This window comes from Euprymna scolopes, chromosome 46 (assembly GCF_053919585.1).
Source record: "Euprymna scolopes isolate OS-2025 chromosome 46, ASM5391958v1, whole genome shotgun sequence".
NCBI lineage: Eukaryota > Metazoa > Mollusca > Cephalopoda > Sepiida > Sepiolidae > Euprymna > Euprymna scolopes.
In genome coordinates, this window is record NC_136527.1 from 63,660,646 (window position 1) to 63,804,824 (window position 144,179).

General features: G+C 28.9%; 3 long non-coding RNA genes and 1 other non-coding gene across 6 annotated transcripts in view; 2 read left to right on the forward strand and 2 right to left on the reverse strand.

Moving 5' to 3' along the window:
- Positions 1–2,963: 2,963 nt before the first annotated feature.
- On the forward strand, positions 2,964–73,921 carry LOC145271014 (uncharacterized). The gene is made up of 2 exons (XR_013865652.1): positions 2,964–5,427; positions 70,426–73,921. It is a non-coding gene; the product is annotated as an uncharacterized LOC145271014 (long non-coding RNA).
- Positions 73,922–122,664: 48,743 nt separating this feature from the next.
- Positions 122,665–131,343, reverse strand: LOC145270806 (uncharacterized). Its single transcript, XR_013865573.1, has 2 exons — positions 131,254–131,343; positions 122,665–123,847 (listed from the first exon to the last, which is right to left on the reverse strand). It is a non-coding gene; the product is annotated as an uncharacterized LOC145270806 (long non-coding RNA).
- Positions 131,344–131,576: 233 nt separating this feature from the next.
- LOC145272003 (U6atac minor spliceosomal RNA) lies at positions 131,577–131,694 on the forward strand. Its single transcript, XR_013866133.1, has one exon. It is a non-coding gene; the product is annotated as a U6atac minor spliceosomal RNA (small nuclear RNA).
- Positions 131,695–139,074: 7,380 nt separating this feature from the next.
- LOC145270667 (uncharacterized) overlaps positions 139,075–144,179 on the reverse strand; it is a 62,778-nt gene continuing 57,673 nt past the window's right edge. For 2 of the 3 annotated variants that reach the window (XR_013865497.1, XR_013865498.1), the window contains exons 2-3: positions 140,608–140,810; positions 139,075–140,214 (exon numbers count right to left, since the gene is read on the reverse strand). This is a non-coding gene — a long non-coding RNA (uncharacterized LOC145270667). Of the gene's footprint in view, positions 140,215–140,607; positions 140,811–140,852; positions 141,700–144,179 lie in introns of those variants that run through there. The other variant, XR_013865499.1, reaches the window with a different exon arrangement.

Below are 144,179 nucleotides of genomic sequence, written 5' to 3' on the forward strand. Positions count from 1 at the left end.
AGAAAATACATTATGGGCACCAAGGGATAGAGAAATGTAAACTCCGAGCCAAAAGTTGCGTTTTTTTGGCACAACATTAACAAAGACATCGACAACATAGTACAACAATGTACCATTTGCTAACAGCACCAAAAAATGCAGAGTGCTGAACCCCTGATGCCCCATGAGATTCCGGTGAGGCCATGGCAGATAGTGGCTACCGACTTATTTCACACTGGAGGTCTCAACTTTATGCTCATTGCGGACTATTATTCCAAGTTCCCATTTGTGCGAGTTTTGAAGGAGTTCTCCAGTCAGGAAGTTATTAAACTGACAAAGCAAATATTTGGAGAACAAGGAATTCCAAAGAGAGTGATAAGTGACAATGGCCCACACTTCAGCTCGATACATTTCAAGCAATTCGCAAAAGAATGAGGTTTTGAACACCACACATCCTCACCTAAGTTTCCGCAGTCAAATCGCTTTGCTGAACTCTGTATCCAGGGAGTGAAATCTGCATTCAAAAAAGCTGCCTCCAGCGGTCATGACTTGGATATGGTACTATTATACTTGCGTTCGACTCCTTTAGATCATACCCTTCCCTCACCAGGTGAGCTTATATACCAAAGGAAGCTAGCAGGGAACATCCCAGTCAAATGCACCAACCAAAACGCTAACAAAGAGAAAATAAGGGAATGACTGTATCAGAAGCAAGAAAAACAGAAGATGTACCATGATCAACATACAAAAGAGCTGCCCAGACTGCCCATCGGACAACCTGTACGTGTGTTAAATAAAGAAGCAGGTGAGTGGTCTCCTGCAGTTGTCACACAATTGGACCGAGAACCAAGGTCGTACATAGTACAGACCCCCTCTGGAAAAACTCTTTGTCGAAATCGACAGCATCTTAGAGTAATCCCACCCAGAAGCATATCACATCCAGAGATGCACTCCACTGAAATTCCTCAGGAACCTACCAGGGACGGTTCATCGAGTATAGAGACGAACAGTACACAATGTCAACAGACACCTTTCAAACGTACACCCCATGGAGTGCCAGACACGGGCACCTATAGCAACCATACGACAGTTCAAACCACCAGATCTGGACGTGTCGTCACATACCCCAAAAGATTCAGAGATGAGACAGTTACTAACTGACTTTTTATTTTCTTCTTTTATCTTATCATTGTAAATAAATTCCTTTTTTTTCTCTTTCCATTTCAATTATTGAAAGAAGAGGGATGTCATAGTATGAACCATTATCTCCCCTTAAAGAACTCTTCAGTAAAGAAGTCTCGGATATACCTTTACTTCCGTTTGACATGGAACTGGAGTTCAATAAAAAAAATGGAGACCGTATTCCGCTTCTCATAAATGAATCTCATGTTTTGGCATTCTTTTAAATAATGTTTCATACGGGTTTCTGCCTGCCTACTGCCATGTTTTTTTTTTTGCTCAACACACACCTCCATACACCAGGGCAATGCCGGGGAGCCAGGCTAGTACTTAATATGCAGATCAATGACGTCCTGTTATTTCTTCTTATTGTAACTTATTTGTATTAAGAAATATTTCGAAAACATATAACAATGATTTATGTAATCCAGCAATAGGATTTTAATTTACTAATTTTAAAAAAGTTATTACAATAATTAGAAAAAAAAAAATGAGTGATATTTTCACATCGTTTTGGTCCATGTAACTGCAGATTTATTTTGTTGAATTTGATAATCTATCTGTCAAATTCAGAATCTGCAAGGAATTTAGAACGGAATCTTTTATTTAAGCCACAGTGGGGGGGGGGGACATATTCTTGTTTCGTCAGTCATGACTGGGTAGAATTTCTAATTAATTTGCAATTGTATTTTGAGTGTAGCTTGCACTGATGATTGAACCTTCAACCTCCAGAAGAGTGTAATTTGAAAACTGAACTTCTAATATGCCAAAGAAGTGCGCAAGGACTTGTGGTGTAGTGGATAAAGTACTTGGTTAAATTAATTTAACTTTTTCTATTTTTAAGATAAATTTCTTTAATTGGTAGTGACTGCTACATATGGTCAGAAGCAATCTTCAGCAGAAATATTATCGAAGCGATCACAGTTTTCAACACCCATGTGTACCAGAATGTGTAAGCACACAACATTGGAATTTGACAATCTGCAACCATGGAACAAAGGAATTATGCTGCGTCCCCGCACATAGTGACACAGCAAACAGGCTGGAATGTTCAAGAATATTGTTATATTAGAAATTTCCATGAAAATCAGTTCATTCTAATTTTTATTTCAGTGTCTTTCTTGTCTTCCCCAAGACTGGATGTCAATGAAACTCTGCGACTGAGAAGCGTTTAATTCTCCCGTCTGTATTTTGCGCACCATGCACACAAACCTTAATCCTCATCATGGAAAATTACTACATCGATTGAGAATTAATTCTTCTTTTAACAATGTAATTTCGAACTGTTTTCTCATGATCACACACATGCATATTTTGCTTACATGTTTTTTTTTTCTATCAAAAAAAAACATTAATTTCAAGCCACGTGTGACACTGTTCCTAAAAATCAGTCATCTTAAACTTCATGATATTCTCACGAGAGCCTCAATTACCTAATATTGCATAAGAAAACACTAGTTACAAAAAACTCTTACGTTGGAATGATTTGAATTAATATTCTTATCACATAAATAAATTTTGTCGCTTTATGTTAATACAGTGATTTCGAGTTCTTTGTCAAGTGTCGTTATTTTCCAGACTTATGTATGTGAGCATGTGCTTTGGTGGAAACCTTCTATTAATTGGCGATCTCATTAAATTTACCTTTAATGGTTCTGCAGATACTCTATTACTTTCGACTTCAAGAGATTCCTGCACCTGCAAACTTGGTCTTAAAAATTGATGGATCCTGATTGTGAATGGGTGAACACAAAGTCACACACGTAGAAGTTAGTGACACCACAGTCAGGACTTATAATGCGTAACCCCCTACTGTGTAAGTTCTTACAAATTGACACCACCGCTTCTGTGAGTTCCTATATTTGGCAAATCTGATAAAAAAAGTAACCTCTACACATCCCCTTTCAGAATACCTATAATTGGTGACTCTGCATTGGAATCCAGAAACTAATGATCACTCCGACACAACAAAGGTCACTCATTTTGAATAGCATCACTGAATAAATAATGACAGTGAAATTCAGTAAATCATAACTTCTGCAGTATAGGGACCGTGATCAAGGAATTACTGGACGAGTGGTGGACCAGAACACTCATGTACCAAAAATGGAAAACACTTTAGGGTTTAGAATGCTTTTAGGGCATAACCTAATAAAAAAAAAATAATTCAATACAAGCTTCTGAAATGACGAACACAACAACTTCATAAAATGTAACACAGCAAAGGTTTATTAAGGAGAATGTGATATGTTCCTGGTTAAAAGCTGGACTCCGGCCACCTGGTGCTATCGTGGTAGTTATTTCCAGTGGAATCGTTGATACCAGTAGAGATAACACCGAGGTGGAGAGACAGAAGAAAAGGGAGGTGCGTTCTGTTTGGTGTCACTCTCAGTAAGGACGAGTTCTTATTCCTCAAACCGGATGCTGGTCGAATTCCTTAGGAGATAGGAAGGATCAATGCGCCGTACCCCTGATTGGTCAGTATGTGGCCAAATAGCACAGGGAAGAGTCATTGATTCGTGAAAGAAAAAAGTTCCATTTGTTTCTGCTACATAACCCCCTGCTTAGGCTGAAAGCCGACAGAGAAAAAAGTAGCATAACAAATAGTGAAAAATAAAAATGTCATTTATTGTATTTATTTTTACGAAAAAGAAAAAAATGTTCTTTTGTGTGAAAAGTTGGGAAATATTTGCAACTTTTTTTTTTTCTGGAAAGAAGGGAAAAAACGGAAAAAATATTTTTTAAACAGAAATACAAAATTTAACACAGTCTCTTCGGCCAGTGTACCCATCGACGTGTAGTGGTGACATGATTGCCTTCATTTGGAGCATTTACTTCAGATGTATGCATAGTTTTGATGCTGTGTGAAAGTAGGGGGAATGTGTGACTCATGTGTTTTTGTGTCAAGAAAGGCTTTTTTTACTCTATCAATAGAGACAGTTTCTCTTTTACCACTGATATCTAAAGTAAAAAGTTTATCGCTACGTGAAAGCACGCGATAAGGGCCAGTATAAGGTGAAGTTAGGGGGGCTTTCACGGCGTCCTTTCTAAGAAAAACATGAGTCCAAGTCAACTTCATACTCGATGTATAATTTGGATTTTAAAAAAAAAATAATAAACGCGGGTTTTCATATATATTTTTATGCTTATTTGCCTAAAATGTCTGAACATTCTTGTAAAAATAAACTTTATTCAATTCTATTCTTAAAAAAAAAATAATTCATGAGTACGCCAAACAGAGATTTATCAAAAAAATAGTTTTGTTTTAAAATCGGAATTATTGACTTCAACTCCGTTGTTGGATATTAAAAATAATAAACACGGTTTTCAATATATAATTTCATGTTTATTCGCGAGATAAAAGTGTAAAAACAAGTTGTTTTTTTTTTTTTTTTCTGTGTGAAGTTGTGTTTATGACGGAATGAAATTTGGCCCGTAGCGTACTTTTTGGCGTCCTGCCTGGCGTCCCAAAAAAGAATCACCCACATTGGCGGATGATGGATAAAAAAAAAAAAATAACTAAACCATTTACTGATAATTTCTCACTTTTACAAATATTTTTAACAAATAAATGTTATTAAAGTTAAGATACTGAGAAATTTTCAGTAAATGGTTTAGTTATTTTTTTTCGTTTTTTATCCATCCGCAAAAAGTCGATAAAAAGTCGCTATTTAAAAAGAAATTAAAAAAAAACTCAGCATATACATCCACAAATGCTATTACAAAAAAATCGATAAAAGTCGTCATTTAAAAAGAAATTTAAAAACAAATGTCTGTAAAAGTGTTTAGTAACTTGTTTCTGTAAATATTCATAAAGGGTAAAACTTTTTTTTCAAAATAAATAAATAATGTGACAAATAATCGTTTAGTTACTACAACAACGTCAGTAAATAAAAATAAAAAAAATGTTACGTGTGCTTGCGTCAGGAAGGAAGCGACAGCGACACTTGTTTTTTTTTTTTTTTTATGCTATTCGCCATGGAACTCGACGCCCAAGGAGTATCAAATTTATTCTATTTTTTGTTTATGAACCGGACTAAGAAAAAAAGAGAAATTGTGTTAGTTTTTTTAAAATTCCAATAAGCCGAAATGTTAAGTCATAGTTACTTCCAAATTTGCAGGAAACGTTGACGACGAGATTTAAACGAGATTGGCAGCCATGTTGTTATCAACTTGTAAACACGTGTGTCGTTTAATAGACACAATTAATGTCGATTTAAGATTAAGAAATATCAACAGACCAACCAAATTTTCTCTATTAATTGAAAGGTAAGATTTTTCACACGTTTTGCTTCGAAAATTTGTACTTTTATAATTCATTGTTTTTTTGTTATTTTATTTTAATTAAAAATCTCACTTTCGCCATCACCTTTTCATTTAATAGGTACGGGCAAAAATGGGCGGACAAAAATGGGGAACCTAGTTTTGAAAGCCGATTTATCATAATTTTCTTTTGTCGGTTTCCGACTACTTTTTGATTGTATTTGAAAGATTAAAGACCAAACTTAATTTCCAAGAGGAAAAAAATATCTGTACACGTGAAAAAAAAAAAAAAAAAAAAGTTATGAAAATGTTTTCACGGCGAGCTACCCAATTCAGCAAAACTTTGAAGTTAAATAAATTCATTGTAAAAAAAATCCTTTAAAAGATAAATATTAGTTTTCTGGGTCTATTTCAAAGATAATTAGTTAAGTAAAGTCCTAAAATATTGAATTGAATAATAATAATACCCCCCACATATTTTGTACAAAACATAAATTAATTATCCCAAAACCGAGTGATTCTGCCATTCGCAAAACGCAACAAACTACAATTTTGTAAACCCGAAAATTACGAGGGCCCAAAATTTCATGCAATCAAAAGACTGAAAATGACGTCAAGTAATTAAAAGGAAGGAAGTTCTTTTTTTCCCCAGCCGCTCATCCGTAGGTGTGTCAGAAATTTCGTGAAAAATATTTAATAATTCCACCCCGTCTTTCCAAGCTTATAACTCCTCGAAAAATATAATTCAATCCCTATTTTTTTTTTTTCAATTAAGGGAGCAAGGACCAAGGTTTCATAAAAAAAAATAAATAAAAAAAAACAACGTGTTTAAAAAAAAAAAAAAGTTTTAAACTTCGGTCTTTACAGGTAAATTTCTAAAAAAACACTACATTTTTTTTGTTTTAAATTTGAATATATTATTTATTGATCTTTTATCTTCAATTTGTGATATATAACACTTTAATGAGTAAATTAATTATTTACTTTTTAATAGACATTTCAAAATGGGAGGCGTGAATTAATTCGACCCCCTGTCTTTCCAAGCTTATAACTACTCGAAAAATGTAATTCAAGCCCTAATTTTTTTTTCAATTAAAGGATCAAGGTTTCATTAAAAAAAAAACAAACAAAAGAAAAAAACAAACAACGTGGTTAAAAAAAAAAGGTTTTAAACTTCAGACTTTACAGGTAAATTTCTAAAAAACACTACTTTTTTTGTTTTAAATTTGAATATATTATTTATTGATCTTTTATCTTCAATTTGTGATATATAAAACTTTGGTGAGTAAATTAATTATTTACTTTTTAACAGACACTTAAAAATGGGGTGGGGCGTGAATTAAAAAAAAACATTTGTCTAAAATATTATATTCAGTTTATTGGAAAGAGCATTAAATTTCACATTGACTCTGAAAATATTGTAACAATTGAATCAATAGAAACATTTTGATAGATTTTTAAAGTTTAAAAATTGAAAAATACTTGTAAAATTCAATTAATTTCATTACTGTTTTTTAAAAAATAAAAAAATATTTCTATTACTTTTAGAACAACTTTAATAGTTTATTTTGGAAGTATAATCCATAAAGAAAATAAACAACCCACTTTTAAAAGAGAAATTGCGAGTTTTTATATTTTATCCTACAAAAATTCTGATTCTGATATTCGTACATTCCTTTTTTGAACGTTTGTATTTTTGCATTTGTTAATTTAATTATTTTTCTATGTTCCATTTTTAAATTAATTTTTTTCTTAATTATTGTTCAATATTATATCAAAAATATGTTACGCTGAAAGTTTCACATTCTTGCGAGCAAGGAAATTATTAAAATCTTGCTTATAAAAATTATGCGAAACCCGTAATTTAAAAAAAAAAAAAGTAGAAATATTTTTGCAATTATAATTTTTTTGTGTGAAAATAAGCAATGCTTAATTCAATGATAATATCGGTAGTTCGAGAAATTCATTTTTCTTCGAGTTATATATATATTAATATGGATTTGGGGGCTTTTTTCGTAATGTTCCTATAAAATTATTTTATTTTTATTTACAAATTACGATGCTTTATATATAAAAAAAGCAAAAATAAAGTCTTGCGTTTTTTATTTACTACTGAAAACCATAACTTTAGTAAAGGTATTTTTTGTTTAAACAAAATAATACATTTTAACTTAGATTTAAATAAAAATAATTAGTTCATTATATTCCGCGATCATTGTTTGATAAATACTGAAAAATTCATTAAAATTAGTTAATTTCCTGATTTTTGGTGAATTTTTAAGTAAAGGAAGGGGTCAAAATGTTTATACATTTTGAGCATCGGCATTCATTTTGCACGTACCTATCATTTAAAATATATATATTTATTTTGAATGGAAAATATTCACTAAGTTACAGTAAATTTGAGATAATTAAATCCCAGAATGTGTAAACTATTAGGTCTCTTGGATATTTTTTTAGAATAGCCTACAAACTGAAACAAAAAAAGGACATAAAAGATAAAAATACAGCTAATAAGTTTTTTGTTTTTTAACTTATTGTGAAGTGTTTTTGTATGTACATTATATATCTATATATCTATATATATATATATATATATATATAATTTTTTTTTACTTAAAAAAATTGTAGTTCAAAGTTTTTTGAGTAGAACGCAAAAAATGGTAGTGTCCATTACAGCTGATTTAGATTCTCTATAATCGTTCAAAAATCGAAAATTAACCAAATAATGGTAAAAACACATCTAATGAATGTCATCAATCGTGCCGAAGCTAATATTCTTCCAGTTTTTTATTTCCGATTTTCCAGCGATTATGTTAGTTCTTGTGAAGAAAATTCACATAGAAGATAGCCTCTAAAAGACACACAATTCGCAAAGCCAGAAACTCTTTCCTGTAATGAATTTCTTGATTCTATCAGTTCTTGCATGAGCGATGGGTTTTGTGTGCCCATTTTTGTAGTCCATCCTTCTTGACTGAGGCAAATAAAGAATTTAGAATAGTGATTACACTTCACCATACAGTAGAAAGTTCAACATAGTTCATGACAGAAATTGAACTGATTTAGTAATTTCGTGGTCAATTTTTACGATGTGCCCCAGTGTATTATAAACACCCCAACCTCCCCATGTTAAGAACGACTTTCGGAATAAACACCCCCGACCTTGAAAGCTGTTCTTAACATGGGGAGGCTGAGGGGCTGTTTATTATGAACGCCATTCTTAACATTGGGAGGTTGAGGTGTTTATAATACACTAGGGCATGTCATAAAAATGAACCAATTTCTTATACAATTAATTGAACTCCTCACTATGAAGATTAAGATACAAAAAAAAAACTTGACTTTCTGATAATGCTCTCTGTTGCGTAAAGTAGGAAAGTTTCTTGAATAAAGCTGAATATTTTGCATCCTTTCAAATCGACGTCAAAACTAGAAATTGGCAATCAATCCAAACTCACTAGAATGGGAATTACCCCACAGTAAGCATGAATTCTGATAATGCTTTCTGCAGAATAAAGCAGGAAAGGATCCATTGAATTGGAGATCCATAAAACACATCCATTAAACATGACTTCAAAGACAGAAACTGAGAATTAAAACTCCCCACAATAGAGATTCATCCACAGAAAGCATACATTTCTCTGATTACATAGTTGTATTACCTTTTATAGAAAGCAATAATAACCCTAACCCTAACCTTCATGGAAAGCAATACATAATCGTATACCATTTAATAGGAAGCAATACATAATGGTATTACCTTCATAGAAAGCAATACATAATCGTATTACCTTCATAGAAAGCAATACATGATTGTATTACCTTCATAGAAAGCAATACATAATCGTATTACCTTCATAGAAAGCAATACATGATTGTATTACCTTCATAGACAGCAATACATAATCGTATTACCTTCATAGAAAGCAATACATGATTGTATTACCTTCATAGAAAGCAATACATGATTGTATTACCTTCATAGAAAGCAATACATGATTGTATTACCTTCATAGAAAGCAATACATGATTGTATTACCTTCATAGAAAGCAATACATAATCATATTACCTTCATAGAAAGCAATACATGATTGTATTACCTTCATAGAAAGCAATACATAATCGTATTACCTTCATAGAAAGCAATACATGATTGTATTACCTTCATAGAAAGCAATACATAATCGTATTACCTTCATAGAAAGCAATACATGATTGTATTACCTTCATAGAAAGCAATACATAATCGTATTACCTTCATAGAAAGCAATACATAATCGTATTACCTTCATAGAAAGCAATACATGATTGTATTACCTTCATAGAAAGCAATACATAATCGTATTACCTTTATAGAAAGCAATACATGATTGTATTACCTTCATAGAAAGCAATACATAATCGTATCACCTTCATAGAAAGCAATACATGATTGTATTACCTTCATAGAAAGCAATACATGATTGTATTACCTTCATAGAAAGCAATACATAATCATATTACCTTCATAGAAAGCAATACATGATTGTATTACCTTCATAGAAAGCAATACATGATTGTATTACCTTCATAGAAAGCAATACATAATCATATTACCTTCATAGAAAGCAATACATGATTGTATTACATTCATAGAAAGCAATACATAATCGTATTACCTTCATAGAAAGCAATACATAATCGTATTACCTTCATAGAAAGCAATACATGATTGTATTACCTTCATAGAAAGCAATACATAATCGTATTACCTTCATAGAAAGCAATACATGATTGTATTACCTTCATAGAAAGCAATACATGATTGTATTACCTTCATAGAAAGCAATACATGATTGTATTACCTTCATAGAAAGCAATACATGATTGTATTACCTTCATAGAAAGCAATACATGATTGTATTACCTTTATAGAAAGCAATACATGATTGTATTACCTTCATAGAAAGCAATACATGATTGTATTACCTTCATAGAAAGCAATACATAATCGTATTACCTTCATAGAAAGCAATACATGATTGTATTACCTTCATAGACAGCAATACATAATCGTATTACCTTCATAGAAAGCAATACATGATTGTATTACCTTCATAGAAAGCAATACATGATTGTATTACCTTCATAGAAAGCAATACATGATTGTATTACCTTCATAGAAAGCAATACATGATTGTATTACCTTCATAGAAAGCAATACATAATCGTATTACCTTCATAGAAAGCAATACATGATTGTATTACCTTCATAGAAAGCAATACATGATTGTATTACCTTCATAGAAAGCAATACATAATCATATTACCTTCATAGAAAGCAATACATGATTGTATTACCTTCATAGAAAGCAATACATAATCGTATTACCTTCATAGAAAGCAATACATGATTGTATTACCTTCATAGAAAGCAATACATGATTGTATTACCTTCATAGAAAGGAATACATAATCATATTACCTTCATAGAAAGCAATACATGATTGTATTACCTTCATAGACAGCAATACATAATCGTATTACCTTCATAGAAAGCAATACATGATTGTATTACCTTCATAGAAAGCAATACATGATTGTATTACCTTCATAGAAAGCAATACATGATTGTATTACCTTCATAGAAAGCAATACATGATTGTATTACCTTCATAGAAAGCAATACATAATCGTATTACCTTCATAGAAAGCAATACATGATTGTATTACCTTCATAGAAAGCAATACATGATTGTATTACCTTCATAGAAAGCAATACATAATCGTATTACCTTCATAGAAAGCAATACATAATCGTATTACCTTCATAGAAAGCAATACATGATTGTATTACCTTCATAGAAAGCAATACATGATTGTATTACCTTCATAGAAAGCAATACATAATCATATTACCTTCATAGACAGCAATACATGATTGCATTACCTTCATAGAAAGCAATACATAATCGTATTACCTTCATAGAAAGCAATACATGATTGTATTACCTTCATAGAAAGCAATACATAATCGTATTACCTTCATAGAAAGCAATACATGATTGTATTACCTTCATAGAAAGCAATACATAATCGTATTACCTTCATAGAAAGCAATACATAATCGTATTACCTTCATAGAAAGCAATACATGATTGTATTACCTTCATAGAAAGCAATACATGATTGTATTACCTTCATAGAAAGCAATACATGATTGTATTACCTTCATAGAAAGCAATACATAATCATATTACCTTCATAGAAAGCAATACATGATTGTATTACCTTCATAGAAAGCAATACATGATTGTATTACCTTCATAGAAAGCAATACATAATCGTATTACCTTTATAGAAAGCAATACATAATCGTATTACCTTTATAGAAAGCAATACATGATTGTATTACATTCATAGAAAGCAATACATAATCGTATTACCTTTATAGAAAGCAATACATGATTGTATTACCTTCATAGAAAGCAATACATGATTGTATTACCTTCATAGAAAGCAATACATGATTGTATTACCTTCATAGAAAGCAATACATAATCGTATTACCTTCATAGAAAGCAATACATAATCGTATTACCTTTATAGAAAGCAATACATGATTGTATTACATTCATAGAAAGCAATACATAATCGTATTACCTTTATAGAAAGCAATACATGATTGTATTACATTCATAGAAAGCAATACATAATCTTATCACCTTCATAGAAAGCAATACATGATTGTATTACCTTCATAGAAAGCAATACATAATCGTATTACCTTCATAGAAAGCAATACATAATCGTATTACCTTCATAGAAAGCAATACATAATCGTATTACCTTTATAGACAGCAATACATGATTGTATTACCTTCATAGAAAGCAATACATGATTGTATTACATTCATAGAAAGCAATACATAATCGTATTACCTTTATAGAAAGCAATACATGATTGTATTACCTTTATAGAAAGCAATACATAATCGTATTACATTCATAGAAAGAAATACATAATCGAATTACCTTCATAGAAAGCAATACATTATTGTATTACCTTCATAGAAAGCAATACATAATCGTATTACCTTTATAGACAGCAATACATGATTGTATTACATTCATAGAAAGCAATACATAATCGTATTACCTTTATAGAAAGCAATACATGATTGTATTACATTCATAGAATGCAATACATAATCGTATTACCTTTATAGAAAGCAATACATGATTGTATTACATTCATAGAAAGCAATACATAATCGTATTACATTCATAGAAAGAAATACATAATCGAATTACCTTCATAGAAAGCAATACATTATTGTATTACCTTCATAGAAAGCAATACATAATCGTATTACCTTTATAGACAGCAATACATGATTGTATTACCTTCATAGAAAGCAATACATGATTGTATTACCTTCATAGAAAGCAATACATGATTGTATTACCTTCATAGAAAGCAATACATGATCGTATTACCTTCATAGAAAGCAATACATGATTGTATTACCTTCATAGAAAGCAATACATGATTGTATTACCTTCATAGAAAGCAATACATAATCGTATTACATTCATAGAAAGCAATACATAATCGTATTACATTCATAGAAAGCAATACATGATTGTATTACCTTCATAGAAAGCAATACATAATCGTATTACATTCATAGAAAGCAATACATGATTGTATTACCTTCATAGAAAGCAATACATGATTGTATTACATTCATAGAAAGCAATACATAATCGTATTACATTCATAGAAAGCAATACATAATCGTATTACATTCATAGAAAGCAATACATAATCGTATTACATTCATAGAAAGCAATACATGATTGTATTACCTTCATAGAAAGCAATACATAATCGAATTACCTTCATAGAAAGCAATACATGATTGTATTACCTTCATAGAAAGCAATACATGATTGTATTACCTTCATAGAAAGCAATACATAATCGTATTACATTCATAGAAAGCAATACATGATTGTATTACCTTCATAGAAAGCAATACATGATTGTATTACATTCATAGAAAGCAATACATAATCGTATTACATTCATAGAAAGCAATACATAATCGTATTACATTCATAGAAAGCAATACATAATCGTATTACATTCATAGAAAGCAATACATGATTGTATTACATTCATAGAAAGCAATACATAATCGTATTACCTTCATAGAAAGCAATACATGATTGTATTACCTTCATAGAAAGCAATACATGATTGTATTACCTTCATAGAAAGCAATACATGATTGTATTACCTTCATAGAAAGCAATACATGATTGTATTACCTTCATAGAAAGCAATACATGATTGTATTACCTTCATAGAAAGCAATACATGATTGTATTACCTTCATAGAAAGCAATACATAATCGTATTACATTCATAGAAAGCAATACATGATTGTATTACATTCATAGAAAGCAATACATGATTGTATTACCTTCATAGAAAGCAATACATAATCGTATTACATTCATAGAAAGCAATACATGATTGTATTACATTCATAGAAAGCAATACATAATCGTATTACATTCATAGAAAGCAATACATAATCGTATTACATTCATAGAAAGCAATACATAATCGTATTACCTTCATAGAAAGCAATACATGATTGTATTACCTTCATAGAAAGCAATACATGATTGTATTACCTTCATAGAAAGCAATACATTATTGTATTACCTTCATAGAAAGCAATACATGATTGTATTACATTCATAGAAAGCAATACATAATCGTATTACATTCATAGAAAGCAATACATAATCGTATTACATTCATAGAAAGCAATACATAATCGTATTACCTTCATAGAAAGCAATACATGATTGTATTACCTTCATAGAAAGCAATACATGATTGTATTACCTTCATAGAAAGCAATACATAATCGTATTACATTCATAGAAAGCAATACATAATCGTATTACATTCATAGAAAGCAATACATGATTGTATTACCTTCATAGAAAGCAATACATGATTGTATTACCTTCATAGAAAGCAATACATAATCGTATTACATTCATAGAAAGCAATACATGATTGTATTACCTTCATAGAAAGCAATACATAATCGTATTACATTCATAGAAAGCAATACATAATCGTATTACATTCATAGAAAGCAATACATAATCGTATTACCTTCATAGAAAGCAATACATGATTGTATTACCTTCATAGAAAGCAATACATAATCGAATTACCTTCATAGAAAGCAATACATAATCGTATTACCTTCATAGAAAGCAATACATGATTGTATTACCTTCATAGAAAGCAATACATAATCGTATTACATTCATAGAAAGCAATACATAATCGTATTACCTTCATAGAAAGCAATACATGATTGTATTACCTTCATAGAAAGCAATACATAATTGTATTACCTTCATAGAAAGCAATACATAATTGTATCACCTTCATAGAAAGCAATACATAATTGTATCACCTTCATAGAAAGCAATACATGATTGTATTACCTTCATAGAAAGCAATACATAATCGAATTACCTTCATAGAAAGCAATACATTATTGTATTACCTTCATAGAAAGCAATACATGATTGTATTACCTTCATAGAAAGCAATACATAATCGTATTACATTCATAGAAAGCAATACATAATCGTATTACCTTCATAGAAAGCAATACATGATTGTATTACCTTCATAGAAAGCAATACATAATTGTATTACCTTCATAGAAAGCAATACATAATCGTATTACATTCATAGAAAGCAATACATAATCGTATTACATTCATAGAAAGCAATACATGATTGTATTACCTTCATAGAAAGCAATACATGATTGTATTACATTCATAGAAAGCAATACATGATCGTATTACATTCATAGAAAGCAATACATAATCGTATTACATTCATAGAAAGCAATACATGATTGTATTACCTTCATAGAAAGCAATACATAATCGTATTACATTCATAGAAAGCAATACATAATCGTATTACCTTCATAGAAAGCAATACATGATTGTATTACCTTCATAGAAAGCAATACATAATCGAATTACCTTCATAGAAAGCAATACATTATTGTATTACCTTCATAGAAAGCAATACATGATTGTATTACCTTCATAGAAAGCAATACATAATTGTATTACCTTCATAGAAAGCAATACATAATTGTATCACCTTCATAGAAAGCAATACATAATTGTATCACCTTCATAGAAAGCAATACATGATTGTATTACCTTCATTAAAAGCAATACATGATTGTATTACCTTCATAGAAAGCAATACATGATTGTATTACCTTCATAGAAAGCAATACATAATCGTATTACCTTCATAGAAAGCAATACATGATTGTATTACCTTCATAGAAAGCAATACATGATTGTATTACCTTCATAGAAAGCAATACATGATTGTATTACTTTCATAGAAAGCAATACATAATCGTATCACCTTCATAGAAAGCAATACATAATCGTATTACCTTCATAGAAAGCAATACATGATTTTATTACCTTCATAGAAAGCAATACATGATTGTATTACTTTCATAGAAAGCAATACATAATCGTATTATCTTCATAGAACGCAATACATAATCGTATTACCTTCATAGAAAGCAATACATAATCGTATTACCTTCATGGAAAGCAATACGTAATCGTATTACCTTCATAGAAAGCAATACGTAATCGTATCACATTCATAGAAAGCAATACATAATCGTATTACCTTCATAGAAAGCAATACATGATTGTATTACCTTCATAGAAAGCAATACATAATTGTATTACCTTCATAGAAAGCAATACATAATTGTATTACCTTCATCGAAAGCAATGCATGATTGTATTACCTTCATAGAAAGCAATACATAATTGTATTACCTTCATAGAAAGCAATACATGATTGTATTACCTTCATAGAAAGCAATACATGATTGTATTACCTTCATAGAAAGCAATACATAATCGTATTACCTTCATAGAAAGCAATACATAATCGTATTACCTTCATAGAAAGCAATACATAATTGTATTCCTTTCATAGAAAGCAATACATGATTGTATTACCTTCATAGAAAGCAATACATAATTGTATTACCTTCATAGAAAGCAATACATGATTGTATTACTTTCATAGAAAGCAATACATAATCGTATCACCTTCATAGAAAGCAATACATAATCGTATTACCTTCATAGAAAGCAATACATGATTGTATTACTTTCATAGAAAGCAATACATAATCGTATTACCTTCATAGAAAGCAATACATAATTGTATTCCTTTCATAGAAAGCAATACATGATTGTATTACCTTCATAGAAAGCAATACATGATTGTATTACCTTCATAGAAAGCAATACATAATCGTATCACCTTCATAGAAAGCAATACATGATTGTATTACCTTCATAGAAAGCAATACATAATTGTATTACCTTCATAGAAAGCAATACGTAATCGTATTACCTTCATAGAAAGCAATACATAATCGTATTACCTTCATAGAAAGCAATACATGATTGTATTACCTTCATAGAAAGCAATACATAATTGTATTACCTTCATAGAAAGCAATACATAATTGTATTACCTTCATCGAAAGCAATACATGATTGTATTACCTTCATAGAAAGCAATACATGATTGTATTACCTTCATAGAAAGCAATACATAATTGTATTACCTTCATAGAAAGCAATACATGATTGTATTACCTTCATAGAAAGCAATACATGATTGTATTACCTTCATAGAAAGCAATACATAATCGTATTACCTTCATAGAAAGCAATACATAATCGTATTACCTTCATAGAAAGCAATAGATAATTGTATTCCTTTCATAGAAAGCAATACATGATTGTATTACCTTCATAGAAAGCAATACATAATTGTATTACCTTCATAGAAAGCAATACATGATTGTATTACTTTCATAGAAAGCAATACATAATCGTATCACCTTCATAGAAAGCAATACATAATCGTATTACCTTCATAGAAAGCAATACATGATTGTATTACTTTCATAGAAAGCAATACATAATCGTATTACCTTCATAGAAAGCAATACATAATTGTATTCCTTTCATAGAAAGCAATACATGATTGTATTACCTTCATAGAAAGCAATACATGATTGTATTACCTTCATAGAAAGCAATACATGATTGTATTACCTTCATAGAAAGCAATACATGATTGTTTTACCTTCATAGAAAGCAATACATAATCGTATTACCTTCATAGAAAGCAATACATGATTGTATTACCTTCATAGAAAGCAATACATAATCGTATTACCTTCATAGAAAGCAATACATGATTGTATTACCTTCATAGAAAGCAATACATAATCATATTACCTTCATAGAAAGCAATACATGATTGTATTACCTTCATAGAAAGCAATACATGATTGTATTACCTTCATAGAAAGCAATACATGATTGTATTACTTTCATAGAAAGCAATACATAATCGTATCACCTTCATAGAAAGCAATACATAATCGTATTACCTTCATAGAAAGCAATACATGATTTTATTACCTTCATAGAAAGCAATACATGATTGTATTACTTTCATAGAAAGCAATACATAATCGTATTACCTTCATAGAAAGCAATATATAATTGTATTCCTTTCATAGAAAGCAATACATGATTGTATTACCTTCATAGAAAGCAATACATGATTGTATTACCTTCATAGAAAGCAATACATAATTGTATCACCTTCATAGAAAGCAATACATGATTTTATTACCTTCATAGAAAGCAATACATAATCGTATTACCTTCATAGAAAGCAATACATGATTGTATTACCTTCATAGAAAGCAATACATGATTGTATTACCTTCATAGAAAGCAATACATAATCGTATTACCTTCATAGAAAGCAATACATGATTGTATTACCTTCATAGAAAGCAATACATAATTGTATTACCTTCATAGAAAGCAATACATAATTGTATTACCTTCATAGAAAGCAATACATAATCGTATTACCTTTATAGACAGCAATACATGATTGTATTACCTTCATAGAAAGCAATACATAATCGTATTACCTTTATAGAAAGCAATACATGATTGTATTACCTTCATAGAAAGCAATACATAATCGTATTACCTTTATAGAAAGCAATACATGATTGTATTACATTCATAGAAAGCAATACATAATCTTATCACCTTCATAGAAAGCAATACATGATTGTATTACCTTCATAGAAAGCAATACATAATCGTATTACCTTCATAGAAAGCAATACATAATCGTATTACCTTCATAGAAAGCAATACATAATCGTATTACCTTTATAGACAGCAATACATGATTGTATTACCTTCATAGAAAGCAATACATGATTGTATTACATTCATAGAAAGCAATACATAATCGTATTACCTTTATAGAAAGCAATACACGATTGTATTACCTTCATAGAAAGCAATACATGATTGTATTACATTCATAGAAAGCAATACATAATCGTATTACATTCATAGAAAGAAATACATAATCGAATTACCTTCATAGAAAGCAATACATTATTGTATTACCTTCATAGAAAGCAATACATAATCGTATTACCTTTATAGACAGCAATACATGATTGTATTACCTTCATTAAAAACAATACATGATCGTATTACCTTCATAGAAAGCAATACATAATCGTATTACATTCATAGAAAGCAATACATAATCGTATTACCTTCATAGAAAGCAATACATGATTGTATTACCTTCATAGAAAGCAATACATAATCGAATTACCTTCATAGAAAGAAATACATAATCGAATTACCTTCATAGAAAGCAATACATTATTGTATTACCTTCATAGAATGCAATACATGATTGTATTACCTTCATAGAAAGCAATACATAATTGTATTACCTTCATAGAAAGCAATACATAATTGTATCACCTTCATAGAAAGCAATACATAATTGTATCACCTTCATAGAAAGCAATACATGATTGTATTACCTTCATAGAAAGCAATACATAATTGTATTACCTTCATTAAAAGCAATACATGATTGTATTACCTTCATAGAAAGCAATACATAATCGTATTACCTTCATAGAAAGCAATACATGATTGTATTACCTTCATAGAAAGCAATACATGATTGTATTACCTTCATAGAAAGCAATACATGATTGTATTACTTTCATAGAAAGCAATACATAATCGTATCACCTTCATAGAAAGAAATACATAATCGTATTACCTTCATAGAAAGCAATACATGATTTTATTACCTTCATAGAAAGCAATACATGATTGTATTACTTTCATAGAAAGCAATACATAATCGTATTACCTTCATAGAACGCAATACATAATCGTATTACCTTCATAGAAAGCAATACATAATCGTATTACCTTCATGGAAAGCAATACGTAATCGTATTACCTTCATAGAAAGCAATACGTAATCGTATCACATTCATAGAAAGCAATACATAATCGTATTACCTTCATAGAAAGCAATACATGATTGTATTACCTTCATAGAAAGCAATACATAATTGTATTACCTTCATAGAAAGCAATACATAATTGTATTACCTTCATCGAAAGCAATACATGATTGTATTACCTTCATAGAAAGCAATACATGATTGTATTACCTTCATAGAAAGCAATACATAATTGTATTACCTTCATAGAAAGCAATACATAATCGTATTACCTTCATAGAAAGCAATACATGATTGTATTACATTCATAGATAGCAATACATAATCGTATCACATTCATAGAAAGCAATACATAATCGTATCACCTTCATAGAAAGCAATACATGATTGTATTACTTTCATAGAAAGCAATACATAATCGTATCACCTTCATAGAAAGCAATACATAATCGTATTACCTTCATAGAAAGCAATACATGATTGTATTACTTTCATAGAAAGCAATACATGATTGTATTACCTTCATAGAAAGCAATACATGATTGTATTACTTTCATAGAAAGCAATACATAATCGTATTACCTTCATAGAAAGCAATACATAATTGTATTTTTTTCATAGAAAGCAATACATGATTGTATTACCTTCATAGAAAGCAATAGATGATTGTATTACCTTCATAGAAAGCAATACATGATTGTATTACCTTCATAGAAAGCAATACATAATTGTATTACCTTCATAGAAAGCAATACATAATCGTATTACCTTCATAGAAAGCAATACATGATTGTATTACCTTCATAGAAAGCAATACATGATTGTATTACTTTCATAGAAAGCAATACATAATCGTATCACCTTCATAGAAAGCAATACATAATCGTATTACCTTCATAGAAAGCAATACATGATTGTATTACTTTCATAGAAAGCAATACATAATCGTATTACCTTCATAGAAAGCAATACATAATCGTATTACCTTCATAGAAAGCAATACATAATTGTATTACCTTCATAGAAAGCAATACATAATTGTATTACCTTCATAGAAAGCAATACATAATCATATTACCTTCATAGAAAGCAATACATGATTGTATTACCTTCATAGAAAGCAATACATTATTGTATTACCTTCATAGAAAGCAATACATAATCGTATTACCTTCATAGAAAGCAATACATGATTGTTTTACCTTCATAGAAAGCAATACATAATCGTATTACCTTCATAGAAAGCAATACATGATTGTATTACCTTCATAGAAAGCAATACATAATCGTATTACCTTCATAGAAAGCAATACATGATTGTATTACTTTCATAGAAAGCAATACATGATTGTATTACCTTCATAGAAAGCAATACATGATTGTATTACCTTCATAGAAAGCAATACATGATTGTATTACTTTCATAGAAAGCAATACATAATCGTATCACCTTCATAGAAAGCAATACATAATCGTATTACCTTCATAGAAAGCAATACATGATTTTATTACCTTCATAGAAAGCAATACATGATTGTATTACTTTCATAGAAAGCAATACATAATCGTATTACCTTCATAGAAAGCAATATATAATTGTATTCCTTTCATAGAAAGCAATACATGATTGTATTACCTTCATAGAAAGCAATACATGATTGTATTACCTTCATAGAAAGCAATACATAATTGTATCACCTTCATAGAAAGCAATACATGATTTTATTACCTTCATAGAAAGCAATACATAATCGTATTACCTTCATAGAAAGCAATACATGATTGTATTACCTTCATAGAAAGCAATACATGATTGTATTACCTTCATAGAAAGCAATACATAATCGTATTACCTTCATAGAAAGCAATACATGATTGTATTACCTTCATAGAAAGCAATACATAATTGTATTACCTTCATAGAAAGCAATACATAATTGTATTACCTTCATAGAAAGCAATACATAATCGTATTACCTTCATAGAAAGCAATACATGATTGTATTACCTTCATAGAAAGCAATACATAATCGTATTACCTTCATAGAAAGCAATACATGATTGTATTACCTTCATAGAAAGCAATACATAATTGTATTACCTTCATAGAAAGCAATACATAATCGTATTACCTTCATAGAAAGCAATACATAATCGTATTACATTCATAGAAAGCAATACATGATTGTATTACCTTCATAGAAAGCAATACATGATTGTATTACCTTCATAGAAAGCAATACATAATCGTATTACCTTCATAGAAAGCAATACATAATTGTATTCCCTTCATAGAAAGCAATACATGATTGTATTACCTTCATAGAAAGCAATACATAATTGTATTACCTTCATAGAAAGCAATACATAATCGTATTACCTTCATAGAAAGCAATACATAATTGTATTACCTTCATAGAAAGCAATACATAATCGTATTACCTTCATAGAAAGCAATACATGATTGTATTACCTTCATAGAAAGCAATACATGATTGTATTACCTTCATAGAAAGCAATACATAATTGTATCACCTTCATAGAAAGCAATACATAATCGTATTACCTTCATAGAAAGCAATACATGATTGTATTACCTTCATAGAAAGCAATACATAATCGTATTACCTTCATAGAAAGCAATACATAATCTTATCACCTTCATAGAAAGCAATACATGATTTTAGTACCTTCATAGAAAGCAATACATGATTGTATTACCTTCATAGAAAGCAATACATAATTGTATTACCTTCATAGAAAGCAATACATAATCGTATTACCTTCATAGAAAGCAATACATGATTTTATTTCCTTCATAGAAAGCAATACATGATTGTATTACCTTCATAGAAAGCAATACATGATTGTATTACATTCATAGAAAGCAATACATGATTGTATTACCTGCATAGAAAGCAATACATAATTGTATTACCTTCATAGAAAGCAATAAATAATCGTATTACCTTCATAGAAAGCAATACATGATTGTATTACCTTCATAGAAAGCAATACATGATTGTATTACATTCATAGAAAGCAATACATAATCGTATTACCTTCATAGAAAGCAATACATGATTGTATTACCTTCATAGAAAGCAATACATAATCGTATTACCTTCATAGAAAGCAATACATAATCGTATTACCTTCATAGAAAGCAATACATGATTGTATTACCTTCATAGAAAGCAATACATGATTGTATTACCTTCATAGAAAGCAATATATGATTGTATTACATTCATAGAAAGCAATATATGATTGTATTACCTTCAAAGAAAGCAATACATGATTGTATTACATTCATAGAAAGCAATACATAATCGTATTACCTTCATAGAAAGCAATACATAATTGTATTCCTTTCATAGAAAGCAATACATGATTGTATTACCTTCATAGAAAGCAATACATGATTGTATTACATTCATAGAAAGCAATACATAATCGTATTACCTTCATAGAAAGCAATACATAATCGTATTACCTTCATAGAAAGAAATACATGATTGTATTACCTTCATAGAAAGCAATACATGATTGTATTACATTCATAGAAAGCAATACATAATCGTATTACCTTCATAGAAAGCAATACATGATTGTATTACCTTCATAGAAAGCAATACATAATCGTATTACCTTCATAGAAAGCAATACATAATCGTATTACCTTCATAGAAAGCAATACATAATCGTATTACCTTCATAGAAAGCAATACATGATTGTATTACCTTCATAGAAAGCAATACATGATTGTATTACCTTCATAGAAAGCAATATATGATTGTATTACCTTCAAAGAAAGCAATACATGATTGTATTACCTTCAAAGAAAGCAATACATGATTGTATTACATTCATAGAAAGCAATACATAATCGTATTACCTTCATAGAAAGCAATACATAATTGTATTCCTTTCATAGAAAGCAATACATAATCGTATTCCTTTCATAGAAAGCAATACATAATCGTATTACCTTCATAGAAAGCAATACATAATTGTATTCCTTTCATAGAAAGCAATACATGATTGTATTACATTCATAGAAAGCAATACATGATTGTATTACCTTCATAGAAAGCAATACATGATCGTATTACCTTCATAGAAAGCAATACATGATTGTATTACCTTCATAGAAAGCAATACATAATCGTATTACCTTCATAGAAAGCAATACATAATCGTATTACCTTCATAGAAAGCAATACATAATCGTATTACCTTCATAGAAAGCAATACATGATTGTATTACCTTCATAGAAAGCAATATATGATTGTATTACATTCATAGAAAGCAATACATGATTGTATTACCTTCAAAGAAAGCAATACATGATTGTATTACATTCATAGAAAGCAATACATAATCGTATTACCTTCATAGAAAGCAATACATGATTGTATTACCTTCATAGAAAGCAATACATGATTGTATTACCTTCATAGAAAGCAATATATGATTGTATTACATTCATAGAAAGCAATATATGATTGTATTACCTTCAAAGAAAGCAATACATGATTGTATTACATTCATAGAAAGCAATACATAATCGTATTACCTTCATAGAAAGCAATACATAATTGTATTCCTTTCATAGAAAGCAATACATGATTGTATTACCTTCATAGAAAGCAATACATGATTGTATTACCTTCATAGAAAGCAATACATGATTGTATTCCTTTCATAGAAAGCAATACATTATTGTATTCCTTTCATAGAAAGCAATACATAATCGTATTACCGTCATAGAAAGCAATACATAATTGTATTACATTCATAGAAAGCAATACATAATTGTATTACATTCATAGAAAGCAATACATGATTGTATTACATTCATAGAAAGCAATACATGATTGTATTACCTTCATAGAAAGCAATATATGATTGTATTACATTCATAGAAAGCAATATATGATTGTATTACCGTCATAGAAAGCAATACATGATTGTATTACCTTCATAGAAAGCAATACATAATCGTATTACCTTCATAGAAAGCAATACATAATCGTATCACCTTCATAGAAAGCAATACATAATCGTATCACCTTCATAGAAAGCAATACATAATCGTATTACCTTCATAGAAAGCAATACATAATCGTATCACCTTCATAGAAAGCAATACATGATTGTATTACCTTCATAGAAAGCAATACATGATTGTATTACCTTCATAGAAAGCAATACATAATCTTATCACCTTCATAGAAAGCAATACATAATCGTATCACCTTCATAGAAAGCAATACATGATTGTATTACCTTCATAGAAAGCAATACATAATCGTATTACCTTCATAGAAAGCAATACATGATTGTATTACCTTCATAGAAAGCAATACATAATCGTATTACCTTCATAGAAAGCAATACATAATCGTATTACCTTCATAGAAAGCAATACATGATTGTATTACCTTCATAGAAAGCAATACATGATTGTATTACCTTCATAGAAAGCAATATATGATTGTATTACATTCATAGAAAGCAATATATGATTGTATTACCTTCAAAGAAAGCAATACATGATTGTATTACATTCATAGAAAGCAATACATAATCGTATTACCTTCATAGAAAGCAATACATAATTGTATTCCTTTCATAGAAAGCAATACATGATTGTATTACCTTCATAGAAAGCAATACATGATAGTATTACATTCATAGAAAGCAATACATAATCGTATTACCTTCATAGAAAGCAATACATAATCGTATTACCTTCATAGAAAGAAATACATGATTGTATTACCTTCATAGAAAGCAATACATGATTGTATTACATTCATAGAAAGCAATACATAATCGTATTACCTTCATAGAAAGCAATACATGATTGTATTACCTTCATAGAAAGCAATACATAATCGTATTACCTTCATAGAAAGCAATACATAATCGTATTACCTTCATAGAAAGCAATACATAATCGTATTACCTTCATAGAAAGCAATACATGATTGTATTACCTTCATAGAAAGCAATACATGATTGTATTACCTTCATAGAAAGCAATATATGATTGTATTACCTTCAAAGAAAGCAATACATGATTGTATTACCTTCAAAAAAAGCAATACATGATTGTATTACATTCATAGAAAGCAATACATAATCGTATTACCTTCATAGAAAGCAATACATAATTGTATTCCTTTCATAGAAAGCAATACATAATTGTATTCCTTTCATAGAAAGCAATACATAATCGTATTACCTTCATAGAAAGCAATACATAATTGTATTCCTTTCATAGAAAGCAATACATGATTGTATTACATTCATAGAAAGCAATACATGATTGTATTACCTTCATAGAAAGCAATACATAATCGTATTACCTTCATAGAAAGCAATACATAATCGTATTACCTTCATAGAAAGCAATACATGATTGTATTACCTTCATAGAAAGCAATACATAATCGTATTACCTTCATAGAAAGCAATACATAATCGTATTACCTTCATAGAAAGCAATACATAATCGTATTACCTTCATAGAAAGCAATACATGATTGTATTACCTTCATAGAAAGCAATATATGATTGTATTACATTCATAGAAAGCAATACATGATTGTATTACCTTCAAAGAAAGCAATACATGATTGTATTACATTCATAGAAAGCAATACATAATCGTATTACCTTCATAGAAAGCAATACATGATTGTATTACCTTCATAGAAAGCAATACATGATTGTATTACCTTCATAGAAAGCAATATATGATTGTATTACATTCATAGAAAGCAATATATGATTGTATTACCTTCAAAGAAAGCAATACATGATTGTATTACATTCATAGAAAGCAATACATAATCGTATTACCTTCATAGAAAGCAATACATAATTGTATTCCTTTCATAGAAAGCAATACATGATTGTATTACCTTCATAGAAAGCAATACATGATTGTATTACCTTCATAGAAAGCAATACATGATTGTATTCCTTTCATAGAAAGCAATACATTATTGTATTCCTTTCATAGAAAGCAATACATAATCGTATTACCGTCATAGAAAGCAATACATAATCGAATTACCTTCATAGAAAGCAATACATGATTGTATTACCTTCATAGAAAGCAATACATGATTGTATTACCTTCAAAGAAAGCAATACATAATTGTATTACATTCATAGAAAGCAATACATAATTGTATTACATTCATAGAAAGCAATACATGATTGTATTACATTCATAGAAAGCAATACATGATTGTATTACCTTCATAGAAAGCAATATATGATTGTATTACATTCATAGAAAGCAATATATGATTGTATTACCGTCATAGAAAGCAATACATGATTGTATTACCTTCATAGAAAGCAATACATAATCGTATTACCTTCATAGAAAGCAATACATAATCGTATCACCTTCATAGAAAGCAATACATAATCGTATCACCTTCATAGAAAGCAATACATAATCGTATTACCTTCATAGAAAGCAATACATAATCGTATCACCTTCATAGAAAGCAATACATGATTGTATTACCTTCATAGAAAGCAATACATGATTGTATTACCTTCATAGAAAGCAATACATAATCTTATCACCTTCATAGAAAGCAATACATAATCGTATCACCTTCATAGAAAGCAATACATGATTGTATTACCTTCATAGAAAGCAATACATGATTGTATTACCTTCATAGAAAGCAATACATGATTGTATTACCTTCATAGAAAGCAATACATGATTGTATTACCTTCATAGAAAGCAATACATAATCTTATCACCTTCATAGAAAGCAATACATGATTGTATTACATTCATAGAAAGCAATACATGATTGTATTACCTTCATAGAAAGCAATACATGATTGTATTACCTTCATAGAAAGCAATACATAATCTTATCACCTTCATAGAAAGCAATACATGATTGTATTACATTCATAGAAAGCAATACATGATTGTATTACCTTCATAGAAAGCAATACATGATTGTATTACCTTCATAGAAAGCAATACATAATCTTATCACCTTCATAGAAAGCAATACATAATCGTATTACATTCATAGAAAGCAATACATGATTGTATTACCTTCATAGAAAGAAATACATGATTGTATTACCTTCATAGAAAGCAATACATGATTGTATTACCTTCATAGAAAGCAATACATAATTGTATTACCTTCATAGAAAGCAATACATAATCGTATCACCTTCATAGAAAGCAATACATAATCGTATTACATTCATAGAAAGCAATACATAATCGTATCACCTTCATAGAAAGCAATACATGATTGTATTACCTTCATAGAAAGCAATACATGATTGTATTACCTTCATAGAAAGCAATACATAATCTTATCACCTTCATAGAAAGCAATACATGATTGTATTACATTCATAGAAAGCAATACATGATTGTATTACCTTCATAGAAAGCAATACATGATTGTATTACCTTCATAGAAAGCAATACATAATCTTATCACCTTCATAGAAAGCAATACATAATCGTATTACATTCATAGAAAGCAATACATGATTGTATTACCTTCATAGAAAGAAATACATGATTGTATTACCTTCATAGAAAGCAATACATGATTGTATTACCTTCATAGAAAGCAATACATAATTGTATTACCTTCATAGAAAGCAATACATAATCGTATCACCTTCATAGAAAGCAATACATAATCGTATTACATTCATAGAAAGCAATACATAATCGTATCACCTTCATAGAAAGCAATACATGATTGTATTACCTTCATAGAAAGCAATACATGATTGTATTACCTTCATAGAAAGCAATACATAATCTTATCACCTTCATAGAAAGCAATACATAATCGTATCACCTTCATAGAAAGCAATACATGATTGTATTACCTTCATAGAAAGCAATACATGATTGTATTACCTTCATAGAAAGCAATACATGATTGTATTACCTTCATAGAAAGCAATACATGATTGTATTACCTTCATAGAAAGCAATACATAATCTTATCACCTTCATAGAAAGCAATACATGATTGTATTACATTCATAGAAAGCAATACATGATTGTATTACCTTCATAGAAAGCAATACATGATTGTATTACATTCATAGAAAGCAATACATAATCGTATTACCTTCATAGAAAGCAATACATGATTGTATTACCTTCATAGAAAGCAATACATAATCGTATTACCTTCATAGAAAGCAATACATGATTGTATTACCTTCATAGAAAGCAATACATAATCGTATTACCTTCATAGAAAGCAATACATAATCGTATTACCTTCATAGAAAGCAATACATGATTGTATTACCTTCATAGAAAGCAATACATAATCGTATTACATTCATAGAAAGCAATACATAATTGTATTACCTTCATAGAAAGCAATACATGATTGTATTACCTTCATAGAAAGCAATACATAATCGTATTACCTTCATAGAAAGCAATACATGATTGTATTACCTTCATAGAAAGCAATACATAATCGAATTACCTTCATAGAAAGCAATACATAATCGTATTACCTTCATAGAAAGCAATACATGATTGTATTACCTTCATAGAAAGCAATACATAATCGTATTACCTTCATAGAAAGCAATACATGATTGTATTACCTTCATAGAAAGCAATACATAATCGAATTACCTTCATAGAAAGCAATACATAATCGTATTACCTTCATAGAAAGCAATACATGATTGTATTACCTTCATAGAAAGCAATACATAATCGTATTACCTTCATAGAAAGCAATACATGATTGTATTACCTTCATAGAAAGCAATACATAATCGTATTACATTCATAGAAAGCAATACATAATCTTATCACCTTCATAGAAAGCAATACATGATTGTATCACCTTCATAGAAAGCAATACATGATTGTATTACCTTCATAGAAAGCAATACATAATCTTATTACCTTCATAGAAAGCAATACATGATTGTATTACCTTCATAGAAAGCAATACATGATTGTATTACCTTCATAGAAAGCAATACATGATTGTATTACCTTCATAGAAAGCAATACATAATCTTATCACCTTCATAGAAAGCAATACATAATCGTATACCATTTAATAGGAAGCAATACATAATGGTATTACCTTCATAGAAAGCAATACATAATCGTATCACCTTCATAGAAAGCAATACATGATTGTATTACCTTCATAGAAAGCAATACATAATCGTATTACCTTCATAGAAAGCAATACATAATCGTATCACCTTCATAGAAAGCAATACATGATTGTATTACCTTCATAGAAAGCAATACATGATTGTATTACCTTCATAGAAAGCAATACATAATCTTATCACCTTCATAGAAAGCAATACATAATCGTATCACCTTCATAGAAAGCAATACATGATTGTATTACCTTCATAGAAAGCAATACATAATCGTATTACCTTCATAGAAAGCAATACATAATCGTATTACCTTCATAGAAAGCAATACATAATCGTATCACCTTCATAGAAAGCAATACATGATTGTATTACCTTCATAGAAAGCAATACATAATCGTATTACCTTCATAGAAAGCAATACATAATTGTATTCCTTTCATAGAAAGCAATACATGATTGTATTACCTTTATAGAAAGCAATACATGATCGTATCACCTTCATAGAAAGCAATACATAATCGTATTACCTTCATAGAAAGCAATACATAATCGTATTACCTTTATAGAAAGCAATACATGATCGTATCACCTTCATAGAAAGCAATACATGATTGTATTACCTTCATAGAAAGCAATACATAATCGTATTACCTTTATAGAAAGCAATACATAATCGTATCACCTTCATAGAAAGCAATACATAATCTTATCACCTTCATAGAAAGCAATACATGATTGTATTACCTTCATAGAAAGCAAAACATAATCGTATTACCTTTATAGAAAGCAATACATAATCGTATCACCTTCATAGAAAGCAATACATAATCTTATCACCTTCATAGAAAGCAATACATAATCGTATTACCTTCATAGAAAGCAATACATGATTGTATTACATTCATAGAAAGCAATACATAATCTTATCACCTTCATAGAAAGCAATACATAATCGTATTACCTTCATAGAAAGCAATACATGATTGTATTACCTTCATAGAAAGCAATACATAATCGTATTACCTTCATAGAAAGCAATACATAATCATATTACCTTCATAGAAAGCAATACATAATCGTATCACCTTCATAGAAAGCAATACATAATCGTATTACCTTCATAGAAAGCAATACATGATTGTATTACCTTCATAGAAAGCAATACATAATCGTATCACCTTCATAGAAAGCAATACATAATCGAATTACCTTCATAGAAAGCAATACATAATCGTATTACCTTTATAGAAAGCAATACATAATCGTATCACCTTCATAGAAAGCAATACATAATCTTATCACCTTCATAGAAAGCAATACATAATCGTATTACCTTCATAGAAAGCAATACATGATTGTATTACATTCATAGAAAGCAATACATAATCTTATCACCTTCATAGAAAGCAATACATAATCGTATTACCTTCATAGAAAGCAATACATGATTGTATTACCTTCATAGAAAGCAATACATAATCGTATTACCTTCATAGAAAGCAATACATAATCATATTACCTTCATAGAAAGCAATACATAATCGTATCACCTTCATAGAAAGCAATACATAATCGTATTACCTTCATAGAAAGCAATACATGATTGTATTACCTTCATAGAAAGCAATACATAATCGTATCACCTTCATAGAAAGCAATACATGATTGTATTACCTTCATAGAAAGCAAAACATAATCGTATTACCTTTATAGAAAGCAATACATAATCGTATCACCTTCATAGAAAGCAATACATAATCTTATCACCTTCATAGAAAGCAATACATAATCGTATTACCTTCATAGAAAGCAATACATGATTGTATTACATTCATAGAAAGCAATACATAATCTTATCACCTTCATAGAAAGCAATACATAATCGTATTACCTTCATAGAAAGCAATACATGATTGTATTACCTTCATAGAAAGCAATACATAATCGTATTACCTTCATAGAAAGCAATACATAATCATATTACCTTCATAGAAAGCAATACATAATCGTATCACCTTCATAGAAAGCAATACATAATCGTATTACCTTCATAGAAAGCAATACATGATTGTATTACCTTCATAGAAAGCAATACATAATCGTATCACCTTCATAGAAAGCAATACATAATCGAATTACCTTCATAGAAAGCAATACATAATCGTATTACCTTTATAGAAAGCAATACATAATCGTATCACCTTCATAGAAAGCAATACATAATCTTATCACCTTCATAGAAAGCAATACATAATCGTATTACCTTCATAGAAAGCAATACATGATTGTATTACATTCATAGAAAGCAATACATAATCTTATCACCTTCATAGAAAGCAATACATAATCGTATTACCTTCATAGAAAGCAATACATGATTGTATTACCTTCATAGAAAGCAATACATAATCGTATTACCTTCATAGAAAGCAATACATAATCATATTACCTTCATAGAAAGCAATACATAATCGTATCACCTTCATAGAAAGCAATACATAATCGTATCACCTTCATAGAAAGCAATACATAATCGTATTACCTTCATAGAAAGCAATACATAATCGTATTACCTTCATAGAATGCAATACATGATTGTATTACCTTCATAGAAAGCAATACATAATCGTATCACCTTCATAGAAAGCAATACATAATCGTATTACATTCATAGAAAGCAATACATAATCATATTACCTTCATAGAAAGCAATACATAATCGTATCACCTTCATAGAAAGCAATACATAATCGAATTACCTTCATAGAAAGCAATACATAATCGTATCACCTTCATAGAAAGCAATACATAATCGTATCACCTTCATAGAAAGCAATACATAATCGTATCACCTTCATAGAAAGCAATACATAATCGTATTACCTTCATAGAATGCAATACATGATTGTATTACCTTCATAGAAAGCAATACATAATTGTATTACCTTCATAGAAAGCAATACATAATCGTATTACCTTCATAGAAAGCAATACATGATTGTATTACCTTCATAGAAAGCAATACATAATTGTATTACCTTCATAGAAAGCAATACATAATCGTATTACCTTCATAGAAAGCAATACATGATTGTATTACATTCATAGAAAGCAATACATGATTGTATTACCTTCATAGAAAGCAATACATGATTGTATTACCTTCATAGAAAGCAATACATGATTGTATTACCTTCATAGAAAGCAATACATAATCGTATCACCTTCATAGAAAGCAATGCAACATAAATACCACAAAAATGTTGTACAGGTAACAACAGTTGTAATGTTTGCTTGCACATATAACGATGAAGAATGTTGAGAACAATCATGATACAGAGAACTCGTTACAAAAATTACCTCTTCAAAACGATTTAAATGAGTCATCTGATTTAAGCTGGTGTGTAGAAACAACAAAGGTCATGATCAGTGCAAACTTGTTTAAAGACTTGGTTACAAGCCCCAATATCTAACAGTAGATTTCATTGAATGTTTATAGTTTACAACCCTCTTTTTAGCAAATTATTTGTTTATAATGGTGAAGGGTTTGTTAAAAACCCTGCACAATTTTTGCATACAGTAGACCTGTCAGGTTTTGTGTCAGTTTTCCTTCTCCAAGATGCAGGTTTTAACAAAAACTTAGGATGGATCTCTACCGGTTGTGTTAAACTTTCTCGATGTATTAACCTGCAAAAATTCTGTCTTGCATGCCTACTATTTTCAAATAGTCACTTGTCTTAACTTCACAGGTCTAGTGAGAACCAGTTGTCAATGTGATTATGCTCTCTCTCTCTCTCTCTCTCTCTCTCTCTCTCTATATATATATATATATATAAACATTTAAATTATAGCAAATAAAAAACAGACTTGATCTCAACGATTCGTCATCCTTCTTTAGATAGAAAAGTTTGATAAAATAAATAAATAACAATAAAATCAAAAGAACTAAATAAATTATGTAAACAACAGAAAAATATTGTTTGCAACAAAAATACATGGGACCAAAGCGTTTGAGAAAAAATATATACAACACTTTTTATTTAAATTATGGGAATTATTTGACTGTATATTTATTTGATAATTTGAAAAGAAACTAATTTTAGTCAATTTATTTTAATAACTATGAGTTCAATGATCGATAATAGCACAATAACATTAAATGTAATTGAATATATGAACTCCCACCAAAATCTCTAATTTAAAACATCACTGGTGAACCATTATAAGAAATTGGAAGCAAGTGCACACTCCCCACTAATTCAGTTGAAAATAATATGATTGACCAGTAAATGTAGATATGAGGATGACTTTTGTAGATTTTATTAGCACAGAAAGTTAAAACTTTTTATGGTAAAGATCCCAAAACTTAATGAACAGAAGAAACGAAATAGAAATACACTGTAAAGATAGAATAAACTTAATTGCAAACTAAATAATAAAAATTTAATACAAATAACTAAATCCAAATCTATAGTTGCAATTAAAATCAAAATAAATAAAAAATAAATTATTAAAATCACACACATTTTAGAATATTGACTCAACACATTCATAAAAGAGATGGGAAAACTTAAAAATGGTAATCCAAACCTACATTAAAATTAAATTTATGTGAAATAACTGCTTAACTACATGGCAAACAAAAAATAAGCGATATAAAAAAAAACTTCACATTAGGTCGGTTAATCAAAGTTCAGTAAGCCACAAAATTTACTTATGAAAACCTTAAATAATAAAACCTTCTCATATTTTAAAATAACATAATAACCACAAACACACACACAAGAAAAATATTTAATCATTTGCAATCCATTCATGAATTGGGAAAGAAGAAAAATAATTTAATATTCGGATCGATTATTATGCTTGAATTAGAAGCTAAGAATTTAAAAAATAAAAAGATCTTTAAAACATATGAAATTGTAGAAGAAAATCACAATTGTAGACACAAAATAAACTTTTCTATAGGATAACAGTATAAAAAATTAGAATTCCAGCCTGACTTGATGTGCATGTGTTAATATGCATGTGATGATGTGCATGTATCAATATGCACATGTTGATGTGCATGTATCAATATGCACGTGTCAATATGCATGTGTTGATGTGCATGTATCAATATGTATGTGTTGATGTGCATGTGTCAATATGCATTTGTTGATGTGCACATGTTGATGTGCATGTATCAATATGTATGTGTTGATGTGCATGTGTCAATATGCACGTGTTGATGTACATGTGTTGATATGCATGTGTCAATATGCATGCATTGATGTGCATGTGTTGATGTGCATGTATGAATATGCACATGTTGATGTGCATGTGTTGATATGCACATGTTTCAATATGCATGTGTTGATATGCACATGTTTCAATATGCATGTGTTGACATGCATGTCTCAATATGTATGTGTTGATGTGCATGTCTCAATATGCATGTGTTGATGTGCATGTATAAATATGCATGTGTTGATGTGCATATGTTGATATGCATGTGTTGATGTGCATATGTTGATATACATGTGTTTAGCATGTGTTGATGTGCATGTATCAATATGCATGTGTTGATGTGCATGTGTGGATATGCACGTGTTGATGTGCATGTATCAATATGCATGTGTTGATGTGCATATGTTGATATACATGTGTTGAGCATGTGTTGATGTGCATGTGTTGATGTGCATGTATCAATATGCATGTGTTGATGTGCATGTATCAATATGCATGTGTTGATGTGCATGTATCAATATGCATGTGTTGATGTGCATGTGTGGATATGCATGTGTTGATGTGCATGTATCAATATGCATGTGTTGATGTGCATGTATCAATATGCATGTGTCAATATGCATATGTTGATATGCACGTGTGGATATGCACATGTTGATATGCACAGTAAAATTTACACTTTACACTCTTAGCTTATTGCTTGCAGCATAAAAATCCATGTTCAAATATTTGTTCAAACTTTGTCATTGATGTAACAAATTTGTTCGCTTCCTGCTGATTAGAAACTTGGAAGTAGTTTACATTTTGTACTGAGATAAGTTTTATTGATTTCCGTACATGACAAAATGTGAAAACATAGAAATAATGGTAAACTACTAAATGAGTGTAGCAAAGTCAAAATAGAAACAAAATGATACAACAACAATAATACAATCACCCATATCGAAATAAGATAGAAAATATATAACTGTAGAACTTTTGCACTTATTCCACTATAAATGCTTAAGTCCACTGCTTAATTATAATCATCCTTTACCATGCTCAAATATTTTTCCATTAAAACACAAACAACGTCCTTATATTTAATATATATGTATTACTAAGTGAGAATATTTGCCCATGAAAATCCCCAAAACAAAATTTTTTTATATTTATTGTATATTTATTACTGATAGACTCCACTAAGAAAACCTCATACATTTTAATGTTATATTTTGCATGTGAAATTGATCTGCTACCTTTTCCATTTTACATTTGATTCGAGAACTCTCATACATTTTTTAAACATGGTCAGATGGTCAAATTTTCTGTTCTCCACACATCTTCCTACAATGTCCAGATTTAATCTTTATTTGAATTCAACATGACTTAGCATGTACTTTAAATTGGCATAACACATCCATTAAATTATTTTCATATTAATTGCTCTGCATGTACTCAACCATTAGTGTATTGTGTTAATATCTTTAAAACATATATGTATGTTGAACATATTTGTAACACATATATATATAATAGCATTACAAGTGGATTTTTTGTTTTATAGATAATTATTTTATCAACTTGCATGAAAAGAGCTATGTAAAAGATGCTTAAAACCGTTTGAATTATGCAAATACTATCAGTATACCATGCTTTTCCGTGGGCATTTTTCTTTAGAAAAAGTGGGCTAAATTACGGACCTCAACATTTCAAGAAATTCGGTAATTTCACCACCATTTATTTATTTTTCAAGCTATTCTCATGAAACTTGGCACTCTTATGTAAAATTGTGTGTTATTTTCCGATTATGCAGTCAAATTTGATGTATCTCTTTACCATAAACCATGAATTATAAATTCAGATGTACAAATTTCAATTTTTTTTAAACTGGTGCATGGTATTATACAGTGGGTGTCTATTTATGAAAAAATTTTTACAGTGGTATTTAAACATAGCTTTATTGAGAATAGGCATTTTCCTGCCACCTCATGAAAGGAGAGCTTAATCTGGGTGTAGCCATTGAATACCTTAAGAGCATTCATGGCCGGTATTTGCAACTCTCCTCACAGAAAAAAAATATTGAGTAGATATGAATTAATCTCAGAAATAAATCGAAGAAAAATTTTCATATAGATTTTGGATTTCTGTAAAAGCTGGAAATTCCCATAGTCGATCTGAACTTATGCATTTTGGGACTAGTCCAATTTTCAATTTTGTAAATCTTCTCTACCTGGCCCAAAATACACCCCTATTTTCTGAGATGCAACCATAAATCGTACTCTACATGAATCCTTAATGTAGCTTTCACAGTACCAGGATACCAGGAATCCTGATAAGCAACAACTATATATTCAGCAGTTGATGGTAATTTTTTTCATTTCTATTTTGTTGTTTTGCTGAAAATTCAACCATGTAAACAAAGAAATAAAATGGTAATTTTTTACCTTTTTTTCCACCTTAACATTTTAAATGATTACTTTTATATGTTTTAGGGTATGCTGAAAACGAATATCGCATTTACAATTTCTGCAAATAAGTAGTTTTCTGGATATTAAGCAATGTCATTTCTTATGTTATCACTGGTATGCGTGAGCGCGCTAACATAGCCGATAAAATATGCGCAAATACATGTACCAAAATGGCCACCAGCAATAACATAAGAAATGACATTGCTTAATATCTGGAAAGCTACTTATTTGCAGAAAATTTACATGCAATATTCGTTTTCAGCATACCCGAAAACCTTTAAAGATAGTCATTTTAAAGAAAAATGTTAAAATAGAAACAAGGTAAAAATTTACAAAATGCATCACAATGAAATTCTTTATCGAACCGCCTTATTATTATTATTATTACTATTTAGTTATCTTCAGTTAAAAAAATTAAAAAACGGCTTTGTTTTACAGATTCGAAAAAATGGTCTTGACAATGAGTTAAAAATAAATCAAGTTTCACAATATAGTTTATTTAAATTAATTGTTAGGTGAAAATACAGAATAGTTAAGAAGACACCCTTTCTTCCCCATGTTAAGAATGTGTTTCTAAATAATAACGTTATTACTTCAGCATGGTAGCATAAGTGCACAAGTTCCTTGAATTTGTTATATATTTATTTTTTTCGGTCTTTTTACCATCAAAAACAAACACATGTACTTAGTACATTTTGTTGCTTTTTAACACTTTTAGTACATTTTGTTGTACATGTGTACTAAAAGCGTTAAACACAACAAAATAGTATTGTTTGGAAATCAAATTTGAAAACTTGATAATAATTTTTAATTGACAAACTTAGAATAAAAAATGAAACTTTTTTCTGCTTTCGTTTTGAAAGCAGAAAAACAGTTTTCTATTTTTAAGAGAATACAAACTCGTCAATATGCTGACTGATGGTTAACACATAGTGAGCCGTTTCCCTTTAGCAGCTTTGAATTTCTATAAAAGATAACATTTTAAAGAAATTTCCGCACAATTAATAATTGTCACAGTTTCAGAATTATTTTCATGTATAATATGTAAATATTATACATGAAAATAATTCTGAAACTATTATCTATATGAAAATGGATGATTATCAGTTTTGAAATATTCTTCATTAACTTTGCTCGGTCGTAACTTTGCTTTCAGTGGTCATAAAAATAAAAATCAAAGTCCAATAGAGATGGACTTCTATGTTTATATAGCCTGTAAAATTTCAGCCATATCCAATCAAATTTAACCCGTGCATGTGTGTCCAAACGTAACGTATTAAATATAAACATTGAAAAAACTGTTTCCCTTTTTGTTGTCGTCATTTTTTTACCATTTTTTCATTTTTAACTTCGAGCATAAAAACATTGAACGCATAAAAGAAAAGTAAATTAACATCAGTGGAATGTTTCTTTTATTCTCTTTCCATCAATGTAATTCTTGTAAAAATTGACCAAGAAATAAAAAAGATATGACTTGTTGAAGCACATTAGGTATGTAATATTACCGATTTCCACGAAAATACAACATACACTTGTAATGTTATATATATATATATATGTTACCTGTACCACATAGATATGTATGTTAAACGTATCTGTAACAACTGTGGTTGTATGCTGAACATATCTGTCACACATATATGTATGTTAGACGTATCTGTAACATGTACATATGTCTTATGATCATATCTTTAACATATATATATATATATATATATATATATATATATATATATATATATGTTGAACATATATATTTGCCTGGGTGTGGGTAAGCAAAAAAAAATAAATAAGGAATAATAGGCAGGCTCGAACCCACAATGCACAGGAGGAAAAAGAGGTGAAAAAAAAGCAAATGGCCTTATCGATGCGCCCACTGTGATTGTGACGTCATGGTCGTTTGAAATAACCTATTTTATGCGACGTCATTGACCAAGGTTTGAATGACTTGCAAAAATGTTGACAAAAAAGTGACCCCTACTTGTAGAAAACGGCTCAGTTAAGGGTAAAAGAATGAATGTTTTTGGCCAATTTTTCAATATTTGTCGTCTGAGAGGATGAGCTTTAAAACGATACCAATTTTGTCATGTTTCCACATGTCTGTTGAAAGTTTTTGCAGGACATACAAACACACACACACATTTTGCTTTTTATATATTAGAAAATGTTGAAAACCTATATATGTATGTTAAACATATCTGTAACATGCATATATGTTGAACTTAGCTGTAACATGTATATATGTTGAACTTAGCTGTAACATGTATATACGTATGATGCTCATTAGGATTGTACCAATTAATCGGCAGGTAATCAGCCTAATCAGCCAATTTGCTGGCAATGATAACGGAGCATTCTGCTTATAAATGATCTGGCAATGATAACGGAGCATTCTGCTTATAAATAATCTAGCAATGATAACGAAGCATTCTGCTTATAAATGATCTGGCAATGATAACGGAGCATTCTGCTTATAAATAATCTAGCAATGATAACAAAGAATTCTGCTTATAAATGATCTGGCAATGATAACGGAGCATTCTGCTTATAAATAATCTGGCAATGATAACGGAGCATTCTGCTTATAAATTATCTGGCAATGATATCGGAGCAGTCTGCTTATAAATAATCTGGCAATGATAACGGAGCATTCTGCTTATAAATAATCTAGCAATGATAACGGAGCATTCTGCTTATAAATAATCTAGCAATGATAACGAAGCATTCTGCTTATAAATGATCTGGCAATGATAACGGAGCATTCTGCTTATAAATAATGTGGCAATGATAACGGAGAATTCTGCTTATAAATGATCTGGCAATGATAACGAAGCATTCTGCTTATAAATAATCTGGCAATGATAACAAAGCATTCTGCTTATAAATAATCTGGCAATGATAACGGAGCATTCTGCTTATACATAATCTGGCAATGATAACGGAGCATTCTGCTTATAAATAATCTGGCAATGATAACGGGGCATTCTGCTTATAAATAATCTGGCAATGATATCGGAGCAGTCTGCTTATAAATAATCTGGCAATGATAACGGAGCATTCTGCTTATAAATAATCTGGCAATGATAACGGAGCATTCTGCTTATAAATAATCTAGCAATGATAACGGAGCATTCTGCTTATAAATAATCTAGCAATGATAACGAAGCATTCTGCTTATAAATGATATGGCAATGATAACGGAGCATTCTGCTTATAAATAATGTGGCAATGATAACGGAGAATTCTGCTTATAAATGATCTGGCAATGATAACGGAGAATTCTGCTTATAAATAATCTAGCAATGATAACGAAGAAATCTGCTTATAAATGATCTGGCAATGATAACGGAGCATTCTGCTTATAAATAATCTGGCAATGATAACGGAGAATTCTGCTTATAAATGATCTGGCAATGATAACGGAGAATTCTGCTTATAAATAATCTAGCAATGATAACGAAGAATTCTGCTTATAAATGATCTGGCAATGATAACGGAGCATTCTCCTTATAAATAATCTGGCAATGATAACGGAGAATTCTGCTTATAAATGATCTGGCAATGATAACGAAGCATTCTGCTTATAAATAATCTGGCAATGATTAAGAAGCATTCTGCTTATAAATAATCTGGCAATGATAACGGAGCATTCTGCTTATAAATAATCTAGCAATGATAACAGAGCATTCTGCTTATAAATGATCTGGCAATGATAACGGAGCATTCTGCTTATAAATGATCTGGCAATGATAACGGAGCATTCTGCTTATAAATGATCTGGCAATGATAACGGAGCATTCTGCTTATAAATAATCTGGCAATGATAACGGAGCATTCTGCTTATAAATAATCTGGCAATGATAACGGAGCATTCTGCTTATAAATAATCTGGCAATGATAACGGAGCATTCTGCTTATAAATAATCTGGCAATGATATCGGAGCAGTCTGCTTATAAATAATCTGGCAATGATAACGGAGCAGTCTGCTTATAAATGATCTGGCAATGATAACGGAGCATTCTGCTTATAAATGATCTGGCAATGATAACGGAGCATTCTGCTTATAAATAATCTGGCAATGATAACGGAGCATTCTGCTTATAAATAATCTGGCAATGATAACGTAGCATTCTGCTTATAAATAATCTGGCAATGATAACGGAGCATTCTGCTTATAAATGATCTGGCAATGATAACGGAGCATTCTGCTTATAAATGATCTGGCAATGATAACGGAGCATTCTGCTTATAAATGATCTGGCAATGATAACGGAGCATTCTGCTTATAAATAATCTAGCAATGATAACAGAGCATTCTGCTTATAAATAATCTGGCAATGATAACGGAGCATTCTGCTTATAAATGATCTGGCAATGATAACGGAGCATTCTGCTTATAAATAATCTGGCAATGATAACGGAGCATTCTGCTTATAAATGATCTGGCAATGATAACGGAGCATTCTGCTTATAAATAATCTGGCAATGATAACGGAGAATTCTGCTTATAAAAAATCTGGCAATGATAACGGAGAATTCTGCTTATAAATGATCTGCAATGATAACGGAGCATTCTGCTTATAAATAATCTGGCAATGATAACGGAGCATTCTGCTTATAAATAATCTGGCAATGATAACGGAGAATTCTGCTTATAAATGATCTGGCAATGATAACGGAGAATTCTGCTTATAAATAATCTGGCAATGATAACGAAGCATTCTGCTTATAAATAATCTAGCAATTATAACGGAGAATTCTGCTTATAAATAATCTGGCAATGATAACAGAGCATTCTGCTTATAAATGATCTGGCAATGATAATGGAGCATTCTGCTTATAAATAATCTGGCAATGATAACGGAGCATTCTGCTTATAAATAATCTAGCAATGATAACGGAGCATTCTGCTTATAAATAATCTGGCAATGATGACGGAGCATTCTGCTTATAAATAATCTGGCAATGATAACGGAGCATTCTGCTTATAAATAATCTGGCAATGATAACGGAGCATTCTGCTTATAAATAATCTGGCAATGATAACGGAGCGTTCTGCTTATAAATAATCTGGCAATGATAACGAAGCATTTTGCTTATAAATAATCTAGCAATGATAACGGAGCATTCTGCTTATAAATAATCTGGCAATGATAACGGAGCATTCTGCTTATAAATGATCTGGCAATGATACCGGAGCATTCTGCTTATAAATAATCTGGCAATGATAACGGAGCATTCTTCTTATAAATGATCTGGCAATGATAACGGAGAATTCTGCTTATAAATGATCTGGCAATGATAACGGAGCATTCTGCTTATAAATAATCTAGCAATGATAATGGAGCATTCTGCTTATAAATAATGTGGCAATGATAACGGAGAATTCTGCTTATAAATGATCTGGCAATGATAACTAAGAATTCTGCTTATAAATTATCTGGCAATGATAATGAAGCATTCTGCTTATAAATAATCTAGCAATGATAACGGAGAATTCTGCTTATAAATGATCTGGCAATGATAACGGAGCATTCTGCTTATAAATAATCTGGCAATGATTACGGAGAATTCTGCTTATTAATAATCTGGCAATGATAACGGAGAATTTTGCTTATAAATGATCTGGCAATGATAACGAAGCATTCTGCTTATAAATAATCTAGCAATGCTAACGGAGTATTCTGCTTATAAATAATCTGGCAATGATAACGGAGCATTCTGCTTATAAATGATCTGGCAATGATAACGGAGCATTCTGCTTATAAATAATCTGGCAATGATAACGGAGCATTCTTCTTATAAATGATCTGGCAATGATAACGGAGAATTCTGCTTATAAATGATCTGGCAATGATAACGGAGCATTCTGCTTATAAATAATCTAGCAATGATAACGGAGCATTCTGCTTATAAATAATGTGGCAATGATAACGGAGAATTCTGCTTATAAATGATCTGGCAATGATAACGGAGAATTCTGCTTATAAATTATCTGGCAATGATAACGAAGCATTCTGCTTATAAATAATCTAGCAATGATAACGGAGAATTCTGCTTATAAATGATCTGGCAATGATAACGGAGCATTCTGCTTATAAATAATCTGGCAATGATTACGGAGAATTCTGCTTATTAATAATCTGGCAATGATAACGGAGAATTTTGCTTATAAATAATCTGGCAATGATAACGAAGCATTCTGCTTATAAATAATCTAGCAATGCTAACAGAGTATTCTGCTTATAAATAATCTGGCAATGATAACGGAGCATTCTGCTTATAAATGATCTGGCAATGATAACAGAGTATTCTGCTTATAAATTATCTGGCAATGATATCGGAGCATTCTGCTTATAAATTATCTGGCAATGATATCGGAGCATTCTGCTTATAAATTATCTGGCAATGATAATGGAGCATTCTGCTTATAAATAATCTGGCAATGATAACGGAGCATTCTGCTTATAAATAATCTGGCAATGATAACGGAGCATTCTGCTTATAAATGATCTGGCAATGATAACGGAGCATTCTGCTTATAAATGATCTACTAATGATAACGAAGCAGTCTGCTTATAAATAATCTGCTTATAAATAATTTACTAATTATAATGAAGCAGTCTGCTTATAAATAATGTACTAATGATAATGAAGCAGTCTGTTTATAAATAATGTACTAATGATAATGAAGCAGTCTGCTTATAAATAATGTACTAATGATAATGAAGCAGTCTGCTTATAAATAATGTACTAATGATAATGAAGCAGTCTGCTTATAAATAATCTACTAATGATAATGAAGCAGTCTGTTTATAAATAATGTACTAATGATAACAAAGCAGTCTGCTTATAAATAATCTACTAATGATAATGAAGCAGTCTGTTTATAAATAATGTACTAATGATAACAAAGCAGTCTGCTTATAAATAATCTGCTTATTAATAATGAAGCAGTCTGCTTATAAATAATTTACTAATGATAATGAGTATCGATGGGAAGAAAAGAACTTGACTTTAACCAACTTGTGTGTTGTTCCTCCACACTACAAGAACACATAAAACAATCATATCTACAGTGCAGATTGTGGTTAGAAGCCCTAAATCCTGTAATAATTAATCTAGATCTGCTCAAGTTTGAATATAAAAAAAAAACAGAACTCTGCATAACTCTTGTACCATGCAGACCAGATGACTTACCGCCTCCATGCAAATGCTCAACGTCATTTAGTAGTACAAAGAGATGCACTTGCAGAGCAAATAACTTAAAATATGTGGTGTTTTGTGGTTTTGTCAAAATCCACAAAATTAAACTGCAAAATATTGATAATGTACATGAGTAATATAACAAAGATGAGGGTGCAATATGATATGTGATGTATCAATTAGTTTATTGTAAATATCTTGAAAACCATTGGTTTTAGGACATCATAATGTGTTACTGATCCCACCCCCATAAGTGGCAATTCCGAACATTTTGAGTGGTAATATGACCACCTAGACCAATTTCGGCGTCAATGGCAGATATGTCACTAAGCAAACATTAATCAGTAACCTTCAATTAGTAGATTTCTGATAAGTTTAGCTGTACACATAAAAGTGCATACATAACCAGTACGAGAGACTCCAGTAGTCATTCTTTTTAAATTTCAAGTTGAACCTTGGATCTAGGCAAGAAGATACACAATTTTTTATCATTTCCATAGGATAGAAATCATGATTCTATTGATTCATTGAATTGTTCAACAGTGGTAAATCTTCCACATAAGTCAGAAATATCAGAATTAAATTGGGCAGCTTACAAAAATAACCTCAAATTGTAGATTCATCATCAAAATGGTTGAAGTTCTGTGACTTGATTCTTTTGATTTATTTTACTGGACAATTTTTTTGGTAAATTGTTAAGGTAGGAATTCTCTCTTTTATTAAAATTAAATTGATATTGAACATGTATTTTTACTTTGTTTATCATGGCGATGTAACTAAGTGAAAAACACTACTTAAAATGTAGTACTTACCAACAAAACAAACGCCCACGTGTTTGTGCCTTGTGTAGGCATGTGCGACAACAAAACTTGGGTTTTTATAAGACGAAGTCTCGAGGTTGTCAGGAATCTCCGGGCGCATGCGCAAGAGGAGGGATTGAGAGAGTGGTATAAAAGACAGGTCGAGTGAGAAGGTTGTTGTTGTTGTCATTGGACGTTACAGTGACACGTGCGTTAGCGGTTGATTAACAAGTTTTTTTTTGTGTCAAGTTGCGCACCTCGGTGAAGGTGAAGGTCATATAAGTCATGCACCTCGGTGAAGGTGAAGGTCATAAGCTATTTCGGTGATTTCGTTTTGTCTCTTTTCCTGGACAACTATGGCTGAGGCAAAGTTTGATTTAAAACTGATACCCGAATTTGACGGATCCACTTCTGTTGTTGACTGGGTCGAAAGGGTTGAGCTGACCTGCAACCTCTGTGAAGTAAAGGGGGTGCATACCGTAATTTCCCTGAGATTGGCTGGAGGCACCCTGAGTGTATATCAGCAACTTAGTGCCATGGAGAAGGCTGATGTTACCTCTATGAAAAATGCTTTATACAAGGCATTTGCCATGAATCCCTGCACGGCCTATGAAACATTTGCCTCTAGGAAGCTCATGCCAGGAGAAACCGTGGACATCTTCTTCGCGGAGCTGAAGAAACTTGCAGTTCTATTTGGCAATGGAGTGTCAGAGCAGACACTGGTGTTTGTGGCTGGCCTTCCCACCCATGTTAAGCAACTGTTGAGGGCTTCCACCAGCATATCTGTAATGCCCATGGAACATTTGTTGGAACGCGCTCGAGCCATTATCAGAGATGAGGAGGACCTGAGGGAACCGGTTGTAATGATGGCGCAGGCAGCCAAGACTAATGCTGAAAAGAGTCCCAGTTTAAGACCCACGACCAATGGGAGATGTTTCTGCTGCGGCCAGCGAGGCCATTTCGCAAGTAGTTGTACTAACAAGGAGCGGGGGCGCCCGCACTGTTTCCAATGTAGTAGTTATGGATATTTATCCCAAAATTGTGCGAGAAATTCATCAGGGGGCAGGACGTCAGCGCCGCCCTGTTCCCCGGACAAGATTTAATTGAGGCGCAACTGATAATAAATGTGTATGTGGACCAAGTGCCTTGTTCAGCTCTTCTCAACTCTGGGTGCTCACACACCATCATGAGTGCTAAGTTATGTTGAAACTGGACAAAGCAGAACATCAAAGTAACCACAATAGGTGGCAATACGCAAGCTTGCTGTGGAGCCGGAACTGTCAAAGTCCACACAGACTCTGGTGTGGCCGCAGTCATTAATGTGCTGGTGATGCGAGGGGATTTGCTGGGATTCGATGTACTGTTGGGATATGATGCTATTAAGGCATGGGGGGAGTTGTTATTGGAAGAGATGGGACTGTGCGGTTTTTAGAAACCCCAGTGTGTGCTGCAGTTCACATTGATCGGCCTGATTTTAAGGTGGACTATGACCGTCACCAAAAAGCATGGACTGCATCGTGGAAGTGGACAGAAGGAAGGGTGCCAACCGAACTCAAGAATAGCATTCCAGAGTACTCGATACCCGACAAGGCCTGTAATGAATATGAGAAGGAGCTTGAGGCATGGATCCAGGATGGATGGCTGATCCCCTACCCCAACAAGCTGGGACCACCCAAGGGTCTGATTCCCTTAATGGTGGTAGTCCAGCATAACAAATCAAAAGTTTGTCTAGTGCTGGACTATCGTGAACTCAATAGATACATTGAGACGTACACTGCCGATGCTGACGTGTGTGCCAGCAAGCTGAGAGAATGGCACCAGAAGGGCTCCAATGTGTCTATAGTAGACTTGCGGAAGGCTTATTTGCAGGTGCGAGTGGATGAGACATTGTGGCAGTTCCAGACAGTGTGGTTCCGGGGTCAGAGAAACTGCCTTACTCGACTTGGCTTTGGGCTGAATGTGGCACCGCAAATCATGAAGACCATCGTAAATGCAGTGTTGTCCCAGGAAAAGACCACTGAGGACGCAACATCGGCCTATATTGACGATGTGTACATCAATGAAGATATACAATCTGCGTCGCACGTCAGAGAAAAGTTAGCTCAATTCGGGTTGGAGTGCAAGGATCCCGAACGTCTGAGGGATGGAGCACGGGTATTAGGATTGGACATCTGCGGGAAAGACGATACCTTACGATAGAGGCGTGGCAGTGAGATTCCAAACATCCCTGATGTTATTATGCGGCAGACTATTTTTTCCTTGCGTGGGAAACTTATTGGTCACTTACCAGCGTGTGGCTGGCTCTGAGCAGCTGTGGGCGTCATCAAACGCAGGGCAAGTTTAGTAACTACAGGTTGGGATGATGTATCTGATGATGCTTTTCTAACTCTGATGACGACGGAAACCCTAGAGAGAGTTGACAAGGAGGACCCTGCCCGTGGAGAATGGTGTGTCGATGGGGACACTGTGAATGTGTGGGTTGACGCTAGTTCTTTGGCATTGGGAGTGTTATTGGAGCAACGTGGAAACTTAATTGAAGACACGTGCTGGCTGCGACCCGTGAATGATGCTCAACACATCAACCTGGCAGAACTGGATGCTGTTGTGAAGGGTTTAAATCTGGCACTGCAATGGCAGTCAAAAAGTTGCACTTGTACATGGATTCTCTCTGTGTCTACCACTGGGTGTCCGACACTCTTTCAGGACGAACGAGAGTCCACACTAAAGCAACCAGTGAGATGTTAATCCAGTGGAGGCTAAACACCCTGAAGAGTCTGGTATCAGAGTATGACCTGTTGGTGAGTGTAATGCTCGTGGCATCACACTGTAATCGTGCAGACCAACTAACCCATGTGCCTCACAAATGGTATGAAGCTGTGAAGGCAGGTGTGGAGTTTGCTGCTCGATCTTGCGCAGTTGGCGTGATTAGCTCATGCCAAATACAAAGAATTCATGCACCACCAGGTTCAAGCGAGGACGAATATCTGGAGTGGTCAGCCAGCAGTCGGTCCTTGTTGATGGAACCCCACGCCATGTGCGCGATCTTCGCCCAGCTAGTGAAGTACATCCCACAACTACAGAGAGCGATGAATCATCAGATGATGAGCTGCTGATAAGTGAGGTCACCGAGCAAGAGAGTGGTAGTTGTAGTTCGTCTGATCAGGCAGGATCAGAACCAGAACCAGAACCACAACCAGAACCACAACCAGAACCTGAATCCGCAGAAGCCAGCGAACTAAGAGGCCACCCCCGGAGTGCACTCTATGTGATCACCAGATCAGGCGGAGTGTAGTACTTACCAACAAAACAAACGCCCACGTGTTTGTGCCTTGTGTAGGCATGCACAACAACAAAACTTGAATTTTTATAAGCGGAAGTCTCGAGGTTGTCAGAAATGTCCAGGCGCATGCGCAAGAGGAGAGATTAAGAGAGTGGTATAAAAGGCAGGTCGAGTGAGAAGGTTGTTGTTTTCATTGGACGTTACAGTGACGCGTGCATTAGCAGTTGATTAAGTTGTTTTTTTTTGTGTCAAGTTGCACACCTCAGTGAAGGTGAAGGTCATATAAAATTTTTACATTTTCTTGGGGATACTATTTGGTTTAACGACATTTGGATATAGCATTCTACATTGATTAGCAATGAAATATTCCAGATCTGTATATTTTGATAGTTTTGGAATTAGTATATGTTTATGACATTTGATACTTTATTTATGCCACCAAAATTGAACATATCAGTATTTTTAATGACTAAGTAGCAGCCGGAATTGTTTAAAAAAAATAGGCATAATAACCATTATGTATGAAATTATATTGAATGTCTTAATTCAGTTTTATTTGATGATACTTTAAAAATGGTCCACCAGTGCAATTTTGCTATTATAAATGTGTTGTGTAGCAGGTTGGGGGACATATTTAACAGACTCGTATTGGGGGTACATTAACAGGGACTCAGATGACGATGATAAATATGGAGGGAGACATTTATCTCTGACTGGGATGATTCTTGAGGACAAGTTGGCTTAAACATGTTGAGACAACAGCAATCAGTAGTCTGCAAATCAATAAACAAATCCACAAATCATCTCAAATGATTACAATAAAATCATAATTGAAATTAATTAAAAAAAATATATAAATTTATTGATAGTAATATAGACCCTTTGTTGATACTCAATGTAATATGTTTTTATTTTTAATACTTATTTTTATATTCTTGTTAACACATATAGAGGAGAGATATTTCACTTATAATGGAGGATGGGGGCACATAATTCTTGGAAGAGTTGTATAAGAGTTCATTACAAGATGATGATAAAACACATTTACCTTTATGGTTGTGAGGAATGACGACACGAGACAAACAGTTACAAACATGGTTCCTTTATTATTCAATCGACCACTCGGTGGTGTCAGGAATTTAAATTTTGATTTACATGGTCTATTTTCATCCCTTCGCTTCTAAGGTGCACTCCTCTCCAACTGACTCTCTCATCAAATCTCTTTCAACTCTTCTAACTTCGAACCTCCAGATTCCTATATTGAGAAATCTCCTTTGTTTATGAAGTGTGGTTTTCAAACGTGACTAATTTTCACGTGGCTTTACATATGTTTATCCAAATACACTTTTTGCAAACAAAAGAATCCTAAATTCTAATTTCAACCTATTTTTAAACAATATATTTTAACTCGCATTGTGCATTCATTTAACTGACATATTTAATATCCAGATTTCTAAAATAATGAAAATCGACTCTTTTTCCGACATAAACAATATTTAACTATTTCTAATAGAATTAACAATGGACTGAATTTCTAACATTCCATTTTCCATTATTATTTTAACATTTGTCTACAGGGTTCAATTCTAGCCTTATCCTAATATCGTTTTACCTTATCTAGTATGCCTTTTTACTTACATGAGAAAGGGACATCCCTTTCATGTAACAAATGATGCAATGTTCACTTTTCACACCTCAAAAATGAAATTAGAAATAATTGTACTTTTACTTCCTCTTCCTCTTATAAAAAGATAAAAGCATCTTTTTTGACATTTTTATGAGTTTCTTTTTTATTATTGAAATTCGTTTGGAATTTTTTTGGAGATGAAAAATTTGTATAATTTTTTTTTTTTGAACTATTATCCTCATCTTCTAGTTGTTGTTTTTCACAATGTTGCGGCCAATTTTTCCTCTGGCCTTCGTCAGATTAACCGCAACGAGATAGGAATGCGAAATCCTCCAACTTCATCCACCACGGTTTGGTCAACTAATTCTCTAACCAGCTTTGGGTTGGATTGAAACCGCTACCTCTAGACAGTGCTCACCTGCTGTGGATGAAGTTGGAGGATTTGACATTCCAAACGTCGTGGTTAACATGACAAAGGCAAGAGGAATAATTGGCCGAAACAACAGAAGTCTCCATTGTTAAGGTAGGAATCTTATCAACAGCTCACATTACAAGAGCTTTTCATGTTCTTAATTTATTTTCAGTAAATAATATGTTGGATTCCGCCATGTGGTCACACCTTGAATGAGTTTTTCCGCATTAAGCTGAACCTGTATTTCAGTTAATTTACTAATAGCTAATGGAAAGCGATTAAAGTGAGAAACTGTATTTCTGTTAGATGTAATGGTTGTCTTCACAGCCTGAGTTACAATGTATGATAGTTATTCTAAATCACATTCCCTGGCACCAGTAACCATATTTGTTCCTGAATCCCGCATGACGAAAACTTTATTGAAGATTTGATACTCATTCTTCACTTATTCCTTCACCTGTTTTCGTACGAATGAAACACCTCTAAGCACAGCTCTACACCGTTTCAAGTCATTTGAAAGCCAATGACTTGTCAAACTCAGAAAAGGAGCATTATCTGTTGTAGCTATTTACTATGCCTCCCCACTAGGAAGGATCATTATCTGTTGTAGCTGTCCAGATAAAATGCTACTAATTTCAGCAAGAGACAGTTGAATTTTTGTTTAACTTTCATGAATCAAAGATTATTTTACAGTGAAGTACTTTTTGGATGGAATTCTATAATTTGAACAAAGTTTTGCAATAAGTCTATTAAATCCAATGTCAGATGTTACAGAATATGGTTGAATATCAACCGCTATTCTTTCTCTTCTAAGATAATGGGTTTCTTGTGACCTGTGATCATTAGTATTCCAAACTTTCTTTTTGGCCAATATTGATTCTATAGTAGTTTGGTGTTTTGCGGGAGGCTCATAGTTTCATTGTGCTTTTATTTTTTATCTGCAACTTTTGCTTCTTTTGAATGAACATTTCTAAGATGGTTTAACATATTAGTTGTCGTAAAAGTGTTTACTGATCCACCATCCTTTGATGTAATAGATTGACATAATTTGCAAGCAGTTGTATTCTTATTCTTCCAACAGAAACTGTTTACCATAATGATTGTAGGTGGTTATCAATATTTAGTTCATTTTTTACATATTGAAATTATATATGTCTGATATCTAATTATCTGAATAAAATATGCATGATCTAAACCAGAAAAATAAAAATATGTAATGGTAGCAAGAGTTTGAAAATGAGGAACAAGAGTATGACTGATGAAGAATTATTTTCAGTTCACACATCGTTGCAATTTAATGTACAATTCCTCAACATGAAACTGGAAAATAAGTAATAATTTTCTTTGCCAAAATAATGATAATAATTGGAAGAGAAAGAAGGGAAATTTCTATATGTTTACATCTATTTGCTTCAAATTCAGTAAAATTGTAAAAGTCTACATGTTAACAGCACATCATGTCTGTTATTTGATAATATGGTGTGGACGATGCATGCCTCTTCGATAAATTTTCATTGGCAAGCAAAACTTTTCTTCGTTTACAAATATAATTAATATTAGTATCATTTATGACAACAAAATTTGCTGATAAATTGACATTAGAAAGCCTATTAATTAGCCAATTATCAAAGGCCGATTGATTGGTAATCAGCCAATTTGATACAATACATCCTTAGTGAACATGTCTGTAACACATATATATGTATGCGTAACAGATGTATAACATATATATATATGTATGGTTAAGTGGCAATTTTAGTCATTTAGAATTGCTTTAAAGCTTTACTGCTCACTCATTTTTCGACCAAATTTCAAACAATTATTACAGTTTAAAGTTCACCTTCTCAGCTATATTGTGAAAAAAAATTCAATTTTCGTTCAGTAAAACAAAAGTTATGATGAATTTTCTGGTGTTCAAAATTGTAAAAATTTGTAAGGAGGTGAGCAACGTTTTTTATTACTGGTTTCCATAGCAACCATGTCATTTCAGCAACTAGTGTTGCTACTAATTCACTGCTCTCGCAAAAAGAAGTAACAAGTTAAGCAGAGAGAATGAAAGCAGATGAGTGCGGTACATTGGCATTACATATAAAATATAAGACTGAAATTTAACAAAGAACAAGTGAATTTATTGGAGCCTAGAAAAATCATAGATTACAATAGAAAAATGCGAGGATGAAAAGTGATATGGTTAAGCTTAAACATGGATAAAAAAGGACAAGATATTCTGGTAAAAAATATCATAAATTTATAACTTAAAATATTGCAGCATTAAGAATTTTAAAAAAATTCAATTTAACATTATCAATTCTTAATGCTGCAATATTTTAAGTTATAAATTTATATTTTTTACTAGAATTTCTTGTCCTTTTCTTTTCCATATTTAAGCTTAACCATATTACTTTTCATGCTCGCATTTTTCTATTGTAATATATATATATATATTAAATATATCTGTGACACGTATATATTTATAGTGAACATGTATTTTAAATGTGTGTGATACGTTTATATGTATAGTGAACATATCTGTTACTCATGTATGCTGAACATATCTGTGCTATGTATGTATCTATATTGAACATGTTTATAGCATGTGTATATGTGAAACATATCTATATTGAACATGTTTATAGCATGTCATATATGTGAAACATATCTATATTGAACATGTTTATAGCATGTCATATATGTGAAACATATCTATATTGAACATGTTTATAGCATGTATATATGTGAAACATATCTATATTGAACATGTTTATAGCATGTATATATGTGAAACATATCTATATTGAACATGTTTATAGCATGTATATATGTGAAACATATCTATATTGAACATGTTTATAGCATGTCATATATGTGAAACATATCTATATTGAACATGTTTATAGCATGTCATATATGTGAAACATATCTATATTGAACATGTTTATAGCATGTATATATGTGAAACATATCTATATTGAACATGTTTATAGCATGTATATATGTGAAACATATCTATATTGAACATGTTTATAGCATGTATATATGTGAAACATATCTATATTGAACATGTTTATAGCATGTATATATGTGAAACATATCTATATTGAACATGTTTATAGCATGTATATATGTGAAACATATCTATATTGAACATGTTTATAGCATGTCATATATGTGAAACATATCTATATTGAACATGTTTATAGCATGTATATATGTGAACATATCTATAACAGGTATATATGTATGTTTAGCTTTCTATACAACATATTTATGTTGAACATAACTGTAAAACGTATATTTGTATATTAAAAATATGTGTAACATATATGTATGTTAAACATATCTGTAACACCTACCATGTAACAAATATGTACGTTAAACATGTCTGTAGCATATATACATATATGTTGAATACATCTGTAACACATACGTTGAACTATCTGTAATATGTATATATACATATATGTTACAGATTATGTTGAACATATGTATCACATATATCTATGTTGAACATGTATGTAGCTCGTATATATGGATGTTTAACATATCTGTGTTATGTATATATAAACGTGTAGCATATCTCTTAAACTTGTCTTCCTTTACAATATTAGTATCATTTATGACAACAAAATTTGCTGATAAAACCTGATATATAGACATATGATATGCACAGACAAAAGAAGTTTTGACTTGGAATGTTTATTTCCTATTCTTTTGTTAGATTTCATTTATATTTTCTTCACCTGCTACATATAAAAGCATAACACATACCTGAAGTTCTTAGGATAAAGCCAGAGTAACCAGGGTTAAATTTCATAAACAACAGAAACCTGCAAAGTTCTGGGAATTGTGAGTCAAATGTATGAGTTCATTGCTTTTATATGGGAAACTGAACAAAAGAACGTATGTATATCAGTTTTTTATATACTCATTTATTATATATATATCAGTTTTTTATATACTCATTTATTATATATATATCTTCGTTGTTTTTATATACACATTTATTATATATATATCTTTGTTGTTTTTATATACACATTTATTATATATATCTGTTGTTTTCATATACACATTATATATATATTTATATACACATTTATTATATATATATTATACACATTTATTATATATAATACACATTTATTATATATATATATATTATGCACATTTATTATATATAATACACATTTATTATATATATATTATATACACATATGTGCACATTTATAAATATATATATTTATATACGCATTTATTATATATATATTTGTTTTTTATATACATATTTATTATATATATATAGTTATATATATATATCTTTGTTGTTTTTATATACGCATTTATTATATATATATATCTTTGTACTTTTTATGTACGCATTATATATATATATCTTTGTTGTTTTATATACACATGTATACGTTGTCGTTTTTATATACACATTTATTATATATATATATATATATCTTTATTGTTTTTATATAAGCATTTATTATATATGTACGAATATATATATTTGTTTTTATATACACATTATATATATAGTTATATATATATTTTTTTGTTGATTTTATATACACATTATATATATATACATATATTTGTACTTTTTATATACGCATTTATTATATACATATATATCTTTGTTGTTTTTATATACACATGTACTATATATATATATCTTGTTTTTATATACACATTTATTACATATATGTGTGTATATATATCTTTGTTGTTTTTTATACCCATTTATTATATATACATATCTTTGTTTTTATATATACATTTACTATATATATATATATATATATATATATATATATATATATATCTTTGTTCTTTTTATGTACAGATTTTGTATATATGTATATTTGTTGTTTTTATATACACATTTATTATATATGTATATCTTTGTTGTTATAAACATATTCAAAGATATATATATCTTTGGTGTTTTTAAATACACACATACACATATATATAGATGTTTTCACATACACATCTATTATATATATATACATATATGTGTTGTTTTTATATACACATTTATTATATATATATATATCTATATATGTATACAAATTTATTATATATCTGTGTTTTTATATTCACATTTATTGTATATATATATATATATATCTTGTTTTTATGTAGGCATTTTTCGTGTATATATATCTTTGTTTTATGTACAAATCTTTGTTATATATATCTTTGTTGTTTTTATATACACATTATATATATATGTATATATATGTATATATTTGTTGGTTTTATATACACATTTATATATAGATATGTATATCTTTGTTGTGCTTATATACACGTTTATTATATATATTTGTTTTTATATACACATTTATTATATATATATCTTTATTGTTTTGTATATATACATATATATATCTTTGTTGTTTTTATATACCCATTCATTATATATATATATATATATATATATATATATATATAATGAATGGGTATATATATATATACATATATATATATATATCTTGTTTTATATACACATATATATTGTTATATTGGTAGAGAGGCTGGTTGATATCGGTTGACAAATTGGGAAATAATCATAACAGAATAAGAAATATTTTAGGGAACGCCTACAGCGAATGGTGAATTTAAATTCAAATAAATATGAAAGCATGCATCCTCTTTGTGTGAGCGTTAATTAAAATTCAATAAAAATAAATAAATAATAATAACAAACATATAACGCACTAGCTTTCGAGGCATACACACACACCCCTCCCTCCCTCTGAAAATGCAATGCTTGAGAGATCCCACTATCAGTGAAGCTGATGAAAGGGAGAAAAAGAAAATGTGAAAGTCAACGTGGACAAGTAGAGAAAGCAATTTTTTAAGTGAACGTTCTTTTTAACTGCAAAACGTTTGTATAAAAATATTGAGAGGCAAGAAATCAAAAATAGAAAAGAAAAAGAGACTGGGGAGAGCAGTGAACGTTGTCAAATGGACCGGTTGTTTTGTTTACGTTTGAGCGAATAATGAATAAAAAAAAAAAAAAAATAACAAAAATTTGCTGTGAGCCAACGATGCTTAGGAATGCCCAAAGTGCAACGTAAACAGATTTCCCTAAAACAAACAAGGGTTGAATTCTTTCGGCCGAGAAGGGATATCATGAAAAGTTCACAGCGAAGATATTAAGGATGAATAAGAAGAGAGTTGCAACGAACAAAAATATCATTATGTCGACGGATGTCCTCATCCAAGAAGTAACCAAACAGGAAAAATCTCGCGAATGATGAATTTTGTGGAGGCATTATGAAACATGAAAGTCCAATTGGATAAAGTTAAGTGACTATTATGATTTCCCGATCCTGATATCCCCGCTCCTTGTCCTTGGCCGAACTGTCATACCATAATGGAAATGGTATATACATTTTCTCTTATATTTTTTTTTTTGTTTGTCACCTTGTTTTCTTTTCTTTCTTTTATGATGTTTCCTTTTTTTTATCATCCGACCTCACCCCAACCTATTGCGGTGTGATATTAAATTTAAGGATGTTGAATAAAATTTGTGTTTTAAGATTTTAGCTTTGTGTCATTCTTGCTTTGAGTTTGAATCGTTTGGAACAAAATGTGCTAATGAGAATTTCAGACGTGTCAAATAGGTCACAAATCGTGGCCGACACTTTACTTGTCATTATTTTATTTTTATTTTTATATTGTGTTACGGACAACGTAGGGTGAAGCGTTATCCTAGAGTCATAAGATTCTTACCAGGGGACATCCACCCCGACTCAGCTTCATACCGATCCGTAACAATATGTATATATATATCTTTCTTGTTTTTATATACACACATATATATATATATATATATATATATATCTTTCTTGTTTTTGTATACACATTTATTATATATATATATTTTTATATACACATTTATTATATATATATCTTTGTTCTTTTTATGTACACATTTATTATATATATGTTTGTTGTTTTTATGTACACATTTATTATATATTTGTTGTTTTTATATACACATTTATGATATATATCTTTGTCGTTTTTATATACACATTTATTATATATATTTGTTTTTATATACACATTTATTATGTATATATATCTTGTTTTTGTATACACATTTATTATATATATATTTTTTATATACACATTATATATATGTTTTTGTTTTTATGTACACATGATATATATCTTTGTCGTTGTTATATACACATTTATTTTATATATATCATTCTTGTTTTTGTAGGCACATTTATTATATATATATGTATATCTTTGTTGTTTTTATGTAAACAATTTATATATATGTTTGTTGTTTTTATATAAACATTTCATTTATATACATATATATCTTTGTTATTTTATATACACATTTATTATATATATATTTGTTGTTTTTATATACACATTTATTATATATATATGTGTGTATCTTTGTTGCTTGTATGTACACATTTTATATATGTGTATCTTTGTTGTTTTTATATACACATTTATTATATATGTATATCTTTATTGTTATAAACACATTTAATATATATATATATATCTTTGGTGTTTTTATATACACATTTATTATATATATATATATATATATATATATATATATCTGTTTTTTATATACACATTTATTATATATGTCAATGTTGTTTTAATATACACATTATATCTTTGTTTTTTCTATACACATTTATTATATACACAAAATATCTTTGTTGTTTTTATATACACATTTATATATCTTGTTTTTATGTACACATTTTTCATATATATATATATCTTTGGTGGTTTTACTTACACATTTTATATATATCTTTGTTGTTTTTATATACACATTTATTTTATATATATATATATATGCATATATATTTGTTGGTTTTATATACACATATATTATATATATATATTTGTTTTTTGTATATACGCAGATATATTTGTGGTTTTTATATACACATTTATTATATATATATATATCTTTGTTTTATGTACACATTTATATATATATATATATTTGTTGTTTTTATATACACATTTATTATATACATATGTATATGTTTGTTGTTTTTACATACCCATTTATATATATATATATATATATATATATATATATATATATATATATATATATATATATATATATCTTTGTTTTTATATATGCATGTATTATATATATGTCTTTGTCGTTTTTATATACACATTTATTATATATATTTGTTTTTATATACCCATTTATTTTTTATATATATCTTTCTTGGTTTTGAATACACCTTTATTATAGATGTATATCTTTATGTTTTATATACACATTTATTATACATATATATATAATCTTTGTTGTTTTTATATACACATTTTTATATATATATTTTGTTGTTTTTATATACACATTTCTTATATATGTATATACATATACATTTTGCTGTTTTGATATACAGATTTATTGTATATATATGTTGTTTTTATACAAGTGATACATATATCTTTGTTGTTTTTATATACACATTAATTATATATATATATCTTTGTTATAATTATATACACATTTATTGTGTATACATATATATACATCTTTGTTTTTATATACGCATTTATTATATATGTACATGTGGTTTTTATATACATATATATATATATATCTTTGTTTTTATATACACATTTATTATATATATATATCTTTCTATATACACATTTATTATATATATATATCTTTCTATATACACATTTATTATATATATATATATTTTAGTTTTTATATACGCATTTATCAAAAATTTAAAGCCACTTAAAAATCGTTAAAGAGAAATCTTTTTAAGGATGGATTTTAAACTATTCCGACTTAAGGTTATTAATTCTATAATCTAAAAGATTATGGAAACAAAGTGGTACATTCCAAAAATTTTATTTAAAAATTTACATTTTTATTAAAGTAGGCTTTTTACACATGATCAAAATTATAAGACCAAGGGTATAAATTGTTAGATTTATGTAAATTCTAATGTTTTTAGTTCAGTTAAAGAGTAGCAATTACTGTGTAAAGTTATTATGATGCCTAAAGCACAAAAAACCCATGTTGAGCGCTGTCGAATTATAGTATTCCATAAGCAAGGTTTGTCACAATAAGCGATAGCAGCTAAGGTAAATCGCAGTAAAACTGTTATTTACAACTTTCTAAAGAACAGAGAATTATGGAAAAGCAAAATCCTTTGGTAGAAATTTCTCTTGCATTGAGTAGGAGAATCAGACGTGGTGTTATGAATGACAAAGGATTTTCTGCTAGTCAAATTAAGGCAGTTTCAGATGCTAATTGCAGTCCAATAACCATCAGACAACACTTACAGCAAAAAGGGATGGTAGATAAATAGTGTAAGCAAATTCCTCGATTGCTTCCACATCACAAAGTTGCTTAAGATTTAGTCATGAATACCAAACCTGGGACATTGAGAAGTGGAAGAAAGTGGAAGATGAGAAAAAATTCAATTTAAATGATCTTAATGACAAAAACACGCCCCTTGAAATTTTTCCCACACTTCATTCTGGTGGAGGGTCCGTAATTGTATGGGGTGCCTTTCCAGATGGAGTTCCAGGTGGTGCAGAGTCGGCAGACAGTAGCTGATTATGTTAGCATGCTACAAAAAGCAGCTTTGATGATGGAGGGTCATTATGTGTGAGGATAGATGGTTATTCCAACTAGATAATGCTGCAATCCACACTGCAAGATGGACCTTGAACTTTCTACAAGAAAATGGAGTCCATCTCTTGGGACATCGTGCATGCTCACCAGACTTGAACCTAATTGAAAATGTTTGAGGATGGATGACTAGAGGTTTATTAAAATGGCAAACAATATTCAACAAAAAATGAACTTTGTGAAGCTGTCTTCAGAAACTGGAGCAGGATCCCCGCACCTTAATGGAAACCCTTATTTCTAGTATGCCCCAAAGAATTTTTGAAGTCATCAAAAGCAGTGGAGGTAGAACTCATTATTTAGTTTGTTGAATGTTTTCATACACTTTTAATACAATTTTTGTGTCTTGTCTTATAATTTTAATCATGTGTAAAAAGCCTAATTTAATAAAAATGTAAATTTTAGAAACAAATCTTTGGAATGTAGCTTTTTGTTTCCATAACATTTTAGATTGTAGTATTGGTAACCTTAAGTCGGAAGAGTTTAAAATCTATCCTTAAAAAATATTTTTTAAAAGATTTTAAAGTGGTCTTAAATATTTGATCAGCAGTATATAAGGTTTTATTCATGATTAAATTATGTAACTATAATATTTCATTCCTAAAATTTCAGTATATTTTAAAGACATAGAATGAAATAATGTCTTAAATTTATACTTTTATTTGGCAATTTATATAATTTTGTTGACATTTAAAAAGGTGTATCATAATGTATTTTTGTATTTTTGTTTTACAGATACTTCAAACAGAAAATATCTCCTTTGAATATATTAATACCAAAGAGAAATAATATTGTTGAACTAAAACATATCTCCTAGTTTGATGAGAATTTATTAATTTTTTGTTTTGATAGAAAATGTCGAAGTTAAATTTGGGAGAGAAAGCATTTTCTTGTGATATATGTGGAAAAAGATTTTCACTGAAAGGGAATTTAAAACAACATATTCGAATACACACTGAAGAGAAGCAATATACTTGTGAAATATGCAGTAAATCATTTTTGAAAAAAGGAAGTTTAACACGACATAAAGGAATACACACTCTGGAAAAAACATATTCTTGTGAAATATGTGGTAAATCTTATTCTGACAATGGAAAATTAATGCGACATATCCGAAGTCATACTGCAGATAAGCCATATAAATGTGAAGTGTGTGTGACGTCTTTTATCTCGGAATCAGACTTAACAAATCATATAAGAATTCACACTGGTGAAAAGCCATATTCTTGTGAAGTGTGTGGCAAGTCATTTACATATAAATCACATGTGAATAGTCACATGAAAACACACACTGGAGAGAAACCATATGAATGTAATGTATGTGGTAAATGGTTTTCGGAAAGAAAGAATTTAACTCGACATAATCAAATTCATACTGGAGTTAAACCATATAAATGTAATGTGTGTGCGACATCTTTTGCATATAAATCTGTCTTAACAAATCACAGGAGAGTACACACTGGAGAGAAACCATATTCTTGTGAAGTGTGTGCGACGTCATTTGCAAATAAATCTCACTTAAATACACACATGCGAATACATAGTGGAGAGAAACCATATTCTTGTGAAATATGTGATAAGTCATTTAGAACTAAAGGGAATCTAACTGAACATACACGAAGCCATTCTGGAGAGAAGCCATATTCTTGTAATGTGTGTGAGATGTCATTCGCACAGATAACTACCATGAAAAGACATATTAGAATACATACTGGATATAAGCCATATTTTTGTAAGATATGTGGCATTTGCTTTACACAGAAGGGAGGCTTGAAACAACACATTAGATTACACACTTAATATTAGCCATATTCTTGTGAAATATGCAGTCATTTTCTGAAAGTGTGAAATTAACCAAACATGAAAAGTTATACTGGAGATAAACCGTATGATTGCACGTCAATCCTATGTGAAAAGTCACTTGAAAATATACACTCGGAGAAAAGCCATATCATTTTTTAATCATTTTTGAAGAATGTAAATTTAAATAAATGAGAATATACAGCAGCTACACACTACAAATGAGTTTTATTCAGTCGCTCTGGGGTAGTTTTGTTTGAAAATCTTGATATAAATATACTTCTCTATAGAAGCGTACCCTGGACAAATATTAAGTAGCATACTATTCACAGCCAAAATATCACACTGGCCCATACTAAAAAGTAATGTTCTCTATTTGTGAAACGTTATCCTCATCTTCATAGTTGTTTACCAAGTTTCAGCCGACGGTCTACAAATAAATATACAAATGACTCATATCTAAGGATTCCAATAAAAATAATATATAATGTTGCTCTATCTTGTAAACAGTCTAATACAAGTAGAAATCTAGATCAATATTCATCTTAATAAATAAGCAAGAGTTTTAAATGTAAATATGTAACTCATAAAATGTTTGTGTAGCAAGACTATATATTTATAGAGACTTGTAGATAGTTTTAATGACACTGGTGGAGAAGCACTGACCAGCCAATCTATTGGATTCTTTAAAAATATTTATGGTTTATATATCACATACCAGAATTAAAGCTTTGTAAAAATTGTAATCAAATCATTATTGGCTGAAAACGGCCAATTTAATAAAGGAATTGTGCAAGGAATTTCAGCAGTGCAACCAACCAAAATAACAAAAGGCAATGTTTAACAACGAATGATTCAAGTCACTCGACATTTACTGTGTTAATCATACATTTCACCTTAGCTTTATCTGTTTATATGCAGATATCAAGATTGGTGTGCCCCTCTATGTTGTTACTGATAAAAATAGGCAATTCAACCAAAATTTGTTCTCAAAGATGTGGAAAGTTCTAGGTTTCTAAGCACTACTTTGTACCATCTTCAAGCAAATGAACTAATTAAGCATGAACACAGATCGTTAAAGATTGCGATCATCACCAGAAAAGAATTATGATTATCTTTTCTTCCCAATATTTTTATCAGGATAACAACTAATGATTCAAGTTGCTTGTAATTTATTGTAGTAATGAATGCTAATGCACAATACTTTGATTATTAATTGAATAGGAAGAAATACTTTGATTATTATGCACAATACTTTGATTATTAATTGCATAGGAAGAGAAAGATATCACAACTGAAGAGATGTAGAAATTCAAAACAGACTATCCATTATTTGCTTTCCTAATGATCTTTGAAATTTTGAAAGCGGACAAAATTAGAACATCTATTGAAGCTCTGTATACAGGCCATTTCCAAGCACATCGACATTGGAAATGATTTAGTCTAAAAATGTCTAATAATGTACACATTAATGTTATAATTGATAGACTGAAAACTGCATATTCTTCAGAAACTTAAAAACTGGCATCAATTGAAATGAATGGCTCTCATCTTGGGGAGGCCTCATGATCTGAAATGGGACGCATACAAGGCTGCTGGAAAAATGGTGGGATACTTCTATCGATCCAGTAGATATCTCACTGCTGATGCATTCTCTATCTATATAAGAGCCAAGTACGTAGAAGGATGGAGTACTGTTGCCACATCTGGGCAAAAGCTGCTAAAAAGGACTTATCCTGCCTTGATAGAGTTCAAAATAGACTTCATATTCTCGTAGGAGATGTCCTTTTCTCTTCCCTGCAACCTTTTTCTCACAGAAGAGATGTTGCGAGTTTGTCTCTGCTTTATCGTTATTTTCATGGCAAGTGCTCGGCTGAGCTCCAATCTATGGTCTCTCCTCACCAAACTTTCACAAGAAAACACTTGTCTAGCAGAAAACACTATCAATAATTCCCCCCACAGATAAAGAGCTGTGCCTAAACCTAAACGTAGATTCCATGAGCAAAGCTTCTTTCTTAGAATTGCACACCTATGGAATTGTCTTCCATTTTCTGGCTTTCCAGCTGACTTCAATATGGTGGTCTTTAAGTCTAACGCAAACAAGTTTTTGATGAACTGTTTCACTTAAGTTAACAAATTTACCGAATTTCCATTATTATCGATTACTATGATATTTTGTCCAATTGACGTCTGGTGATGCCTATGTAAAAAAACATCAGAAGATTCTGTTTGATCCATTCTACTGAGAGATGAGTTGTAGAGAGAAAAACAAGTAATTAAAAAAATTTTTAAATCATAAAATTGAAAAAAGAACACATTGTAAAGATAATTTATAAAAATCCATAAAAAATAATATCTTTATAAAAAACAATTTATTTTGCACTCACTCAGATGTCCTCCCTACAAAAAATGTTTTAACACAAAACAATATATATAGGATGTCTCAAAAAATGTACTCGCACTTCAACTATGCCAATACTTTTATTTGTGAACATAGAGAAAAATAGAATAGGGACGAATACAGAAAAAATCATGTTCACAAATATTCAAAGCTGATAACGCATAGCAAAGGACCTGCAAACATCAAATCATTCATTTTGGAGACTATATAATTTTTCTTCATGAATGAATACAAAAACTGTTTTTATTATGCAATGTGACCACTGCAATGCATCTTTAAATGCACTTTTCAAATGCGGTTAAATTGCTTCATTGTCATCTGCTGATTTACATTGATTTGTGAACAAATCTATAAACATAATCATTTTAATGCTTATAACATTTCTCAGCAATAAATCATGCACATGAACAAGTGAACATTATTTTTATTAATAATTTTTAATCAAATGTAATTTTCTGTGATTGAGTGGTGAAGTTTTGATTACAATTTTTTAGACCTGTGGATTATTCATGGCCCTTAAAAAAATCGACTCATATTTTCTAATTCTCTAATTGTACAAAACCTCTTTACATGCAAGGACTCTCCAAATATGAACGAATATTCAATGTTTTCATATATATTTGTAAACTTTTACATTTATATAAAATATCTTCTTTTTTTTTTAATTTATGCTTTTGAAACTCATTATTTTGTTTCTATTTACACGCTTTCTCAGCGTTTAAGTATTACAAAAACAATTTTCTTAAAAAATGTCTCTCTGGAACTGGCTACCCACAAAATCGTTTCCCAAATTGGAACTTTCAAAAGAAGTAATCATCAAAAATAGAAACAAAATAAATTCTTTTATTTTTATTACATTTTAATGACTTGAAAAAAAATAAATTCTTTTGATTATTTTTAGCATTACATTTTAATGACTTGAAAAAAAATAAATTCTTTTGATTATTTTTAGCATTACATTTTAATGACTTGAAAAAACTCTTTGATGTGCATTTAAATTTCATATTTGACAAAAATAATAAGTGTTGGTCATCAATTGAAATGTGGATAGGAAAGACAAAAAAGTCATGTTTACAACATTAACAGTTAAAAACATAACTTATCAAATAATTGTTGTTTTCACACACTAACTTGAATATGTGATAAGAATAAACAATGAATTTATTCATAAAATATTAAAACATAAACTGTTGTAAAAAGTAAAACCATAAATTTGAATTGTTTTTTTATCTTTTGATGTCATGACTTTATGCATTTCTTTGATTTAATTGGAATATATAATCCTCATTTTAAAAATTATTTTTATCGATCATTCTTAATTTTTCTTTATAATTTTAATTTGTTGGAATATATAATTGTCATTTAAAAAATTGTTTTTATTGGCTATCCTTAATTTTTCTTCATAATTTTAATTTGAAATTCTTCTCAATATTTGTTACTTTATTAAGATTGTATAGTATTATACTTAAGTATATAGTATTATACTTAAGTATATAGTATTAATTATTAATACTTATTAATACTTATTAATAGTTATTGTAATACTTATTAATACTTTATTGGCACTTCTGCGTCTCTACGATGATTTGAATATTCTTGTTTTTATTTCAAAAAAGTTTCACAAATGAAAAGGAAATTTATTGAATTATTCCTAAAATTTGTGAAAGTTTTTGTTAATTCTAACAATGAAAAAACCCGAATCTTTTTAAATTACACAAAAGTAAACTAATAAATAGAACATTTATTGAACTAATAAAAATAGTTTGAAATAAATTACAACGGTAATTATTTGAAAATATGTGATTCTTTTAAATGGTCAGTTTTTATAATAAATTATTTTTTTTAATAAATGAAATAGCAAGGATGCAACATTGCAGCAATAGGAGTTTGATTAACAATGTGAGAATATAATTAATTGTGAGAATATAATTAATAATATAAGGTTGACCCTGTCTGACAGTGAGGCAATAGTGGTAGATGTACCAGTTCAAATGTTGCAACAATATTCTGTACTTAAGTGAATCGTGGCTTTGTTGAGATACACATGTGTAGTTTGCTAGCATGGTTTGCAGCGACCTTTGCAATACATCTAATGCATTTGTTCCAATTCATATTGTCTGAATGTTAAGCTAAGGAGTTTGAACAAAAAGCTTTCAGGTAACGTATTATTGGTCATTCTGGTGTCACAAAGACGCAACAAACAAATGTAGTTTTTTTAAAGGAACTCTATATTTTAAATATAAAATTTTCTTATCTTCATGCGATTGCTACTGCTCGCAGAATTCACATCATCATGCAGTCCGTCAGCCTCGACGACGATGACTAGTCTTCTGTACAGTTTAGGTGTTTTTTATTTGTTGCACATCAGATGAACACCCTCTCCCAGGATTGAACAAATTTCTTGTTAAAGGAAAGATTAGTTTTGGCAGCATTGAATCTTACAATCCCTTTATGTCCCATTCGAGTCATTTTGGGGTCATTTTCTCGGATTTAAGCCATTGTTTTAGATATGTGTTCATTTGTTTTCTCCTCGTGTCTGTTATGAATATGATGAGTAATGAAGGTTCGAGGATCGACCTCTATGGTACACTCGCATTTATATTGTGCTGTTTTGACATACGACCATCGAAAACACTGTGGATGTTTGTCTGAGACAGATTTAATTATATTAAATCTTCATCCAGTAATCTGTATGATTTACTTTACATAACACCTTAATTTTAAACCCTGCAAAAGGCCTTAGATATTTTAATGGCTAATGACCTTGCCTTCTCTGCCTTTTCCAATGCATGGAATATGAAGATAATAAAGTTAGATATTTCCAGTAAAATGAACTTATTTAAATCCATATTGTCAGTTGGAAAGAAGTTTAGCATCAGTGAGTTGATGGACTAGTGCCTGATTGATTAAGAATTTAAAGATTAAAATGAAGAGAGTAAGGATTCTAATAGGGCAATAATTGAGTGGGACAGTTTTTTGGCCAGGATTCTAGAATATTGATAATGGAGAATCAATTTTCTAGCATTCAGAAAAGCAAGATTCGGTAAGTCATTTGTTGTAGAGTTTGTAGAGAATTGAAGAAACTGCAACAGAGGACATTTTACTAGTATAGCAAGGATATTGATATGTTTAGGTTTGTGATGAACATGAGAATGCATGAGTTTCAAATCACTGAGGATAGCTTCTGTACACACGGGAAATGTCAAAGGGAGTGGTTTGTTCGGTCTAATGAGGAGTTGCAGGTGAACTAACGGCCAGCAGATTAGCATTCTTAGTTGCTGTGCAAACAACTTCATTGTTGTCGGACATTGTTGATTGACAATTATTTACCACACTACTGTAAATTTTCCAGAAATCAAGAACTCGTGATTTCTACCACACAGTGTGATTTCAGTATGTCTAATCTTACTTGCGGTTATTTCACTCTTGCAATCATCCTTATCTCCTGTTAACTTTTATCTATTTGAACTTAACTTATGCTGGATAAATCTGCGGAATGCTGCCTTTGAGTGAAGCAGCTGCACAGGTAGATATGAACTATTGATTAATGAAAATAAACATTGATTAATGAAAATAAACATTGATTAATGAAAAATAAACATTGATTAATAAAAAAATAAACATTGATTAATAAAAAATAAACATTGATTAATAAAAAATAAACATTGATTAATAAAAAATAAACATTGATTAATAAAAAAATAAACATTGATTAATAAAAAAATAAACATTGATTAATAAAAAAATAAACATTGATTAATAAAAAATAAACATTGATTAATAAAAAATAAACATTGATTAATAAAAAAATAAACATTGATTAATGAAAAATAAACATTGATTAATAAAAAAAATAAACATTGATTAATAAAAAAATAAACATTGATTAATAAAAAAATAAACATTGATTAATAAAAAAATAAACATTGATTAATAAAAAAATAAACTTTGATTAATAAAAAAATAAACATTGATTAATGAAAAATAAACATTGATTAATAAAAAAATAAACATTGATTAATAAAAAAATAAACATTGATTAATAAAAAATAAACATTGATTAATAAAAAATAAACATTGATTAATAAAAAAATAAACATTGATTAATAAAAAAATAAACTTTGATTAATAAAAAAATAAACATTGATTAATATAAAAATAAACATTGATTAATAAAAAAATAAACATTGATTAATAAAAAAATAAACATTGATTAATAAAAAATAAACATTGATTAATAAAAAAAATAAACATTGATTAATAAAAAATAAACATTGATTAATAAAAAAATAAACATTGATTAATGAAAAATAAACATTGATTAATAAAAAATAAACATTGATTAATAAAAAAATAAACATTGATTAATAAAAAAATAAACATTGATTAATAAAAAAATAAACATTGATTAATGAAAAATAAACATTGATTAATAAAAAAATAAACATTGATTAATAAAAAATAAACATTGATTAATAAAAAATAAACATTGATTAATAAAAAAATAAACTTTGATTAATAACAAAATAAACATTGATTAATAAAAAAATAAACATTGATTAATGAAAAATAAACATTGATTAATGAAAATAAACTTTGATTAATAGAAATAAACATTGATTAATGAAAATAACCATTGATCAATAAAAATAACATTTGATTAATAAAAATAACCATTAATAATAAAAATAAACATTTATTAATAAAAATAACATTTGATTAATAAAAATAATCATTGATTAATGAAAATATTTGATTAATAAAAATAAACATTGATTAATAAAAATAAACATGGTAATCATAAGAAAACAATTTAATTCCTTATGATAAAAACATAAATGAATATTTTATGTGATTATTTGTACAAAAACGAAAAAACAGTTATTTAACAACCCATATACAATATAATGGGGGCAGTTTTCTGATTATGCTAGAAAGAATAATGAACTGTTCAATCATTTGTCTATGGTGGATAATAAAGTGGCTGGCGAGGATACATCTACTTCTTTTCTACTAAAACACTGACCGGAAACTAGACATATTTTTATGCGACTGCTATGTTCCCAGAATCAGCGGCTCTATTACATACTTTCATATGCCAAAAAATACTTGTAAAGAATTTTTTTTTAAGTTTGAAAGGAAAGAAAATTAAAAAGTTCACACAAAAACATGGCTAAATAAATCCAAATAAAATGTTTGAGGGGTATAGTTTGTACAACCATTTCATTTGAGCTATTTTCCCTCGTAAGTTCTTCATTTATTTATGCTTTTGTTGTCTTTTTTATTTCATTTGCAAAACAAAAAAGAAATTCGAACGTATCTCTCTAAAAAATCCTTTAATCTTTGTTTTAATATGTTGAAAGAGGAAACAAATCTGTTTCAAAAGCGAGAATCTAATTTTTGTTTTGTTTTGAATTTCAGAAATTGTCACTGAAATTGAAAGTGTGAAAGGTCTCAGCTTTGCTGACCAAACTTCAAATGTTACAAAGTAAATCAAGACAAGACCAAGTCCAAGGTCTTTGCTGTTTATGGGTACTGCATTCACAAATTCCTCAAACTGAAACAGGTTTCTTAAAAAAATGTAGCAATAATCTGTGGAACCTTAAGTTGTCTCTGCACACTGCAACTAGTGAAATCTCACTTCAGAGATAATTCAGGAAGCTGCAGATGCATTATTACAGAAAGTTCGACATTTCCATCATACAAGCTGGACAAAAAGCATACACTGATCACTGGACAAAAAGTGTTGTTGTCCCATTCAAGCCCCAGAACAGTTCTCGATTCCACTATAGAACCTGATGAAAACCTTGGCATGTGTATTGGCCAAACATGGATAAGCAATTAGAGGAACTTGTAAAAAGTTCTGCCAAATGTCAACTGGTTGCGAAGTCTCCTCAGAAAACGACATTGCATGCGTGGCCTAATCCAGAAATGCCTTGGTCATGACTATACATGGATTTTGCAGGAGCAATTAATGGATAGCATTACTTAATATTACAATAAGTGGCCAGAAGTCTTCCAGATTAACCATAACTACCTCAAATGAAACTAAACAAACCACAAAAAATTTTCAGCTGGTTAGTCGTTCCTGAAATCTTAGTTTCTGATAATAGTACTGCATTTACCTCAGCAAAATTTTCTGAAATAAAACTATTCAGGATCTCAGATCTCCACCTTTCTATCCTCAATCAAATGGCCAAGCCGAACACTTTGTGACACATTTAAGAGAGCACTTCAGAAGTTTAAAGAGGGAGGAACTACGCGAGAGATCATAGAATTATTTTAAATAGCTATAGAGCTACCCCAAATCCAAATTGGCCAAATGGAAAGTCTCCCGCTGAAGCACTGATAAACAGAAAAATACATTTACCAATGGATGCTATTCGTCCATCATCAAATAATCTTCCCAAGAGAAACATCTCATCTAATCTTTGTCTTTCAGAATGCTTCACCACGGAATCTACACAATTTCTCCTGTTCTCTTGCGTGAAAGTTTGCAGGTCCCAAACACTCTCCAATCCTGTGTTCTGTAGCAGGTTGTCAATGTAGGTCATCCTTCTTCTACCATGGTTTGAGTGTACATCTGGTGATATCCAGAGAACCAGCTTGCTGGCTTCCTCTTCACTGTGTCCCATGCTATTCTCATCCTTCTCTGCAGTATTTTCAGTGACACTGGTGGTAGGTCACTATAAAGCTGTTGGTTTGCTTCGTGGGTCATCTTGAGCATCCATGTGTATCAATCATCCAGTCGCTTACTCAGCGATTTGTAAGAGTCCATGCCTTAGCACCATGGAGAAGGACTGTTTCGATTGTGGCAACAAAGAGTCTTAGTTTCAACTTTTCTGAGAGAGTGGATGACCATATCTTCCTCAACTTGTGACATGCACTCCATGCCAGTGCTTTTCTCACTTCAAAATCGTTTTCAGTGCTCTCTGACCATGCTCCAAGGTACTTGAAGTTTTCAACAACCTTGAGCAGAGTCCCAGCAAGTGCCTTCACTGCAATTGGGTTGATGTGATTGAAGGCATACATCTCTATTTTCTTGGCATTGCAGTACAAACCCACCAATCGCACTTCCTCTCCCAATTGGCTTAGGACTTTTTAGGCTTGAGCAATTTCCTCAGTTAGTAATGGGAGGTCATCAGCAAAATCGAGATCAGTTGGAGACACTTGCTCTTTCATCTGTGCTGACGAAAACCAAGATACTCTTCTCTTCCATTGAGTGTCTTTCTTAGAACATAGTAAAATACTATGGCAAAGAGGTAAGGTGCTAATGTGTCTCCTTGTAAGACGCCAGCAATGATATTGAAAAATTCTGTTTCTCAATCTGGTGTCATTACTCTTGTCCTTGTGTTCTCATAGATCTTAGTTATTGCTTGGAGTAGATTTGGTGGATCAATATCATAAGCTTTCAATATTTTCATCATCATTGAAAATAACAAAGGAAATCTATGAAAATAATGATTGCTTTTGTGTTATGGCTTCCCACTCATTCTATCCCGCTGAGTAGCGCAAGGATATAAGCAATTGTTGAACGTCCAGATCTGAAACCATTTTGGTTTGGACGAAGATGTTTTTGGTTGTATTCTGTTTAGGATTATTTTGTTGACAAGTTTTGAAACCACTGACTCGATATGCCTCGATAATTTTGAGTTGCGCTCAGATCTCCTTTCTTCGGAAGAGGTATCATGTCAATCTGGGACTATTGATCGAGTTTCATATTCTCTCTCAGAAGCTTATTTGCAAAAGAAAGAATAATGTCATTCAGATCACATCTTTTCAGCACTTCCGGAGTAATGAAGTCTGGTCCTGCTTGTTTTCCCTCTTTTTCTTTTCCCCTCTTTCTGTTCAGCAATGAACCTTAAACTATATCCAGTGGTGAGGCCCCAGCTTGCGGGCTTTGTGGAGCCACCTTTTAATTACCATTGCTCCCATGTCCACTCTGACCCGGAGTGGTAGCACCTGTTAGGGTCCCAACTATGGGTTAAATAGAAACCGACTTGAAAACAACAAATATTAAAAAAATTCTTTGGATGCGGCATTAAATAACCTGAAAAGGGTTGATATGCCATAAAACAACCAAACCAAATCAATCTTTTCAGCAAATTGATACTCTTGACGTGGTGCACTTATATCGTGGCTTGTATTTTACTACGCCAGCCAGTTTTTCATTTGTAAACAATCTTATATACACCGCCTGGTGGCAAATAACCCTTTCTCGTGTCGAGCTGAGGTGAAAGAAATCAAAATTCAACTCTTTCTTCATTAAAATGAATAGCATTCTGAGCTGAATGGAACAAAAACGCAATTTACATGTGGAATTCTTTTGCTCGTATTCGATTTGACGGAGAATTCTGTTCATTTAGTTTTTCTCAGACCTGTGCTTGTTGTAACAATACCTTTTGATAAATACAGCGTGTTAATGGCAGAGCAGGCGACAGAGCAGGAAGTCTCCGGAGATGCGACTTTGACGTTCCCAGTCAGGTTGAGCCCAGCAGCAAAGAGTCTCCAGCTCCAGCAGCAACAGTTCAAACAACCATTTTCAGATGGAACTACTTTTTTCCACATTAATATGTGACTCTCAAACCATTCTTATGGGATCCACAAACTATTACTATGCGATTACTACTGCCTGTCAGCTTCCTGAGACCTACCTTCTTCAACCAGCTCATTCCTACAGCCTTCCAGCCCTTGGTGCCTCCAGCTCACTCCTACAGCCTTCCAGCACCTGCCACGCCTGCACTCTTCCAGCACCTGCCGCATCCTCCTGCATGCTTCCAGTGCCTGCCGCAGCTTCCTACAGCCTTCCAGTTTCAACTGCATCTTACTACAGCCTTCCACTTGTAGCCCTCAGCAGTTACCATTCTTACTTACTTTCTTTTTGTAAATAAAAGGTGATTCGTCGTCTTTAAACTGACTTCAGCCTTTTTGTCATTCTTCCGTTTGCTTTGCTGTTTTTCTTTTTGCCTTTGTGTCTTAATATTTTAGCTGTATGGTAAACTGGTTTTATAACTGGTTGTTAAACCCCCTGCAACACTCTTTCAATGTGAAAACACCATCATCAATATTGAGATCGTGAAGTGTTCACTTCTATTTACCTTGGTTGGGCAAGCTGACGCCTCCAATCCTAACTCAACACCTGGGAACAGAAGACTTCAAATAAACATTGCTTCTCTCTTCTTTCTTCACCTCCCAATACCAAAAGAACTTCCTTTACCCTCTCATACCATGACCCAGGAGCATCAGTTAATCCATAGATGCACCTCTTCAGTTTCCAAACCTCATTATGATGACAGATATCCTTTGGAGGCCTCAAGAATATATCCCTTTCCATGTAAAAATGCAGCAACAAGAAACACTACCCTAAGAATTTCCCTAGTACATGTAGGCGAGTCTTTTTTCTGTAGAGGAGAATCCTCAAATCTAGCAACTAAACGAGCTTTAATATTCCTTTCACTATTCTTAAACTTCTCAGTCAATATCCAACGAGATGATACAGTATTCTGTCCAACAGATGGAACTACTTCAAATACATAATTTTTCTTTAGATTATCCGACTCAATTTGCTTAGCATCAACCACATCTTGTGATAATTCCTGAGTTTGGGTCAAAAGAAGAGCCTGCTCTGGAAATGGCAATTCACACCATCCTTCTACATGATTCCAATTTCCACAGATGGGCTCTTCATGTCCATCAATATGCACATTGATTCAGTCTCGATACTAACCCGTTTGTTTAGGCTGTCTACTCAGAACTTTAACCTGACTCCATTCAGTTTTATCACACAGCTGACATAAGAGTTCCTACTAGGTCTTTAAGATCAGTATCAGCAATATCATCTATCTCGTCATCAACAGAACAATCATTCAGAGATTCATCACAGTCATCAACATCCTCAGTCTGCCTATCTATCCTGCTATCTTGAACAATAGTTTTCTTCTGGCTGACCTTAGCAGAGGCAAGAGTGACAGGGATGAACTCTTTAAGGAGTACCTCCATGACGAATAAGGACAAACTACTCATCCCGACCAAGAACCATTAGGCAGGACCTTTCCAATCTTTCTCATTCTTTGGTCAATAGAAGACCCTGTCACCATTCACATAAGTTCTTTCTACGGATTCTCTCACTGCAATAAAGTTCTTCCTCGCACTATGTAAAGCGTTCATATCGTTTCGAATCACATCTGAAGTGCTTGGTTCAAGTGCTGGGGACTATCCAACAGAACTGAAGGGGTTTTTGGATTTCGTCCAAACACGAGCTGATCTGGACTAACCCGCCATGATTCTGTAACGTGCTCTTGGAACTAACAGCGAAAGCCAAAGCAACATCTGGGTCACAATTAACATTCTCAATTGTCTTCAACATGGATTCGGCCACAATTACATTATGACGTTCAATAATAAATGGAAATTCTGCAGCTGTTGTTGTGGTCTCAACGGTCAACTTCTTATTCATCTCCCTAAACCTGTCATTGGAGAACTCACCGCCATTATCAGTCAGAATCTTCCGAGATTATCCAAAATAACATATCCAAATTTTGTACACACATTGCAACTCTTGCTTTTTGCTATCAACTAGACACGCAGCTGAATACCTTGTAGCAGAATCAATCAAATGAAGTATCCAAATCTTGTGAATATACTCCTTTAAATCCATGTACACTACATCATTTAAAACAGTAAACCAACAACTGGCCCCAATGGGGGGTTGTAATCACGGGTTAGTATCAGAGTGAAGACGACAAAGAAGTTAAAATATAATAGCAGCTTTATTGAGCGGCCATGTTACAAGAAGTAGTCCTCCTCCTTTTTAGGAGAGTTCTATAGAAAGAGGTGAGGGCAGTGCTGGGGTTTAGCTATACGCAACATCTCCCGTCAGAGAGGGTGTTTGTTCATTTTGTTTTCTTCTAAGGGGGAAGGGGGAAGGATATGGTTTTGAACGGCAACATGGAGGAGGGTGAATGCAGGTTTTCAAATAATGCGCCCTGAGCTGTTGGCTGTCATTCCTTTCACAAATGTTTTCTTCAGTTCATTTTCCTGTGTAATCCTTTCTTTTTGTGATATGGGATTGTCAGGCTGTATTTGGGACTGAGGGTGATCATCAGCTATGTGTGTTGCTTGATGTGTCCTGGGAAGGAATGTTTTGACTCAGGCGTTTTGTGTAGGAATTGCCTGTTTCGGTGGTATCGTTGTCCGTCTCTTGCTTCCACTTCATTTGTTTTCGGATCATTGCTTCCCTCCACTCTCTTGTGTAAGGACTGTGTGGCTGGACTCGAACATTATCACCCACGTTTAGGCTTTTTAGTTCTTTCCCCGTCTTATGGTGACTAATCCTCTTCTCTTGTTTCCTCCATGCTTCATCAGTTGAATGTGGGTAACGAGGCTTGAGCTTTAATTTGACAGCTGGTACCATTGATCTTGTCCTTCTACCAAAGAGTCTTTTCGCTAGGCTGGTGCTTAGTCTTTCAGTTGGTGCGTTGCATAGGTTCAACAGTCCCAGGAATGGATCTTCTCCTGGCGCTTTGTATTTCCGGAAGAGGCGTTTAACGATTTTTACTGCTGCTTAGGCAGCACCATTTGCTGCGTCTCGTGTATGAATAGCCATTTTCTTGCAAATTTCCTTGCAAATTTCCTTGCAAATTTTCTTGCAAATTTTCTGAATGCGTACGATGAAATTTGAGGGCAATTGTCAGAATTCCATGGCATGCGAAATGCGCTTTCATGCATTCAATCATGAGCGTATCCAGTTTGTCAATTTCAAAGAAATTGCGATGTCTGTCTACTGTGATCAGATAGTTGTTCCCTTCCCATGATAGAAGGTCTCCTGCTACTTGTTGCCAAGGTCTTTCCGGCACTGGTACTATGGTCTGTGCTTCTGCTGGCTGGTGGTCTGCATAGGTTGCACAGGTGCCACACGCTTTGATGGACATTCCTGGCCAAAATATAAGGTCCCTCGCTCTTTGCAGACATTCCTGGCCAAAATATGAGGTCCCTCGCTCTTTGCAGACATGTATTTATGCCGAGATAGCTGGCATGTGCCTTTTGTTTCATCTTGTTTCATGTGTAAGGATGCCCACGGATAAATATAACATAAAACCATTCGTTGTGTTTACTCGGCAACCATCTTTATTTAATACGCCTCTTACACCGGTCACCTCCAAGGGGCGTTACTCCAAACAGTGTAACACCTGTTGCTGTTCATGCAACATCTTCACTTTTCTCAAAGAAAGGAGAAGAAAAAAAACAAAAAAAAAAACGTCTGAACGGAATTAAAAAAAATATATATATAAAAAAATGACCTAGGCATTCATTGGGCAGACTACCCTCCTGCCTAACAGGGATTATTCTGCCCTTCCCTACTTTATTTCGCGTAGTCCCTGAATCTCACAGGATCTCTCACTACTCTTCCCGACCGTGTTGTCCGTAGGCTTGCTTTTGTTTGTTCGGGGCTTGATATCATTGGGGGTGGTGTCGGGTTAACTCCCTCTCCCAATTCACCTTCATACCCAGGTTGGCCTGTGTTATCTCTCTCTTCTATGCCGTTACCTTTATTCCTGACTATTTCGCTCTGCACTCCGCATGGCTGGTGAATCAACGATGTAAGTGGGGGTGCTTCTGCAGTTTTTTTCAAGTCGACCCTATTCCGTCGATATAGCTCCCCATTCACTTTTACATTGTATGACCGCTCATCCAGTCTCTCCCATACAATTGCCTTCTTCCACTCTCTCTGGCCCTTTATGTGGGGTTTCATCCGTACTACATCTCCAGGGTGTAACGGTTGAAGTGGTTTCACTTTGTGGTTAAAAAACTGTTTTTGTCTCCTGCTGTCTCGTTTGGCACACTTTTTGAGGTTTTTGGCCAATTCTGGTCTGAGTAACTCCTCTCAAGTTGGGAGAAGCGTTTTTGTTCTCCTTGACATCAGCTTCTGAGCTGGTGATAAGAGACCTTTAGATGATGTATTCCTATGATCCAACATTGCTAGATATGGATCAGCCTTATCCTCCATTGCTTTCCGGAAAAGGTTCTTTGCCATTTTTACTGCAGATTCCACTTTCCCATTCGCCTTGCTATTGTATGGACTGACAGGTGTATGTATAAAACACCACTTTTTAGCAAAGGTGGAAAATTCCTGGCTGCTAAACTGAGGCCCATTATCAGTTACCACCTGATCTGGTATTCCATGTCGTGCAAAATGATGTTTCAGTTTGGTTACTACTGTCTTAGCTTCTGTATTTTGAAGATGATCAATTTCCCAGAAGTTGCTCATGTAATCCACAGTACAAAGATAGTCTCTATCTGTAAACTTAAACAGGTCCACTCCCACTTTCGCCCAGGGTCTGTCAGGAACTTCATGAGCCATTAATGGTTCGGCTGGATTGGCTACTTCGTATTTTCTGCATTTGGGGCATTTTGAAACATAGTCTCTGATCTCACTGTTCATGTTTGGCGAATACAAACATTCTCTTGCACTCATGCATGTGCATAGCAATCTATTAATAAAGCAGGACGCCATTATTCGGTTCCTTTCTTACCAACCAGACACACGTGTTCCAAGTCTCATTATTACACATATATGCACATGGCACTCAACAGTCTACCATCTTTACCAATTAGATTAAACTGCTGATAACCATATGACTCAAAGGAGTTAAGTGAAGGTGCTTTACTGCTTGAAACCTTTGATCCACCACCAAATCACAGGAATTTCTATTGAAACCACGACCACGCCAGTCTCCATGCCAACTAGATTGCAAAGCATCCTCATACTCAATTTTCATAACAGGTTCAGCCTTAATACATGGGGCACCACCAACTACTACTGCACCAGCCTCCGGTTCTGCTACCTTGGTTAGGTAAGCTGACGCCTCCAATCCTCACTCAACACCTGGAAGCAGAAGACAACTTCAATTAATCATCAACAGTGAAGGACCTTTCGCAAATCTTCATTCATTTTGTTTGAAGCGTGGGTTCTTTACTAAGTAGGTTACTACAGTGCTCCAACTACTTGCTAATCCGCTTCTCTTTTGAGTTTCTCTTCAACATTCCTCTTTTTGCTGTTTTTCTTCTTGATTAATCGCCAACTTTCACCATGTCTACGTATTTCATTAGCCGTTTGGACCATTTCATTTAGCTCATTAAGAGAAACAGGACGATGGAAAACCAATTTAATCACTATCATGGAGAAAGGTCACTTAAATTTCTACCAGGGTAACCTGTATTGGCAAAAGACTACAACAATGGCTACAAAAAAGGAACAGTATGTGGTTCTGGTAATGTAATCTATGATGTGGATGTACAATAATCTATTTGTAGGTACAGGCAAAAATGGGCGGGAAAAAATATGGAGACCTAGTTTTGAAAGCCGATTTATCATAATTTTTTGTAGGTTTCCGAATACTTTTTGATTGTATTTGGAAGATTAAGGACTAAAGTTAATTTCCTAAAGGAAAAAATATTTGTGCACGTGAAAAAAAAAAAGTTATGAAAAATGTTTTCACGGGAACTAACCAATTTAGATAAATTTTGAAGTTAAATAAATTCATGTAAAAAATCCTTTAAAAGATAAATATTAGTTTTCTGGGTCTATTTCAAAGATAATTAGTAAAGTCCTAAGATATTGAATTAAAAAAATCACCTTGTTTATACAAAACATAAATTAATTTGCTCTCAAAAAGCAAGTTATTAAACCGTTTGCCAAAAACGCAACAAACTAAAATTTTGTAAACACAATTACAAGGAGGCCCAAAATTTCAGCCAATCGAAACGCTGTTTCAAAATGAAGTCATGATAATAAAAGGAGGTAGGGGTGTAAGATTTCTCCTTTTTTCCAAGACGTGCATCAATACATTCCTATTCTGAACGTTTGTATCAATTTTTATCATTTTTTAATTTCATTATTTTTTATGTTCCTTTTTTTTTTACATGTTAGTAACCACTTATCAAGACCCGGAAGCAACTCGGGGATAAGGGTTATTACATGTACAGTAATCAATGGGATAATATCGTAGTAATCGTTAGTAATAGAGATTTGATAAAATGTTTTACTTAAGGAGGAATTTGTTTATGTTGGACTTCCAAGTTGTAGTCAGGTGTGAAGCAGGCAAACGGAAGAGAGGTATGCACTTCTAAGAAAGAAGCTTTGTTCATGGAATCTACGCTTTGATTTAGGCATAGATAAAGAGTGGGGAAAATTATTGACAGTGGTTTCAGCTAGACGGGTGTTTTTCGCAAAAGATTGGTGAGGGGGACCAGAGATTGGAGCTCAGACGAGCACTTGCCATGGAAATAACGATAAAACAAAGACAGGCTCGCAACGTCTCTTCTGTGGGAAGAGAAAAGGGCATCCCCCACTAGGCCACGAAGTCTATTTTGTACTCTGTCAAAGCAGGATTTAGCAGCTCCTGCCCAGATGTGGCAGCAGTACTCCATCCTTAGACGTACTTGGATGGGGATCAGAGCGTTGACGATGTAAAGATAAGAGCTTGGTTTTAGATGCCTTAAAACTAACCAGCCACCTCTTCCCCCGCTGTACAACGCCTCAAGATCAGAGGAAAGAGAATCAGAGAGAACTTTGTCATTTACGGCCTTTGATGTGTTGCCATAGATGTTAATGATTTAAGTATCATTGATGCAGATCAAGAAGAGAGTTGAGCCCAGGATGGACCCCCTGAGGGACTGCAGTATTAATACTGTGGGCCTATGATTTCTGCCCATCAACCACTACTCTTATGAGCCTATCAGAGAGAAATGATTTAATAATTGAGAAAACATTTCCAGTTATACTGTAGCTGGAAATGTTGTGAAGTAGGCCTTTATACCATACCTTATCGAAGGCCTTTGATATGTCAAGAGCAATTGCCCTAGAAAGGAAGCCTTTGTCTTGATATATGAGATATAACCGTTAGTACATCTGCTGTAGATCTAGCAGAACGGAAACCATATTGCATGTCACTAAGAAGGTTATTTCTGCTGAGGTGGCTGGCTAATTCTTTATTTAATATGGATTCCAGCAACTTACTCATGACACACAGGAGACTTATTAGTCTGTACTGAGAGGGAGATGAGTTGTCTCCTGAATTCTTAAATACAGGGCATACTTGTGAGGTTTCCAAGGTGTTGGGAAGCACTTCTCCTTAAGGCAATGCTTAAACAGTTTTGTAAGTATGGGGCAACTTCTGGTTGAAGCTTTTTCAACACTATAATTGGAATGCCGTTAGGGCCAGTTGCTTTACTGGAATCAAGGTTCTTGATTAGCTTGGCGACCTTATGCACAGATATTTGTATGTTGCATAGCGTGTTGTCTGTTATAGGAGGAAATACGGGGAGATGATGGCCTTTGTCGAATAAGCTATGTTCATGTTCCATCCTATCTCCTCTGGGATCCTGTTTTAATTTTTTTTTAATTATTGTTATATAAAAATTATGTTACGCCGAAACTTTTACATCCTTGCGAGCAAGGAAATTAATAAAATCTTGCTTATAAAAATTATGCGAAATCTGTAATTTAAAAAAAAAATGTAGAAATATTTTTGCTATTATAATTTTTTTTTTTTGTGTTAAATAAACAATGCTTAATTCAATTGCAATATCGGTAGTTGGAGAAATTCATTTTTCTTCGAGTTATATCGAATTCATTACTATGGACTTTAGGAGCTTTTTTTCGTAATGTTAATGTAAAAATTATTTTGTTACAAATTACGATGCTTTATTTATATATAAAAAAAAGCAAAGATATATTCTTGCGTTTTTATTTACTACTTTTGTATAAACAAAATAATACATTTTCACTAAGATTTAAATAAAAATAATTTGTTCATTATATTCCGCGATCATTATTTGATAAATACTGAAAATTTCATTAAAATTTGTTAATTTCCTGATTTTTGGTGAATTTTTAAGTAAAGGGAGGGGTCAAAATGTTTATACATTTTGTGCATCGGCATTCATTTTGCACGTACCTATCTATTTGTGTCAGACATGTAAATCAATTTCATCACTCATATATCTTCCAAAGAATCGATCAAATAACACAAGCATTTCATTAAATATTTTACTGGACACATTAGAATTACCCCACACTGTTCAAAACACAGTAAACAAAATAAGTCTGAGAAGAAAAATTCAACCCGAAGGGCATAGTGAAGGTGCAAACCAACTTCAACAATATAAATAAAAATAAGATATCCTGCTAGCATCATATTTCATAGGGGTTCCATGATAAAAGTAGGAATAATTCTAAATAAAGAGTTATCGCTCCTTATTGCTATTTGGAAAAACTAGAGCATTCCGGAGATAAAAACAACATGATATCGATATATTCATAATATAATCTTTCTGCCGCAAATAAATTGTATTTAAAATAAAATGAACTTGTTTACTTGTTATTTGAATCTCATTCTCTGAACACTCTCTGTATACGCGTGAGATTAAAAAAAAAAAAAATCTTCAGTTTTCTCCCTATTGGAGTAGAGTTTGGTCAAACGAGTCGCAATTTTCGGGGCCCTAATCCGATGATTGCAAACGCCAATTGTGAAATATTTTTATCTGTATTTTTTCTTGCACTCCGATTTGCCGAGAAAACCAAACAGAATTACAACAGGCTCACCTTTAATAATAAGTTGTCGGTTATGCAACTACCATTAGTGTTTGTATCTAATACTTTTGCTTATTTTCTTGTAAAGGTCAATAGTGGTCTCCAGTCACAAACTATTATACCACTTTTGACAATAAATAAAACTATTATACCACTTTTGACAATAAATAAAACTATTATATCACTTTTGACAATAAATAAAACTATTATACCACTTTTGACAATAAATAAAACTATTATACCACCTTTTGACAATAAATAAAACTATTATACCACCTTTTGACAATAAATAAAACTATTATACCACTTTTGACAATAAATAAAACTATTATACCACTTTTGACAATAAATAAAACTATTATACCACTTTTGACAATAAATAAAACTATTATATCACTTTTGACAATAAATAAAACTATTATACCACTTTTGACAATAAATAAAACTATTATACCACCTTTTGACAATAAATAAAACTATTATACCACCTTTTGACAATAAATAAAACTATTATACCACCTTTTGACAATAAATAAAACTATTATACCACTTTTGACAATAAATAAAACTATTATACCACTTTTGACAATAAATAAAACTATTATACCACCTTTTGACAATAAATAAAACTATTATACCACCTTTTGACAATAAATAAAACTATTATACCACCTTTTGACAATAAATAAACTATTATACCACTTTTGACAATAAATAAAACTATTATACCACTTTTGACAATAAATAAAACTATTATACCACTTTTGACAATAAAAAAAACGCAAGGAAACAAAAGAAAACAGATTTTAATACTTATGTAAAGATTGTGTGCAAAACAACTACAGGAAACTGCGCTTTAAGCGTTAAGGCGGACATGTAGATTTTACTGTCGAGTCTGCATTTGCCAGTTGGTTGGTCAGTCGAGCCACGACCCGTATTGGCATTCGTTATACCTCCTGTCACTAGCTTCATAAAACTCAGCAACAGTGCTGCTAAAGTACCCATAAACTAAACCTAAATATATTTACATACATTGTTCCGTGCTTTTGTTTACATACTTTTTTTTGTTTTCTCTTCTACGTTCTAGAATTTACGGGCGGGAGTAGGTGTATCAGAAGTTTTGGGGAATTTTTGACACCCCAACACGAAACTGCGAATAAAATATAAAAAAAAAAACTCGTAATTTCTCTTTTAAAAGTGGATTGTTTATTTTCTTTATGGAATACACACTTAAAAAAAAAATAAATAAAAAATAAAATAAAGTTGTTTAAAAGTAATAGAAACATTATTTTTTATTTAAAAAAAAGCAGTGTTTATACAGTGCCGGCGCGCCTTCATGCAGCCATTTTTGTACGTAATGAAATCAATTGAATTTTACGAGTTATTTTTTTTTCAACTTTTAAACTTTAAAAATCTATCAAAATTTTTCTATTGGTTAAATTTTTACGATATTTTCAGGGTCAATGTAAAATTTTATGGTCTTTCCAACGAATATTATATTTTAGACAAACGTTTTTTTTCTAAATTCACCTCCTCCCCATTTTTAAATGTCTAATAATTTTAATAATTAATTTACCCACGAAAGTTTTATATATCACAAATTGAAGATAAAAGATCAATGAATAATATATTGTAAATTAAAACAAAAAAAAAGAAGTGTTTTATTTGGAAAGTCCAAAGTGTTTTATTTGTAAAGTCCAAAATGTAAAACTTATTTTTTTGTAAAAACCACGTTGATTTTTTTTTTTTTTTTGAATTGGAAGCCTATGATCTGCTTATATTGTCCAGTAAGTAATGGACGCTGACGACAATTTTTCTATTTCATTCAATGTTTTATTTTTTAGATATTTAAAAAAAAAATCACTCGATAAAGAAGAATTAAAATATAATAAACAAAAATTTTTTTTAAAGACAAAAACTTATCAGTAAAATCTGACTATTTTTAAACTATGAGAACACATTTCTTCACACAAGACGGCTAATGCGAATGCGTGGTTTTTACTGCCTTCTGTCCATCCGTAGTTCTAAACAAGAAAACAAAAAAAAAACCCGACATTTCCGGTTTTTTGATAAGAACATAAACATGCTTGTGTAATGGCGCTTTTTTCAAATAGTTGTTTAAAAAATTCTTTTATTTAAAAAATACATGGAATTAAAAATATAAATATGGATAAATTCTGAACAATGAAGAATGGAATTACACATTCAATAGTATTTTTATAGGTAAGTGATTTTTTGAATTTATATCGATTTTTTATAATCGAAGTAAGTAAAATTTCGTTGATTTTCTTCAAATCTTTTTCAAAGAAAACCGATTTAAAAAAAAACAAATATTGCATAATTTGCTATTAAACCTATTATTTAAAAAAACAATTGGTCTTTGCTCCTGAATTGAAAAAAATTAGGGTTTGAATTACTTTTTTCAAGTAGTTATAAGCTTGTAAAGATAGGAGGTCGAATTCAATTTTTTCATGCATTCTTAAGATCGGTTTCTGACACTGCTAGGACGGGAGTCAACAACAGAATCACATAACCACGTCCTGGCATGAGGCAGCAAGTAACCACAGTACTTGCAAAAAGCAACAGCTTTGTACAGATTCAGTGTGCATGCAAGAGTAAATAGAGATGCATCAAATTAAGTGATTCTGCAACCTATGAGCAAATCTTCACATAGGTTTTGCCACTGGCAGAATGGGAGAAAGCCAAACAGAATTACAACAGGCTCACCTTTCAAACTTCAACATAAATTTTATTAAAGCAATCCAATGTGTCATCTTCATACTGCATCTACTCCAATAGTGTCCGCCATGTTACTTTATAGTGTTGACGTTGGACCCAACGTATCGTTCTTTTGTGCTAATAAAAACCTTATTTAAAGGGTATACAGTATTTGTTTTACTTACAACAATTTTAGTAGCACAAAAGGGTAAAAAAAAAAAGTAAAAGTTTTTAAAAATGGATCGTGCCCTGAGGCCTTCTCGATTGGACGTAAACCTTAATTTATCTAATGCCGAACGAGAATTTAAAGCACTGGCTTGCTACATTCAAATATTTTTTAGCGGCACTACCCCAGTAAAATCTCAACAAGTTGTCGGTCCTGATAAATTTTATTTCACCGGATATTTTCGAATATGTCAGCGATTGTGGAAATTCTGAAGAAGCCTGTCTCAAACTGGAGGAAATCTTTATCAAACCAAAAAACGAGATATACACACGGCATCTGCTCACCACGAGGCGTCAGCAACCAGGAGAAAGTCTGGACGAGTATCTTCAGGCATTACGAGTCTTTAACAAGAACTGCAATTTTAGGGACGTCAGCGCGGCGATATATGCTATTGAATCGATTCGGGATGCCTTTATTGCTGGAATTTGGTCCCATACCATTTGCCGCTCGACCTGGACACTATGTTTGACCAGGCCCGAGCGCTGGACAATGCAACGAGGAATATGGAATCGTATTCACCAACACGATACCAGGAACCAAGCACAGCAGCCCTCGGGAAGGAAATTATAAACACCTAAAATCACGATGTCCAGCGAAATCGAGTGTTTGTCATCAATGTAAACGGATCGGGCATTTTGCAAAATGCTGCAAATCAAATAATACTACTCAATCAACTTCTGCCTCGGTCCTTTATCCAACCTTAGCCTCTATAAGTTCGAGTTCGGCAGTTCCATCGTCCTTAAAGAGATCCACCGTAGAAATCCACATTTTGGGTTGGCTATTAAGAGCACTAATGGACAGTGGTAGCTCTGACAGCTTTATTCATATCAAAGTAGCTAAGGATCTGGATTAAAAATAAACAGATTCAGACTTGAGAGTTTCGATGACATCATTTGACCTCTCATCAAAGGTGGTAGGTGCTTGTTTTCCTAACGTACTTTTTAACAAACATATGTATCCCAACCAGAAACTGTCAATTTTAAATAACTTTTGTTGTGATGTGATTCTCGGACTGGATTTTCAAAGTAAACATGAAAGCGTTACCTTCAAGTTCAACTCCTATTGAGATTTGTTGACTCGCTGTGGCTTTGGTGGAACTGCCTGTTAAATTAAAGAGAAGTTGAAGCCTTTAAAAGAACTCCCTTATCCAACTGACGGCAAATCACTCAAGCGAGCCCTGGGTTTTTTTCTCGTATTATTCAAAGTGGATCCATAGGTATTCTGATAAGATTCAGCCTCTTATTAAGACCAATTTATTTCCCCTTAATCAGGAAGCTCAAAATGCATTTGACAGTCTAAAGCTAGATATTGAATCAGCGGTAATAAAAACTATCGACGAGAATGATCCCCTTGAGTTGGAGACTGATGCGTCTGATTGTGCTCTTTCTGGAGTCCTCAACCATTTGGTAGACCAGTTGGTTTTTTTCTCACGGCTCTGAACTAAACCATCCAGCTGTTGAAAAGGAAGCGGCTGCCATTATAGAAGCAGTTAGATATTGGCGCCATTACCTCTTGGGGAAGCACTTCAAACTTATTACTGATCAGAAATCAGTAAAATTTGTTTACGATCAAAATCACCATAGTCGAATAAAAAACGATAAAGGAGATTGGAGCTTTCATGCTTCAATTTCGACATTATCTATCGCCCTGGTGAGAATAATCTTGTAGCTGATGCATTGACACGTGCTTCTTGCGCTACTGTGAATTGTAGCAACAACCTCCTCAATTTGAATCGACCCTTGTGCCATCCTGGAATTACAAGGATGGTCTTTATAAGGAGTAGAAACCGCCCTTACTCTCTTGAGGATATTCAGCAGATGACAAAGGACTGTATTGTTTGCAACAAGTGCAAACCAAGATTTTTCCACCATATTGATGGGCATTTAATCAACTCAACTCAACCTTTCGAGAGGTTGAATCTCGATTTTTTAAAAGACCCCTACTTTTATCTACCCCAAATAAGTATATGTTGGTATTATTTGATGAATACAGCTGCTTCCCATTTGTATACCCTTGTAAAGACACAAGTACCCAGAGTGTACTGCAATCTTGCTCCCACCTGTTTTCTATATTTGGCATGCCCAGCCAAGTTCATTCAGATAACATGAGTTGTTTTAAGAGTGCTGAGTACAAGAATTATATGCACAACAAAGGGATCTCCACCAGCTACAGCATTCCATATCACCCACAGGGGAATGGTCAAGTGGAGCGAATGAATGGAACAGTGTGGAAAACTATTTCATTAGCATTGGAAGACAAAGGTTTGCCGACTGAACACTGGGAAGAGGTTTTTACAGATTCCCTCCATTCCATTCGGTCTTTAATATCCACAGCCACAAATAAGACACCTCATGAGCGCCTGTTTAAACACCCAAGAAGATCAGTGTCCAGGGCAGCGGTACCATCTTGGGTGACCGAATCTGGTTTTGTTTTAATGCGGAGACACAACTGATTAACTAAATATGAACCTCTGGTTGATAAGGTTGAACTTCTAGATGCTAACCCCCATTATGCCTTTGTTCGATCTAACGAGGGTAGGCAGATGACTTGGCCCCGTTGAAAGACTTCCAATTCACCGATCACCCACATGACTCGGAAAACTGGAATGATACACCAGCAGATCAGCAAGAGGAAAATTCACCCCCACCAGTAGAACCACCTGTTTTGCGACGGTCAGAACATAGTAGAAGACCACCAGATAAGTTGAATTTCTGATTCTAGAGTTTAGTGAATCTTGATTAAATTTATTTTGCGCATCAGAACTATTAAATTGCACTCCTTGTGCTGGCTGAATTAGTGAGTTTTAACATTGCGAACCTGAACTATTAAACTACATTCCTTGCATTGGTTGTGATCAACTTCATACACTAATACTTGAATGAACTTTCCACCCACGGCAGGAACTTTCTAATGTAATGGAGGGGAAAATGTTGTATTGTGTTTTGTATGGATACAAAACTTCCCAATAGCACTCTCCCCGACGAAGCGCTAGCTCTGTATACTACTCCAGTAGTGTCCGCCATGTTACTTCATAGTGCTGACGTTGGACCCGATGTATTGTTCTTTTGTGCTAATAAAAACTTTATTTAAAGGGTATACAGTATTCGTTTTACTTACAACAAGTCCATCATCATTCAGGCAATAAAACTGTGGCATATTCTTCACCGAATATCGGCTTTGTGTTCCCTCTGCTTCTTGCTACTTAACATGGTGTCAGCAGGATTTCTTTCTTCGGAATAACCCACTGAACACTTCCAACACATGTTCGGCAAAAAACCCATGCAATATAATACTCTACACTCTAGTCTTACGTACAGAAGAGACATTTATCGAAGCTTGGAATTTTTACAAAGGCTATTCATCAATAAACATGGCGTATGCAATTCCACCTGCAGAAATGAAAATGGATGGCGATTTGCAAGAAAACTCACCCTTTTTCAAACTAACATGGGAGAACTATACGGCCGCAACGGAAATTGGGAAAAAAACAGAAAACGTACAGGTAGGCACACTTCTTTCACTAAAACTTTTGGAAAGACTGACAAAGTACTTTGAACCCAAACAAAACATCATATACCAACAGTACATGTTTAATTCCTATACACAGGAACAGGGCGGAAAATTTAACGCATATTTGATCAAACTAAGACACTTAATCAAAGCGTGCGACTATGATGCCCTTGTGGATGAGCTACTGCTAATTGACGAATAGTAACAGGCACCAGTAATAATAATGTTCGGGCCAGGCTCCTCAGTGAATCTGGACTCACCCTAGACAGGGCGATAGATATTTGCAGGAGCACCGAACAAGCTGAACAACAGCTCGGCAAATTGAACAACCCAACAGAAACTATACAAACACCAAAGGAGATAAGAAAAAGCCATGAGAATTCATAAAGGACTGCAAATTCTGTGGACAGCCATGACAAAGGACAGTGTCAGGCTTATGAACTCACATGTGCTATCTGCTTAAAGCGCAAACATATTGCCAGAGTATGTCAATCACATGCGAACCTACCCCATCACAACAGCAAAATAAATCCTCAACACAGTGAACTGCAAAGGTGCGCTACGTGGAAACAGAAGCAGTCAGCAGATGAAAGCCCTGAGAAGTCTCACAGATCGCAAACACTATCAGGCAGACGTTTGCATATCCACTACGGGAAACAGCAAAAATCCTTATGCAAATTCCAAATTGACACTGGGGTCAGCTGACTACAAATGCATTACTAAAGCACTGCTACAACCGTCTCTCACAAAGTTAAAGCTGTATGACAACTCTATACTTCAACCTTTGGCTCAATAACACTCTACTGTGAAGTGAAGGGAATAAAAAAAGGTCACATTCCAAGTCGTGGATCACCATCATTACTTTCTGGATGGGATAGCTCTGTACTGAAGCTCATAGCTTTTAACACGGACATGTGGATAGCCATACTAGAATGGCGTAATGCTACCACACCTGGTATGCACAGCTCACCAGCACAAAGATTCTTTTCCAGGCACACTCGCTCCATGCTACCCTACAAAATCACAAATTACACACCGCAAGTGCAAGCAGAGGTACATAAAAAACGACAACAGGCAAAAACATATGACCAAGCCACTACCCAATCTCACCATAGGGCAGCATGTAAGGGTGAAATGCCACCCACATAGCCTTAACAGCAACTGGGAATTGGGCAAAGTCATTAGTAAAGTAGCACCATGCAGTTATGGGGTCGAAGTAAACGGAAGATGTTATAGAAGAAACAGAATCCACATCCGTCAACCAACCACTCTACCAACGGGTGTAGACGCCATACCACAACATGCCTCCACACCACAGAATCTGAGACAACCAGCTCTCAGGCAAACCCAGAACCACAACGATCTCCAACACATAAGAAACAAGTTTGTAGGTCTAAGTGGGTGATCAAACCCCTGCACGTTTGAGAGACTACACACTCTAGCACAAACACAAACACACACACACACACACAAACCGACTATAACACATCACATCTCGTTCATTCAAACCAAGAACCAATGGGGAAGGGGGATGTTATGGAGTACAACGCTGCAGCTACAACAAAGTATGTAACTATAACCTCCTGCAAAACTGTGCAGTGGGACAACTAACACAACTAACTTTGCAGGCCACCATCATTCAGGCAATAAAGCTGCGGCATATTCTTAACTGAATATCGGATCTCTGTTCTTGGCACATAATAGAAAAATGGTTCTTCAAACCACAAACGGCACAAGGATAAGGAAAACCCTTTATCCCCTTATAAACAGTCTCAGAGTGCTCACCGAGGCACCTGATATATAATTTGAGTTCTTTGGCTCTTATAATTTCGAGTCAAAGTCCCAATATTTGGGACAAATTTTAATCGGGTGATCAGTAACTCTACATAATTTACAAAATTTATTAATCTCGCCATTATTGAGAGACTTGGAGTTATTATTACTCTTTTTTGAATTAATCTGTTTAGGCTCAGAACTCTTCGCCATATTAGATTTTGGATCCGAAGAAGAAGCCAACAGTTTTAGCGGGCTATTTTCCTGCCTCGGCACAACTAATGGTGATGCCTCAATATATCCAAAATGTCGAAAGTATGATGGAAGAAGGGGAGGGGAAACGTTATTTAACTCTCTACGCACGCTATTTGGAAATTAAATAAGTGCACTGATCAGCAATTTAAACCATTTTTTCAGCGAAGATCTTCTTTGTCTGAGACAAATGGAATTCTTTTTTTTTTGCTGAGACTAATGGAATTCTTTTTTTTTTTTGCTGAACGTGTTATTGTTCCATCAAATCTTCAAAATAGAGTCCTCAAATAATTTCACCAGGAACATCAAGGAATTAACCGGATGAAAGCTTTGACCCGTGGTTATGTATATTGGCCAAGTATGGATAAACATTCATGGCCAACTCCAGAAATTCCTTGGTCACGACTGCACATTGTTTTTGCAAGACCAATAAATGAACAAAATTATCTTGTGCAAGTTGATTCTTACAGCAAATGGCCAGAAGTCTTTCAGATGAGCCACATCTCATCAAAAGAAACTGTAAGAAAACTACAGGAAATCTTTAGCAGGTTGAGAGTGCCCGAAGCATTAGTTTCAGATAACGGTATCGCTTTTACTTCAGCAGAATTCACGAACTTCTGTAAACAGAACAGCATTCAGCACCTGAGATCTTTCCATCCTCAATCAAATGGACAAGCAGAATGGTTTGTGGACACTTTCAAGAGAGCACTCTTGAAATTAAAAGGGGAAGGAACTCAAGAGATAATGCAAATATTTTAAGTAGCTACAGAGTTACCCCAAATCCAAATTGTCCAAACTGAAAGTCTCCTGCTGAAGAACTTATGAATAGGAAACTACGTTTGCCAATTGATGCTATTCGCCCATCAACAACTAAATTTTACAGAAGAAACATCATTTGAACGTCGCTCTGGAAGGGATCACCAGAGCGACGTTCAAATGATGCAGCCATCCATTTACATGTGTTACTGGACAAATTTGAATTACCCCAAAGTGTCCCAGATCATAGTTCCAAAATACAATAACCATATTAAACATCAAATTTTAAAAGATAAATTCAAATAAAAATACAATAACAATATAAAACATCAAATACGAAAAATAAATTCAAATGAAAATAAAATAAAAATATTAAAAATAAATTATGAACAATGAATTCAAACGAAAATGCAATAAGAATACTACCCATCAAATATGAGAAATAAATTCACATGGAAATACAATAACAATAAAAATCAAATATGGAACAAAAATTGCAAATACAAACACAATATTAAAAATCAAATATGAAAAATAAATTTAAATGAAAATACAATAACAATATTAAAAATCAAATGTTAAAAATAAATCTTAATAAAATAGAATAACAATATTAAAAATGAATTATGAAAAATAAGTTCACATGAAAATACAAGAACAATATCAAAGATCCAATTAAACTGAAAATACAATAAAAATATTACAAAATCAAATATGAAAAGAAAATTGTAAAATACAAGATTAAAAATGAATTATGAAAAATAAATTCAAATGAAAACACAATAATATGAAAAATCAAATATTAAAAAATTCAAATGAAAACACATCAACAATCTAAAACATAAATTATAAAAAAAAGTTCAAATGAAAATACAATAACAATGTTTACAATAAATAATGAATATCAAATTTAAAAAAATAGAATAATATTAAAAATCAAATATGAAAAAATAATTCAAATAAATATACAATTGCAATAAAAATCAAATATGAAGAAAAAATTCAATGAAAATACAATAAAATATTAAAAATCAAATATGAATATGAATTCAAATAAAAATACAATCACAATATTAAAAATAATTAATGAAAAGTAAATTTAAAGGATAATACAATAACAATATGAAAAATGAATGATGAGAAATAAATTAAAATGAAAATACAATATTATTAAAATTCAAATATGAAAAAATAATTCAAATTAAAATACAATTGCAATAAAAATCACTAATGAAAAATCAAATCAAATGAAAATACAATAACAATATTAAAAAATAAAACATAAAAAATAAATTCAATTTAAAATACAATAACAAAATTAAAAATTAACTGTGAAAAAAAATCAAATGAAAATACGATAACAATACCGATATATCAATATAAATGATAAAAAATACGATAACAATACCGATATATCAATATCAATGATAAAAAATATGAAAATACAATAAACATATTAAAAAATCAAATATAAAAAATACATTCCAATAAAAATACTATAACAATATCAAAAAACAAAACAATAAAATAAATTCAATTCTAACTACAATAGAAATATTAAAAATCAAATATGAAAACAAAATTCAAATGAAAAGATAACATTAAAAATTAAATATGAGAGCAAAATTCAAATGAAAAGATAACAATATTAAAAATATAATATGAGAAATAATTTAGAATGAAATTACAATAATATTAAAAATCAAATATGAAAAAATAATTTAAATATAAGTACAATTGAAATAAAAATTAAATATGAAAAATAAATTCAAATGAAAATACAATAAGAATATCAGAAATCAAATATGAAAACTAAATTCAAATAAATAATTTAAATATAATAACCGTATTAATAAATCAAATATAAAAATATATTCAATTGAAAATACAAGATTAAAAATAAATTATGAAAAATAAATTCAAATGAAAATACAACAACAATATAAAAATACAATAACAATATAAAAAATCAAATACGAAAAATACATTCAAGTGAAAATACAATAAAAATATTAAAAATATATTCAAATTAAAATACAATAAAAATAAAACATGAAAAATGAAGTCAAATGAAAATACAGAAAACAATATTAAAATCAAATATGAAAAATAAATTTTAATGAAAACACAATAACATTTAATATCAAATATAAAAATGTCAAATGAGAATACAAAACCAATATTACAAATAAAATATGAAAAGTAAATTGAAATGAAAATACAATATAAAATGTAAAATATGAAAAATAAATTCAAATGAAAATACAAAATTAAAAATCAAATATAAAAATACATTCAAATAAAAATACAATAATATAAACGTTAAATATGAAAAAATCATTTAAATTAAAATGCAGTTTCAATAAAAATCATGCATGAAAAATAAAATACAATAAAAACATTTAATAGAAAAAATAAATTAAAATGAACATACAATAAAAATGTAAAAATCAAATATGAAATATAAATACAATAACAATATTAGAAGTCAAATATGAAAAATAAATAAAAATAAATTAAAATAAATAAGTAAATAAAATAACCATATTAAAAAATCAAAAAGATGTCAATTTAAAATACAACAAGATAAAATCAAATTAGAATACAATAAAATATTAAAAATAAAATATGAAAAATAAATTCAAATGAAGATACAGAGATAATATTAAACGTCAAATATGAAAAATATATTGGAATAAAAATACAATAACAAATTAAAGACAAATATACAAAATAAATTCAAATGAAAATACGACATTAAAAATAAAATATAAAACATAAAATTAAAATAAAAATACAATAACAATATTAAAAAAATTATGAAAAATAAATTCAAATGAAAATACGACATTAAAAATAAAATATGAAACATAAAATTAAAATAAAAATACAATAACAATATTAAAAAAATTATGAAAAATAAATTCAAATGAAAATACGACATTAAAAATAAAATATGAAACATAAAATTAAAATAAAAATACAATAACAATATTAAAAAAAATATGAAAAATAAATTCAAATGAAAATACAATAATATTAGAAATCAAACATGAAAAATAAATTCAAATGAAAATACGAAATTAAAAATAAAATATGAAACATAAAATTAAAATAAAAATACAATAACAATATTAAAAAAATTATGAAAAATCAATTCAAATGAAAATACAATAACAATATTAAAAATGAATTATGAAAAATAAATTCAAATGAAAATACAATATTAGAAATCAAACATGAAAAATAAATTCAAATGAAAATACAACAACAATATTAAAAATAAAATACGAAAAACAAATTACAAGGAAAATTCAATAACAATACTAAAAATAATATACGAAAAATAAATTCAAATGAATAATAAAAAAAAATATTAAAAATCAAATATGAAAAACAAATTTAAATGGCAATACAATAAACAATATTAAACGTCAAATATGAAAGATAATTCGAATGAAAATACGATAATATCAAAAATCAAATATGAAAAAATAATTTAAATTAAAACACAATAGCAATATTAAAACTAAATTATGAAAAATAAATTTAAATTAAAATACAATGATACTAAAAATCAAATATGGAAAAATAGTTCAAATTAAAATACAATGGCAATGAAAATAAAATATTGAAAATAAATTTAAATGAAAATACAATCATAATATCAAAAAATAAAACATGAAAAATAAATTCAATTCAAACTACAATAACAATATTAAAAATTAAATATGAAAAATAAATTCAATTCAAAATACAATAACAATATTAAAAATTAAATATGAAAAATAAATTCAAATGAATAATCAAGAAAAATATTAAAAATGAAAAATAAACAAAAAAAAATTAAATGAATATACAATAACAATATTAAAAATCATAAATTAAAAATAAATTCCAATGATAATAAAATAACAATACTAATAAAACGAGAAAAATAAATTCAAATGAAAATACAATAACAATATTAAAAATCAAAAATAAATAAGCAAATTTAAATGAATATACAATAACAATGGAACTTTTAATTCCAATTAAAATACAATAAAAATATTAATAATCAAATATGAAAAACAAATTCAAATGAAAATACAATAAGAATATTAAAAATCGAATATGAAATATAAATTCAAATGAACAATGAAAATATTAGAAGTCAAATATGAAAAATGAATTAAAATAAATAAGTATATACAATAACCATATTAAAAAATCAAATATTAAAAATAAATTGAATTGAAAATATAACAAGATTAAAAATCAAATATGAAAAATAAATTTAAATGAACATACAATAAGAATATGAAAAATCAAATATGAAGAATAAAGTTAAATAAAAATACAATAACAATATTAGAAGACACATATGAAACATTAATTAAAATAAATAAGTAAATACATATAAAAATAAAATATGAAAAAGAATTGAATTGGAAATACTACAAGATTTTTAAAGAATTATGACAAATAAATTCAAATGAAAATACAATAACAATATTAAAAATCAAATATGACAAATAAATTCTAACGAAAATACAATAACAATATTAAAAAACAAATATGAAAAATAAATTCTAACGAAAATACAATAACAATATTAAAAATCAAATATGAAAAATAAATTCTAACGAAAATACAATAACAATATTAAAAAACAAATATAAAAAATAAATTCTAACGAAAATACAATAATAATATTAAAAGTCTAATATGAAAAATACATTCCAATTGAAATACGATAAAAATATTATAAATCAAATATAAAAAATAAAATTAAAATACAATGACAATGACAATATTAAAAAAGATTACGAAAAATAAATTTAAATAAAAATAAAATAACAATATAAAAAGGAATTATGAAACATAAATTCAAATGAAAATACAATAATATTAAAATCAAATATGAAAAAATTATTCAAATGAAAATACAATCATAATATAAAAATGTAAAATAAATTCAATTACAAAATACAATAACAATATTAAACATTTAATATGAAAATACAAAAAATATTAAAAATCTAAAATCATAATTAAATTCAAATGTAAATACAATAAATATATATTAAAAATTAAATATAAAAAATAAATTAAAATGAAAATACAATCACATAATGATTTTTATGTGATTGTATTTTCATGTTAAATATAAATTCAATATAAATGAAATATGAAATATAAATTCAATATAAATTTCAATGTGAAATATAAATTCAAATGAAATACTATAACAATCTCAAAAAATAAAACATGAAAAATGAATTCGATTAAAAATAAAATAACAATATTAAAATCAAGTATACAATTAAATTAAAAAAATACACCAACAATATTAAAAATTAGTAATAAAATAATTTCAAAGGACAATACAATAATATTAACAATGAATTATGAGAAGTAAGTTCCAAAGAAAATACAATAATATTAAAAATAAAATATGAAAAAATAATTCAAATTAAATTACAATTGCAATAAAAATCAAATATGAAAAATAAATCCAAATAAAAACACAATAAAAATATTAAAAATCAAATATGAGAAATAAATTCAAATTAAAATGCAATAACAATATTAAAAATGAAAGATGAAAAAGTCCAAATGAAAATACATTAAAAATATTAAAAATCCAATATGAAAAATAAATCCAAATAAAAACACAATAACAATATAAAAAATCAAACATGAAGAATAAATTCAATTAAAAATACAAAAACAATATTAAAAATCAAACATAAAAATACATTCAAATGAAAATACAATAACAATATTGAAAATCAAATATGAAAACTGAATTTAAATGAAAATACAATAACATTTAATATCAAATATAAAAAATTAAAATGAGAAGACAATAACAATATTAAAAATATAATATGAAAAGTGAATTCAAATGAAAATACAATAAAAATATTAAATGTCAAATATGAAAAGTAAATTCAAATGAAAATACACTAACAATATTAAAAATGAATTATGAAAAAACAAATTATATGACAATACAATATCAATATTAAAAATCAAATATAAAAAATAAATTCCAATGAAAATACAATATTAAAAATCAAATATGAAAAAATCATTTAAATTAAAATGCAATAGCAATAAAAATCAAATATAAAAATAAATTCAAATGAAATATAATAACAATATTAAAAATGAATTATGAAAAATAAATTCAAATAAAAATACAATAATATTAAAAATCAAATATGAAAAAATAATTCAAATAAAAATACAATCTTAATATCAAAAAATAAAATATGAAAAATAAATTCAAGTGAAAATAGGGGTAGGCTATAGAAACAAAATTTTTCAAATAAATGCCAAAAGTGTAATTATATGTAAATAGATGGGAACAAGTGATTTTTTTCAAAACGGGTCAAAATTGGAGGGTCGCTGGCCCCAAACATGATTTGACCGCGTCAACGCGTGAAAATGGCCCAAATTTCGCCCCCGAACACACTTAATCACTTATTGAAAGTCACAGGGTGCATTTTTTGACTATAAATGCATTTGTATCATTAAATCTAACATTCCCATTGGCTATCCCACAAGTATAGGGCTTTTTAGGGTATCTCAGAGTCCAAAATGGGTCAAAATTACCCCAAAATTAGCCAAAAATGGTCGGAAATCACGGATTTTCCAAAATGTACCTCCCAAGCCACACAGGGTGCAATTTTTTACCATAAATGGCTCTATATCATTAAATCTAACATTCTCACTGGCTATCCCACCTATATAGGGCTTTTCAAGGTATCTTAAGGGTCCAAAATGGGTCAAATTTACCCAAAAATTAGCCAAAAATGAACGAAAATCACGGATAATCCCCAAAATGCAGGTATTATATCTCATCGGGCTCCTATAAACACTCCTGTATGGCTTTTTACAGTTGGAAGACTGAAATAACCACCCTGTTATCTTATCCATTTGTATTTAGGGTATTTAGAGATCTTTGGGGGATGTAAAAAGGGTCAAAACAATCCAAAAATGACAAAATTACGCTTTACGGTACATAACATATGAATCATTAGTTCATTCATCAATGATACTTTTTAGAAACATCGTAACTTTACTACATCAACTTCTCAGAAAGTAATTAATTGTAAATTGAACATTGAATGTCAATAAAATGCTGTCCAAGAAGAGTCTGAATTCATATTGTTCTCATAGTTACCCCAAAATTGATGAAAATGGCCCTCGATTCACTATTTCTCGATTTGTAACCAATATATTGAATAACTTGATAAAAGGTATGAGTAATTAGCAAAGGAATTTTTTGTTATTTCAAGACACAGCTTCACTTCACATTACTTTAAAATCATTCAACAGTAAAATATCAGTATAATGCATTAAAGAGCTCGTCAATCACATCATTATTCTCTAGCACAAATACTGGTTTTCGTCTAGGAATTTGCTAGAGCTATTTTGATTGACTCCTGGAAATTCCGTGCATCAGTTCGCAGATTGTAAGTGACATGTGTTTGGGTGGCGATCTCGGTACATGGGACAGTGCTACGGATTGTACCCGATCTGTTTAATGAGTAGTTTGTTTGAGGTATCATGCTCTGGCAATTGGTCACTTCAAATTAATCAACGTCCAAATCCAAACGATTGTGCTGTTCTTGCTCTACCAGAAACCGTTCATGTTCCATATCGACGTGGAAAGTGTCAATGAGCCATTTGCGAGAGAGAGACTTTTGATCGACAAAGAATCTTCGTTCATGTACATCAAATTCATCAGGATTCACATCTTTTGAAAGTATATTGAGAAGGACATGGTGCTCTCATTTCCATTTAATCATATTCACACATCTGGAACCCTTTGCTTTGTAGACATCTTTGTCGTAAATTTTTAGCGATCGATTAAGTTTATGTTTTATCCCAGGTATTGTAACATAACGAACATCACTTCCAAAGGCTTTCTGCCACAATTGTAGTAATCGCAAGGAGAACTGGTGAATATGATTTTTCTGTGTCGTGGTACCATATTTGGCAGCATGATGTTGCACAGCTTGAACACATTCAGCCTCAGTTGGAAGAGAATCAAGCAGAAGATAAGTCCAATCGTCGTAATTATAATCTTCGTCAATCTGCCCTGCTATACCAGCCATGTTCATTGCATTTTACTAACTGAAAAAGAAAGCAAAGTTCAATCAAATTCACAATTAATGCAATGCAATGTTATCATGTCTATTTAAAGATGCCATTGCATTGTTACAGAAAGAAAACATTTCCTTATTTGGTAATTTTCCATCTATAACTCAAATTAAGCCCCTTTTTGACAACCTATGTTGATTCTTAGGGACTTTTTGACTCTCTTTGGCTAAATCAGCCATATTTAGCCCCTTTTAAAGGTCCTTATACCCCTCATTAACAGTGCAAAAGTTAGGAGAGTGCCTGCTTCAAGCATTTCCCAACAGTTTCTGCCATGTAGAGGTGTCTTTGGGTCCATGGGAGGTGCATTTTGGAAAATCCGTGATTTCCGACCATTTTTGGCTAATTTTGGGGTAATTTTGACTCATTTTGGACTCTGAGATACCCTAAAAAGCCCTATACTTGTGGGATAGCCAATGGGAATGTTAGATTTAATGATACAAATGCATTTATAGTCAAAAAATGCACCCTGTGGCTTTCAATAAGTGATTAAGTGTGTTCGGGGGCGAAATTTGGGCCATTTCCATGCGTCAACGTGGTCAAATCATGTTTGGGGCCAGCGACCCTCCAATTTTGACCCGTTTTGAACAAAATCACTTGTTCCCATCTATTTACATATAAATGAAGGTAATAAGCCACTTTTGGCATTTATTTGAAAAATTTTGTTTCTATAGCTATATATACAATAATATCAAAATACAATAACAAGATTAAAAATATGTGAAAAATATATGAAAAATATATTCAAATGAAAATACGAAAAAAAGATTAAAAATAAAAATAGAATTTTTAATTCAAATGAAAATACAATAACATAAATATCAAATATAAAAAATAAATTCGAATGAAAACACAATAGCAGTACTAATAAAACACGAAAAATAAATTCAAATGAAAATACAATTAAAAAAATTAAAAATCAATTATGACAAATAAATTCAAATGAAAATACAATAACAATATTAAAAATCAAATATGACAAATAAACTCAAATGAACATAGCTTTTTTCTTAGAAGTGCACGCCCATGGAACTCTGTTCCCGTTGCCTATTTCCTACCTGACTACAACCTGGATGTCTTCAAGCCCAATGTAAACAAATTCTTGAGGAACCGGCACCTTAAGTGAGACACTTTATGAAATCTCTAACAATAACCTACTGTACACACAATAACCCTTATCCCCGAGTGGCTTCCGGGCCTTGATAAGTGGGGACTTCCTAGTCAACAAACAAACAAAAACAATAACAATATTAAAAATTAAACATAAAAAAAATTCAAATGAAAATAAAATAAAAATATTAAAAATCAAATATGAAAAATAAATCCAAATATAAATACAATAATAATATTAAAAAATAAAACATAAAAAATAAATTCAATTTAAAGTAAAATAACAATATTAAAAATCAAATATGAGAAATAAATTCAATTTAAAATACAATAACAATATTAAAAATCAAATATGAGAAATAAATTCAATTCAAAATACAATAACAATATTAAAAATCAAATATGAGAAATAAATTCAATTTAAAATACAATAACAATATTAAAAATCAAATATGAGAAATAAATTCAATTCAAAATACAATAACAATATTAAAAATCAAATATGAGAAATAAATTCAATTTAAAATACAATAACAATATTAAAAATCAAACATAAAAAATAAATTCAATTGAAAAAACATTAAAACATTAAAAAATCAAATATGAGAAAAAAAATTCAAAGGAAATTACAATTTCAATACGCAAAACATGAACAATAAATTCAAATAAAAATAAAATAACAATATTAAAAATCAAAGACGAAAATAAATCAAAAGAAAATACAATAAGAATATTAAAAATCAAATCTGAACAATTAAAATGAAAATACAATAACAATATTAAAAACATGAAAATAAATTCAATTTAAAATACAATAACAATATTAAAAATCAAATATGAGAAATAAATTCAAAGGAAATTACAATATCAATACTTAAAAAAACATGAAAAATAAATTCTAATGGAATTCTACGCAAAACATGAACAATAAATTCAAATAAAAATAAAATAACAATATTAAAAATCAAAGACGAAAATAAATCAAAAGAAAATACAATAAGAATATTAAAAATCAAATCTGAACAATTAAAATGAAAATACAATAACAATATTAAAAACATGAAAATAAATTCAATTTAAAATACAATAACAATATTAAAAATCAAATATGAGAAATAAATTCAAAGGAAATTACAATATCAATACTTAAAAAAACATGAAAAATAAATTCTAATGGAAATACAATTACAATATAAAAATATGAAAAATCAATGCAAATTAAAATACAATAAGATTTAATATCAAATATAAAAAATAAATTCAAATGACAATACAATAACAATATCAAAAATGAGAAATAATTTCAAATGAAAATACAATAATATTAATAATCGAATCTGAAAAAATAATTTAAATTACCATACAATTGCAATAAAAATCAAACATGAAAAATAAATTCAAATTAAAATACAATAACAATATTAAAAATCAAATATAAGAAAAGAATTCAAATGAAAATATAATAACAATATTAAAAATCAAATAAGAAAAATGAATTTAAATAAAAATACAATAACATTTAATATCAAATATAAATTCAAATGAAAATACAATAACAATATTAAAAATTACACATAAAAGTAAATTCAAATGACAATACAATAACAATATTAAAAATTAAATATGAAAAATAATTTCAATTGAAATTACCATAAAATATTAGAAGTCAAATCTAATAATTTAAATTAATATACAATTGCAATAAAAATCAAATATGAAAATGAATTAAAATGAAAATACAATGAAAATATTAGAAGTCAAATATGAAAGATGAATTAAAATAAATAAGTATATATAATAATCATATTAAAAAATCAAATATTAAAAATAAATTGAATTGAAAATACAAACAAGATTTAAAATAAATTATGAAAAATAAATGACAATACAATAAAAATATTATTATGAAAAATAAATTCAAATAAAATACAATAACAATATTAAAAATGAATTATTAAAAATGAATTCAAATGAAAATACAATAATAATAAAACTCCAATATGAACAAAAAATTCAAATTTAATTACAATTGCAATGAAAATCAAATATGAAAAAATAAATTAAACTGGAAATACAATCATAATATCAAAAAATAAATAAGTAAATACAACAACCATATTACGAAATCAAATATGAAAAGAAATTTAATTTGAAAATACAAGAAGATTAAAAATAAATTATGAAAAATTAATTAAAAATACAATAACACTATTAAACGTCAAATATGAAAAATGAATTCTAATGAAAATACAATAACGATATTATAATTCAAATACGAAGCATAAATTCAAATGAAAATACGATAACGATATAAAAAACTAAATATTAAAAATAAATTCAAATAAAAATGTTTAAAACTAAATATGAAAAATAAATTCTACTGAGAATACAATCATATCAAAAAATAAAACATGAAAAATAAATAAAATTTAAACTACAATAACAATATTAAAAATCAAATATGAAAAATAAATGCAAACGACAATACAATAAAAATATTAAAAATCAGAAATAAATTCAAATGAAAATACAATAACAATATTAAAAATAAAAAATGGAAATTTTAATTCAAATGAAAATACAATCACAATATTAAACATCAATTATGAAAAATAAATTCAAATGAAAATACAATAAATATGTTACAAATAAAACATGAAAAATAAATTCAAATGAAAATACAATAACAATATTAAAAATTAAATATGAAAAATAAAAAATTCAAATGAAAATATAATAAACATGAAAATCAAAGTAAAATTTTAAATATATAATAATATTAAACCTAAAATATGATAAATAAATTCAAATGACAATATTAAACGACAAATATGAAAAATAAATTCAAATTAACATACGACAAAAAAAACTAAATATGAAATATAAATTCAAATAAAAATACAACAATACTAAAAATTAAATATGAAAAATAATTTCACATGAAAATACAATAACAATATAAAAAATGAATCACGAAAAATAAATTCAAATGAAAATACAATAATATTAAAATCCAATATGAAAATAAAAATTCAAATTAAATTACAACTGCAATGAAAATTAAATCAGAAAAATACATTAAACCGAAAATACAATCATAATATAAAAAATATAACGTAAAAAATAAATACAATCTAAACATAAAAAATCAAATATGGAAAATAAATTCAAATGGAAATACAATAACAATATCCAAATGTAAAACATGAAAATAAATTCAATTTAAAACACAACAATATTAAAAATCAAATGGAAATACAACAACAATATTAAAAATCAAATGGAAATACAACAACAATATTAAAAATCAAATGGAAATACAACAACAATATTAAAAATCAAATGGAAATACAATAACAATATTAAAAATCAAATGGAAATACAATAACAATATTAAAAATCAAATGGAAATACAATAACAATATTAAAAATCAAATGGAAATACAATAACAATATTAAAAATCAAATGGAAATACAACAACAATATTAAAAATCAAATGGAAATACAATAACAATATTAAAAATCAAATGGAAATACAATAACAATATTAAAAATCAAATGGAAATACAATAACAATATTAAAAATCAAATGGAAATACAACAACAATATTAAAAATCAAATGGAAATACAACAACAATATTAAAAATCAAATGGAAATACAATAACAATATTAAAAATCAAATGGAAATACAATAACAATATTAAAAATCAAATGGAAATACAATAACAATATTAAAAATCAAATGGAAATACAATAACAATATTAAAAATCAAATGGAAATACAACAACAATATTAAAAATCAAATGGAAATACAATAACAATATTAAAAATCAAATGGAAATACAACAACAATATTAAAAATCAAATGGAAATACAATAACAATATTAAAAATCAAATGGAAATACAATAACAATATTAAAAATCAAATGGAAATACAATAACAATATTAAAAATCAAATGGAAATACAATAACAATATTAAAAATCAAATGGAAATACAACAACAATATTAAAAATCAAATGGAAATACAATAACAATATTAAAAATCAAATGGAAATACAATAACAATATTAAAAATCAAATGGAAATACAACAACAATATTAAAAATCAAATGGAAATACAATAACAATATTAAAAATCAAATGGAAATACAATAACAATATTAAAAATCAAATGGAAATACAATAACAATATTAAAAATCAAATGGAAATACAATAACAATATTAAAAATCAAATGGAAATACAATAACAATATTAAAAATCAAATGGAAATACAACAACAATATTAAAAATCAAATGGAAATACAACAACAATATTAAAAATCAAATGGAAATACAACAACAATATTAAAAATCAAATGGAAATACAATAACAATATTAAAAATCAAATGGAAATACAATAACAATATTAAAAATCAAATGGAAATACAATAACAATATTAAAAATCAAATGGAAATACAATAACAATATTAAAAATCAAATGGAAATACAACAACAATATTAAAAATCAAATGGAAATACAATAACAATATTAAAAATCAAATGGAAATACAATAACAATATTAAAAATCAAATGGAAATACAATAACAATATTAAAAATCAAATGGAAATACAACAACAATATTAAAAATCAAATGGAAATACAACAACAATATTAAAAATCAAATGGAAATACAATAACAATATTAAAAATCAAATGGAAATACAATAACAATATTAAAAATCAAATGGAAATACAATAACAATATTAAAAATCAAATGGAAATACAATAACAATATTAAAAATCAAATGGAAATACAACAACAATATTAAAAATCAAATGGAAATACAATAACAATATTAAAAATCAAATGGAAATACAACAACAATATTAAAAATCAAATGGAAATACAATAACAATATTAAAAATCAAATGGAAATACAATAACAATATTAAAAATCAAATGGAAATACAATAACAATATTAAAAATCAAATGGAAATACAATAACAATATTAAAAATCAAATGGAAATACAACAACAATATTAAAAATCAAATGGAAATACAATAACAATATTAAAAATCAAATGGAAATACAACAACAATATTAAAAATCAAATGGAAATACAACAACAATATTAAAAATCAAATGGAAATACAATAACAATATTAAAAATCAAATGGAAATACAATAACAATATTAAAAATCAAATGGAAATACAATAACAATATTAAAAATCAAATGGAAATACAATAACAATATTAAAAATCAAATGGAAATACAACAACAATATTAAAAATCAAATGGAAATACAATAACAATATTAAAAATCAAATGGAAATACAACAACAATATTAAAAATCAAATGGAAATACAATAACAATATTAAAAATCAAATGGAAATACAATAACAATATTAAAAATCAAATGGAAATACAATAACAATATTAAAAATCAAATGGAAATACAATAACAATATTAAAAATCAAATGGAAATACAACAACAATATTAAAAATCAAATGGAAATACAATAACAATATTAAAAATCAAATGGAAATACAATAACAATATTAAAAATCAAATGGAAATACAATAACAATATTAAAAATCAAATGGAAATACAACAACAATATTAAAAATCAAATGGAAATACAATAACAATATTAAAAATCAAATGGAAATACAATAACAATATTAAAAATCAAATGGAAATACAATAACAATATTAAAAATCAAATGGAAATACAATAACAATATTAAAAATCAAATGGAAATACAACAACAATATTAAAAATCAAATGGAAATACAATAACAATATTAAAAATCAAATGGAAATACAATAACAATATTAAAAATCAAATGGAAATACAATAACAATATTAAAAATCAAATGGAAATACAACAACAATATTAAAAATCAAATGGAAATACAATAACAATATTAAAAATCAAATGGAAATACAATAACAATATTAAAAATCAAATGGAAATACAATAACAATATTAAAAATCAAATGGAAATTCAATTTAAAACACAACAATATTAAAAATCAAATGGAAATTCAATTTAAAACACAACAATATTAAAAATCAAATGGAAATTCAATTTAAAACACAACAATATTAAAAATCAAATGGAAATTCAATTTAAAACACAACAATATTAAAAATCAAATGGAAATTCAATTTAAAACACAACAATATTAAAAATCAAATGGAAATACAATAACAATATATTAAATCAAATATGAAAAATAAATTTAAATAAAAATACTATAATATCAAAAAATACACATGAAACATAAATTCAAATTTGAAATAAAATGACAATATTAAAAATCAAATATGAAAAATAAATTCAAATGAAAATATAATAACAATCATAAAAATTAGAATATGAAAAATACATGCAAATGAAAATACAATAACAATATTAAAATTTAATATGAAAAATAAATTCAAATGAAAATACAATAACAATATTAAAAATCAAATATGAAAAATAATTCTAAATGAAAATACAATAACAATATTAAAAATCAAATATGAAAAATAATTCTAAATGAAAATACAATAACAATATCAGAGGTCAAATATGAAAAATAAATTATAATAAATAATTAATAACAATATTATAAAATCAAATATGAAAAGAAAATTATTTTTAAAATACAAGATTAAAAATAAATTATGAAAAATAAATTCCAATGAAAATACAATAACAATATTAAAAATAAATTATGAAAAATAAATTTAAATGAAAATACAAGAACAATATTAAAAATGAATTATGAAAAATAAATTCAAATGAAATACAATATTAAAAATCTAATATTAAAAATTAATTCAAATTAAAATACAATTGCAATAAAAATCAAATATGAAAAATAAATGAAACTGAAATTACAATAATATAAAAAATAACTATGAAAAATAAATACAATTTGAACTACAATAACAATATTAAAAATCAAATATGAAAACTAAATTCAAATGAAAATACAACATTTAATATCAAATATAAAAATAAATTCAAATGAAAATACAATGACAATATTAAAAATCCAATATGAAAAAAAACTTCAAATGAAAATACAATAAAAATATGAAAAATCCAAAATAAATTCAAATGAAAATACAATAACAATATGAAAAAAAAAACTTCAAATGAAAATACAATAACAATATAAAAAATCAAAAATGAATTCAAATGAAAATACAATAACAATATAAAAAATCAAAAATGGAAAATAAATTGAAATGAAAATACAATAATAATATTAAAAATCAAATATTGAAAATAAATTCAAATGAAAACAATATAAAAATTAATTATGAAAAGACGACTACAAAAAAGTTTTACAATGGAAATGAAAATAAAATAAATAAAATTGAGATATTACTTGTAAAAAGAAATATTTCCAAGTCAAATTATAATAAACAAAAATTTAAAGAAAAACTAAAACATTTTTATTCAGATGCATTAAAAAATAAGGTTGAATAGATTTCATATCAGTTCAAAAAGCTAAAACATCCGTAAAGTGACTAAAACCAAAATTTAATTATGAAATTATTATTTATCAAATTAATAGTTTTTTATAAAAAAATTTGAAAAGAAAAAAAATGTACTAAAATGAATTTTAGTATTTGTTCGGTAATTTTGTTATGTCTTAAAAACGAATGTTTGGTAATTTTAGTTGTCTTTGTCATAAAAACAAATGTAAAGAAGAAACCATAAAAAAACAAAAAAGGAAGGAAAATGAAAACTTAAACGAAATGAAATTCTTTTTTCTTTTTCGTAAAAGCGAAAAAAACCTGTGACAAAGCGTTTTTGTAGTTGAACTTGTTGCCACAAAACACAACTGTTACATTTGAAGAACAAAAGAACTATCCATTTTTAAAGATTGACTTAATTTCACACATGTTTGTTACATTGACTCGTTCACAGATTTAATTTATTGCAAATTTGAAATATCATTTAAACACGATAGTGTTTGAATATATGGTTGTGTTAGTTTTACTTATTTAGAACTGCTTTAAAGCTTCACTGCTCACTCATTTTGCGACCAAATTTCAAACAGATTTTACAGTTCATAGGCCAACTGCACAGCTATATTGTGAAATAAAAAGGTTCCATTGTACTCCATTAAAACAAGCGTTATGATAAAATTACTGGTGTTCAAGTCTTCAGAATAAGAAAGGAATGTGAAAGATGGTTTCTTCTGATTGGCTGTTGGTTACCAGAGCAACTTTTTCAACATCGATGTTTTATCTTGTTTTCAATGTTTTTTTTTTCATAAAAGCACGATATCTTAATTCTATTAAATGAGTTACAATGCCTATCTTTTCCATATAATTTTAATATTATTTTTACATACAAATAATTTATGGATTAATACAAAGCCAAGCCAAGGATTTTTAATGTTAATTAAAAACAATAATACAAAGGTTTGTTTATTTTCTTTCCTGATTATAACGCTTACAGGGATTTTGAGTGTTGTTTATCTTATTGTCTGCATCTAGTAGAAGAAAAAGGATAATTTTTTTTATTAAAGTTTTATCATGTCGCTAACACCATCATACATCATAGTGGGAATGTCGCTCGCATATGAGTTATATAAAGAAAGTTAACAAAAGGCTGATAATCTTTCACTTACGACGTTGCACGTTAATTCTGTTTCTCTTTTTTGTCCATTCTTTCTGTTTATTTACATAAAATACATCTTTTTATATTATATATTTCTCAGTTAGGTTTTTTATATATATTTCTTAATCACGTTTTTTATCTTATATATTTCTTAATTACATCTTTTTATTTTATATATTTCTTAATTACATCTTTTTATTTTATATATATTTTTAATTACATCTTTTTCTATTATATATTCCTTTATTATGTCTGTTTATATTATATATTTCTTAATTACATCTTTTTATTTTATATATTTCTTAATTACATCTTTTTATTTTATATATTTCTAAATTACATGTTTTTATTGTATATTTCTTAATTATACATTTTTATTTTATATATTTCTTAATTATACATTTTTATATTATATATTTCTTAATTACATCTTTTCATATTATATATTACTTAATTACGTCTTTTTATTTTATATATTTCCCAATTAGATCTTTTTATATTATATATTTCGTTATTTCGTCTTTTTATTTTACATATTTCTTTATTACGTCTTTTTATTTTATATATTTCTTAATTACATTTTTTATATAATATACTTCTTAATTACGTCTTTTTATATTAAATATTTCTTAATTACATCTGTTATATATTTGTTAATTATATCTTTTTATATTATATATTTCTTAATTACATGTGTTTATTTACGTCTTTTTATTTGATATATTTCTTAATTACGTCTTTTTATTTTATATATTTCTTAATTATATCTTTTTATATTATATATTTCTTACTTACATCTTTTTACTTTACATATTTCTAAATTACATTTTTATATATATTTCTTAATTACATCTTTCTATCTTATATATTTCCTAATTACGTCTTTTTATTTTATATATTTCTTAATTACGTCTTTTTATGTTATATATTTCTTAATTATATCTTTTTATTTATATATTTCTTAATTACATCTTTTAATATATTTCTTAATTACATCTTTTTTATATATTTTATATATTTGTAAATTACATCTTTTTATATTATATCTTTCTTAATTACATCTTTTTATTTCATATATTTCTTAATTACATCTTTTTATGTTATATATTTCGTTATTACGTCTTTTTATTTCATATATTTCTTAATTACATCTTTTTTATATATTTGTTAATTACATCTTTTTATTTTATATATTTCTTAATTACGTCTTTTTATCTTATATATTTCTTAATTACATCTTTTTATTTGATATATTTCTTAATTACATCGTTTTATTTTATATATTTCTTAATTACATTTTTTATATAATATATTTCTTAATTACACCTTTTTATTTATATATTTCTTAATTACATCTTTTTATTTTATATATTTCTTAATTACGTCTTTTTATATTATATATTTCTTAATTACATCTTTTTATATTATATATTTCTTAATTACATCTTTTTATTTTATATATTTCTTAATTACGTCTTTTTATTTTATATATTTCTTAATTACATCTTTTTTTTTCATATATTTCTAAATTACGTCTTTTTATTTAATATATTTCTTAATTACATCTTTTTTATATATTTGTTAATTACATCTTTTTATTTTATATATTTCTTAATTACGTCTTTTTATCTTATATATTTCTTAATTACATCTTTTTATTTGATATATTTCTTAATTACATCTTTTTGTGTTATATATTTCTTAATTACATTTTTATATAATATATTTCTTAATTACATCTTTTTATATTATATATTTCTTAATTACATCTTTTTATTTTATATATTTCTTAATTACGTCTTTTTATGTTATATATTTCTTAATTACATCTTTTTATGTTATATATTTCTTAATTACATCTTTTTACTTTATATATTTCATAATTACATCTTTTTATTTCATATATTTCTTAATTACATCTTTTTATATTACATATTTCTTAATTACATCTTTTTATTTAATATATTTCTTAACTACATCTTTTTATATTATATATTTCTTAATTACATCTTTTTACATTATATATTTCTTAATTACATCTTTTTACTTTATATATTTCTTAATAACATCTTTTTACTTCATATATTTCTTAATTACGTCTTTTTATATATAACATAAAAAATATATAACATAAAAAGACGTAATTAAGAAATATATAACATAAAAAGATGTAATTAAGAAATACATAAAATAAAAAATGTCATTAACAAATATATAATATAAAAAAATGTAATTAACAAATATATACAAAAGATGTAATTAAGAAATATATAACATAAAAAGATGTAATTAAGAAATATATAAAATAAAAAGATGTAATCAAGAAATATATAATATAAAAAGATGTAATTAAGAAATATATAACATAAAAAGATGTAATTAAGAAATATATATATTTCTTAATTAATTAAGAAATATATATTTCTTAATTAATGTAATTAAGAAATATATATATTACATCTTTTTATGTTATATATTTCTTAATTACATCTTTTTACTTTATATATTTCTTAATTACGTCTTTTTATATTATATATTTCTTAATTACATCTTTTTGCTTGATATTTTTCTTAATTACATCTTTTTATTGTATATATTTATTAATTACGTCTTTTTATATTATATATTTCTTAATTACATCTTTTTATATCATATATTTCTTAATTACATATTTTTATATTATATATTTCTTAATTACATCTTTTTATGTTATATATTTCTTAATTACATCTTTTGTGTATATTTGTTAATTACATCTGTTTATATTATATATTTGTTAATGACATTTTTTATTTCATATATTTCTTAATTACATCTTTTTATTTTATATATTTCTTAATTACGTCTTTTTATGTTATATATTTCTTAATTACATCTTTTTACTTTATATATTTCTTAATTACATCTTTTTATGTTATATATTTCTTAATTACATCTTTTTACTTTATATATTTCATAATTAGATCTTTTTATTTCATATATTTCTTAATTACATCTTTTTATATTACATATTTCTTAATTACATCTTTTTATTTAATATATTTCTAAATTACATCTTTTTATATTATATATTTCTTAATTACATCTTTTTACATTACATATTTCTTAATTACATCTTTTTACTTTATATATTATATTTTCTTAATTACATCTTTTTACTTTATATATAATATTATATATTATATTTTTATTTCATATATTTCTTATTTACATCTTTTTATATATTTCTTAATTACATCTTTTTATTTTATATATTTTTTAATTACATCTTTTTATGTTATATATTTCTTAATTACATCTTTTTATATTATATATTTCTTAATTACATCTTTTTTACTTTATATATTTCTTAATTACATCTTTTTATTTCATATATTTCTTAATTACGTCTTTTATGTTATATATTTCTTAATTACATCTTTTTACTTTATATATTTCCGTATTACATCTTTTTATTTCATATATTTCTTAATTACATCTTTTTATATTATATATTTCTTAATTACATCTTTTTATATTATATATTTCTTAATTACATCTTTTTATTTTATATATTTCTTAATTACATCTTTTTATGTTATATATTTCTTAATTACATCTTTTGTATATATTTGTTAATTACATTTTTTATATTATATATTTGTTAATGACATTTTTTATTTTATATATTTCTTAATTACGTTTTTTTATGGTGTATATTTCTTAATTACGTCTTTTTATATTATATATTTCTTAATTACATCTTTTTATGTTATATATTTCTTAATTACATCTGTTTACTTTATATATTTCTTAATTACGTCTTTTTATATTATATATTTCTTAATTACATCTTTTTGCTTTATATATTTCTTGATTACATCTTTTTATTTTATATGTTTCTTAATTACGTCTTTTTATATTATATATTTCTTAATTAAATCTTTTTATATCATATATTTCTAAATTACATATTTTTATATTATATATTTCTTAATTACATCTTTTTATGTTATATATTTCTTAATTACATCTTTTGTGTATATTTGTTAATTACATCTTTTGTGTATATTTGTTAATTACATCTTTTTATATTATATATTTGTTAATGACATTTTTTATATCATATATTTCTTAATTACATCTTTTTACTTTATATATTTCTTAATTACGTCTTTTATGTTATATATTTCTTAATTACATCTTTTTACTTTATATATTTCTTAATTACATTTTACTTTATATATTTCTTAATTACATATTTTTATTTCATATATTTCTTAATTACATCTTTTTAATTTATATATTTCTTAATTACATCTTTTTAATTTATATATTTCTTAATTACATCTTTTTATTTCATATATTTCTTAATTACATCTTTTTATATATTTCTTAATTACATCTTATTATTTTATATATTTCTTAATTACATCTTTTTATGTTATATATTTCTTAATTACATCTTTTTATATAATATATTTCTTAATTACATCTTTTTTACTTTATATATCTCTTAATTACATCTTTTTATTTCATATATTTCATAATTACGTCTTTTTATATTATATATTTCTTGATTACATCTTTTTATGTTATATATTTCTTAATTACATCTTTTACTTTATATATTTCTGTATTACATCTTTTTATTTCATATATTTCTTAATTACGTCTTTTTATATTATATATTTCTTAATTACATCTTTTTATATTATATATTTCTTAATTACATATTTTTATATTATATATTTCTTAATTACATCTTTTTATTTTATATATTTCTTAATTACATCTTTTTATGTTATATATTTCTTAATTACATCTTTTGTATATATTTCTTAATTACATCTTTTGTATATATTTCTTAATTACATCTTTTTATATTATATATTTGTTAATGTCATTTTTTATTTTATATATTTCTTAATAACGTTTTTTTATGGTGTATATTTCTTAATTACGTCTTTTTATATTATATATTTCTTAATTACATCTTTTTATGTTATATATTTCTTAATTACATCTTTTTATATTATATATTTGTTAATGACATTTTTTATTTTATATATTTCTTAATTAAGTCTTTTTGTTATATATTTCTTAATTACATCTTTTGTATATATTTGTTAATTACATCTTTTTATTTTATATATTTCTTAATTACGTCTTTTTATCTTATATATTTCTTAATTACATCTTTTTATTTGATATATTTCTTAATTACATCTTTTTGTGTTATATATTTCTTAATTACATTTTTATATAATATATTTCTTAATTACATCTTTTTATATTATATATTTCTTAATTACATCTTTTTATTTTATATATTTCTTAATTACGTCTTTTTATGTTATATATTTCGTAATTACATCTTTTTATGTTATATATTTCTTAATTACATCTTTTTACTTTATATATTTCATAATTACATCTTTTTATTTCATATATTTCTTAATTACATCTTTTTATATTACATATTTCTTAATTACATCTTTTTATTTAATATATTTCTTAATTACATCTTTTTATATTATATATTTCTAAATTACATCTTTTTACATTATATATTTCTTAATTACATCTTTTTACTTTATATATTTCTTAATAACATCTTTTTACTTCATATATTTCTTAATTACGTCTTTTTATATATAACATAAAAAATATATAACATAAAAAGACGTAATTAAGAAATATATAACATAAAAAGATGTAATTAAGAAATATATAAAATAAAAAATGTCATTAACAAATATATAATATAAAAAGATGTAATTAACAAATATATACAAAAGATGTAATTAAGAAATATATAACATAAAAAGATGTAATTAAGAAATATATAAAATAAAAAGATGTAATTAAGAAATATATAATATAAAAATATGTAATTAAGAAATATATGATATAAAAAGACGTAATTAAGAAATATATAAAATAAAAAGATGTAATCAAGAAATATATAAAGCAAAAGATGTAATTAAGAAATATATAATATAAAAAGACGTAATTAAGAAATATATAAAGTAAAAAGATGTAATTAAGAAATATATAACATAAAAAGATGTAATTAAGAAATATATATATTTCTTAATTAATTAAGAAATATATATTTCTTAATTAATGTAATTAAGAAATATATATATTACATCTTTTTATGTTATATATTTCTTAATTACATCTTTTTACTTTATATATTTCTTAATTACGTCTTTTAATATTATATATTTCTTAATTACATCTTTTTGCTTGATATATTTCTTAATTACATCTTTTTATTGTATATATTTCTTAATTACGTCTTTTTATATTATATATTTCTTAATTACATCTTTTTATATCATATATTTCTTAATTACATATTTTTATATTATATATTTCTCAATTACATCTTTTTATGTTATATATTTCTTAATTACATCTTTTGTGTATATTTGTTAATTACATCTTTTTATATTATATATTTGTTAATGACATTTTTTATTTCATATATTTCTTAATTACATCTTTTTATTTTATATATTTCTTAATTACGTCTTTTTATGTTATATATTTCTTAATTACATCTTTTTACTTTATATATTTCTTAATTACATCTTTTTATGTTATATATTTCTTAATTACATCTTTTTACTTTATATATTTCATAATTAGATCTTTTTATTTCATATATTTCTTAATTACATCTTTTTATATTACATATTTCTTAATTACATCTTTTTATTTAATATATTTCTTTATTACATCTTTTTATATTATATATTTCTTAATTACATCTTTTTACATTACATATTTCTTAATTACATCTTTTTACTTTATATATTTCTTAATTACATTTTTTAACTTTATATATTTCTTAATTACATATTTTTATTTCATATATTTCTTAATTACATCTTTTTATACTATATATTTCTTAATTACATCTTTTTAATTTATATATTTCTTAATTACATCTTTTTAATTTATATATTTCTTAATTACATCTTTTTATTTCATATATTTCTCAATTACATCTTTTTATATATTTCTTAATTACATCTTTTTATTTTATATATTTTTTAATTACATCTTTTTATGTTATATATTTCTTAATTACATCTTTTTATATTATATATTTCTTAATTACATCTTTTTTACTTTATATATTTCTTAATTACATCTTTTTATTTCATATATTTCTTAATTACGTCTTTTATGTTATATATTTCTTAATTACATCTTTTTACTTTATATATTTCCGTATTACATCTTTTTATTTCATATATTTCTTAATTACATCTTTTTATATTATATATTTCTTAATTACATCTTTTTATTTTATATATTTCTTAATTACATCTTTTTATGTTATATATTTCTTAATTATATCTTTTGTATATATTTGTTAATTACATTTTTTATATTATATATTTGTTAATGACATTTTTTATTTTATATATTTCTTAATTACGTTTTTTTATGGTGTATATTTCTTAATTACGTCTTTTTATATTATATATTTCTTAATTACATCTTTTTATGTCATATATTTCTTAATTACATCTTTTTACTTTATATATTTCTTAATTACGTCTTTTTATATTATATATTTCTTAATTACATCTTTTTGCTTTATATATTTCTTGATTACATCTTTTTATTTTATATGTTTCTTAATTACGTCTTTTTATATTATATATTTCCTGATTACATCTTTTTGTATCATATATTTCTTAATTACATATTTTTATATTATATATTTCTTAATTACATCTTTTTATGTTATATATTTCTTAATTACATCTTTTGTGTATATTTGTTAATTACATCTTTTGTGTATATTTGTTAATTACATCTTTTTATATTATATATTTGTTAATGACATTTTTTATTTCATATATTTCTTAATTACATCTTTTTACTTTATATATTTCTTAATTACATCTTTTTACTTTATATATTTCTTAATTACATATTTTTATTTCATATATTTCTTAATTACATCTTTTTATATTATATATTTCTTAATTACATCTTTTTAATTTATATATTTCTTAATTACATCTTTTTATATTATATATTTCTTAATTACATATTTTTATATTATATATTTCTGTATTACATCTTTTTATTTTATATATTTCTTAATTACATCTTTTTATGTTATATATTTCTTAATTACATCTTTTGTATATATTTCTTAATTATTAATTAATTATTAATTACGTTTTTTTATGGTGTATATTTCTTAATTACATCTTTTTATGTTATATATTTCTTAATTACATCTTTTTATATTATATATTTGTTAATGACATTTTTTATTTTATATATTTCTTAATTAAGTCTTTTTGTTATATATTTCTTAATTACATCTTTTGTATATATTTGTTAATTACATCTTTTTATTTTATATATTTCTTAATTACGTCTTTTTATCTTATATATTTCTTAATTACATCTTTTTATTTGATATATTTCTTAATTACATCTTTTTATGTTATATATTTCTTAATTACATTTTTATATAATATATTTCTTAATTACATCTTTTTATATTATATATTTCTTAATTACATCTTTTTATTTTATATATTTCTTAATTACGTCTTTTTATGTTATATATTTCTTAATTACATCTTTTTATGTTATATTTCTTAATTACATCTTTTTACTTTATATATTTCATAATTACATCTTTTTATTTCATATATTTCTTAATTACATCTTTTTATATTACATATTTCTTAATTACATCTTTTTATTTTATATATTTCTTAATTACATCTTTTTATATTATATATTTCTTAATTACATCTTTTTACATTATATATTTCTTAATTACATCTTTTTACTTTATATATTTCTTAATAACATCTTTTTACTTCATATATTTCTTAATTACGTCTTTTATTTTACATTTTTTATGTTATATATATATAACATAAAAAATATATAACATAAAAAGACGTAATTAAGAAATATATAACATAAAAAGATGTAATTAAGAAATATATAAAATAAAAAATGTCATTAACAAATATATAATATAAAAAGATGTAATTAACAAATATATACAAAAGATGTAATTAAGAAATATATAAAATAAAAAGATGTAATTAAGAAATATATAATATAAAAATATGTAATTAAGAAATATATGATATAAAAAGATGTAATTAAGAAATATATAAAAGATGTAATTTAGAAATATATAAAATAAAAAGATGTAATCAAGAAATATATAAAGCAAAAAGATGTAATTAAGAAATATATAATATAAAAAGACGTAATTAAGAAATATATAAAGTAAAAAGATGTAATTAAGAGATATATAACATAAAAAGATGTAATTAAGAAATATATATATTTCTTAATTAATTAAGAAATATATATTTCTTAATTAATGTAATTAAGAAATATATATATTACATCTTTTTATGTTATATATTTCTTAATTACATCTTTTTACTTTATATATTTCTTAATTACGTCTTTTTATATTATATATTTCTTAATTACATCTTTTTGCTTGATATATTTCTTAATTACATCTTTTTATTGTATATATTTCTTAATTACGTCTTTTTATATTATATATTTCTTAATTACATCTTTTTATATCATATATTTCTTAATTACATATTTTTATATTATATATTTCTTAATTACATCTTTTTATGTTATATATTTCTTAATTACATCTTTTGTGTATATTTGTTAATTACATCTTTTTATATTATATATTTGTTAATGACATTTTTTATTTCATATATTTCTTAATTACATCTTTTTATTTTATATATTTCTTAATTACGTCTTTTTACTTTATATATTTCTTAATTACATCTTTTTACTTTATATATTTCTTAATTACATCTTTTTATGTTATATATTTCTTAATTACATCTTTTTACTTTATATATTTCATAATTAGATCTTTTTATTTCATATATTTCTTAATTACATCTTTTTATATTATATATTTCTTAATTACATCTTTTTATTTAATATATTTGTTAATTACATCTTTTTATATTATATATTTCTTAATTACATCTTTTTACATTACATATTTCTTAATTACATCTTTTTACTTTATATATTTCTTAATTACATCTTGTTACTTTATATATTTCTTAATTACATATTTTTATTTCATATATTTCTTAATTACATCTTTTTATACTATATATTTCTTAATTACATCTTTTTAATTTATATATTTCCTTATTACATCTTTTTATTTCATATATTTCTTAATTACATCTTTTTATATATTTCTTAATTACATCTTTTTATTTTATATATTTTTTAATTACATATTTTTATGTTATATATTTCTTAATTACATCTTTTTATATTATATATTTCTTAATTACATCTTTTTTACTTTATATATTTCTTAATTACATCTTTTTATTTCATATATTTCTTAATTACGTCTTTTATGTTATATATTTCTTAATTACATCTTTTTACTTTATATATTTCCGTATTACATCTTTTTATTTCATATATTTCTTAATTACATCTTTTTATATTATATATTTCTTAATTACATCTTTTTATATTATATATTTCTTAATTACATCTTTTTATATTATATATTTCTTAATTACATCTTTTTATTTTATATATTTCTTAATTACATCTTTTTATGTTATATATTTCTTAATTACATCTTTTGTATATATTTGTTAATTACATTTTTTATATTATATATTTGTTAATGACATTTTTTTTTTTATATATTTCTTAATTACGTTTTTTATGGTGTATATTTCTTAATTACGTCTTTTTATATTATATATTTCTTAATTACATCTTTTTATGTTATATATTTCTTAATTACATCTTTTTACTTTATATATTTCTTAATTACGTCTTTTTATATTATATATTTCTTAATTACATCTTTTTGCTTTATATATTTCTTGATTACATCTTTTTATTTTATATGTTTCTTAATTACGTCTTTTTATATTATATATTTCTTAATTACATCTTTTTATATCATATATTTCTTAATTACATATTTTTATATTATATATTTCTTAATTACATCTTTTTTACTTTATATATTTCTTAATTACATCTTTTTATTTCATATATTTCATAATTACGTCTTTTTATATTATATATTTCTTGATTACATCTTTTTATGTTATATATTTCTTAATTACATCTTTTACTTTATATATTTCCGTATTACATCTTTTTATTTCATATATTTCTTAATTACGTCTTTTTATATTATATATTTCTTAATTACATCTTTTTATATTATATATTTCTTAATTACATATTTTTATATTATATATTTCTTAATTACATCTTTTTATTTTATATATTTCTTAATTACATCTTTTTATGTTATATATTTCTTAATTACATCTTTTGTATATATTTCTTAATTACATCTTTTTATATTATATATTTGTTAATGACATTTTTTATTTTATATATTTCTTAATTACGTTTTTTATGGTGTATATTTCTTAGTTACATCTTTTTATATTATATATTTGTTAATGACATTTTTTATTTTATATATTTCTTAATTAAGTCTTTTTGTTATATATTTCTTAATTACATCTTTTGTATATATTTGTTAATTACATCTTTTTATTTTATATATTTCTTTATTACGTCTTTTTTATCTCATATATTTCTTTATTATGTCTTTTTTATCTTATATATTTCTTAATTACATCTTTTTATGTTATATATTTCTTAATTACGTCTTTTTATTTTATATATTTCTGAATTACGTCTTTTTTATCTTATATATTTCTGAATTACGTCTTTTTTATTTGATATATTTCTTAAGTATGTCTTTTTATGTAATATATTTCTTAATTACATCTTTTTATCTCATATATTTCTTAATTAAGTCTTTTATTTGATTCTTTTATTCAATTTAAGAAGTTGGTAAAAATTCTTTAGGGATTGTTGACACTGTGTATGATATTGGTGAGTTTTCTGGGGTTAGTTAAGGTGTTTTGTAGAGTTTGGTGATGAAAGCATATACCTTATTTACTAATGCTGGCATGAATTAGTTTTATTATGTGTGTACTGATGCTATTACTAAGGCCTTCCTCTACCTATTATTATTCATTATCATGATGGTGAAGATTAAAAATGTTTTGCTATCAAAACTGTGACATCTATTCTAATAACTCCACTGAACTGAAAGCTCAGTGCCTTCGATGAGTTTGGATAGTTTGTTGATAAAATTGTTTTTGAATTGAGATGTAAGGTAAAGTATGCTGTGTATATTATGTACTTGAAGGTGTATTGTTGTTATGGCAGCCCAGGTAACAATAGTGCCAATGAATAGTTTTTCCTGGTGATGATTCCAGAGAGTTTAGTGTCAACTGAGTTGGAGTGTTTTTTGAGAATTTGCTGATGATGAGTATGTATGAATATTTTTGAATAAAGATTGTGAAGTAGATTAGGCTGGTATGGATAAGTGTTAAGGTGGTTTTGAATAAATTGCAGTTTGTTCATGTATTGCTTATATTATGATTTTTCAATGAGTTTATATTTTTGTTTATTGTCTTGTATTTTTTATGTTAAGACCTACTGAACTAACCTCCTGTTGTAAGCTGAGAAGCTAATATTCGTTTTGCTGGGTTAGGGCTCTCCATGATTTTGTGATTGTATTTTCTTCCCTTTATTCATTTTGGCACATTCCTAAAAAATATGAGTCTACTTTTTCTGGTTAGTAAACTTTTTCCAAAAATATCTCACTGAAATTTGTAAGTAGTCATTATGCTTTTAAAGGGCTTCGGTTTAAGTAAAAGCGATTGCGTTAGATAATCTGGAACCGAATCTGAAATATGATTGAAATACTTAATCAAATTATAGCTTTTTTGTTTTTTTGTCATGTGTTCGTTTTTTTTTGTGGCTGAAAATAAAAGACTTATTTGGTAATTCCATTTTCTGCCACTCTTTTGTTTTTTAACATAATGTTCATACAAGAATCAACATTCACTCCTGTCTCCATCGAATTCATAATCAATTTACTTCATGATTTAGTGTTTTTCTTTTCAAATAAAGTGCCGATTTTTAAGTTAGAATTCATTTCAAATTCCCACTTCACTTTTCAAAGCTTGAGTAGTTGTAGCAATGGCTACTTTTTAGAATAAACAACTTCCCTTCGTTTTTGTCTTGATATATGATTTATAAAGCCAGGTTCTTCGGCTTTGTGACTATCCACATGCTGCATTCGCATGTGTCTCATCATATGGAATTTCTGTATAAAAGAAGAGCCACATATTTCACAAGAATATGGTTTCTCTCCCGTATGTGTTCGTAGGTGTGTCAACATATGGTGCTTGTGTGAAAAGGTAGTTCCGCATACTTCACAAGAAAATGGCTTTTCTCCAGTATGTGTACGCATGTGACTTGACAGATGATGTTTGAAAGAAAAAGCAGAACTACATACATCACAAGAATATGGTTTCTCTCCAGTATGTGTTCGTATGTGGGTCGATAAATTGAATTTAGTTGAAAATGAAGCATCGCATACTTCACAAAAATAAGGTTTTTCACCAGTATGAGTTCTCACGTGTCTCACCATAGTTGATTTATCTGCAAAAGAAAAGCCACATACTCCACATGAATAGGGTTTCTCTCCAGTATGTGTTCGCATGTGTCTCTCTATAGAGGATTTGTGTGTATAAGTAAGGCCACATATTTCACAAGAAGTCTGTTTCTCTTTAGTGTGTGATTGCATGTGCGACAACATCTGATGGTTGTCATTAAAGACAGAACCGCATAATTTACAAAAGTATGGATTCTCTCTTGTATGTGTTTGCATGTGTGTCAACATAATAGATTTGCGAGAAAAAGAAGAGCCACATACTTCACAAGAATATGGTTTCTCTCCAGTATGTGTTCGCATATGTCTTGTCTTAGAAGTTTTATCTGTAAAAGAAGAGCCACATACTTCACAGTGGTATGGTTTCTCTCCAGTATGCGTTTGAATGTGCCTCACCACAGAAGATTTATGAGTAAAAGAAGAGCCACACACTTCACAAGAATATGGTTTTTCTCTGGTATGCGTTTGTGTGTTGTTAATTTCCATATTTCAAGTCAGGGAATAAAATGCATTTTTTTTTTGTTGAAGATTCTGAAAATTCAAAAAAAAAATAGTTTAATGACATGTTTCAAGAAATGATTCTTTTTGCAGACTCATTCAAGCTGTTGAGCAGTTGAAGGCACACTTTCCTGATAAGACAGAATTAGAAATATGGACGATTAAAAATGGATTCTTATGAAAAAGTTCACAACTTTATTATTGTTTAAATCTAAATATCATATCTGAATAAGCATTCACAAATAACGTATGCTATAATTTTTATGAGAAGGCGTTCACTTTTTGGACCATATTCATTGTAGATAAAACTACTGAATAAAGTTTAAATTGTTATTTTAAATGAAAAGTTACTGACCATTTTCTTTATTAAACAAAGCAGTGAGGTGAATACAGATGCAGCAATTCAACAATAAAATTGGTAAGCAAGCAAATCATAACATCAACAAACCAGAAACAAATTATGGATATACACACACGCATATATATATATATATATATATATATATATATATATATATATATATATAGTTACAACTCGGCCATCTCCACTGAGGACTGTAGAGATAGGATCGCAACAATAATAAAAAAAAATTATTTTTCCCGGCATTAAAAAAAATAAATATGGGAAGGGATTATACAAATTCTTCAGAGACAACGGTAAAACACAAGACAGAAAAACAAAAACACAACCGAAATAACAAACAAAAGGCTGATGGGAATTATGAATGAGAGTTTATTTATAACAACACAAAAAAATATTATAAAAAAAAAGGCAATAGTTTTGGTAGTTTAAAATGTAATGCGTGAAAAAAAAAAAATTGTCTTTATCGAGAGAGCGAATGTGTCAAGTTTAATATATGCTAGACCTAAATACGACATTTTCGTACTGGTCATTGTCGTCTGCTCAGTTCAAAACAAGAGTGAGAGAGAGAGAGAGAGAGAGAGAGAGAGAGAGAGATTTTGTTTCACTCGCTGTCTTAGTGTTTTTACTTCTTTCTTCTTATCCGATTTCCTTCCGAATAACTGGCTCCAAAATATCTTAAGTAGACGCCTTTTCAATATTTATTGAATTCTTTTCCGTCTCATCCAGCTTCCTTCTGCAAAAACTCATTCCAAATACATCAGGTGGGCTCCTTTCTAATGTTTATTAAGCGCACTGTAATCAGCTTTATTAACCACAGTACTATATTACTGCTAATATTACACCTGTTCACAGTGTCGCTGTTGACAACTGCTTCGCTCGGTAGCGAGGGGCAGACTGTTTTTTTGTCTTTCATAAGCGCACAGGTTAAAACGCCCCCTCTCTCTCTATATATATTTTCACCTCCCCCCTCTCTATACAGCTTGCTAGCGTTCGCTAGCTGGTTTCTTTCTTTTTTCTTTCTTTCTCCTCTACTGTCAGCGCGCATTAGCTATTCTCTTTCTTTTCTTCTTTTGTCCACTCTCTATATATCTCTTCACATCCTCTCTCATTGTGATTATTTTTGACTGAGTGCAGACGACAACAAAATTGATGAAAATAAAAAAAACAAATAAACTCCTATTCACTCTCGATTTCAAACAACATATAAAAAAATAATTAATTACATTTTTTTTTACTAAAAATGTAACAATATATATAGTGGTCCCAAAAAGAAAATTCACGCTAGTTATTTTTTCAAAAACTACAAATTTAAGCTAAACTGAATGTAACTGCAATACGTTTTCGATAGGATTGAGGTGCAGGCCAATCCAAACATGGAATATCATGTTCTTCAATGAACTTCTTGACTTGTCAGCTGTGTGAATAGGAGCATTATCCTGTATGAAGATGGGATTATTATCCAAATTCCAGCCCAAGTAGAGTAGAAAATGCTCAGTCAATATATTAATGTTCTTGGTTGAATTAATTCGACCTTGCAAGCGAAATATAGACCCTGGACTATTGGCACTAATAAAGCCCCACACCAAAACTAAACCTCCACCACCTTACAATGTTAAAACTGTGCACCTAGGATTAAATTATTCATCCTTCCTTTGATAGACGTGCTACCTACAATCACTGCATAGCCTACTGAATATGCTTTTTTTGCTATAACTCACTTTCGATCCATATGAAGAATCATGACCTTCATTGGATCTGACAAAGTTCAGATAGAGCTTTCTGTTCTTTACAGAAATCATTGGCTTGTGTCTTGCAAATTAAATTCCTTCAATCCTTAATTGTAGAAAGAGAGCACTTTTTAATAAGATTGCACTGTTGATATATTTGGACAGCTGTTTCAAATTTGTTTCTGAGGCTGCAGATCTTGATAGCATTGGCTTCCCTCTAAGAAGTAACTCTAGGACGACAAGATTTAGGGGCATAATGAACACTGTCAGTGTTTTGCACAGTCATTTCTACTGTTTTCTCATCATATTTCAATTTGCAATCGATTTCTCGATTGGATAAACCAGAATAGTGGAGATTAATAAACTCCTGACGATCAATAAGAGAAAGTCGAGGCATATGGACTTAATATTATGTTGGAACAATTATAATTACGATTAGAGATACTTTGATGCCTAAAAGCTGGATATTTTAAACTGGTTTTAAGCTCATTTGTTGCTATGGAGTTATTTTTTGCCTTCTTGATTTTAAGTTAATTTTTTAAATTAACATGAACACTAGTATATTTCAATTAAGTCATATATGAAAAGGTAAAATTATAGACTAATAAAAGGCGAACCAAATGAGGTTGTTTAAACAAGTTACATTCAATTTAGCTTAAAGTTGCAGTTTTGGAAAAATGACAAGTGCAGACTTTCTTTTTGGTGCCACTGTATATGTGTGTGTGTGTGTGTGCGTGTGTGTGTGTGTGTGTGTGTGTGTGTGTGTGTGTGTGTGTATCCATAATTTGGCTATGGTCGTTGTTGTCAACAAATTTTGTTGTTTATGTGCTGCTATCTGTATTCATCTGACTAGTCCGTTTGATAAAGAAAATGGTCAGTAATTATGAATGTTATTCCAGCTCAGATACGAAAATTAAATTTTTATAGATCTACATTGATGGTATTATCAACAGAAATAAAACCACCAAGTTTTAACTTTATGGAATTTGAGAAAAACCTGTTATGTTGCTGCTATAAGGACACCAATGTCCATAATTTCACTATGTAGCGTCATGCAGCAACACTAGTGCCAAAAGTAACAAAGAAAGTTATGGAATAAAACTGAAGCAGAGAAATTCTAAAAAAACACAAAGATATTGCCATTATATCTAGTGTTTCTACTCTGAAAATGTCAAAGAACCAAGAAATCAGCCATGTTAAGTCTAATTTGAACCGGCCCCCAAAGTTTTAATTTTTTTCAAGTGAGAAATCATATATATATATATATATATATATATATATATATATATATATATATATATGAAGATAGAAAAATATTTAAAATTAAAAGGTTTGCAGCAACGATGTGATGAAAAACTAGGGATCCTGTAGACGACACAAAATTTACCAGATGGTCAGATATTCTATTTTTAGATATGATGCAAACTTGAAGTCCAGGGAGAAGTGGCTTCATCCATGTGGCAGAAAAACAAAAAACAGGAAAGAAACAAAGACAGATTTACTGGTTTTTGCTCAATTCACATTGGCGTGAAAGGACACGTTTTCTTTGGAAAAATGAGATTAATCTCGGTGATTGCACATGAAGCTATAATAATGGAGGGGAGGGGGCAATTTCCTGCCCCAAGGGGCACAGGGTCCCTCATGAGACATTACAGAAAGAATGGAATCAGAGATGCATGACCATTTCTGTAAAGTGAAACTTTTATGTGGAGTAGCCAGCCCTAAGTCTGACTGCTAGGGCCAAAGTTGATTCTGTGTACGAAATCTAGATTGCGGATGAAACATAGGCTCATCATCTGAGATAATACCATAATACAGAGGCTTGTAAGCAAATTTTAATTTAAAAAAAAGAGCTTGCATTCCCGATGGGTTAGGACTTCTGTTGGCTGGAGCTTCTAAACACTGAGATACTGGACTGAACAATTATGTTTAAAGGCCGAGACAGGAGAAATGGAAGGAGTAGCAGACGTTTTAAGTGAACTTTCCTTGATGAAGATGGAATCGATGAGGAAAAGCAAAGTGCTAATGATCAGCGAATGATTGGAACTGAATGTTAGGAAATCGATGAGAAAGGGAGCACTAACATGAGCAATATAGTGAGCGATGAGCAGATATTCAAGGCAGTAATTCTTGATGAATTACCAGGGGAAGCAGCGAGCTTGACAGCTGAACAGATAGAGCTCGAGCAAATCAGGATTCAGGCCAAAATTGAATTCGCGCGAAACAAGAATTGGGTCAGCAAGAAGTGAACCGCGAGAAATTTAGCTTAACAAAGCAAGTTAGACTGGTATCAAAATTAGTAGAGGAGAATATAGTCAAATATTTCCCTCATTTTGTGGATGGCAATAAACCTGAAGTGATGTCGAAAAGATTGTGGGCGATGTTGTTTATAGGTATATTAGAAATATTTCACAAACTTTAAATGTAATCACGCTATTATTTCACATGTGATTAAAATTCAATTTAAATTAACCACATTGTTTAACAAATAAAAAAGAAATGATGCACGATGAAGTTTTAAATTTATATTTTATAATTAAAAACATTAAACAATAGAAAGTAAAATTTGGGGTACTTATGTATTTTTGGTGCTGAAATAATAATGATAAAAATAAATATAATACTAAAAAATATTGTGAAATAATAATGATAAAAATAAATATAATACTAAAAAATATTGTGAAATATAATAAAAATAAAAATAATACTAAAAAACATTGTGAAACTTGAATTTAACCTGAAAAACTATTTAAAAATAGCACGGTACCAAAAATGCATAAGCACCAAATTTTACAGTAGATATAATTCTTGGATGCATATGATGCCAACATAGGCATCTAAGAATAATATCTATTGTAAAATTAAACCAAAATTTACTACTTATGCATTTTTGTTACTTTTTTGTATTTTTTGGTATTTTTAAATAGTTTTTCCAGGTTAAATTCAAGTTTCATAATATCTTTTTTTATTAACTTGTAAGGCTGAAGCTCAAAATAATCACAAAACATCCTCTTCATATAAAGAATGGCTTTCAAAATAAAAACATTATTTCAGCACAGAACAAAAAAAAATACATAAGTACCCAAAAGTTAAAAACTACATCTTGCATTCTTTCTTTTTTTAGTTGTTAAACAATGTGTATAGTTTAAATTAAAATATAATTGCATGATTACATTTTCAATAATAACGTGATTAAATCGTTTAAAGTTTAATAGGCAGATTTAATTAAACCAAGCTTTAGTGCTTATGCATTTTTGATACCGCACTATTAGGTGTATCAAAATTTGGGGGGAATTTTTGACACCCCTAACATTAAACTGCGAATAAAATATAAAAAACTCATAATTTCTCCTTTAAAAGGGTGTTTTTTATTTTCTTTATGGATTATACTTCCAAAATAAACTATTAAAGTTGTATAAAAAGTAATAAAAATATTATTTTTTATTTTTTAAAAAACATTTTTTTAAGTAATGAAATGAATTGAATTTCACGAGTTAAATATTTTTCAATTTTTAAACTTCAAAAATCTATCACAAAATATCGTAAAAATTGAATCAATAGAAAATATTGATTCAATTTTTACGATATTTTCAGGGTCAATGTGAAATTTTATGCTTTTTCCAATAAACCGAATATAATATTTTAGGCAAACGTTTTTTTTTATTAAATTCACGCCCCCCCCCATTTTGAAATGTCTATTAAAAAGTAAATAATTAATTTACTCACCAAAGTTTTATATATCACAAATTGAAGATAAAAGATCAATAAATAATATATTCAAAGTTAAAGCAAAAAAAAAAAGAAGTGTCTTCTTTTAGAAATTTACCTGTAAAGTCCGAAGCTTAAAACTTTTTTTTTAAACACTAAGTCCTTGCTCCTTTAATTGAAAAAAAAAAAAACATTAGAGTTTGAATTACATTTTTTCATTAGTTATAAGCTTGGAAAGACAAGGGGTCTAATTATTCAATATTTTTTCACGCATTCGTAAGGTCAGTTTCTGACACACCTACAGCACTATCTTTAAATATTTTTTTAGGTTAAATTCAAGTTTCACAATATGTTTTTTTTTTATTCAATTGTAAGGTGGAAGCACTTCTGTGCAAAACACTCTTATGTTAACAATGGCTTTCAGAATAACAACATTATTATTTCAGCACGGTACCAAAAACACAAAAGATCCCACAATTTTATTTTGTATTATTCAATGTTTTGAAGTATAAATTATAAAATAAAACACATTTAAAAAATCATTTGAAACTTTATCTTGCATTATTTCTTTTTTTTTTATATTTGTTAAACAACGTGGTTAATTTAAATCAAATTTTAATCACCTCATTACATGTGAAATAATAGCATGATTAAATTTTGTCCACTTAAAGTTTTTGAAATATTTCTAATATACCCATAAACAAACTTCTGTTCACATTAAGTGATACCAGTGTCGAACGTAAAGGGTCCCTTTTAATGATTACAGGGGTTGAGAGTATTTGCACAACTAAACGGCAAATTTGTCTATATGTGATGTTGAAAAAATTAACGCTTGATGTTTGATTTTAAAAAAAAAAGGACATAAACACATTTTTATTATAAAAGTTATCATTTGGTTATAAAAGTTCAAATAAAGACAGTTTGAATAAAACTTCTACTTTTAGATTTGTTTAAAATAGCTACATTATATACAGTGTTAGTCATCGGTACCTTAAACCTTACCTCACGTCACTTCCACCGAATGGTACAAACGAAGAAGTGCTAATCTAAACGAAAGCCTATATATATTTTCACTCTTTACTTTAAGTTTTTTTTTTTAGAATGGTTTTAATAAAATATATATTTTAAAAGTTTACATAAAAGTCTTTATTCTTAATTTTTTTTTTCATTTTTTAAACGATTAAAGTTGTATAAAAAGTAATAGAAATATTATTTTTATTTTTTAAAAACATTTTTTTTTACGTAATGAAATCAATTGAATTTCACGAGTTAAATATTTTTCAATTTTTAAACTTGCACAATAAAAAAAAATATTCTTAAAAAAAAAAAAACTTTAATTCGCCAGCACCAGAGAAACTTTTGCAGGTGACTGAAAGTTTCGTCGCTTGTCCTCCAAATAATTCAACTTGCATTAGAAACAAATAATTCTAGAATTCTGAATCCCATTTGTTATATAAAATAAATCTCTAAAATATTTTATTTTAGCAAAAAGTAAATAAAAATAAAAATTGAAAAAAGACCATTTAACGTTGTTAAATTCTTTGTTTCTAACTTATCTAAAACAAATGAAAACATGATGGTTCAGTTGCGCCCTTGTAGTAAAAAAGAATCTTAGATAAACAATTGAATTCAAGTCCTACCTCTTGTTTAACAGTTGAATTTCAACTGATTTATTCCTTTCCAGCAAGAAACAGTTTAATTAAAAATGATGAGTTTCAATGATGGCGACCAGAAAAATCGGCTCGCAGAAAATTGAAGAGGAAGAAATTTTAATTAAACAATTCGATTAATCTTTTTAGGGAATATTTCGATTAAAATTATTATTATTATTATTATTATTATTATTATTATTATTATTATTATTATTATTATTATTATTATTATTTATCGCTAAATTTGAATTATTTAACGAGGAAAATGAATTATTCATATTTTTAGAAACAAAAAAATGGCTGACATGTTTATGTTGCAAAAAAGGAGAGACGGTTAGCATTCCCTTTGACAAGGACGGAAAAAGATCATTTGATCTTCACAACACATATGGCATTTGCTTCCTACTTCGAAGCAGACCTATTTTTTTTGTTTTTGTGTGTGTATATATATATATATATATATATATATATATATATATATATATATATATATATATATACAAAAATAGGCCTGCTTCGAAGTATATATATATGTGTGTGTGTGTGTGTGTGTGTGTGTGTGTGTGTGTGTGTGTGTATTTTCATGAACAAATAACTAATACCATTTGACACTCTTCGAAGGAAGATGGTCAAACCTTGACATATGATCTCAATACCCTTGTCGGGTAATCAATGACCTTTACTTAAGATAAATGAAGAAAACGACATTCACAGGCAACGATTATGAAAAAGCAGGGCACATAATCCCGTGACGTCAGACTTGTCTTAAGTATGGAAAAAGCAGACGCGACTTAATGATTTTTAAAAACCTCTGTTTATCTTCTTCAAACTGCAATTAATAATTAATCTTTGTCATGATTTTGTTAGGTTTAAACTGCTGTAAATACAGCAGTTTAATGACTAATAATATTATAAACATTTATATATTAAATATGAAATACAGTTTTACTAAATATGTACGACTGTTCATTTGGTTAATTACCGGTCTCCATACGTTTGTTTGGTAAAAAGAGACAAACTCTATATCGTAGTGGTCTACAAAATGTTTATTTTTTTAGCAATGATATTTTTCAATCGATTTAAATTTAGCGATAAAATAGTTGGCAAGAGCCATGTTTATATTAAAACTTAGTATTTAAAAAAATTAAATACCATTAATTAAAAATCTATGTTGTAACGGAACATTTTGAAAGAATAGAATTTTAATCATTAATTAATTAATTTTTTAAGAAGTTTCTTTTTCTTGGCAATTCAACTGATAATACTATATATTAAGGAAACGCTCTTAAAAATATATAATAATATTACATTTATATTAATTTTTTAATTACGATTTAAAGGTAAGTTTTTGTTCAATAGGTGTATTTAAACTTTTAATAAATAAATATTTTTTTACTTATTTGAACTATTAGGGAGAGTGGGATTTGGTATATAACTTCTGTGTGGAAACATGTGCTCAATTTTCGCTTTGAACCATTCAGTGATCTCATTTGTACACAGTTCAAGAGAGAAAAATTTATAACAGTGCAATAAATTATGGCAATCAACAATTCTCCCACGATCCAACAATCTTGGCAACCGAGAAAACAATAAAAAAGAATGACAGATTTAATTTTGTGATAAAAATTTCATTTGCATCTGTTTTATTACTATAATAACTGTTTTATTATAATAACTGTTTTATTATTATAACAACTGTTTTATTATAATAACTGTTTTATTACTATAATAACTGTTTTATTACTATAATAACTGTTTTATTATAATAACTGTTTTATTATTATAACTGTTTTATTACTATAATAACTGTTTTATTATTATATTAACTGTTTTATTACTATAATAACTGTTTTATTACTATAATAACTGTTTTATTATTATAATAACAGTTTTATTACTATAAGTATTGTCCTTCGGGACAAGATCAAAGTGTAGTATCTGTTCTTCAGATGCTGCACTTCTATTTCTTGTTCTCTTTCGGTGGAGGAGAAATCCTTCACGACTGAGACAATTTTTATTTTTGTACCTTTCTCCACGTTAAAAAATGACCCTGGTGTCTAACTCTGTCCAGTGGGGAGGCATAGTAAATAGGTACTATAATAACTGTTTTATTATTATAATCACTGTTTTATTATTATAATAACTGTTTTATTATTATAATCACTGTTTTATTATTATAATAACTGTTTTATTATTATAATCACTGTTTTATTACTATAATAACTGTTTTATTATTATAATAACTGTTTTATTATTATAATAACTGGAACAGATAATAAAGGATAACAATGTTCTTAGAATGGACACTTTGAAAAATCGATTTTAGTTTCTTTAAACAGATTTGTCTGTACTTGTGAGGTGTGCAGATGTGTTAAGCAGGTGTTTGTGATTTTGAAAATGTTATGCGTGTTGCCCCCATTTATTTTTTTCCAGATTTGAACAAAATATATTTAAATTGATCGAAATTTCTATTTATTATGAATAAATAGAAATTTCAATTTAAATATATTTTGTTCAAATCTGGAAAAAATAAATGAGGGCAACAGCAACACGCACTAAAAAAACATTTCCCCTCATATATTTTATGGAAACTGCATTTTATAATGGATAAGTATCGAAAATTTCATGAAAATTTGACCATTAGTTGATTTTTGTTAGATTTATTAAACACGGGTATGTTTTCATGTTAGGAATTTCTACTACATGGGAACGTGATTTTAAAGCGTCAATTATGTAAACACGAGTTTTGTTTCGCAATTTCATTATTTTTGGACGATGAAAAATATTCTTTTTTAAATTATTTTGCTCTTATTCTTTTAAATGGTACAAAAGTTATATTGATAATATTAATTTATAATAAAGTTACATCGGGTTACATATAGGGGAAGGTTGATTGTGTGGTGAAATTTGGAGGTGCCTATGCATCACGTCTCTGACAGCATAGATGCAGCAGCACTCTCGCTAGACATTAACACCCAAGTACATGTATTTGGTGACTTTAATGTCCACCACAGTAATTGGCTTGGCTTCTTTAATTACACTGATACGATACAGTCGGTAGCATCATCACTTTTCCTTATCTCATTCCTTGACATAGACCCGTCTTCCAGATCGTCGGGAATGGCAAGCCTCACTTCTGAACCTATTTCTGACAACAGTTCCTAAGGATTGTGTAACAAATGCGCATTGCCTTCTCAGAAAAGCTGATCGTGCTGTGATAATGATAGACATCACCATAAACTCCAAATCCGAAGTTGAAGAGCCACTGTTAAAAACGAACAGCTACTATAATAGGGTTTGTAGGACTGTGGTTCAGTAGGATAACCAATTTATAATCGGGATCTATCAATTTTTAGGATGGTAGTTGCACGTGTCACAATTTTATTGAAGTCGAAAGTAAGAGTGTATCTGTGGCACCATTAAAAGTAAATTTAACGAGATTGCAGATTAATAGAATGGCTTCACCAGTCAACATCCTCACATAAAAAATAAAAATGAATCGGCAAAATAACGACACTTGACAAAGAACACAAAATTACTGTATAACATGAAATAAACAACATGTTAGGAATATTAGTTTAAATCGTTCCAACATGTTTTCTTGTCTGGAATGTTCAGAATGCAGGATTAGTAAAACGAGTATATATATATTATTCCTTAATTGGAATTCATTTTTTGAGATGAGCATTACATATATTAATTTATTTTTTATTTCGGACTATTATTCTCATCTTTATTTTTATTTCGGACTATTATTCTCATCTTTATTAGTTGTTGTTTTCATCTTTATCGGTTCTTGGGATTTTTTTTTCACGACGTTTCGGCCTTCGTCAGTTGACCGAAACGTTGTGAAAAAAAAAATCCCAAGAACCGATAAAGATGAAAACAACAACTAATAAAGATGAGAATAATAATCCGAAATAAAAATAAATTAATATAGTGAAACGAGGTTTTCAATTGCTGATTTGTTTGTTTACGATGATCAGTTAATGTCATGCATGGCTTGAGGTTAATGTGCTTATTTTCTGGGAAAAACAGTCCATAATCGTGTAAGCAAATGCGTGTGTTCATCTCATAATAAAATTGTTTAAAAAGAGAATTAAATTCTTGTTCGATGTGGTAATTTTCCATGATGAGATTTAAGGTTCATGTACATGGTGTGCAAATTCTGTACAGTGGATTTTAACGTCTCCCAGTGATGGAGTTATTCTGGACATATCCAGTTCTTGGGAAAACAAAAGAAAAACTGATTTTTTTGTAAAAAATCTTTACATACAGGTGTTCTCGAATGTTCTAGCCTGTTTATTGTATTTCTATGCGAGGAAACGTAACATAGTTCCGTTTGTTTTATGCTTTATTTTTGTGGTCGCATCATATGCCTTCTTCATACACGTGGCCATTGAAAACGGTGATCATTATGAAAATATTCCTGCTGGGAATTTGTTGCTACATGACTCCACTCCTAGATGAGAAGTCGATCTAAGAAGAAAGAATACAAATACTACATTTCATTGGGTGTAGGTAGCAAAATGGCGTCGACACTGTACAGTGTGGCTTAGCTGAAACTATTCAAACGGTACATCTTCGTTGATGCCAATCCAAAAGAAAGATGACGCCATCAACTTTTATGTTGTGCATTTGCCTGATGAGATAAATCGTACAATTTCAAAGGAAAATGAGCTGTTGTTGCGAGGTGAATTATGGATGTTCATGTCTGTTTGGAGTATACCAAGGAACTGTGTGAAAGCAGAATGTCATTTCTCTGGTTGACTGCGATCTGTTGCAGATCCATTTGACTGCAAGTGAGTCTGAAGAGTCAAAGTACAAGTGTGTATTGGCATTGAGTAAGAATGCAGTTATTTGTAAGAAGCTCTCTTATGCTTATACAAAAATGTACTGGGATTGCTTATGAATTGAAGATGCTTGTAATGAGCTTGTTCTTGAGATGCTGACCTAAGAGGGCGTTATTAAATTCAACACATGCGATAAATGGCGGTGTCTCTGATGTGTGCGGCTGGCATAGTCTGATTCATAGGGAAAGCGTGTTTTGTTTAATTTTTGATTTTTGAGCGATTATTGGCATAAATCGCTACTTTACTTAAACGAGTGTCGCTAGTTTGTAATGATGTGTGTGTTGTCTGGAAAAAAGAAGAATGGTTTTGTTCTTTTTTCTTTTCTTCCTTTCAAAATCTGTTCATTTCTTTGTTATAACATTTTTTAAACTCACACGTTATTTTTTGTTTTCAAATGAAGTGATCCACGATTTTTTTCTTATTTCTTTTACAAAACTCATAATGAGAAATGTTATGAGAACCACGAGTAGGTTGTGTGAAGCGGAAGCGCTGAGGTCCCATGATGAAATGAACAACAGTTATTTATGGTGAGAGAAATATTAGTTTGTTCTTTCAGAGAAACGTTCAATAATAATGGGTTATTATTGTGCGGATTTGAAGAGAAATGGCACGCATTACTGATGTTTATAATCAGAGTGTCATGCATGGCTTGAAATTAATCTGCTTATTTTCTGGAAAAAAAAGTTCATAATTATGTAAGCAAATGCATGATGTTCATTCGAAATAAAATTGTTGGTACTCCTGCAGTATTTTACCCACCGATTTCACGATCTTAGCCGAGCGTTGATCGACATCCGTCGGAAAACGCCGGAACATGGCGAGCGGTACGATACTCTATCAGCCAATCAGGGCGCTTCAAACGAACGCGCAGCAGACGAATAATTTTCATTGAAATTACATAGCGTTTCATTTCAGTTATTTTATTGTTCAAAGTAAAAATACACAGCCTTTCATTTGAGCTATTTAATTAAGCGATAAAAAAAAAAAAAAAAAAAAAAAAACCGGGAGCTGTTGGAAACATATTTATGCGAATTTATGTGGAGACAAAAATTTGGACACAACCCTTTTGTCTCCATAATAAATCAAATCGCGGAAGGCTACCCGGTTTGGGAAGGAGCTTCTTTCCACATCCTCTGAAAACCCTTTGCTCCCGACTTTGCCTCTCTACAGTCAGTAGAAAATCTTCCAGTCGGAACTAAAGATAAACAGTAATTGTTGTTCCCCCCCCCCTACAAACATTACTGAAAAAAAACAAACAAACAAAAAAACATTGTTGTTACTGTTTAATAACGTTTTGTTAAAAACACACAAAAAAAAAAAAAAACATTGAAGTGTTTATTATTGTTGCTTACCCCCCCCCCCCAAAAAAAAAGCTATCGGAAAACAAAATGAACCAAAAAAAAAAAAGATATTCAACAAAATAAATTTATTTTACTTTAAAAAAAAACTTACGGTAAGTGTTTGTGATTTATTTTATCCAAATTTTTTGTATTAATTTTATCCATTTTGTTGTGTGTGTGTGTAATATCTTTTCCTTGTAATGTTGTTGCTATTCACATACTTTTAGCGTTCTTCTTGCACCGACCGTAGCTCCGAATTCTCGGCTTTCGTCGGCGTTAACGCCGAAAGCGTTCGTCAACGCTCGGCTAAGATCGTGAAATCGGTGGGTAAAATACTGCAGGAGTACCAAATTGTTTTAAAAGAGAATTAAATTATCATTCAATGAATTAAGGTTCATGTGCATGGCATGTAAATTCCGGTTGGGAGATTTTAACGTCTCCAAATGACGGAATTATCCTGAACATATCCAGTTCTTGGGGAAATAAGAGAAAAACTGATTTTATTTTTCACAGCAAATCTTTATAAATAGGTGTTCTCAAATGTTCAAGCTCATTTACTGTATTTATATGCGAGGAAACATAACAGTTCATTTTTTATACGTGTTTATGGTCACGTCACAACATCATATACCTATGTGTTTTTCATATGCATAGGCGTTAAAAAAAGTGATCGCTATATAAATGTTCCTGCCGGAAATTTGTTCCCGCTTTATGTAGCAGTCACTACAGACTGATTGGGATGCCATCAGAGATCACATCAGAGATACTCCATGGGAAAATATCTTTTCTCTCTTGAACTGTGTGCAAATGAGATCACTGAATGGTTCAAAGCGAAAATTGAGCACATGTTTCCACACAGAAGTTATATACCAAACCCCACTCTCCCCAATGTTTTACTTCTACTTCCCCAGCTCAAAGGCAGCATGCATACCGCAGATTTATCCAACCAAAATCCAGTACAAATATACAAAATTTTATAGAAGTTGGAAGTAATTCTAAGAATGAGCTAAGCTGTGCTTCGATGCGTTTTCTGGTGGTGTCAGTATGATAATATACTGACACCACCAGAAAACGTATTGAAGCATTTTGGTCGGAACTTGTTTACATTGGACTTGAATACAATCAGATTGTAGTCAGCTAGAAAGCAGAAAAACGGAAGACAGTTCCACAGGCATGCACTTCTAAGAAAGAAGCTTTGTTCATGGAATCTACGTTTAGGTTTAGGCACAGATAAAGAGTGGGCGGGGGGGAATTATTGATAGTGTTTTCAGCTAGACGAGTATTTCTTGTGAAAGTTTGGCGAGGTGGGACCATAGATGGAAGCTCAGTCGAACACTTGCCATAAATTTTCACGATAAAGCAGAGACAAACTTGCAACATCTCTTCTGTGAGATAGAGGTTGCAGGGATAGGTGTATCTGAATCTTTGGGCAAGTCGCCACTGCAAACATTTGATTAAATAGACTCTCCATGTTTACAATCTTATAACAATATGAAAATGTAATTTCAAACCCGAATTTTTATTTCAATGAAGTCGTTCTCTCGCCCAAAAAATAGAGAGTCCGATTAAAATTTCTTTTCTCAGAAAAGGTTGTAAGCTTCTTCTTTCTTGAATTAAAATTCCCTTTCTCTGAAAAGATCGTTAGGCTTCCTCTTCATCCGTAAACTTTTCTTCGAAATGGGGATGAAGAAATAAAATTAGGGGAACCTGGGGCAAAACGAGATACTTAAGGGTAAAAAAACTGTCGAGTCAAATTGACATATAAACCATATTCTGTGTACTGAATATTCAAAGTATTGGAAAAACAATGCCACAAAAAAAAAAAAAAAAAAAAGATGAGAAATTATTTTCCAAAGAAATACAGATGATTTATTCAGCTAACTGTAGTGTCCCGTTTTGCCTTGAGGCAAAACGAGACGGATCTTGGTCTGCATAAGTCGGTCTTCAAAGAGCTCAGAAATGAAGATTGAGGCCTTGTTGCATTCGTCTAGACCTGCACAGCCGTAGTGTGCCCATCTCCTACAGTCCCCTTGACAGGCTACCCAGCTTTCTGCACTCTCAGAGTACAGTCCGTCACTGGCTCTGGGATGAAGAAAGATGTTTTCTGGCTGAGCTGACACCGTTGCCTTGGTTTGAGTCTTTGACAGCACCTTTTCCTCTTTCTCCATCAGACACTTTTATAGGGAGAAGATGTGAGAATAGCAGTCTTCCCTCTCTGCCGCGGCACTCGTTTAGTAATGTTTGCTTTGGGGAAGGGTATGGGGGATTGTGGGGAAATACCAAATGCTGAGTCCTTGTGTTTTGTGGTGTAGTGGTAGGGCTGCAGGTTGAGGTGGTAGGAAGGTTGGAGGCTGAAATGGTGGCATTGCTGGAGGTTGAGGCAGAGGTATGGCTGGAGGTTGAGGTGGTAGGACGGCTGACGGTTGAGGTGGACGACTGGCAGTTGAGGCAGAGGGATGGCTGGCGGTTGAGGCGGTGGGCTAGATGCTGAGGTCATCAGCAATAGCAGGGATATCTGTTGCTTCAGATGCAATGAAGTCAGCATCGATAAAGACGCTTCTGTTCAAGGGCCATGTTCTTGAAGACTTGAAGCCGTTGATTGCATTTAACATTGTTGTTGTTTGCAGACATGCTTGACCAAAAAGGGTGGCGATTTGGAATTGGGTCACCACACGCCCTGGGTGTTCGCGCAACCAAATCCGAACCTGTTGGTCATAGAATGGGCTGAGCGGATTCATGAAAGTTACATCCAAGGGCTGAAAAAGAAACTAAAAGTATTTTTTTTATGGAATAATTATGAAAAAATAATTCCTTTTTTCATAAATTAACACATGTCACCTACACAAACATGCATGGGTGCAAGCATAGGCCTACATCATTTTATGCTCATCTCTCTCACACACACACAAAGACATCTAGAGCACACATTTGTATGTTCACCTCTCTTCCCTCCCCCTCTCAAACACACACCCATACACATGCATGCACTACATACATCCCTGCTCATACATACACACTTTATTTCATCTTTTTCATACACAAATACAGAGAGAGAGAGAGAGAGATAGAGATAGAGAGAGAGAGAGAGAGAGAGACAGAGACAGAGATAGAGAGAGAGAGATTGCTTTTTTAAGGAAAAAAAAACTCACATTTTTTGCATACTTCCTCGACAGCACCAGGATTCTTCCTAAGCTTCGCCATTCTCTGTTCTATGGCACCTTTAGGTACACCGTACATTTCGGAAGCTTTTCTGTGCCCATCGTCACCATTGAGGACAGACAATACAGCTTGCTGCATATTGGTCTGATCCCACGACTGGCGTGTAATCTTCCTGACGTAATTTCTCACCATCCTAAGAAAATAATAAATTCAACACAAGCTTCTGAAACAACGAACACAACAACTTCAACAAATGTAACAAAGAAAAGGTTTATTCAGGCGAATGTTCACAGGGAGATATTATTCCTGGGTAAAAACTGGACTCTGGCCACCTGGCACTGTCGCGGTAGTTATTTCCAGTGGGAATCGTAGATACTGGATGAAATAACACAGAGATGTAGAGAGAGCGAGGGAAAGGGTCTGATCTGTAAGGCGTCTCTCTCGGCAAGAAACAATTTTTTCCTTCAAGCCAGAAGCTGTCCTTAGGGGAGAGAAAGGATCAATGTGCCGTACCCCTGATTGGTCAGTATGTGGCCAAATAACACAGGGGAGAGGCATTGATTTGCAAAAGAAAAAGTTCCATTTGTTTATGCTACATAACCCCCTGCTTAGAGAAAAAAGTAGCATAACAAATAGCGAAAAATAAAAATGTCAGTTTATTCATTTTTACGAAAAAAAGATGTTCTTACTTTTCTGTGAAAAGTTGGGGAAAATTTGCATCTTTTTTTTGTAATAAAATGTTCTTTTTTTTGGAAAGAAGGGAAAAACAGGAATTTTTTTTTTTTACAGAAATGTTTTTGTTATGGCGAGATGAGCAATTTACCGCCGGAACTTTTTATCGAAAGAACGTTATCACCGGTCACTGGTGGTGAGAGTCTTCCCTGGGCGGGAACACTTAAAAAGGTAACATGTTGTCTCTGTAAATATTCTCAATAAACTTCTCTATTTCTTTATTACTTCAGAACCTCTTTATCCATTTATTTCCCTGGTGGAATACCTTTCTTGAATATCCTTTTATTACAGCCACCCACCGCAGGATATATCAACTGGCGACGAAGATGAGATACGAACTGTAAATTCATCTAAAAAAAACAAAAACAAAAAAAAAACACGTGGTAACCGAGAACATTCTGAAAATTGTTGTTCACAAAGTTCACTTTTAATTGAAGGAAAAGCTTCTGAGAAAAATTTATTTACGCAAGTAAAAAATAATTTTTATATTATTGACGAGTTAAACTCCGTTTTTCTCTTTTTAAACTCCCAAAGAGTTGACGTTATATAACGTGTGTGTGTGTGTGTGTGTGTGTGTAAATTGTGACTTTCTTCATGATTAACGGACGTGTTTTTTTGTATTTGGTTAATACGATAAAAAACCAACAAATAAACAATAGTGAAGAATCTGTGTTTATTTAATAAAGAAAATTTTTAAAAGAAGTTTACGTGTGTCTGCTGAAGTAGACGAAAAAAGAGTCTCATGAAATTTTGTCAACGGTGTTTTTTTTTTCGGAACTTTCCTATGTGTTGACAACTGTCTGTGAAAATAAGCATCTTGTTTTGAACAATATTTTTTTCTTTCTCTGTGGTATACATTAACTTGCTATTGATACATTTAAAAAGAAAATGACATCGGAACAAATAGCGACGTTGACAAAAACGTTAACTGAGAGTTTAATCGCTCAACAAAAAGCCCAAATGGATTTAAAAAAACAAATGCTAATTCAACAAGAACGTTTCGAAACTCTTGTAATACAACAAACGACGGATTATCGCTTATTTTGTGAAACGATTTTGTCAGAAAATCTAAGGAGGGTGCATCCAGATTTGTTTCGGCTGAGGGTATAGCGAACTCGCTTTCAGAGTTTAAATATGATCCAGAAAAAGGTGATACTTTTCCAGCCTATTATCGTAGGTTTGAAACGATATTTACAAAATGATGCGAGAAGTGGTCAGATGAGGAAAAATAACACTATTACTCCAAAAAATGGGCACAGAAGAAAATACTAAATTCACGAATTTGATATTGCTTAAAATACCGGGAGAGATCTCTTTTTCTGAAACGGTGAAAATTTTGTGTTATATTTGGTGAAAGAGATAGTCTTTTTCATACACGGTATAGGTGTTTAAATATGTCAAAAGACGAAACTGATGACATTGTCACATATGCAGGCAAAGTCAACGCCCAATGTGAACTGTTTAAATTAAACGATTTATCAGTGGACATGTTTAAGTGCTACATATTTGTCCAGGGACTGACAGCACCGAAGGACAAGGATTTAAGGTCAAGGATATTATCAATCATGGAGCAAGACCCGGAAATGAACTTGCAAAAAGTGACAGACGAATGTCAAAAATTGATAAATGTAAAAAGGGACACTACGAGGATAGAGGGAAAAGTCACATCCCAAGTCCAGGTAGTAAAACAGAAGACATTTCCAAAAGACAAAGGGAAAAGTTTTGAATGTTGGAGTTGTGCGGGTCTGCACTTAAGAAAAAACTGCCCTTATAAAGACCAACGTTGTACCAAATGTGGCCTAGTGGGACACCAGGCATCCCACTGCCGAACTAAGCCAGACAAAAGATGGAAATGGAAGCCAAAAGTAAATGTGGTCTTGTCCAAAGAAGAAATAAAACAAGGAGGGAAACGGAAATTCGTTCACACACAAATAAATGGTCACTCAGTGAAGCTACTTTTAGACACAGGTAGCGATATATCAATTATCGATGAAGTGACCTGGAAGAGAATTGGTGGTCCAAAACTGAGAAAAACACAAAAAATTGCAAAAGGTGTTTCCGGAGAGCGATTAAAATTCATAGGAGAATTTAATTGCAGTGTTTTTATTGGATCGAAAACTTTTTCCTCAAACCTTTCAGTTGTTCCAGGAATAAATTCTTGCCTTTTTGGAATTGATTGGATTGTTTTGTTTGATTTATGGGAGCTACCCATAAATTCATTTTGCAATAATGTAAGAGCGTTGGAAAAGAAAAATTCTAAACAAAATGACCATTTTCTGGCAGTGTTAAAAAGTGAATTCCCCAAAGTTTTTTCAGAGGGATTAGGAGTGTGCATCAAAACTGAAGTAAATTTTGAATTAAAACAGAATGTGAAACCTGTTTTTAGACCAAAAAGAAATGTGGCCTTTTCTTCAAAAGAAGATATTGAAATTGAACTAAAAAGACTACAGAAGAATGGTGTAGTCGAAAAAGTTGAGCCCCACTGTGTATGTTAAAAAGAAAAATAAGAAGATTCGGGTATGTGCCGATTTTTCTACAGGCTTTAATGACTGTCTGATGGATCATAGTTATCCACTTCCATCTCCTGAAGAAATTTTTACAAAGCTGAATGGAGGTACAATTTTCTCCAAAATCGACTTATCGGAAGTTTACCTTCAGGTAGAAGTCAGTGAAGAATGTTCTAAGTATTTGTGTATCAATACCCATCTAGGACTTTTCCGACTAAAAAGACTTCCTTTTGGATTAAAAGTGGCCCCAGCACTATTTCAGCAAAAAAGTGGATTTGGTCAAAAGAATGCCAAAATGCGTTTGAAGATATTAAGAAATGCCT